At 40.4% G+C, this 123,158-nt stretch overlaps 1 protein-coding gene and 1 long non-coding RNA gene across 2 annotated transcripts; one reads left to right on the plus strand and one right to left on the minus strand.

The window, feature by feature from the left end:
- Positions 1 to 10,901: 10,901 nt before the first annotated feature.
- LOC148352830 (uncharacterized) lies at positions 10,902 to 65,686 on the plus strand. Its single transcript, XR_015852646.1, has 4 exons — positions 10,902 to 10,981; positions 27,706 to 27,805; positions 55,888 to 56,041; positions 65,552 to 65,686. It is a non-coding gene; the product is annotated as an uncharacterized LOC148352830 (long non-coding RNA).
- On the minus strand, positions 28,783 to 99,110 carry kcnj3a (potassium inwardly rectifying channel subfamily J member 3a). Its single transcript, XM_088352303.1, has 4 exons — positions 98,612 to 99,110; positions 97,740 to 98,421; positions 93,083 to 93,299; positions 28,783 to 33,986 (listed from the first exon to the last, which is right to left on the minus strand). Exons 2-4 carry the CDS (start codon positions 98,418 to 98,420, stop codon positions 33,397 to 33,399), a joined length of 1,488 nt encoding a protein of 495 aa, XP_088208429.1. The 5' UTR covers position 98,421; positions 98,612 to 99,110; the 3' UTR covers positions 28,783 to 33,396.
- Between the last annotated feature and the right edge of the window lie 24,048 nt (positions 99,111 to 123,158).

Below are 123,158 nucleotides of genomic sequence, written 5' to 3' on the forward strand. Positions count from 1 at the left end.
CTCTCATTATTTATCTCTCTTTCTTTCTCTCATTCTCTCTCTCTCGTTCTCTCTCACAACATGTTTTCTAGTCACTTTCTACCCACTTGTTTATTTCTTTATGAATCTATCTAGCATTTCCAGTGATAGAGCTTTAATAATATTTATCATTGACAGCTTGAAATTCTGATAATTTGAAGAATCGACAATGAAAAGATTGTACAGTGTAAAAAATGTATAGTTGGGAAAAACTGTATTTTGAATACTGATAATTCCTACTCGATGACGAGCTCACCAAGCGGCTGGATGTTGACATTTTTGAATTTTGAAACACGCTCGTGAAATGTTGATGTTTCTACCATGAATGTGCATCTGTTATATTATATGTGCAAGCGGGCGGGGGGGATGTTTCATACACGTGGATGTGCATGTTTTATACAACATGCATATTGTATGGGTACTGTACAGTGTATGAGAGAGAATGTGCCTCCGAGGCTTATTACGCATCCCTCTACCATATGTCTCTCGTATAATACTGGAGGGGATAATCACATTAGAGAGAGTCGCTTCTGACCCCGCCTCGTAGATCATAAATACTCTTCTAATTCGATCAAATTACCGGATAACTGCGCCGCCTGGATGACAGGGAGGCGTGATTGTAACGATTGTCAAATTATGCTTGACTTTTTACGGCCTTTATTCGGGATAATTGTCAATTTCGAAAGCGACGACGCAAATGATTCGATGATGTTTTTGAAGGTTTTCAGACATGCCGCGTTGCCCGCTCCCTCGTTTTTCTCCGCCGTTGATGATGCCATTAGCACGGATACATTAAACATGAGCCGTGGGCTGGGCACTGGAATAAAATAAAACAGATGGTAAGCATATTTTCAGCTGAGCCAGAGTGATTAATTTGCACGGTGATGACACAGCATCGCCTGGAACTGAACCCGAAACCTACGTGCGAGAGTTTGACTTAATTGATGAGAATCTCGGGACAACATTTCTCTGTGATTGCGGCTTCAACAAAAACGTTATTTCGATATCCGATTAAACTGTTGATTAATTTGTTGATTGAAGCCCCAGTGTGCATCATTTAGCAAGCCCTTAGTGGTTTAAAAATACTTAATTTCGTTTAGTTTAAATAAAACACTATTTATTCAACTATTAAGAAAAACAAACACATGCTATCTCTTAAATAAGATATTTTTAATCAGTACATACATTACACAACTTAAGACAGCCTTTAAAGAAACTTTTACTATTTTTTTTAGTAGCTTCTCCCGCTAGCCGCTAAAGTTACTGACTTAGACCAGCTCTGACCAACTCCAACTATTCGCTATTCCAGCTGCTTCGGGTTAATACTGCTTGCTCAATCTTTTGTTGTCCCTGGCTGTCACGATTGCCCTGACTTGAGCCCGCCCGTTTGGCGCCAGCTTCTGCTCGTTGCCTGATTGGCTTCCCTCCTATTTAAACTCAGTGCTTTCATTCACTCCTTGTCAATCCGTGAACGAACCTCTGCACTTGCATGACTTGTATTTTCTGTATTGATCCCGCCTGTCTCGTCTTGTCCGGTATCTTGCTATTGTACCTGGTATCTATCCCGTCTGTCTCGTCCTGTCCGGTATCTTGCTCCAGTCTTCAGTATCCGGTATCGACCCCGCCTGTCTCGTCCTGTCCGATATCTTGCTCCAGTTTCCAGTACCCGGTATCGATCCCATCTGTCTCGTCCTGTCTGGAATCTTCCTCCAGTATCCAGTATCGATCCCGCCTGTCCTGTCCGCTATCTTGCTGTTGTATCCATTATCCAGTATTGATCCCGTCTGTCTCAGCCTGTCCGGTAGCTTGCTCCAGTATCTGGTATTGATCCCGTCCGTTCCATCCTGTCCGGTATCTTGCTCCAGTATTCAGTATCCATTCTGTCTGTTCTGCCCTGTCCGGTATCTCGCTCGTGTATCCTGTACGTGGTATCGATCCCCCCGGTATCTGTTGCATCCTGTCCGGTATCTTGCTCCAGTATCCAGTATCAATTCTGTCTGTCCTGCCATGTCCGGTATCTTGCTCGTTTTGCCTGTATCTGGTATCGATCCCGTCTTTCCTGTCCAGTTTTGATCTCTTCTGCCCAGCGATCGCCGAATGGCTGGCCTTTGTGTTTCCACGCATGACTGCCCCATTCCTGTAAAATGAAGCTTGTGTGAAAACGTTATGCATCTGGGTCATCCATCTGTTCAGGTTCTGACACTGTCAGTCAATAATTGTCTCTATTGGAAGGAAACAAACCAATTAAACATGCAATTTGTAGAATACTCATGGGTTAATACATTTGCATTTGTTTTACAGAACATGAGCCTTACCTAGAAGCAACCACCATAATTGTCTGCCATCTTGTTGCTACGGGTACACAAAAACCTCAAAAAGTCTGGGCAAAAAATTATAAGTAGAATAGTGGAGCAAATATGGGTGGTAAATAAATGATTCTAACAAACAATTTATTGACCAATTCAATTAAGAGCAGAGTTTATACTTTTTAAAAGTCGTCACGCCTTTTTGGAGCACCACATACGTTTTTAGATCATTATGTTAGGAAAACAGATAAAAAACATTGTTTAGTTATTCTAAAGGGTGGCAGCACACACTTTTGGTGAATTATTTTGACTGTTTTTGATAGTTCAATATACTTTACACACACTCTTGGATTTATTGACTTTTCTTTTACTAATCATCTACTGAGGAAGCTTGAATAGAACAGAAAACAAAAATAAGAAAACAAAACAAAACTAGAAGTTGAGAACTTAATCTGGCACCATTTGGAAAGACAACAACATTGCCTGGATTATTAGGTTATTGTATTTTGATAGAGTTCCCTATTTTATGTCACACCAATACCTAGCAACAACGAGATGTTCTGCAAAATTCTGCGTCGATGAAGATGAAGGCGTAGTCTTTATGTCCTCGGCTGTAGAGCGATGAGGAATCCTGGTAGGCTTGAAAGCCGGTTCGGACGAGGACCACAGGACGAGTGTTGAAGGAGAGGATGACTGAGGTTGACTGCTAGTGGCTTGTGGCTTCTCTGAGGTCGCTGGCTCCGTCCCACCGGTTTGGCCACTAGGTTTATCAAGCTTGGCTACTGATTTGGCAAGGCTTTCTGTCTGCCCATTGAGCTGTGACTTGGTCAGGACCGGCCAAGGCCTTGGTCCCGTTCCTCCTGTTAGGACATCCCTCCTGCCAAAATCAGACTGCCCTTGCGAGGTGAGACGTGTACCAGCTCTGGTTTCCGATCTTCCAGGAGGGGTGGACCCCTTGTGGTGGAGTTGTTATGGCAACCTTTGATGCGCAAATGCAGCCATAGCTTCCCAATCTCACATTCCAGCAGTATCAGTCAGATAAGATATCTACGTGATTGACTTAAAATACAGTACAGGTATTTACTTCAGATGTTTTGACATCGTTTGATCATTTCCTGACATTGCAAAACGGAATTCTGACCAAATGTTGAATACTCGACACACCATTCATTCAACTAATAATAAAAAACACATGCTATCTCTTAAGTATGACTTTTTAATGAGTAAATATATAACCCAACTTAAGACAGCCTTTAAAGAAACGTGCACTGTTTTTTATAGTAGTATAGTAACTTCTCCCGCTAGCCGATTTAGACCAGCCCTGACCAACTCCAACTGCTCGCAATTTCAGCTGCTTCAGGTTAATACTGCTTGCTCATTCTTTCGTTGTCCATGGCACTCCATAATTGTCTCTGTTGGAAGGAAACAAACCAATTGAGCTCACAATTTGTAGAATACTCATGGGTCAATAAATTTGCATTCATTTTACAGAACATGAGCTTTACTTAGAAGCAACTACCATAATTGTCTGCCATCTTGCTGCTACGGGTACCCAAAAACCCCCAAAAGTGTGGGTAAAAAAATGAAAAGTAGAATGGTTTTGATCAATTAAAATCTCTGGTTTGTATTCTTCCTTGTGCTTTGTAACAAATCGTTTTGGGTTGCACGGCACATTACAGCAACATCTAGTGGTAAAATATTACACAGTGTCCCTTTAAAAAAAGTCATGCATCCAAAACAGCTGTGTGCCAATTCTTGTCCCTGGTGTAGCCTTGTGTACCCTCCATCCAAATAAATCATTTTTGGGTGTATTAGCTGGACAATATAGTATACTGCACTCAACACCAACATTCGAAGTAAGTCCTTTAAAGGAGGGACTTAACAAACATCACTTCACGAACAAAAAAAACTGAAAGGGCTTATATGTTGGAGCTGCCAATACATTTGAGGCCGAAATGGATATAACTAACCGCAGGTTCAGTGGGTCCTCGAAACAATGTTTTATTAATCATCACCGAGATCTCAGATTGCCTCCCAAGACCCCTTTTAAACAACCCTTTCACCCCTTGGGTTGCAGACTGACACTGGCAATATCTGCGTTCTGACAATTGTGCAAGCGTGGGAGAATGTGTGACAGGCGGAGAGAATAACATCTTTACCACACAAAGTTCGTCCTTGAGGGGACAGTCGCTCTCGGAACGATCTGTCAGCGTAAATATGACCAGGCAAAGCATTTGACACAACGTTTCCACAAATACACAAGCTTTGGGCCAGGCATACTGCATACGGTTATGTAAACATAATCAGGATATAAATAATGTAATATATTTTGTTACAGTTACAGAAAAAAACATAATCCTATTACAGGTATATTTTGTCGAAAATTAGGATTACTTTGCAGGATGACATTTTTATTAAAGATCCATTTTATGTTGCACGCTACAGGGGACAATTTTGAAGTCTGGTGAGCTTTAGTTTTAACTCCTTGTATTTTATTCCTCGTTAGCAATAGCTTTCTTTATATTCACCATGTTCGGTTGCACTTCTCTCTCTGCCGTCTCAGTCATTCAACACACACGCAGCGGTGCGTTCACTCTCAGGACACCTTTTTGGTTTTTCAAGGATACATTGTTCATTAAGGGCAGCACAGTGGAGCAGTGGTTAGCGCGTGTGCGGCACAGTTCTGAGGTCACGAGATCGAACCTCCTGTGTGGAGTTTGCATCTTCTCCCCGTGCTTGCATGGGTTTCCTCCGGGCACTCCGGTTTCCTCCCACATTCCAAAAACATGCATGTCAGGATAATTGGCCGGTCCAAAATGGCCCTAGGTATGAAACAGCGAATGCGTGAGTTTTCTCGATGTGCCCTGCGACTGTCTGGCAACCAGTTCAGGGTGTCCCCTGCCCACTGCCCGATGATTGCTGGGATCGGCTCCTGCACCCCCGCGACCCTACTGAGGATAAGCAGTGCAGGCAAGACACTGATTCCCTAATGCCCCCAATAAGCAGGTCGGTGCTATTGGTGTGTGAGTGTGTGTTATATAAATGCAGATATTACCATTTACCACACACACACACATATATATATATATATATATATATATATATATATATATATATATATATATATATATATATAATTTCTGGTATACAGTATATACAGTAGGTATGGCCTTATTTATATTGTAGGTCCATTTTACGGTCCATTCAGCAAGATATTTGAAAATGGGTTTTTAGTTTAAAGAGACACGATTGCCTTGTCCTGTGGTTTTTATGTCTGCTTCAAATAATGGAATAAATAAATAAAAAGCTCTCCTATTTGTTAAACAGCCGCTCTCCCTCACATGCATTTTTCATGTTATAGAAAAATAGAGCAGTAGCCTGTGGTTCGCTTCTCCACGGGAGTCCAGAAGGACCCACCCCTCATATTGTATACTGTATTAATTTCCGTTTATTCTGAAAAAAACAAAACCTTGAGAAATAGTAAAAAGATACGACTACAGTAATACTATAACAAAAAAATTATACTCCATAAATATTCAAAAATAAATACTACAAAATACAAAAACAGTAATATTAAAGTAATAACAAAAATACTTATCAAATACAAATGGATTACTACAAGAACACTACTATGGAAATACTTGAAAATGCCACGACAGTAATACTGTAACACAAAAATACCAATACAATAATAATATCATACAAAATACTGCTGCATAAATATTATGCCAGAAATACTACAAAAATAATGCTGCGAAAATGCTACAGATATTCTACAAACAATCTACTAGGAAATGTCATTACCAGAATAGAATCAGGACCCAAATGCGTAGCGTTAACCAAAAGTTTACTGGTAGAAAGAGGAAGGGCAGCGCCCACGATCCGGTGTTCACTGGACGCGGGAAGCAAGCCGCTCACGGATACGGAAGTGGATCTTCTGGAGCGGGAGATGGCGGTGTCAGGACAGAAAAAACAGGTCGACAGCCAGGACAGGAGAGCAAAAACGTGGTCCCGATAAAAAAGAGGTCGGAGCCGGAGACAAACGGTGGGGTCACAGACAGACAGGTAGAATAACGGGTGAAAAAATGAGACAGGTGGAGGTCAGGGTTTTTTTCAGTAACGGGGTAAATTAAAAATTTGACGGTCAAAAGTTGTCTTGATCCTGTCAGTTGCCCTCTGATTACCCTCACCTGCGCTTACTCCTTCAGCCCCAGCTGCGACTCATGTCCTAATTATCCTTCTACCTACTTAAGTGCTTCCTTTCCGGTCACTCTTTGTCAGTCCTTAGGCGTACTTCAGCTCCTGCAAGGCAAGCACTTTTAATTTTGGCTCCCGGTTTGATTCCCACCTGTTCCTCCATCTCGCGACCTGCCTGCCCACCTCGTCTTCCTGCCTGATTCTTTCCCCTGATTTCTGCTATCAGTCCCCTGCCCCTGGCTTCCCAATCGTCTCTGGTATGCTGGCTTGCCTCCAATCCCTGACCACACTCCTGTCCCGGCTACGCGACTTGTTCCGATCCACGACCATGCTCCGCTCTCCTGTCCCGGCTACCCGACTTGCTCCGATCCACGATCACGGTCTGCCCTCTGGCCCCAGCTGTCCGCCTCGCCACCTGTCACTGGCCGGGGGGGCTTCCTGTTCCACCTGCCTACTGAGCACCAGATCTCTTTTTTTTCCTCTCTCCCTGATCCCCCCCGATCCCTTAATAAAGTGTTGTGCAACGATACGCATTTGGGTCCACTGTTATTTCCGGTCGTAACAAAAGTGCTGCATTACTTTGGCTGCAAAACAGCAACATCGGTGTACCCCCGCAAACCTGACGCGGTTTTCCGTTCTCCTCCGAGTTGTTTACGTCACATCTTTTGGGATCATGTCACCATTCAAAATAGCGACTACCATATATAGTTAGATAGTGATTACAAATTTAGTGTTTACTAATGTGCCAAAAGAAAAGGCTCTTATGATTGGTCAATATGCTTTTAGGGGGGTTCCATGTTGTTGAGTTTAAATTTGTTGAGCATGAAAAAGGTTGAAGCTATTTTTTATTTTTTGGTAGATTTATAAATAATGATTATATTTCCTGTGTTTTTTTTGGTGTTATTGTTTTAATACAGATATCATTGTTTTTTTCTTATTTCATCTTCTATTTTCCTTTTGCTATCGTATAATTATTTATGTTTCTTGTTTTCCCCCAATTTTTGTCTTTTTTTCTTGATTTTTCAGAATAATTGGTAATATAGGGTAATTTAGGGATTATAGCGACAAAAACAGCCGACTTTTTTCCTAGCAGAACTGAAAAAGCCAGTTCTCTAAAAATAGTCAGAATTCCCATCTCTACAAGTAAACTCCGGTCGAAGATGTCACCGTGGTGTTTTGTAATTGCTTTGAAAATTTAACATTTTTGACATACAAGTTTTTTTTCAAGTAACGGCAATAGTTACATAACCTGGTAACTAGTTACCTTCACTATAGAGTAATTTGGTTCCTAACTCTGTACGTTGTATGTATGTTTTGCAGCACCTAAAATCATTTGTTTTTAATGTCATATGGTGTGGAAAATACTGTAACGGGGGGCTGAGAAAAATTGTATCCCGCACCAGATTGGAACAACTTGGAATTGCGCCCTCTCATCTCTCCGATTAAACGTTCCCTTATGTTCCTGTACGGAGCCTCCGCTCGGAAAATGCCGGTCTACTTGTGACTCCAAGAGCCAAGAAGAAATCTGCAGGCTCGAGAGCGTTCTCCATCTGGGCCCGGGTGCTGTGGAATGCTCTGCCTCTGGAGATAAGATCTGCAGTTTTTAAATCTAGACCTAAGACCCATTTCTAATCAATAGTTTATGATTGATGTCCACCTCATACTTTTCTTTTCCTGTCTTTTTCCGACTGCCTGGCTGGTGGTGATACGAGGGAGAAGGACGATTTGAGATGAGTCATCGGACCAGCGTCTGGACCTGAAGCATGTCAACGTCTGCATCGACCAGCCGGCAGAGATGAGAAGCTGCATCGTTGCTGTTATGGACTTTTAGGACTAGTTTACAGGCTGGGGCTGTCGTTAATGTCATGCACTTTCTAGAAAAATCAACATGTTACACATTGTTTTCTTTTCATGTTCACTATTTTTTGTATTCTGTTACTCAATGCTAAATCTATTGCACCCTGGTCATCCTGGAAGGGGGATTACCACTTGTGAGGCCCCTTCCCAAGGTTTCTTATTGTCCTCGTGCTGAGGTTTTGAGTTTTTCCTTGCGGGTGTCAGGACCAGAAGAGAAACCGGACCCAATTGCGTGACGTTTACCACAAGTTTTTATTGAAAGAAAGAGGAAGGGCTTCGCCCACGACACGGTGTTCGCTGACCGCGGGAAGCAAGTCGCTCTCGGACTCGGACTGTGATCCGAACACGGAAGTGGATCTTCCGTAGCGAGCAATGCCGCTGACAGGGACAGAAAAACTGGTCGTTAGCCGGGGCTGGGAGAGCAAAGCGTGGTCGGGGTCGGAAATTAATCATAAGCTGGGACGGGAGAGCAGACGTGGTCTGGGACAAAACAGGCCGTAGCCGGAGACAAACAGGAGCAAAACTGGGACAGGTGAAAGTCAGGGTCAAAAAAGGCTTGCCTTGTATAGACAGAGGTTCGCAGACGGACTGACAACAGGGGATTGACAGGACTGGGTTTAAATAGGGACAGGGAGCCAATCAGAGCCCGCAGCGGTTGGCACCAAAAGAGCGGGCAATGGTGATATTCTAAAATCAATAAACTACGAGCGCGAAAATGAGATGAGGACCTTCAACGAAAACTCTTTTCCCCACTCCGGTAAAGTTCATTAAACCAGAAATTTGAATGATCTATCACTGTTGGTTATTTAATGGTCTATTTTAAATACTCTTGTAGCACTTAGGCACATCAATAGGTTTCTCGTTAAGGGGGATTAATTACAGTTTTCCCAATGCGGGAAAAACACAAAGAAGAGCAAAGGAACTCTTTTCTCTGTCTAGACATTTAATGAAGCCTATTAAAAAAAGTGTAAACATAGGCAGTTCATTATCTCTGGCTAAAACGTACCTTTTTTTAGCCTTCTTTCCTCGGTTGTACGTCATCGGCGTAACTGAGAGAAAACATCCGTAATTGGCATCCAAAGGAAAATGGCCGTCTGCTGGCACCGAAGTTTTCTTTTCCACGTTACATTCAATTAGGTATCGCCTGTCAGGTGGAATAAATCATTCCTTGGGCGAAGTGTTTAATGCAGTCCCTCTCCCCAAAAAACTTTGCCTGCCAAAAGTATTCCCCGGTGGTGCAAGTAATGACTTGGCTGCCTGGGTGATGTTGTCTTATCATTAAATGTCACAGCCTATCATCGGAGAAAATAGTACAAAAATTGTTTTTGGGCAACGAGAGAGAATCTGCAAAGGGGTTTTTCGGTCGTGTTATTTGAGGACAAAAACAAAGTAAAGGATCTTTGATGAAATGGGTTTCCAGACCGATTCCGAAATGGATACTCAGCTCTTGAGTGGTGTAATGATACCAAAAGTAAGTATACTTCCTTCTCGATGCATAGAAAAAAAACTAAATCAAGGCCTTTATTAGAGGAACAGTTTGTATTGTATTTGACCTCTAAATGTCACTATAGTGTTGCGCACAACCAAACTGAGTCCTAAAAAAATGACAAGGAGAATACAAAAGACACAAATGATGGCACGACCGGTACAAGTAAGGCACCCAAATGCGTAACGTTTCACACAATGCTTTATTAAGGAATCGGGGAAGTCAGGGCGAGAGGAAAAAAACTGCGATCTGGTGCTCGCTGGCCAGTAAGAGTACGAGGCACTTGCGAACGAAGCGTGGTAGGAGATCCGAAACAAGTCGCGCAACTGGGACGGGAGAACGGAGCGTGGTCGGAGGTCGGAACAAGTCGGGATGAGCGAAAAGTCAGGGATCGATACAGGAAACAGAATCAGGATACAGGTAGTCGGGACAGGAGAACGGAGCTTGGAACAGGGATCGATACAGGAAACAGAATCAGGATACGGGTAGTCGGGACAGGAGAACGAAGCTTGGATCATGGATTGATACAGGAAACAGAATCAGGATACGGGTAGCCGGGACAGAACGTAGCTTGGATCGGGGATCAATACAGGAAACAGAATCAGGATACAGGTAGCTGGGACAGTAGAACGGAGCTTGGATCGGGGATCGATACAGGAAACAGAATCAGGATACGGGTGGCTGGGACAGTAGAACGGAGCTTGGATCAAGGATCGATACAGGAAACAGAATCAGGATATGGGTAGCCGGGACAAGTGAACGGAGCTTGGATCGGGGATCGATACAGGAAACAGGTCGGGATCAAAACAGGAGCTAGAGTCAAAAGTGCTTGCCTTGCATGTGCTGAGGTTTGCAAAAGGACTGACCAGGATTTAATATGAGTGATGTGTTAAAATAGGAGAGGAACCAATCAGAAAACGAGCAGCAGCTGGGGCCAAACGAGTGGGCACAGGTGAGGGCAATAGGCAAATCATGACAAATTAAACATAAAGCACGTTTTTTTACTCATTTTTTGCCCAGCCTTTCGTGAAAAAAGAAAAGACTTAAAAGCGAGAGGGAAGATCGAAGAAGGAAGGAAGGAAAGAAAAAAAGGGAGAAGGACCGAAAGAAACGAAAGGTAAGAAACAAAAGAAAGAAAGAAATGAAAGGGGAAAAAAAGAAACGAAAGGAAAAGAAAAGAAAGATAAAGGAAATAAAAGAAGATAGAAAATAAAAGGAAAAAAAAGCAAAGGAGATATCAGAAGTAGATTCACAGTTGTAGTTGCAATCCCCAGTCAACTATTGCTGAGACCAGGGGGCGGCAGTTCAGGCGATTCAGGCCACTGAAGTGTGCTATTGTGGCCTGCCTAAAATGGACTGCATTGTTTTGGTCATGATCCATTTTCCCAAGTCAGCTATTGTTAATAGTGAGAGCCAGTATAAAGCATTCTCATCATGCCCGGCGGCTCTATTCTGGCTTTTCTGTTCACCGAAAAGTGAACTTCACTCATGCAGCCGCACTCCATTATCTCCAATCCCATAATGTTGCGTGTGTGGACCAGAAGAAGGCACTTTTGTAGGGCGGCATGCCATTTTGGCCTGTTTAAAATGCGACTACAATCTATTATACCTGGTCAACTATTGCTGAGAGCGTGTCAAAGTGTCACCATTTAAAATGAACTGCACTGTTTTGTCCGCCAATCAGTTCAGAGGGTCCCATACCCACTTGCCGGAGATAGCTAAGGATAAGCAGTAGTGATAATGGAATGATAGATGGATGACTGTTTTGGCCACGATCCATTATCCCCAGTTAAGTATTGCTGAGAGCCTCGGCTGAGAGAGCAAATGTGTGTCATATGTTAGAATAGGCCTCTCAGATAATGGATAGAAGTCTTGAGCTGATTCTAGGTTGCTGTGACTCGTCCTTGCTTTGGCGACTTACTGTCTAAAATCACTCTTGTCCAGTTTGAACCAGTTACAACTTCTGGTCCCAAAACAAAAGATAAAAAACGTACAATTACGCTGCCTGCAGTTGTAAATCCACTTGTGAAATCAATAGCAGGAAGACTTTGCAGAAAATCAAGACCAAAAAAAATAAGCCCAAGCTTGTGTCAGGTGCAATTTATTGTGCTTTGCGTTTTGTGTTCACTCAACTGCTTTTTTTGGGGCAGCGTCAGAAAACCAGACTACTTGGAGAAGACTGTTTACAAGCAAGCTAACAAATGGGACACATTAACACTTCTTAAAATATTCATCGCGATGCCGGAGCAGACACAGACACTGGGACCTAAGACGACGACGAATACGAGGAAGGCGAATGTGCCACCTCCTTAATATCACAATTAAAGTTATATAGCGACCTCTAGTGGTGTGAAAATAATTTATTGATTTACACAAAATGAAAAATACAAAAGAAAAAAATAGATGTGGGGTGGCGTGGCGGCTGAGTGGTTAGTGCGTCCACGGCACAGTTCTGAGGGCATGGGATCAATTCCAGCTACTAGCCGGCCTGTGAAAAGTTTGCATGTTTTCCCTTTGCTTGCGTGGGTTTTCTCCGAGCACCCGGTTTCCTCCTGCATTCCAAAAAACCATGCAAGTCAGTTTAATTGGCCGGTCCAAATTGTCCCTAGGTGTGAATGAGTGAGTGGGTTTTCTGTCTCATGATTCATGTTTCTCAGGGTTTAGAAGTTTACAATTATATTACACAACTAGACATTTGGCATGTGTCATCTTCAACTTTTTTTCTGACTGTTTGCTTCTCAAGCAACTCAGCTGCAAGCTTTAGCTTGCCGCAATTGTTTTTGTTAGCCGGTGCATGTAAAAAACAAAGAAAAAAGCTTTTTTCGTCCTTCAGTGTCACTCGCTATCCACAGCGGATTACACAATGCTGTGAAAAACTAGTCGCCCCCTTCCTAATTTCTGTGTTTTGCATATTTATCACTCACAAAGATAATACAAAATGCAGTTTTGAGACGTTAATTCAATATTTGAAAGCGCAAAGAAAAAAAAACTATCTGACCCTATGTGAAAAAGTAATTGCGAGTTGGGCCACCTTTGGCAGTGATAACAGAAAATATTTCCGATAATTGGTAATGAGTCTTTTACAAGTTTGTGGAGCAATTTTGGCCCATTGTTCTTTTAAATATGCCATATTGGGGGCAGCGTGGCGGCGCAGTGGTTAGCGCTTGTGCGGCACAGTTCATGTCATGGGAACCTGTCGTGGGTTCAAATCCAGCTCCAGACTTCCTGTGCGGAGTTTGTATGTTCTCCCCGTGCTTGCGTGGGTTTCCTCCCACATTCCAAAAACATGCATTTCAGGTGAATTGGCCGGTCCAAATTGTCCCTAGGTGTGAATGAGCGAATGAGTTGTCTGTCCCTGTGTGCCCTACGATTGGCTGGCAACCAGTTCAGGGTGTCCCCTGCCCACTGCCCGATGATTGCTGGGATGGGCTCCAGCATCCCCGCGACCCTACTGAGGATAAGCGGTGCAGCTAATGAGATGAGATGAGATGCCATATTGGAGGGGTTTTCTACCATGAACTGTCCCCATTTAAAGTAAAAAAACAGCATCTCAATTGGATTTAAATCCAGACTTTTGACTTGGCCCCTAGCAGGTAGACTTACTGGTGTGTTTCAGATCGTTATCCTGCAGCATGATCCAAGAGTGCTCAAGTTTGAGGGAACAAACTGATGGCCGGATGTTCTCCTTAAGGATCTCTTGTTTAACACCAGGATTTGTTTGTCTGTCATCCATAGCAAGTTGTCCTGGTCCTGAGGCAGTAAAGCAGCCTTAGAACATCACACTGCCACCACCATGCTTTACTGTCAGTATTATGTTGTTTTTGGCAAATGCTGTGACATTTTTACGCCAGATTTAACGGGCCACACATTCCCAAAAAAATTTCTGACTCCACAGTCCACAGCATGTTTCTCCAAAAGTATTGAGGATAATCAAGATGCTTTTTGGCAAATGTGAGAAGAGTCTTTGTGATGTTTTGTGACATCAGTAATTTTTGCCTGGGAACTGACCCAGGAATGCCATTGCTTTGTTTATTAAGTAATTTAGTTTGGCATATTTCCGCTAGTCCCTTGACCTGGTTCTGTGTGTCTACTGCTACTCAATACATCTTCTTTTTTTGTTACACGCTTACCTTGTTTGACTCTATTCTTGCTCCAGCGCAGTCAGGCTTCTATTTTCCCGTTGTAAGTTGTTTCTGCAACTCATCAAAACCTGGCAACACTTAAGCTCACCGGTTGTAACACCGCCGATAGCCACTATTGTTATTGCTAGCTGCTCCTGCTTTGTCCTTCGGTGTCACTCGCCTTCCACAGCTGGTCACGCAAGTGAAAATCACCGAGTTCCTTCATTTAGGCATTTTTGATTTAGATTTTTTTTCTCATAGTTTCCTTCTTTAGCCGCCAGCCAATATAGTTATTTTTAGTTGATGGGTGCTTAGATGTTACTCACCTTCCAAAGTTGATTGCTGAGTTATTTGATTCAGAATCCCGACCTTTGACATCTTAAACTGTTTCCACTTCCCTACTTTAGCCACTCATGTTAGCCACTTAGCTGCAGGCTATTACTTGCCGCTAGCCACTATTATCTGCTATTAACTGTTACCTGCTCCTGCTTTGTCCTTCGGTGTCATGCAAGCGACCTTTGCAAAGTCCCTCATTTGGAACATTTGAATTTTTTCCTATGGTTTCGATCTCTAGCCACTCATGCGGCACTACACATACCACTAGTCAATATTGTGTGAACTGCTTTAGTTTTTAATGTATTTGGTTTAGAATCGATTAAGTAGCAGGTGGTGCTAAAGGTCTACCGCAATAATTGGGTACGATCAGTCTTTTTAGTTCTTCTATGTCCATTTTTAAATCATCAATCTGTAGGAGCAAATCCTCTTTTATTTTTACTTTGAAGTTTTCAATATTACAGTTCATTGATTTTGATATGCATGGTTGTCTGAAGGACAAATGTGGACACAAACCAAATGCACACGTGGTTTGAATCCAAAAACTTCGATTGATTTACATGCAAAAAAACATTTAATGAAGCAAATTATTAAAAGAATATTCATGGGATGACTGAATAAATGTGTGGCACAGCACCAAATCCGCAGTTTGTGATATTCTTTCTTGTTACCTTTGGGAGGGAATAACAGCGCGTGAATCGGTGCACGTTTGAAAATTCTCTCTATTTACTTGTCTCATCACGCAGGAATACAAGAGAGATAGACGTGTGGTCTGCTCACCCGATTTGTGGCAACGTCCTGGAAATAATTAATAAGGACACAGGGTGAGAGAGCCTCTTGACTCGCTTGACCGCCTGGAATGCCGGTCCAGAAAAAGAGTGGTAGGGGGCATTTCTGCGTGCATTTAAAATCCCCAGTGCTAAATCACTGGGGCTGGCCTCTGGTGTTCCTCCTAAGGTTTTTAAGATAAAGTTCTCTAAACGGCAAATTAGAGATAATTTCATTCAGACACAAAATGAAAAACCTCCAGCATGAATCAGCACACAAAAGCAAATTAATAAAGTTTTTATTACAAGCCAACACTTTGGTAATTTGAAATTTATTATAAATTTGTAGAGTCTTGATATTTTCTGAAAGGAAAAAACGTCGTTGTTCATGATGAGCACATTTGTAATGTCTTCTGGATTGCACATTTCTTCTGAAGCTGTTCATCAGTGGCATGGGGACACTGGCAGTTCAGTTTATCAGGCAATTTAGGTAATCCAATATTTCAAGAGAAAGCAGAAAGAAGAAAAAGGGAAAAGAAAAGGTCTTGTGGGACGAATCATGAGTCGTCTGAGGTTCCTTTTTTGGGAGATTTTGTGACTGGAAAAGGGAAGGGGGAGTGTGTCTTTATAGAAGGGGATTCTTCCCCACGATCGTTATTGTTAGTTTCTCAGTGTATACAAATTTTGGTTTGCTCTTGCCATTTATCAGCGACTTACTCCAGTTTTGCTCCAGGTGTACAGATGCTGCCCGACCTACGAACGAGTTAGGTTCCGAACGATCGTTTGTAAGTTGAATTTTGTTGTAAGTTGCTTCAGTGCTATATTTTGTATGTCACGGTTGCCATGGCGCCCAATTTGCCCCGCCTGTGTGGCCCGAGCTGCGGCTCGTTGACAGATTGTTTTGCCGTCTATTTAATCTCAGTGCTTTCACTCTTCCTTTGTCAGTCCGTCAATGAACCTCTGCCTCGCAAGACGTGGGTTTTGACTCGATCCTGTTTCCTGATAGTATTTCCTGTCCGGTATTGTTCCCGTTTAGTTTGTCCTGTTTAATATTGGTTTCCAGATTCGTTCCCGTCTAGTTTGTCGTGTTTAATTTCGATATCCTGTTTTGATATCAATCCTGTCTGTCCCATTGTTTAATAACGGTTTCCAGTTTCGTTCCCGTCTAGTTTGTCCTGTTTATTTTCAATATCCTGTTTTGATATCAATCCTTTCTGTCCCGTCCTGTCCAGTATCGACCCCATCTCTCCGATATCTGCTCGGGCAATTGGTATGGATCTCGATCGGCCTCTGGCTTCCTATGATTCCACGCCAGACTGCTGCCTAACGTGCATGACTCCCCATTTCCTGTAAAATAAAAGGCTTGTGTGAGAAACGTCACGCATTTGGGTCCTGATCCTGTTCCGGTTCATGACATGTATGTGTATGGTTCATATAAGTATGTTTAAGGTTTGTCTAAGTAACCTGTATTGTTTTGCCCTAAAAAAATAAACATTTCATAAAATATTATGCTCTGTAAAGATGATTAAAGTTATGTTTAACTCACTTTTGGAAGATGCGCTTAAGATGTCCTCCTCCGTGCTAAAAAATGGCCGAGAAAAAGCATTCCGACCATTTTCTCAACCGCATCAAGCTTTCTTATTCCACTTTGATTTCAAAAGAAACGGCTCGCTCGCCTATTTCTTACACATTACGCCAACCATGATGAATGGATGCATGAGATATTAAACAATATAAAGTCAAAGTTGTGAGTGCACTAGCGATACAGTATACATTGTTATGATTACACACAAACCAGGAAGTAGAAGCCGGATTTCTTCTTCTGTGTGGATTTTGGGTGACCTCTCACAGCGCCATGCGGCGGGAAGAAGCACTACAGTACTGTCCTCTACTCGGAAAAAGGTGCACACAATACAAAATCTAACTTACAGCAATGTCCAGATATTTTTCGACATGCCGAAAATAAATGATCATATCTGCCGGAATCTGTAAGTCGAACGTACGTAAGTATCTGGGAACTTCTGGTTGGCTCAACCTTGCTGACGCAGGAAATTATGGAACTAGGCTTCCAAATTATGCAAGGTGGTATCCTTTGTGCTTTCAACGTGTGTCTTAATGAATGCACAACCTTCCGCTACAAAGACCGCTAGTGATGAACAATTACACACGGGCACTTTAAAAATTAAACCCTTCTTATTGAATGCATTCTGCTTAATAAGAACTCTTCATTTACCATACATGTGAGTCTACGCAACATCCTGATGCGGTGTGTTCTAGTTGCAGTTGCTAGGTAACAAGCGCTTAAGGGGGATACCCTCGTTATGAAGTATTAAAAAGTGTCATTAATTGCTAATTCGATTCCAATGTCTCACTGTACTATGCATCTTTAGTGTCCCTTTAACAGTAAGGCGGGGATGTATGTATCAAAGAGGAAGGTATGTTCTGTAAGTAAACAAAAAAAGGAAGAAGTCACGGTCTGTGTATCACACAGAAGGAAAAGCACGGTCGGGTTGCAGTGTTGGCTTCTTTACTGTACGCGGCCTCTCGCATTAAACAGGCGCCTCCGCAGCCGACAAGCCAACATCTTCGTGTGAACAGGCTTATTTTTAGACCGGAGAGCACTCGTTTTATTTCGGTCCTAGCGGCTCTGCCTGGAGCACCGCAATTATTTGATGCCCCGTCCGTGCCCCGTGAAGTCATTTTCCTCAAAGCCGGCATATGGATAAACAAAGGGGGCTGTGATTTATGAGAGATCGCTACGTACAACATAAATATCGCTGCTCTGAGTTTTTCTCCCCCTTGTGTTTTTTTTTTGTTTGCTTGGGGGTCTTTTTTCTTTGAAAGATGTTGGGGGTGGGAATCAATCAAATGCATGACAGGCATTAGCATTGTGTCAAGCATTGATGTCTTATTGGCTGGAATAGAGTCATAGATGAACATACAGTAGTACCTCTAATTATGAATTTAATTCGTTCTGGGAGTACCTTCGTAACCTGAAAACTTGGTAAGTAGAGGCGCATTTTGAATGTAAATGCGCTAATCCGTTCCAAGCCCTGCAAAAGTACAGTAGGATATTTATTTTTTATAAATCATAAAAGAGTGGCCCTGCGATTGGCTGGCAACCAGTTCAGGGTGTCCCCTTCCCATTGCCCGATGATTGTTGGGATGGGCTCCAGCACCCCGCGACCCTACTGAGGATAAGCGGTGTAGCGAATGAGATGAGATGAGATAAAAGAGTGTCAGAACATGAAACAAATACATGTTAAAATTAGATTACAAACAAGAGGCACATAATTTAAACAAACGAAGAATAAAGGTAATCTCGCGATCCGGTGCTTGCTGGACGCTGGAAGCATGCCTCTCACAGAATCGGAACATGTTCCGAATGCGGAAGTGGATCTTCCGGAGTGAGGACGGAAAAAACAGGTCGAGAGCCAGAACAGGAGAGAAAAACGTGGTCGGGATCAAACACGGGTCGTAAGCCGGGACGGGAGAGCAAAACGTGGTCGGGGTCAAAAAACAGGTTGTAGCCAGAGACAAAAGAGGAAATCAGGAAAGGACGGGTGGAAAACAGGTGGAAAAAGCGGGACCGACAGGAGACAGAGTCAAAGTGCTTGCCTTGTAGAAACAGAGGTTTGCTGATGGACTGACAACAGGCGAGTGAAAGGACTGGGCTTAAGTAGGAAAGGGAACCAATCAGGTAGCCAGCAGCAGCTGGCGCCAAAGGCGGGCACAGGTGAAACTAATAAGTCGTCATCACAGTATTTCGACAATCTGTTGGACATGCATAAAGCAGACGTAGCGATAGCCCAACTTGTCAACACTTTCTCTGGGTGATTCTTTTCCACAAATTCTGAGACTTCAAGAAATTTTGCTAAAATGTCTTCAATTTGGACTGATTCAATGATGGCTGCGTCCTCCTCCCCGCTATAGTGCTGGATATCCTCCTCGTCTCTGATGTCTGAACTGCAATGGTGACACGAAGAGCATACTGGAAGCACGCATGCGCGCTGGGCTGCCAGGGAGATTCGAAGCAATACCCAGTTTGTTTACCTTAGGGAAATTCGGCAGTGGTGAATAGCAGCGCGTACTGTACCGTATTTTTGACTTAACTAGAGGCAATTTTTGTAACTAGACGTAATATTTTCCTATTCAGGTTCCTGTAACCTAACGCACATGTATGTAAAGACATTCAAAAGTAGAGGTAACACTCTATAAGGTTATTTTCAAAAAATCACGGCGGCACAGTGGTTAGCGCGTGTGCGGCACGGTTCTGGGGTCGTGGGAACCTCCTGCGTGGGTTCAAATCCAGCCTTACTGTGCGGAGTTTGTATGTTCTCCCCGTGCTTGCGTGGGTTTCCTCCGGGTTAGGGTTAGGGTTAGGGTTAGGGTTAGGGTTAGGGTTAGGGTTAGGGTTAGGGTTAGGGTTAGGGTTAGGGTTAGGGTTAGGGTTAGGGTTAATTGTCCCTTGGTGTGAAATAAGCGAGTTAGTTGTCTGTCTCTGTGTGCCCTGCAAATGGCTGGCAACCAGTTCAGGCTGTCCCCCGCCCACTGCCCAAAAATAGGATAGGCGGTGCAGATAATGGATGGATCAATGGATGGATGTTAAGTGGGTCAAGCATGGGGAGAGGTCCAGGTTTGTTGGCAATAGAAAGCCTCTCTCTCACTGCCATTTAGGCCCAGCCGAAAGTGCTTTTATCAGTCCAGAGCGTTTTATTGACATGATGGCTCTTTAGAGAAACTCGAAAATGATTTGTTATGTAGGTTTGTCAATCTGTTTTTTTTGTACATGTACAACTTAGACCGCAATGTTGTTAATGCACAGAAAGAAAAAGGGTGGGATCAGATTGTTTGGCAAATCAGGATGCAGTACACGATGCACGATGAAAATCCATAAGGTAGCTGAAATGCGGAAAGTAAACTGCGATACGGCGAGGGAAGACTGTATCTCAAAATCCACACTCATTGGATTGAAAAAAAAAATTCAATATTCAATGTAAATATGTGCCTTTGCAGTTTCATTTCAGGCACCAAAGCTAAAACAATCACCCGGCACACCCCGTTGGTGTTATTCCAACTGCGGTAAGTCTGTACTCTTCCGAGAATCATATTCACAATCGGGCATACTGCAGAGCCTGCGCAGCCTCTGCCTTCCGAGCAATATCTCTGGAAAAAGAGCTCGACAGTCGCTCATTGATCTTAATGGCGCCCATAAAACCGGAGGCGGCAGATAAAGCGAGCGTCGGGCCGGCGGAGGGACGTCGGGCGGCTGCTCTCTGATGCGTCCTTCTCGGCCTCTGTCCTCTGCCTGCGACCAAAGCGCTGATGGATGGATTTTGACTCGGGAGCAAAATGAGCTGTTTTGCAGACGCCCACACCGGTTATCTTAAAAATACAATACGCCAGAGACGAAACGTCTGTTGCGGCCGTGTTTGTGTGTGTGCACAAAGACAAACAGATGATGGATTTTTTTATATTATTATTTTTTTGCAACACGTAAGCGAGGAGGTGTATCCTCCGGTCAAGAAAAGTTACATCATCTCCAAAGTGAAATATCAAATCTATTTATAAAGACAGAATTGGTGTCGAGGGATGATGGCGAGTAGGAAGGGGGGCAAGAGTGTAAATGGGAAACAAGTTATGACAGAAAGTGTCAAGGGTACGGAAGAGCCGTCTCCTCCTGCGGTGTCAGTTTTTACTCCCGCTTAACCGTTTTAATCCCCCTCCCCCCTTCCGTCTTCTTGATACCCGCCCTGTCCGATTCAACTTTGATCACTGTCATTTTGCAAACGTACGCCATCGTGACAAATGCATTATTCATTCCTCCTCTGTGCGCCTGTCATGCAATACGAGAGTTCTCTTTTTTGTCCCTTTTTGCTCTTTCACGGGATGACACTCCAGAATAAGTGAGCGTTGATTCATAAAAGTCAATTAAAACTATAAAGCTGGTTTTGAGGCAAGGCACAATTTTTTCATTGACTAAATCTCAAGGAACTGTTAGAATATGGTAAGACATCTTCCTGTAGATGGCGCCACTGAGGTTTTAAACCAGGCACAGGCATGTCCGATCATGTCCCTAGTCTATAATGACATTTTGGACACCACACGTCATCGGGTCATTTTCATTTCCACTGTCATTGCTAACTCTGTTTCTGTTTCTGGTTTCTTATTAGAACATTTTGTTAGTAGTGAAGGATTTTATACATTTGACTATAAAGGATTTTATACGATCAAATACAAATTACATTTAATGCAAAAGATATTCACTGGCTAGGCTGTGGTGCGATGTCGGGGCACCCTGGTGGCAAACTTTGTTTACAGGAACGGTGGGAACGGGACGTAAGGCTGATAAGATAATCAGCACATCCAGACGCAGAAAGGCCCTGATGAAGTAGAAACGCTCTGTGTTGTTTTGAGTATTCCAGACATCGCGACGCTCTTTGACGAGATGGTGAAGGTCAGGGGGGGTTCCTTGGCACGCCCATGGAAGGATTCGGCACGCCACCATGCAGGAGAAGATAGCTAATAGGATAGAGCTGAAGGACTTGAGAAAAAGGCTTCCCACAGACGCCAACGACACTATTTCAGCCGTTTTCGATGGAGTACACTTAGTTAAATTTTTAGGGAGAACAAATCTGCCCCTGAGTGAAAATGTCGGCTTTCCTGTTCATCTTTTCCATCAAGGAACGAGCGTGCATAAATTGTTGGGTGGATGTAGGACCCAGTGTTTGGTTAATGGAGTCAGATAACTAATTGGAACAATTTGGTAAATGGTACATTTTGATATTAATTCCCACCAGTAGTTTAGTGCCAACGTGTTCGGTTGTTACTTTGTTCCTTGCATCTCCATTTACGGTTTGGTCTCTGTTTCTGGATCATGTCAAGTTTTGTTTTGTTTGGACATTTTGTTTTGTAAACCCTTTTTTGTCACTTTGTACTAGTTATGGTAAACTAAAAGTATAATGAAGCAATGAGGCCTTCAGTCCAACTGGTTCGCTCCTGGGCTGAAGCATCATGAAAAAGAGCAGGGAGTTGTTATGTGAATGGAATGGAATTGAAATAATGTTTGCTTTGTTTTCAGACATTGACATATATTAAATCAAATGTATTTGTAAAGCACTTTTTAGGTACCCAGTTCAATATGAATTTCTAAAATTGCAACTCAGCTAGATGGCTTGATGAGTAACTAAATAGGTAGCTTGATTTTTAGCTAGAAATCTAAACACGTAAAAAAAACTTAAATGGAGCTGGACAGCTAGCTAAAACCGTAAAAAGCCATCTAAATAGCGTGATAGAAAACTAAAAACAAAGCTAAATAGCAAACTAAAAAAGAGGGTCAAAACTTGCTAGCTTGATAACTAGCAGAAAAAAACGTCAAATGTTAGCTAGAATACATGCAAAAAAGGTAAAAAGATACATGGATAGATAGATAGATAGATAGATAGATAGATAGATATTCAACCCCGAAATTCACATGGAAATTCACAAAAAGCTAGCTAAATAGCCAAAAAGGTAAGAAGATAGCTGGCTACAAAGTTAAAAAGCTAGCTAAATGGCTGGCTAAAAAGTACCCAATTTTTGCCCATAATTTGGAATTTAAACTTTAGTATTTCCTGTCCAATAAGTAAATAAAAATACTCATGTTTAATACGCAAATATTTCATTCCACTCTCTTAAATAATTGCTTAAAATAAATTATCAATTCTTTTTCAGTTCATGAAGCCCATGAACTGAAAATTATGTATTTGAATTTCTAAAACAACAACTTATTATGTTATTACTGACCAATTTAGGGGTTGAATAGATTTAGTCAACCAATAAAATAATAATTTCACCCCCAAAAAAATCACAATGAACAGGCACTGGTGACCTATTTTCAGAACAGGTCCGCAGTAACGTCAGCTCTCCAAAGAGGGCCCCACTTTTGGTTGGCTTGATTTTTGATTTCTGATAAATCTTAATAATTCAATCATAATTCAAACATTGTTGCTCATCAAATTAATGGTTTTAAAATGAAGGATTTGTAGGTCAATGAAATAAATCAATACAATGCTCAGGCTGGAGGGAATACACATGTAAATGTCATTGGGGTAAATACGACATATAATACAATATATAAATACAATATGAAATAGTATTTTTCCAAGCTTTGTTTACAATACAATGTTTTGATAGTACATATTTGTTTTTGCTTATTATTTGCTTATTTTTACCGTAAATTCCGGACTATAGAGCGCACCTGACTATAAGCCGCACCCACCACATTGTAAGAGGATAACCGCTTTTTGCACCTGTGTATAAGCCGCATGCGCCCACATTAAAACACGTAACACAATCACAAAATTAACCCAAACCTGATTGAGTCCCGCGATTGTAACTGAATACAAAGTACACAGTCTAAAAACCACAGCCGGCAAAATGAACGGAAAATGATACCGGTACTTAAGGTTTGATGCAGACCTGCAGAGTCCGGGTCCCGTTGAAAATAATCCAAGGAAAAAAAATGTATATTTCCAAAGGTAAGGGTGGGAAAAATATATATCCACTATTGTCCGCTGCGTCCACAAACACGTCTCACCTTTACTCCACTTCCCGTCAGCCCCCGTTGTTTTCGCCCCTTCTTTTTGATTCGCCCGTGGAAAATATCTCAGAATAAGTCTCTAAAATAAATACATTACAAAAATATACAGTTGCAAATACATATTATACATCGTTACACATATTTACAAAGAAAGACGGTACACCGAGAGAGTTTTCAAAGCTTTAATAATAACATTATAACTTTCATCCCAAACCGTGCCTGTGAAGGGTAGCAAAACGTTACTAGCAACACGTTCGTGACACAGTAAATGGGTCTATTAAAAAACATACCGTACATGTAGAAATCATGGTAAACCTTCCTCATATTCCTCCTTAGAACTGACGTCATCGAAGTCGCCTTCCTTCAGTATGGGAAAGAGACTTTGTCATACAGATGTCGTCCCACGCTCCCTTATTCAATAACACGCTAGCAACACGCTCGCAGAGTAAAGTTTACGTGCAGTCGCTCTGTTTCCTTCTTTATCGGACTGCTCAATTGCATTTAGCTTGAAAGTTGCGTCATGTGCCTTTCTTTTTGCAATTTGCATGATGAGGATATGTCTACACTAATTTAATTTGTGCACAAGCTAAGAAGTTGCAGTCTTCCTCGGCACATATATTCCACCGGTCTAAATCTTACCTTTTGTACTCGAGCGCCACTGGCGGCTGTTAGAAAAATCACATAAATTGGCCGCATCACTGAATAAGGCGCAGGGTTGAACATTTGGGAAAAAAGTAGCGGCTCATAGTTCGGAATTTACAGTACTTAAATTTGAACAAATTTGATATGTTAATGATCGCTATACACACATCAGTGCTTTAAATAGCATGCATGCTCTCTGTATGTTTGGATATGTAGGCAATGAGTATGGAGAGTTTTCCACACTGCGTGGGTGGTAAATTGGTTTTGGCTTTGATTAAAAATAGCTTTTGAAAGCATGAAATTCGATTTCACAGCACGTTAAAAAGTGAGAAGGGGGAAAATGCTGTGAAAATGAAACCTAAGCTATGTTATGATTCACGATAGATCGACGCAAACAGCGGTGTAGCGATACAAGATGGCTGCCCTCTGGCTTCACTAGGAATCCCGGGCCAACGAGAAGCTCAAGAGAAAAAAGAAGGTAGAATACGAGCTGCAGTTTTGAATAAAGTCAGGCGTCACTCCTCGAAGCAACTGGAGCTGTGTGTGTTTTTTCTCTTTCTCTCTTTCTCTCACTCCCTCTCTCTCTATTTCTCTCTTCTTTTATTTTCTCGCTTTCTCTCCATTTCTCTCTCTCTATTTATCTTCTCTCTTTTTTTTCTATTATTTCTCTCCTTGTCTTCTCTCTCTGTCTTTTCTATCTTTTTCTCTCCTGCTCTCCATGTTTTTCTCTCTCTTTCTCTTCTCTTTCTCTGTTTTTTTCTCGTATTTCTCTCCTTGTCTTCTCCTTCTCCCCTTTCTCTTTGTCTCTGTTTCTATCTCTCTTTTCTCTCTTTTCTCTACTTTTACCTCTTGTTATCTCTCTCTTTTTCTTTTTCTCTCTTTTTTTCTCCTACGTTTCATTTTCTTTTTTACTTCTCTCCTTCTTTTTTCACTCTCTCTCTTTCTCTCTCTTTCACTCTCTCTGTCTTATGTTTCTCTCATTCTTTCTTTTCTCTCTATCTCTCTCTATCTGTTTTCTCTATTATATCTCTCCTTATCATCCCTCTCTCTTTTTCCTCCCTTATCTCTCTCTCTCCCCTGTTTCTTTGTCTCTCTTTATTCTCTTTCTCTTTATTCTCTATCCTCATTGTCTCTGTCTTTCTCTGATCCTCTGTCTCTGCCTATCTTTTTTTCCCATCTTCCTTTCCTTGTCTTCTTTCTCTTTTCCCCTCTCTCTTTCTCTCTTTTTTCTTCTCCTTCTCTCTATCCTTATTCTTCTCCTTCTTTCTTTGTTTTCTTTCTCTTTCTCTCCTTTTTCTTCTCTCTTTCTCCTTCTGTGTTTGTCTTTCTTTCTCTTTCTTTTTCTTTTTCTTCCTCCCTTTTCTTCCTTTCTCCATAGCTTGCTTTTTATTTCTCTTCCTCCCTTTCTTTCTCTCTGTTATTTCTCTTTTTCTCTCTTTTCTTCTCCCTATGTGTCTTTCTCTCCCTGTCTTTCTTTGTTTTATTATTTTCCTTACTCTTTCTTTCGCTCCCTCTCTTTCTCTTTTTGTACCTTTACTAAATTGAGAATGACAGAAATTTGTTCCAGACGTGTCACAAATAAGCGTGCATTAAGAAATCATTTCATTTGAATTGTATCATTTTTTTTTAAATCTGCAGATTCCTTTGTAATTGTCATGGATCGATGGATATTTTCAATTAATAAAGATGGCGAATTACTTCCTCTTCAATCACGAACAATGTTTTTCTCTGATACGGTGTATTCTACTCTCTACCAGCTGAGAAGGAATAACCGTCTATCATATTTGTTTTATGGGCACATCTATTTCCTATGAGTCTCCGCAGAGAATTGTTCATTTTATTTTATAACCACTCGACGCACACGGGAGCCTTAAAATGCTGATTTCAGCAATTTGGAAGCTATCACTACATAAAAAACAGCCATGTTCATTCTTTCCATTTTTTATGGTACGTGTTATCAGCGTGTCTGACATTCCGACAAGTGACCATGGATAATATAAAATGTTTCATCCTGACAGAAGAAAATAGAAGCCTGTGAGTTCTTGCGATACAAGAGAGAGGAACTAATCAAATCTGACAGGAGAGGAGGAGATGGATGGAGTACAAAAATGGGGGCTTGAATGTAAAACCAGTTAGGATGGAATCGGAAAAGAATGCTGTGTTGTTCACTTTTTACTCGCTGGCTTTGCAAACTTATTAATGAATCTAATTGATTTCCATTATGAGACGAGAATAAGGTTAAAGATATTCAGTGAAATCTCATTCCAAATATGAATTTTCTCAACGAGAATAACAGATTTTATTCCAATTTATTTCAACCCCTAACTTGTCACAGACCAGAAACAGACACAAGACCCAATAGCACTCGTTTGCTCAGTTTTTATTAATAAAGAGGGAGAGTAGGGCTTGCTTCCACGATCCGATGGTTGACGGACAAGGGTAGCAGGTAGGAGGAGATACGGAAGAGACACTTCCGTGTCGAACGAGAATGGTCGAAGATTGTCAGGAAACACAAGTCGTTAACCGGGACTGGAGAGCAAGGGTGGTGTCAAGTTCGAAAACAAGGAGCCAGGCGGGTAGCTGGGCAAAACAGGCCGGATAACGGGAAGACAGAACGGGGCAGAGTCAGGTCCGGAAACAGGTTGGCAACGGGGAAGAGTCAGGTCCAGAAACAGGTTGGCAACGGGTATCAAGCAGAAGAAAACAGGGCAGGAACAGAGTCCGAACGTGAGAGCTTGCCGAGCTGGGAGCAACGGTTCGCATAACGATCTGACCGGGATCTCTTGGAAGCCGGGGGTTTGAAAAGAGTTCATCAGCCAATCAGGTCTCAGGGTTGTTGGCGCCAACTGAGCACTTTCAGGTGCTCTGAATCGGCAACCATGACATAACTAAATGAAATCATGACTTTGTCGGAAGTTTTCAAACGAGTGAAAAAATTGACAATGAAGGATCCCCGCGACCCTACTGAGGATAACCGGCGTAGATAATGGATGGATGATGCAAACAAAGTTGTTCTTCTCCAAATTCAAAAAGGTGCATTATGCACTTTTTCAATGATCACAAATATCCCAAAAATCTGACATCCAAGCAGGGGTTGTGTAGACTTTCCTTATCTCTGATTGAAAATCTGTGTCTGTAACCCCAAATGGTGTAAAGGGGTCATCTTCACAATCTGGAACAGAAAATGTATGTGAGTCATTGGAAAAATTGCTTCCCATTCCTCCTCTTATCAGCCAATCTGGGCATGTATCTGTTCAGATGTTATTCCTCATGAAAGCTGCCAAAGAACCTTCCGAACATCTCTCGAACAGTCACTCGCCATCTCCGGGTCTCACGACTTTTTTAATCGCTTCATGTGTCAGTTGGTGTTGAGTTCTATTTTTGCTTGTTCTTTTAGGCGCAGTCCTGGATGTGCGCGTCTGCCACCACGACAAAGAACCCGAGAGATGTCGGTGCAAAGATGTCCTTGGTGATAAAGACCGAGAGAACCTGACAGAGTAAGACTTAAATTGTTGGGTGAGGGACACAAAAGAGATAATACTCATTGCTGACACTCACTTTGCCCATCTGATTGTTCCATCCATCCCTCCATTATCTGCACCGCTTATTCTCAGTAGGGTCCCAGGGGGGGCTGGAGCCCATCCCAGCTATCTTCAGGCAGTGGGCAGGGGACTCCCTGAACTGGTTCCCAGCTAGTTGCAGGGCATACAGAGACAGACAACCCACTTGCTCATTCACACCTAGGGACAATTTGGACCAGCCAATTAACCTGACATGCATTTTTTGGGAATGTGGGAGCAAACCGAAGTGCCCGGAGAAAAGCACGGGGAGAAAATACAAACTCCGCACTGCAGGATTCAATCTCACGACCTCAGAACTGTGCCGCGGACGCGCTAACCAATCAGCCGCCCTCTGATTGTTCCTTTGGGGGTTATTTTTAAGATCCCCAACACAAAAACAGCTTACTGACATTAGCTTGAAAAGGGAACTACCCGAGCTGCTGGTCCTTCTTTCATTACCCTCGATTTTTTCTTTGTAAGCTTAAAAACTGAAATAGCCTTACTACATACGCCCTATGTGTGACAGAAAACAAGTATATTGCGAATAATGAACAGCAGCAGCGATTTCGCGTACTAGGATCTAAAAAAACAAATGAAAGTGCCAGAGGAACATCTCCCTGGCAATGACAGTTGCGCCAAAGCTTTTATCTGGCCCATTTTCGAAGAAGATTACAAACAGACACAGCCTTCCGCATGTATTTTTGATAAGATTAAGAAATGAAGAAAAACTGAAGTAAGGCAACCAGCGATTAACAATCATTCCAGTAATCAATTCTATCACGTTTATTTCTAGCCTTGCTGTCCCGAGTGCTGTTTGCCGACAATCGCTGTCCATCTTCGTTTACTTCAATGTGATTGTAAATCGACGTTATCAATCGAAGCGTCCGCCATGCAGTCAAAAAATACCACAACAATGCTCTTAAATCTTTATTCCTGAAGAGACTGGGTATCATACAATGTTTAAAATTCACTGAAAGAAAACCAAAATGTGGTGAGGGGGAGTCGGTAAACGGTGAAAATGCAGCTGGGGCATAATGAGGATGTGGAGACGTTTTGTATTATTGCTTTCATCAAGAAGAACCGAGCCCAAGCTTCCTGAACTTGGACAACAATGAAGCTCATCTTGGTTTCAGTTGGGGGCAAAAAACAAGTATGAATATCGAAAACTGTTTCAGTATTTATCAAGTCTTAAAACTGATAGCCAACGATATTACAGTACATGTACCAACAAATTTGGTTGTGTATGTGACCCAAACTATTGGGTCGAAAAATGTTTTGTTTAAAAATCCATAGGAATGGAGTGAGCAGGTTATTGGCGTTGGGAGTATATAGTTGATCCCTGGGTAACAGTGTCCGTAATTTACGATGTTTTGACATTACGATGTAAAATACGATGTTTTGACATAAACAAGAAAAACGTTCTCACTCCCAAAAACGTATCAAATTCAACCTTCGGGGTTATATAGAGTTACATCTCTAAGATGCTTGTCTGCTATCGGTCGACATATAAGATGCTCGGTTTATATGGTTATATGCTATTGGCTGAACTCCCTTCAACAATGCTCCATTTATTTCCTGTTGTTCGGTTCGTAATCTCAAGTAGCAAACCATACTTTGCAAAGTTATTAATCTCGTGACTTGCAGTGACGCTATAGGCAGAAAACATGAAAACAGTGGAAACGAAGCTTGGGATTACCACAAAATACGAATAAGGCACAGGTATCATTACCCTTGCTAAGTAATATGGCCATTACCAATCTACAATTGGGACGATTATTGATCACAAGGAGGCAATTAAAACAACTTGTTCTTTTAGGGCATGACAATCCCCATAAGTGGAAGTTTCCGCTATTTACCAAGCCTCAAGTCAATATTACCTTACCATCCCCACTTCAGAACTGATTAATATTGTATCCTGGGGGTCTACTGTACTAGACCCACCTCACCTCTTAAAATCCAATCTTCACCTGTCTCTGCCGGGTCAAAATAATTAACCCGACTAGGTTTATCAGTACCCCAATCTGCAAAAAGATATGCAGCAAATGGGTTAGGAAAGCGTACTTACTTCTTAGCGTGTATCCATTCCTAAGGTACTTCTATTGTACTACGGTCTTAACACTGGTGTTCAACCTATGTTTTGTGGGCCAAATATGGCTTGCAATGTCCTTTTACTTGGGTTTGTAATATAATATTAAATAGTACTGAGAGTCCCTTTATCTCACAACACGAATGGGTTTGACAGCTATGTTTAAAGTTCTAATTTTGTGATCGGCACAAGTCTCGTGTGGCTTATATTTTCCCAATGCCAATATAAAATCTTCACGGTCATAAATGCTCAAACAGCTTTCCATATTTGACTGAAATCTCAGCTAGTGTGATGCAGTAACTGCATTGTGCTTCTCAAGTACAGGGACAGACCCTTTGAACTGAAATGTGACTTTAATAGGCATGTGGAAATTGCGTAGCTGTTTGTGCCCCTTTCAGCCAGGACGTGGGATACAAGTTTGAAAAGCATGGTCGATAACAAAAATATCCAGCGCTTGTGCAGCAAAGAACACAGTCCTTAAAAATGGTAGATTTGCACTCTTATAAAATAGCAAAGAAAATATCATGAACGAACATGAAGGTGGAAACAAGGTAATATAGTTAAGGCTAAAACATCTTTGTCTATTACCTGTGTATAGTCATTAAGAGGAGCATGCAATCAACGTAACAGTGCCACAACTTTACATTAAACAACAAAAGCAAGAAAACTCAAGGAACAAATGTTATGCGCCACCCGTGGCCACAAACTAGAATCATTTCACGTTGGTTTGAAATCGTATGGCTTTGTGCAATTTTCCACTCTTTGTCGATTTACTCACGGATTTTTTTTAATATAAACATAACATGCCGAGAATTATTGAGATTCGGTTCTACATGCGTTGTTTTCTTACATACCCGATTGTCCTAATCGTACACCGTCCTAAGAGAGTCTGAGGGCTCCTTATCATTGTCATAGATCCCGGACAGATGTGTTCCACTCCATCCAGTCTGTGTATCATTTGTTCTTTCCATTTTTAATTGTGTTTTGTAAAAAACACAATCAAAAGCCAATTAGAGTCTTGTTGATTTTGTAATATAAGTAAAATTGAACTCATTTAGGGCGGGAGCACATTACCCTTTAGGCTGGGAAATGATCCACTGTCATGATTACTGATGTGACTCAACTGTGCCAGCTCATTTGGCGCCAACCGCCGCGGGTTCTGATTGGATCCCTGTCACTATTTGAACCCAGTCCTGTCAATCCCCTGTGGTCAGTCCATCTGCGAACCTCTGTTTTTACAAGGCAAGCCTTTTTCGACCCTGACTCTCGCCTGTCCCATTTTTGCTACCGTTTGTTTCCGGCTACGACCCGTTTTGATCCCGACCACGTCTGCTCTCCCATCCCGGCTTACGAGCCGTTTCTGACCCCGACCACGTCTTTGCTCTCCTGTCCCGGCTTTCGACCTGTTTTTCCATTCCTGACACCGCCATCGCCCGCGACCGAAGATCCACTTCCGTATTCGCTTCCCGCGTCCAGCGAGCATCGGATCGCTGGTGCGGCCCTTCCTCTTTCTTTCAATAAAATTGTGAGAAAACGTTACGCAATTGGGTCTACCCTGTGTGCTGGTCTTGACATCCACCTCATTGTTCATGTATTTTTTTGACCAATTATCAGTTTTATTAGCCAACAAAATGAAGCATAAAATGCTGAAATTTCCTCTGAAGCCTAACGACCGATAGAAAGAAAATAACTAAAAACAAAATTGGCCGATATGTTTCAAGTTGTTTTTAACTTATTCCTTGAAATTTAGATTGACAGTGAAAATGGACACTCACATCGTACTCAAATAGATCCGTATTTGAACAAACCAGTATCTGACTCAAAAATTTGAGGAAATGTTGCTTCGGTACAGTAACTTGGTACTTGAACAAACCTGATCACGGCCGAAATTGTGGCCGAGTAAGACGAAAGGGGCCATCTTGGCTACTCTAGCCCGGTCGAGTAGCATCATTTCGAGAGAGATCGTCAGTCTGACAACATGTGTTGAGAATTTGTTTTCATTTAGTGCGTCTTATTGCCTTTTTTTGCAGATAATATATGGGTCCCAGAAAATAAGTGATAAAGGAAGGAAAAGAGGAAAACAGAGAGAACAACAATCGAGTTAAAGTAGAAAGTTTTTGCGAAAAAAAAAGGGAATTGTGTACGCGTGTCTAAAGGTACAGTACATCATTTAAAATTGTTTTTATTTTGAATTTTTATAATGTTTGTTCTTTGTTATCTACATTTACAAATAAGTATCATTGTTAAGGTACATGTTTTATTAATATCACAGGTATTTATCATTGTTTATTTTAAGTATTTTTGCGATGTGTAGGAAAGTATAAAAATAAATACCATTACTTTGTATGGGAATTTTTAGTACTTAAACAATTCTGTGTTTGAACACAGATCTCAGACGCAATGTGTTCAAGGAGTCACTGAAAACAAAATCCAAGCTAGCTTCTCCCGGAGACTACAACATTACGCTGTAGCCAAGCTAATGCCCCTGTGCCCACCTGGCACCAACCGCGTGTGACGCCACTGGAGAAAGGCATTTTCTTTTTGGAGTTATGTGTGCGAGTTATGTGTGGAGGAAAATGGTGCAGCGCCAATGGTGCCGAGTATCAAACACGTTTTGAAAACAGCGACTTGAAGCATGAGCTCTATACAAAACGTGTCTTTGATCGGAGTTTATTCTTATTCCAGAGGAAGCGAATGGACCGTTGTAAAGATGGGAATTCCGACTCTCTTTGGAGAACTAGCTTTTTCTGCTCATCTCACGACCTTTGGCTCTCAAAGGCTCTTCAGGTTGTTTTTGGTTTTTAATATATATATCACAGTTTATTATGTATTATTCTGAATGACTTAAAAAGGGGGAAAATAAAGCAAAATTAACACTTCCGGCACTCCATACTGTATTTGTAATTCCTTTCTAACTGTATGGTAGTCGTTTTTAATTATGTTATGATCCGAAAATACTTAACGCGAACAAAGTAGAGGAGAGAGGAAACCCGCATGGCTGAAAAGAGCGTCAGGTGTGCAGTGGCATGTCGTCGTTGGCATTTCTTGCTAAATTCCACACGGGGCTTAAGCTAGTACAAGTAAGTTAGTGAAATCAGTCGGCCCTAACTCCAGATGATGACCAATTCTGGGGTCAAAAACGATCCCGAATAAATAATGGTCAAGTACCAAAGTAATATTGATTTTTATCATTCCTTTTACATATTTTATTTCTAAAGTTATGTTACAAATTTAAAATGAAAATAAATTTAATCTCAGAAATATTCCCATTATTAGTCACGTTTTAAAGAACAATAGGTTACTTTTAGATTGTTATTCTAGATTAGAAAGAACAAATGTTCCACAGATTGTATTTGTGCACACATCGTACGTGAGAAAGTTGCTGTCGATTCAGAAATCAAGAATAGTACATGGGAAGTCAAAAAACCAGTGGGTGGCTTCTTTATGTAAAACGATCCGAATTCATCTTTCTGAGTTTGGGCGGCAGGTGTCCGTCCATCCTGCCTCCCCCGGCCAGTCGCTGCAGCTTGGGGGGTAAGTCCGCCACCGATTTGCTGATGGGCTCTGTGCTTATTTTGGAAGCCTTCCCGCCATGCTTATCGTCGGACACACCAGGGACCGAGCTGATCCTTTGCAGCTTCATGGGCAGGTCCCCGAAACTATAAGTCATCTCCGAGGTGGTGGAGCTCATTCTCAGCAGCTTTTTGGGGAGGCCATCCCGTCCCGTGATCTTTTGGAGCTTGGTGGGCAGCTTGGTGGTGCTGTCATTGTCCTCCAGAGTCTCCAGGCAGTCCAGGGAGCTGTGTTTTTCCCCACTGTTGCACAGAGATGGTGCCATCAGGGGTGACGATAGGAGCAGGGCTTCCTCTTGCTCCTTCACACTGTATGGCGGGGTAGGCACCTCGAAGGTGGCGTGGAACTGGGAGTAATCCACCTTGAAGAAGCCTTCCTCCAAGGAGATGACAGGAAAAAAGCGGTGTCCCCACAGAACCTCGTCCTCTGTGTAGGACGTCCTCGCTTGGCACGTCATTCCTGTCCAGTGGCACAAACACAAAATGAAAAGACGTCAGATGACCTTGTTGATGTGTTTTGATTTTGTCTTATTGCAAAGTGGTGTCGAGGAATTTAGAGGGACATGTTTCAAGGTCTCAAAAGTATTTTCCTTAACCGAAGAGTTAAATTGAAATGTTAACTGTTATATTGGACCATTTGTGCTGTCAAAAGGTAAAGCTTTAACATGGGGTTAATGCAGCTTTAAAGCTTTAACTCTAAGGTTAAAGCCTAAAAGCTTGCTTGATCTAAAGAGTTAAAGGCGCTTTAGAGCTTTAACGTCGGTGAAAATTGTAGAACAGGGGTCTCCAAACTTTTTTCTGTGAGAGCCACATAACTTTTCTCTTTCCCGATGCGGGGCCGGGGTCAGTTTGTATCAGAAATAGTGAGACAATTGCCAAAGTGCCATCTGGATTCTTCACAGAACAAAAGTCAGGAAAATCTAAATAATAACACCATCAATAGGACAAATAATGACCAAATATCCTCCCCTGGATTCTTCACAAAACAAAAGTCAGAAAATAAATAATAATACAATTTCTGAAAGAAATAATAACCAGATAACACTCTGTGGGTTCTTCATAGTAAAAGCTCCATGAAACATGAGCTTTATTTTGTCATGCACAGTCATAAAAGGGCCAAGATCATCTTAGTAGTCAGAACACAGGACAGTGGTACAGATGACTTACGAAAAGGCAGTCAATTTTATATCATTGTCACACTAGTTTTAATCACGGTAACAGGGATGAATGATAATATCGTTTCACGAGTTACAATGACAATAAATTCCATTCTTTTCTAAACCTTGCAATGGATAAGTGTATTGTCGTTGTCACATGTGAAATGCACAATGAAATTCTTCTCTGGTACTGTGACTAGATCATGTGATCACGAGATAAAACACAATTCTTTTTCACGTGTCATGTATCACTGGTAGTCTGGCGGTAAGAGATTGCTGCTGTTACTACTGTGTCCTGGAATTTGATGGTTCAGATCCTGTTACAATTAAAAACCTGTACATAGACTTTGTGTTATTTTTCAGGTAATAAGAATGTGCGGCAAAATGCCCTGTTAAGGGGGGGCATCAATTGTGAAGGTGGGCCGTAATGGGCCCACAGGCTAGAGTTTGGGGACCACTGATTTATAGGTTCTATTTGAAGTTTTAACTTTGATTAGCCCATTTGTGCTGTCAAAAGTTAAAACTTTAACATGGGGTTCATGCTTCTTTAAAGCTTTAACTCTCAGGTTAAAGCTTAAAAGCTTGCTTGATCTGAAGAGTTAAAGCAGCTTTAAAGCTTTAAACTCGATCAAAATTGTAGAGCTTTTTTGACAGCACTAACCTTGTTTTTTTTTCCAAGCAAGAATCAAAAAGTAGAGGAAATCTGCCTGGTCTGGCTGGCACCCTGGCTGAGTTTGACAAATACAATCTAGCGTTTTAGCAATGACTGCAAATTATCTGTCATTGTGTTGCCCAGGCAAGGACTAATGTTTGGGGATGATTAAACGCGCCGGCTCTTTTATAACACGTTTGGACCTTTTCCATTATTTTTTTTGGGCAGCATTTTCAATTTCATCAAACCGGGAAAAAAAGGGTGAAGGGAAAACTCGCTCGATGATCTTGAACACAGCTGCTCGGGTAAAAGCTTGTAATTATTTACTGCTTTTTAAACCGTATGTTTATACGAGACAGCAGAGTGAATCATAAAAAAAGCTACTTCAACCTGAGAATTATTGTGAGGTAGATACTGCATTAAACTCTAAATGCACTTGTCATTTTTGATAGACTCAATTCGTCCTCTTAGAACGGTCCATTTAACCGGCAAATTTCATTACACAGTTGATGGGAACATTCATGTATTGATTCCTCACACACTACTGACCATAATACTGAATCTGTCCTTGCCGGTTGTTCACACTTTGTGTCGGACATGCTATAGTCTATGCCAGTGATGATCTTTTTTTTTTTTTGCTCATTTAAAACATTTTAAAGCACACGGCCTGTGGAAAACAATATTGAAAATGTTAAGCTTTGGTTTGAGACGTTTAACGAGTGTCTGAAATAACGTCTTCATCTTTTATGTCGGGCCTACAACTTTCATAAAGTCTCTGCCTGGGTGGCCGACAACTTTTTCAAGAAAGAAAATAAAAAATCTTTTGTTTTTCTTTTTTTGTTTTTGTTTTCAAATCAAACGTTTGCTTCATTCCGATTTTGAAATCTTTTATCGGTTTGGATATTTCGGAATTTCGATTCGTTTGGCAATTTGCATACTCTGCAGCCAATCAGGAGCCAGCATCCAATAACTTCGTGCTTCCGGACTTTCCCGAGCGTTACAAGGTCGTGCGTTCTCATATCATTTTCCAAAGAAGACGCACAGAGAATACAAGAAAAATGGATAAGAGGTTAGGAATCAAGCCAAAACCTCAGCCCCAGAAGAAGTATTAGAAAGAAGCTAACAAAATTAATGACGCTACAAAACGTAAACGTACATTAAAAGCATCGTGAAAAGAGGAGTTCACGTGGCTTGTAGCAGACGACGCAACACAAACATTGCATGAATGAAGATGAGTAAATACAGGTACATACTGATGGCAGATGGAAAACAGCAATGTCATATACATGCAATGAATGTTATAAGTAGATTTACAATAAATTTAATTTTAAAGTGTTGTTCTGTTCTATTATAAATTATTTTATAATCCTTAATACTTTGCAACAATGTTTTTTTTTGCGATTAGTCATTTTATTGTGTTTCAAGTTGGGAAAAATGGGGCAGGCAACTTTATGGCTTTATTATTATTTTCTCTTTTTCTAGTTTTACTTTGTTCTGACTTTATTTGTCAAATGAGAAAAGTACCTATAATAGGCTCATAATATACCAAATTGACAACATTTTAAGTTACATTTTTTTATACTTGTAAAAAAAACAAAATGTCTAAAATGATTAAAGTTTAGGTTTTTATTATTTTCAACTTTTTGGGTTTTAGCTCGGGTGTCATATTAAAAAAAAGAGTTTCCCAGACTAAAGCTTGATCATATAATTTAGATCAGGGATCTCCAAACTTTTAAAATCAGAGAGCACTTTTTTTTAGCGCAAAGTATCAACTTGTTGTGCTATTTCTTTGTTGCTATTATTTTATTACCAGGTTAATTATTGGACATAGGGTTAAACAGACTCAGTCAACCACTAAAAAAAATATTTTACTAGAAAATCACAATGACCCAGCACTGGTGAGCTATTGACAGAACAGGTCCCGGGAGACTTCAGTATTGGTTTCTTTAGTAAAAGAAAATATCTAAATAATTTTATTTCTGTTTTTTTTCACTATGTTTTTCACTTAAAAAGAATCATAATCATTATTTTAGTTTTTTTTCCCTTTTTACTACAATCAATATTTATTTTATTACAGTAAAATACAAATATTTAAAAACTACGAATACTTAAAATACTTTATTTCAGTTGACCTGTTTTTGGGTCCAATAAGAAAACAACATTATCATAATTTTGTGAAAAAAAAAATCTTATTTTACCACATATTTACTTTTTTTCAATTAAAAACACAAAAGTTATAATTGACATATTCTTTATTTTTCCTTTATTCAACTGAAATAGGTATTGTTTTTCCTGTAAAATGAAAACACCTAATAATATACTTATACTTTAGGGTTTATTCCTTGTATTTGTGAGTGAAAAAAACAATAATGAGATGAATGAAGTGGCACGGGGGCTAGGTAGTAAGCGCGGCCCCATGTTGCAGAGGTTCAGGGTTCAAGTCCAGCTACCGCAGCCTCCCCATGTAAAGTTTGCATGTTCTCTCCGTGCCTGCGTAGGTGTCCTCCGGGCACTCCTGTTTCTTCCCACATTCCAAAAACATGCATGTTACGTTAATTGACCGGTCCAAATTGTCCCTAGGTGTGAATGAGCGAGTGAGTTGTTTGTCTCTAGGTGCCCTGCGACTGGCAGGCAACCAGTTCAGGGTGTCCCCTGCCCACCGCCTGAAGATGGCTGGGATAGGCTCCAGCTGACCCTACTGAGGGTAAGAGGTGCAGATAATGGATAATGAAGACGAATAAAAAGGAACTGAACGAAACTCAGTCATACTTAAATTCCTTAAAAATAATATTAGAATTCATTCATTTTGCTAATTGAAGTATTTCCCCATTGTTTTACAACAACTTTTACTTGGAAATACGCATTTTACTAAATTTCTCAAAACGTTCTCAAGCTGTACCATTTTGTTTTTGTTTTGTTTCAAACGCAACGTTGAATTTGTTGTCTCCGTTAGATGAAATTTCATTACTTCCTTCAACATACCAGACAAAGTCTTATGGCACACTGGTTGAAAAATACTGGTCTATACATTTTACATTAAAGTCAAGTCATGTTTATGTGTGCCCTTAATCACAAGGAGTCTCAAAGGGCTGCACAGATCACACACTATTATTACACCATCCCCTGATCTAAAACCCACATGAGGGCAAGGAAAAACTCAAAAACCTCAACATGAGGAAACTGAAGAAACCTCGAGAACCACCAATCAAGAGCTGGTTCCTTTCAAAAAATATTTTTCCCTTTTGATTGGTCAAAATGCATTTTTTTCAGGGATTTTGTGCTGTTGGCTTTGAATTTGTTGAGTATGAATCAGGTTAAAATTGTTTAGTATTATATGTTTTTCTTGTAAATCTATACATATTTTAATATATGTTTACTGTGTTTTCAGTGTTAACATTTAAGTATTAAATCTGCTTTATTTTTCCCCTTTTTATCCATTCCCTCATACACTTATTCTTAGGGATGTTTGAAAGCAGCAATTGACAAATTTTTGGTCGGAAACCACAGTGCCATGAGAAAACACACTCTAGTACAGGGAGAATATTAAAACAAAGGAACAAAGTAAAGTGCTTCATATTTTCAAAAGATTCTACAATGCTAAAAGAACTTTCATGTGGGTTCTGCTTTATTTTGTGCTCATCTTCCAATTATATATTCCATGGCGATGAAGGACCACCAAATCGGGAATTAAAACCGTTCCTCCATTCTTTAATGTAGCTAAAAGAGGAAAACCATTATTTAGAAATGGTCTCATTGCAGGAAATGAATCAAAAGTAGCCTTTAGAAATAAAACAGATCCTCTGAACTACTTGTGTTTAGCGCACTAAAGGCAATAAAAGATTTCTTGCCGGAGGAACAAAACACAAGAGAATTGGCTGTAGGCGAAAACCCTTCAGGAGGTCTGTCTCTCTTTTGATGATAATGATGATAGTGCTTAATGGGACTGAAAGGGAATCCGACTCAATCCGGAGCTTTCACGCTATAGCGTTCATCTTGTCAACTTATTTGAACTACGTGAAGGGTTCTGTCTTTGCCAGGAAAATGCCAAATGTTTTGAGACTATATATTACACATTAGTGCTTTTTGTTTAAGTAAAATCTAAATTTGTCTTGTTATTATGTCTTAAGAATAATCAAAGATTGAATAATTAAATATTGTTCTATTTTATGTGTGATTGAAATAATTGCTTTGCGAAGTTGCAAGTGTTGTTGTGCGTATGGACTTGGATGGGTATGGGTGTTGAATTAATTTTGTCCTCGAGTGACACCGTAGCTCTAGAAGAGGGGGACAGGTATAGGTGAACTCACAAGTGTTGGTAATTTGCAAGGTGCTTTGTTTGAGCCTGAGCCACAAAAGGTTTTTTTATCCCGAGTTCAGCTTGAACATTTACTTCAATTGTACAAAAAGGGACTGTGACAGAAGAAAACATGAACATTTAAGCATCCTTGGTGAGCGCAGCAAGGTGTTTGTTTGCTTATTTGTCTATTTGAAATATTGTGAGTTTGGATTATCATATATGCAATACTTTGAATGAATGAATGGTGGTTTTAATATTAATGCAGAATTATGTTTGTACCGTGAAGACCGTACAGTTAATTGTTTTTTATGTTTGTATACCCTGACACACAGTTTTCACTGTGCTATGGTGAACCTGATTGCTACAACCGAAAATAAAGAACACCTTAAGCATTAGTCGAGATAAGTGATAAGAATAAGTGGAGAGGTGTTATGAAAGGACAGTGGGATGTTTAGACACGTTCTAAGGGATGGGCAGGGCACCCGTATGATGCGGCAGGGGTAAACCAGCGAAAGCTGTCGGGCCCTGCTGTTGAACAGAAGAGTGTGTTGTGTCACCCAGACCCGAGTGACATGGCCACTTTCTTGTGTCCCGTTTCATCTGGAGGGACGAAAGCATGACCAACTTGGGTGCCGAGGTGCTTAACTTGTTTGGGTGTTTGGGTATTTGAGTTTGCCATGGTCCAAAAATGTGTTTTTTTTTCTAGTTTTTCCCATTTTTTATTTTCTTTGTTTTTGTATGTGTTTGTCTTGCCGTCCGTCACCCCTCTCGAGGGATATGATCAGGGTCGATAGATGAAGTGCTAAATAATGCCTTTGGTGAGTTTCGACGGACGTTGTGCCTTGGGTCACAAAAGGTTAAGAAACACTGCAACAGATCTTCTTTTTATTTTTTATTTTTATTTTATTTTTCATTTTTTATTACTTTTTTTTACATGAAAGCATCAACACATTTAACATAGACATATTTAGAAGATGAGTACACCTTTTTACAAACTCTTTAAAGAACCATCTAGGGACAGTTTTTATAATGAACAAATTTCACAATGGCGAAAGTGAAAATGTCACAGCCTGGATAAAGACTAACACTGGGTTGGCCGCCTGTTATTCGCAGCTAAGTGAGGACAGCTCATCACCGTTATTAAGTAGCTGCTATCATAACCTCTCGCAATACGTCTTAGCACTTTGCCGGGGGGTGAGCTCTGAGCTATCTCACCACCTCTTTATTTTATTAGCACAAGTGAGCTTTCAAATCAGTGAAAATTGAGTTTGCTTTTAAAACAAGATTCAATCCGTTTCGGTCCGTCCAAAGAGCCCGCCTCGTTAGAATTAAGGAATGGCTACAGGTCGTCGGAGTCAAGTGAAATCCATTAGGAAATTGGTGACAGTGGCGGGTTATGATCATAGATTTTAATTACCGCCTTAAATCCGTGACGGCAGCCAGCGTCCAAAGTGGGACAAAGACCTCATGATTAAAAGTGGAGCTATCCGCGCCCAAGGTCATGAAAGGAATTCCGGCTAAAGCGCGGATGTGCTCGTGACTGAACATTCCAAGCAACGGGGGTATTCATAGTATTGCTTCTGCACAATTGCCTCCGTGTCCCGAGGCCTTTAAGGCATATGGAAGTGTGGCGCAATGAATGTAATGGGGAAGAAAAAAAGCTAATCAGAAATAAAAGCCACAGTTGGGAGTAAAGCCTGACGGCAGAGCCTCGAAAGTGCACCAGATTCTACAGTTGCGACAATTCGGCTTTATCGAATATTGCAATCGATGCCCGATTGCCGCAGACTTCCCTTTGAGCGCACCCACCAGATCGAAATAACAAAATTCAGTGTGCAAACAGATAAAAACAATATAAGCCTGAGGCAAGCAGGTTGCTACACTAATACACAAAGATGAAGCTAGAAGCCGCATCAATTAATAATGATGCACTGTTGCAGTTGGAGCTACTGTACGGTTTGCCAGCGGTTTCCAAGAAGAAATACCGCACGGGGGTGTGATATTATTGTACTCGTTAGCTTTAATCACTGACTCTTTCTAAATACAAAGAATTGAAATTGTTTACACTTTGTTATTTTTGAAAGGAATTTGTCATTACACTTAGCATATCTTGGTCACAGGCGGCACGGCGGATGCAGTGGTTCAGTGTTCAAGTCCAGCTACTGCAGCCTCCCCGTGTGGAGTTTGAATGTTCACCTCGTGCCTGTGTGGGTTTCCTCCACATTCCAAAAACACGCATGTCAGATGAATTGGCTGGTCTAAATTGTCTCAAGGCGTGAATGAGCGAGTGAATGGTTGTCTGTCTCTGTGTGCCCTGCGACTGGCTGGCAACCAGTTCAGGGTGTCCCCTGCCCACTGCCTGAAGATGGCTGGGATGGGCTCCAGCACCCCTGCAATTCTACTGAGGATAAGCGGTGTAGATAATGGATGGATTGATATTTTGGTCACACATACTCCCTCAACATTTTCATTTGATCATAGGTTCCACAGATAAATACATAGTTTCTGGAAACACACAGCGCCTTAACACTCAAACAGCCTCCTGTTTCCTAGGTGCTGATTGAAGCAATTTTGAAAAATAATTTATATGCGACATACAAATACCTCGCATTCATGCTGTTGGCAAGCAATCCAATCAAGGGGGCAAAAACACAGGCGACATCATCATGCATTAAACGTTTGATATTAAAGTATGATTTTATTTGTGTCACTCACCAGTATCGACAAGAAACATTGCTTGTTTGCTCTCGCTTAAAAATTGTGCTCCATCACTTTTGCCTGTCTGCTTATGAGGTGTGCTTGCAAGTATCATAGCCTTACATTATATATGTGTGGATACAACTGGGGCATTTTCACCGTGCTGTAAATAGAAATGTCATGCAGAAATTGAAACACGCCGGGCTTTTTTAGTAGGTAGGACAGAGTTTCTATCACTGTCTTACAAGTATCCCGATTAAGAGAAATTGTGCGAGAGCAGAAATTTGGGGAATACTGCAGTATATACAGTATAGACATGGAATCAAAACTTCTCAGTAAACCTATGTCATGTCAGTCATTCTTTGTAGACGATAATACGAAGTGGATTATTTGTATACAGTATGGTTTTCCTCTGTGTTCAAATATTTGTATGTCAATATTTGTAAAACTATTACGGCCATGTATGCAAGTCTTCAAGATAGGGGTGGGCAATACCACAAATTTTAGTATCGATCCGATCCAAGTAAACACATGGTAGTATCAATCAACATTGATCCGATACTTTTTGCTTGTAAATCACATGATCAGTGAAGAGTTGAACCCTTCCCCTCAAGTTAGTTTGTATTTACGATAAACGGACACAACAATCTTAGGCTCCAAAAATGTTTTGGAAAGATGGATTCATGCAATTATTTGAATAATACAAAGGATATGATTGGAAAAGTCATACAATTATAAGTATATATGCAGTGACATATTACAATATTCTAAAAAAAATGGAAAGATTCGTATTGCAACTTTTTTTAGAACTAAAGAGAGTCAAATAAAAAAGCAGTTACGAAAACACAAATCTAAGAATGTCAACATGTCAACTATACCTTCTATTGCACAATAGTCTGAAAGTAAATTTAGAAAGTGTAAATGATACAATCCAATAGTCTTTAACACCATAAAACATAACATACTTCACAACTGTTTCAGAGCAAAAGTCAAGAGTCCAACCCCAAAAAAGCAGGAATGCAACGAACTAGCCCTTAGTGGCAACACATTTACAGGTTTTTGTTCAGGAACTGTCACATGTTTACATGTTTGGTTGCTCACTTTAAGGCCAACTTTCTTGAGTGTTTATGTTTATTTGCCACAGTAGCAGACCAGTTAACCACAAAAATTACACCGAGCACTGTTGTCAAAGTTAATCGTTTTTAGTTAATTGTGTATTTCTCTGTCTTCTATGTTACAAATAATCCTGATGGGCTTGACTTGTATTACAACTCGTTTTTCTGCTGTTTTGTACCGAAAGCTATGACATCGTTTGTAATTGCTATCTATGGGCGAACTTTGAACCGGAAACGTATGTGTGACGTCATTGATACTTTCTGCGCATGCGCACGTTTTGAACAAAACCGGGTTGCACCACGAGAAACACGTGAGACGCTAAAACTTTTTTGAATTCGTCTACCACTGCGCAGTTAATAAATTCTAAAACTACATTTTGCCTCTCTTATTGATCACTTGGGGTTAACCTACGAAAATATTAACCCTAACATTTTTGGTACCGAAACCCGGAACGATAAGTAGTATTTTGAAGTTGAAAACGAAAAAAAAAAAAAAACCAATCCAGTTTACCACGTGGTCTAGAACAAAGGAAACTTTTTTTCGAGATCAACTTCGAAGTCAGCGGCATCGTCAACGAACCAGGATCAAGTGATCGGTAAGAGATGCATTTTAATATAAAAATTTGGAATAATTCTAAGAACGAAGCCATTTTTATAGAAAGATAAAATAGAATATGACCCAGAAGAGTGATCGTAGTGTTAGACGGGCGCCATATGTGGGCTTGAGAAGCCATTACAAACCTTAGCTAAGTAAATACCCATAAGGCATCAGAATAAAATACGAAGTATTTTAAATACTCAAACTTTTTGTTTGAGACGGAATGGATGATTGCCTCGGGACGGGAAATGTCAATGCTAACCCATGTTTGGGACGATATGGAAAAAAGAGAAAAAATAAAAATGTTAAAAAAAAAAATACGGAGGAGGGGTACAGAAACGACCCCCCACTTTTTTCCATGGTTGCTTTGTCGGGGAACAAAGGACCAGATCCCTCTGTGGTCATATAAAATAAAGTTTAAGTAAACTGCATGGCTTAATTAAAAAGTGTACACGGTTTAAAATTAATTTTTTTGTGTGGGCCCACTCTGTCTTGTCAAATGTTTTATGTTTGTTCAATGTGTAAATGTTTGTAGTCTTTCCTGTATTCTTTTTTTCTTGTTTTATGTTTGTTTGTACTGTTTTTTTAATCAGCCCACGTAACTGAAAAGAAAAGAAAAATAGGAAAATACGAAGAAAAGTGCCGCAAACGAGAAAGCGCGCGCATTTTCAAAAGGGAAACGGAAGCGCACATTGCAACGAGAGAAACGTTATTTTTTAACAGTAAGACCGTTTAAAATATGTTGTTTTTGGGTGGAACCGATAGAACATTGCGTTAGGAATCGAAAACGTTCGTTTTTTGGGAAATCGGCGTTTGGCGCTAACGGTGTACAACATAACGCCTGCGGGCCTAAGGGGTTCCAAAAAATTTTTTTTTTCGGTGCGAATTTTTTTTGGTTTTTTCAATTGGAAAACGATAAATTTAGGTGTGCTAAGTTTAGAAAACTTATGTTTGAGTTATTTTAGATGCGTTAAAAGAAGTTAATGCCAGAATAACACTTACCAAAGATACAATAACAAAAATAAAGATAGAATATTCCGGTTTTCAGTTCTAAATTAGAAAATTAAGGACTGTAAAGACGGGGGAAGTTATTGCCAAATTAATACAAAACTAAAAAAAAAAAATTTTTTTTATTCGATGAATTTTTTCTTTTTATAAAACCAGGGTTGTTGTATTTTTGTTTTTCTCTTTTTAGTTAAAGGAAGAAAATGGGTCAGACCAATAGAGATAAAAGGTGTTTTGTACAAAATTATCGAAATAGAGCGAATAATTATTTTCAATGAATATAGAGAGAAAATTCATTGAGGGGAATAAAAATGATAAAATGACTCGTAGATCAATACACGTCATTTTTATCATTTAGGCTGGTAACCTGAAAAGGGTGTTAGAAAGGGCAGAAGAAAAAAGTGTTATGTAGGGAATGTATTGTTGGCAAAGCATGTAAGGAAGTTGTTAGATGGGGCGGCAGTGGCTCAGGAGGTAGAGGACTCGTCTTGGGATCAAGAGATCGCAGTTCGAATCCTGGCTCCTCCGTGTTACATGTCGAAGTGTACTTGGGTAAGACACTGAACCCCTAGTACCCCCAATAAGCAGGTTAGCGCCTTTCATGGCTGCACGGCCGCTATTGGGAAATGTGAAGCACAATGTAAAGCGCTTTGGGGAGTCTAGACTTGAAAAGAGCTTTATAAATGCATTTCATTTCATTAGATGGACAGTAAAAGTTCGAAGTTCTGAAGAAAGGTTTTAAAGGAAGTAGGCACGAAGATTAGATTGAAGGCTGAATTAGTTCACGAAAAGATGAGGAAAGGAAGAGACACAAGATGTGGACTGATCAGAGCGAGAAAAGAAGAAAGGATATTGCAAGTAGATAAGAGTTGGTAAAAGGAAGTGAAAAAAAAGGGTAAAGAAAGTGAATCGTTAAGGAAAAGAGCAAGTGGAATACAAGTAAGAGAAAGAAGGAATGTAAAAGGGAAAAGTTATTTAAAGAAAAAAAATAATTCGCTGAAAATTGGATATGAAAAACTTGAGACAAAAGTATGAAAAACATCACATTAGTGTTTTTGGAGTTCCTCATAGTCTTGAAAAACACTATATATATGCAAACCATTTATAATAAGAATATACCTTTACCGATATAGTTAGAAATGGGTTAACATATTGTGACTGACAATGAAAATTGGCATTACAATCCATCTACAAAGTAAGGTAAAGGAGCAGAGAAGGTAAGGTTATAGTTATAATTGATACAATATTTGCACAAAAATTAATTGCATGTAAGACGTTACATGCAATTGAGGTTTGTGTAATATGCATTTGGTGAATAGTCATCATAATTTAAAGTTGTCAGCATTGTGCAAAACATGTGACAGTATTATTATAGATAAGCTATACAAATTAACGGAAAATATTTGAAGGATGAAAATCTATTTGAAGGCAAATGAACATAGATATGCTATCGAACACTACACTATTTCGTTGCCATGATGGGAATTATTATAGACTAGAATATTGTTGGGGAACTATCGTGAAAACACTGCAAAGTATCTAAGGTAAAGTTTGATTTTACAGTAAAAGTGTTGCACTAACAATGTTTTGAGTTCTAGAAGTTTGGTTCTTGTCTCATTTGGACTCAACAACTCGCTGAGGAGAAAATGGGAGGAAGAGCGATCAGCGAAAGGTAGCACTATTAACGATGATGAAGATATTACATGTGATGAGCAATGGTAAGTGAAAAATTTTTATGATATTAAAGGAATATGTCATCAATAAAGGTGTTACAGGTGAGAACCAGAAAAGTTTTGTGTTCATATTCGGCCGGTATGAACCATAACTATGACGCGTAGATCTCATCCCATCAGCTACACCGCTTGTCCTCAATGGGGTATCAAGAATGTTGGAGTCCATCACAGCGACCGTCGAGCAGCGATTGGAGGACACCCTGAACTGGTTGCAAGCCAATTGCAGGGCACACAAAGATAGACAATTCACTAGCTTATTCACACATAGGGACTATTTGGACCAGCCAGTCCACATGAAATGCATGTTTTTGAATGAGGTAAGTAATCCGGATAGCCGGACTGAAACGATGAGATCATGCAGGCTCCGCACAAGAGCCAGTGGCTGACTTGGAACACACACACCTGTTCCCAGGTCCTTAGTAATGCAGCACACGTGCTGGCCAATGCGCCACCGTGCTGCACACACACATATATTATATATATATATATGAAACAATTTTAATACTGAACTATCAATAATGATGATATGATAGGGATTTTGAATTTCCTGTACTAGCTTGCTAAAAGATTTATAGATCTTGGCAGAGATCTAATAACCCTGAAATTTAGTGATACGAAGATCGAACTTATGAATCGGTGACAACAGGGGTCAGCAATGAATGATTGGTGAAAAATTAATGCCATTAATTGCGGAAAATTAATGGAATTGTAGCTGTACGTACGTAGTGTGGTTGCACAGCAGCTTTTTATTGGTCGGGACAAAATCGGGCTTGTTGATTGGCTCACGTTTTGCCTCAAGCACGTACGTCGTGGATGTACATACGCACACGTTGTACACCACTACTACTACGCTGTATTGATTGTAATCTTCGCACGGTTATGGGACCGAAGGAAAAAAAAATGGTTAAATTAGATTAGAGGGATCAGTTTGTTCGACCATATTGACACGGCTAGTATACCATTGAATTACCAATTAATGGCTAGAAATCCAATAAATACCCATTAATTGGCCTTGCCGAAAAAGAAAAAAAAACAAAAAATTAATTTTAATTTTTTTTCGCACTTGGATATTGATTTTTTTCCAAAAATCAATTACTGATGACCCCTGGGTGACAAATATAGTAGATATCTGCGTATTCTTTCAGTTTTGATCATCAAATTATTAATTTATTTTCTGCATTTGTTGATGGTAATTGTGAATAACAGGTTTGTTTTTTTTTTTTTTTTTTCCTCCACTTTTCTGCTTTCTGTACTCTCTCTTTAACATCTTAATAGTACATAATTGGTGACATCAATCATCAAACCAAATGAGCCGTGAAAGCAAGCTCTCTTTGATGCATTGAACAAGGAAAAAGCCGTTTGTCTAATAAAAAGACTGACCTTCGCGCGACAAGAATTACCAACAACAATGACGTAATCTCGAAGCGATGAGATCTCGTTAGCTAAGATCGGCGTGCAGGAAAATAAAACTCGTATAACAAAAACTCGTACAGAAAATAACAAAATAACGATTAGGTTTTAATGCGATAAATCTTTGTTAAAGAGTAACTAAATGATAATGACAATTTAAGGGAAAAAGTTGCGTCCCCAGCATAAATGACGTGGGGAAATGAAAACAATGAGTGTATAATACAAGATAACTATACAGAATAGTTTAAAAAGAATATTTGAGTAACAGAACTAATCATTTCTTGTTGAAGATGCGAATAGCAAAGGGTAATAACTTTAAGACATGTAGTTTTGCTCCTGATAAAGCAGGGACGAAAAAAGCAATGAAGATGACTGGAAAACCGTCCATAATTTTAGTGTTCATCTTCTCGTTCGTAAATGGACAAATTCAAGAGGCGTAATATGTGAAGGTTATTTCCTTAGTTGTTCTCGTATTCAATAATAGATTACTCTAAATAGGTCATTTGAACCATTTCAAATAATCAAAATTTTGAAAGAAGTTTGAAAATGACGACAAATTAACACAGAAAAGAAGAATTGGAGACTAGAAATCATTAATAACGTAGCTGAAGCTATTTCAGTCACTGAATCTATTTTTTTTTCTTTTAAACAGGAAAAAGAGAAACAAGTAGCAATAGTTGGACCATATCGTTAATTTGTTTAGCTTTAATCACCTCGAAAGGATACTTAGAACGAAGACTAGTGCGTAGAAACGAAGATTGTTGCGCAAAATAAAAGATAATGAATAAACAAAATAGATACACTCAACAAGATAATTCATAAGGGACAAGTATGTATGGCTCTATATTGGATCAATAACAAAAGACTGATTATGATTACAGAGAGAACAAAATACAATTAGAAAACTTATGACATTAAGTTCGATTTGGCATTTTTGAGAAATTTTTTTTTCAGATCTTTTGAGATTTTTGATATTTAGTGTGAGAATTTGGAATTTTGACAAATTTAGCCCAAAGGAAATTGGGAGGACAATTGATTACACACTGAATTTTTTTAGAATGAGTGTTACAATTGACAAGTGGTAAACAAATGTGCAACAAATACTGACTTTTGATTAAGTTGAAAGGAAACGGTTTCTATGGAAGAGCATTTTTAGAACACAATGAGAAACTGATCAATTTTGAAGAGGATAACGGATTAGTTGATTTTGAGACATATCGGGTTAATTTAAGAATAAGTGCATGGGAAATAAATGGATATAAATTGATTAAACCAAGATAATGTCTACTAGTACTTAAATTTAGAGAAAATTTTAAGACATTGAATAATGCGGCCAATTTATTAAAAAATCCCACTACATAAGCACAATGGAATTAACGAGACTCTTAAGTGTCTGAATTCCACCAAAAGACTCTTTTTGAAAGTCCATTTACTCTTCAAAGGACATACCACCCTGTCAAAAAGAAATCATGGACAAAAATCATTTGCTGAAAGAGCCAAAGACATCAGTCATGCATTGTCTGCGCCGCTTATCAACAGCGAGGCCAAGGGAGTGAGATGGAGCACATCCCAACTACGCTCAACAACGACATCATGGGAGTGTTGGGGGCACATCCCAGCTGCTTTTCAGACAGCTAACAGGAGATTCCTGCAGTCGTTGCCAGTGGAACTGACAGAAAAGTCAATAAAGTCATTTTGTGTTTGACATGGACACATTTTTGAAAAACTATTTTTGATGGGCCAAAAGCAACATTCAACTGGTGAATGAAATGTGGAATAAGCAAATCAAAAGACTGAAAGACAACAACATTCAAGAACACGTCTGCTTGAAGTTTTATAGAGTCTTGTTAATACAAAGTGTAAATGTATTTGAGGAAGATTGATAAATTAATCTTGCAAATTTATAAATGTGTCTGATTTCACTCCTATTCAAAGATTGGGAACTTAGGTTTTAACTCAGGGGGGAAGAATTGAGACATTCAGTAAAAAATAAGTTATAACCTCGTTTTTTCCGAAATTGATGAAAAATTGTCTTCTGAATATGCTCTCCATATAACGTTTTTTTGAGATTCAAATTACAAAATTTGGATGGATAGAAAATTTTTCCAGAAGAAATGTTGTAATATAACGAATTTACAATGTTTATCAAATTGATCAACAAAAATCGATTTAAATAACCATTCACCATTAGAAAATCGCCCACATTGAGAACATTTTGGGATGGTATTTTTCATTTTTGGCAAAATCATTCACTTTGAGCGTGAATTACCTGCTTTCTTTGCAAAATACTGTTATTTTGAACAAATTTACTTACTGAAAAGATAATATAGGTTATGATTTTTACAAAAGGCAAAACAAAGAGTGAATCATAACAATAGAAACGTCTTTTCTTGGGTTAAATTGATAATTTAACAATCTATCCTGGTCATCTGCCTCGAGGGGAATGGCCAACAGCAAAATAACACATTGAAAATCAAAAGAAAATGCAAATAAAAGGTGCATACAAATTTTTTTTCTCAAATGTGATCAATCTACAAAAGAGAACACTCAAATCAAGGTAAATGATTCTGACAAGGATGATGGTTAGACTGATTCAGTGACTAGATTTAGTGAAAAAGAAAAATTTGAAATTTAGAACTGACAATTTAAAAAATAAATTGTTTATCTTCGAGTTGGAATTCTGGGATAAAATGCTCAAAATGGATAGGGAAACTTATAGTGGGGATTTTGATTTCACTTAAAATAAATATAAAGACAACTTGAGAAAATATACAAATCTATAAATGAATTTTTTTAATTAGCTTTGAGCCATGAAGTCTCAAGAGGGGGGGGGAAGAAATAAGAATAGTACATTCTATTAATAAAAAATTTTTTAATTAAGTCCTGACTATCCTTTTTCCTATCTATAGCTTTCCCGGAATATTCAGTTCTATGGTATTGATTTATGCTTCTCATCCATACAGGGGATGGTGACCCCTGCTGAACAGATGACTGAGTTTTGTCTGCCCAGGGAGCTTCAAACCTAACTTTTCTTCCCAAGGGCAGCTGTCAGGACTCTAGGGAGTGTTCCAGCACTCGCGCCATCAACTGTGTCTCCTCCACACGTCCGCCTCGACGCAGGAGGCTGTTGTCATCTCAGGGAAGAAGCTAACTTGCCAGATCCGAAAAGAGGAGCAATCCAATGTGGACAACTGGATGGTGTCATCTCATCTACAAGCGACACATCATCACGCCAGGAGGCCATCACCATGACGACGGAACTCAGAGTGACTGAGGACCCGGCGCTCAAAGGACAGAGAAAATGCCCCCCGTGCCAAAGCCCCCCTCGGGTCCCATCCCCCTTCACAGACCCCTCCAAGCATGGTCCACCCGAGCGCCTGAGCCAGCAGGCCTTCGTCATCGAGTTCTTCAACGATAGCCCTCAAGACCAAACTGGAGCGACGCAAAGGTGACGATCGCCCGGCGTCTATTCATGGCCACGTGGCCCCGACCCAGCAGGTCACCGTGCCGCTCAAAGGCCCCAGGGGCCATGGAGTTATCCAGAGATCCAGTTCTCTAAAATGGGAACATGCTGGTGCTGAGACCTCTCGCTCAACTTCAGCCATCTATGTTCGTCATTTCGGCAGTGTCGGAAAGAAGTCCTACCGTTAAAGACCATATACATTTTGCTAGTAATAAAAGGTGTGGGGATTCTTACGGTGCTCATGCTCATGAAAAACTGCATCAAAAGCTGCCAATAATGCCTTGATCTATTCTTCCGAAAGAATAGGCATCAGATTTTACAATGATATCTAGAGAAATGGTCGTAAAAGTACCAAAATGAGAATCCTAACAACTAAGGGAGGAAATGAGATAAGGTTCAATTTCTTCTATCGTAATGTTGAAAATTTTGGACTCTGCGGACTGCTTTGTTTTATTGGTATCAATTCCCATACACCATATTTAAATGGACTTAGACAACATTGTCTAAAAGGACTCATCCCTACCAACAAAGGGAAACCTCTCTATTGCACACGCGAACATCTGAGTGGGTAAGCTAATCGAGTCCCGCTCACCAAGTCATTCAGGCCCTGTGGAGACCAACGCACAGGCAGGGTTTTTTTGTTTTGTGTTTTTTGTATTATGGTTTTTGTTCGTTTTATCTGTGATTCTTATAGTTAACTATCGCACATTACTACAACGTTTTCTAGCATAAACACTCTCGACCTCACGAAAATGAGGTGGGAGGAGGGGAATTTTTCTCCTTTACGAAGGTTTTTCGCCCCTCCACGAAACTACTAACCTGTTGTTTTTCTTAATGTGTTAACTTGAAAATCTCTGGTATTATCACTGATATCCTTCGAAATCCACAACAGGGGGGAATGTCAAAGTTAATCGTTTTTAGTTAATTGTGTATTTCTCTGTCTTCTATGTTACAAATAATCCTGATGGGCTTGACTTGTATTACAACTCGTTTTTCTGCTGTTTTGTACCGAAAGCTATGACATCGTTTGTAATTGCTATCTATGGGCGAACTTTGAACCGGAAACGTATGTGTGACGTCATTGATACTTTCTGCGCATGCGCACGTTTTGAACAAAACCGGGTTGCACCACGAGAAACACGTGAGACGCTAAAACTTTTTTGAATTCGTCTACCACTGCGCAGTTAATAAATTCTAAAACTACATTTTGCCTCTCTTATTGATCACTTGGGGTTAACCTACGAAAATATTAACCCTAACAACTGTCCTTTTCTGTTGTTGAAAAAAAGTCCACCTCGCGTCCACCTTCTTGTTTGCCTCTGTCACACATAGCTCCTGACAAGGGTGCCCGCATAGATTCGTCCGCTTCCTCTGCCTAACAGACAGGATGCAGCAGCAGTCCAGGTAGGTAGAGGTGTGCCTTTAAGTCACACAAAATATGCATAACCTTAGAGGGTGGCTGAGGGCACTGAGTGAGAGGAAAACGGCTCTATCTATGTAAAGAACCAGCGTTCTAAGGATATTGTCGAAGTATCAATCGCAGGACTTAAGTATCCATATGATCCAAGTACTTGCTTAGTACATATCAATATTTGCGGTGTCTGAAATAAGTCTGCCCGGACGCCCGGGGCGTGCATCTTTTACATCGGGCGTACAACTTACAAAACATCTCCGCCCGGATGGCTGACGTTTTCAAGAAGAAAAAAAATGTTTTTTGTTTGTTTTTTCAAATCAAACGTTTGCTTTATTCCGATTTCGAAATCTTGTTCGGTTTGGAAATTTCGGTTGGTTTGGCAATTTGCATACTCGGCAGCCAATCAGAAGCCTGCATCGAATAACTTTGTGCTTCCGGACTTTTACGAGCATTATTAGGTCGTGCATTTGCATATTATTATCCAAAGTAGATGCACACAGAACACAAGAAAAATGGAGAAGTGGTTAGGAATCAAGCCAAAACCTCACCCCCAGAAGAAAGATTCAGAAGAAGCGAACAAAATTTATGACACTACAAAACGGAAACGTACATTAAAAGCGTGGAAAGAGGAGTTCATGTGGCTTGTAGCAAAGATTGCATGAATAAAGATGAGTAAATACAGGTACATACTGATGGCAGATGGACAACAGCATTGTCATATACATGTTATGAATGTTATAAGTAAATAATATAATGAACTTAATTTTAAAGTGTTGTTCTGTTATATATTCTGATTATCAATCCTTAATACTTTGCAACAATGTTTTTTTGCGATTAGTCGTTTTATTGCATTTCAAGTTGTGAAAAATGGGGCAGGCACCTTTATGTCTGAGCAGGCAACTCTGCCCTGATGTCCGGTAACTTTTTGGCATGAGTTTCAGACACTGATATTTTGATTGATCCGCCCAGCCCTACTTCAATTCAGAGTCATTACTTTTTGCTACCCAGTTGTACCCCTTCAAAAATTGCTATAGCCACTCTTATTAGTGTGGGCTGCCTAATCATGTTGAAATGAATGTTACAACCCTTAATCATAGTTATTTATAAACTGGCAATTACTGTAGGTTGTTCAAGGATTGATACTTGGCCTGTGACAGTAATTAAAGAGGTGCTTGTGTCACCCTTATTTAATTGCATTGCTAAAGGGCAGATGTTTAGCTTAGCATACACATACAATGACAATGAAGTGTTCGATCAAATATGATCAGAGAAAGATTTGCAGGTGATGTACAACAATGCACTGGACTTGGCCGACATAAAAAGAACAAAGTGAGACAATGGATGACTCGTATGTCCCCCAAAAAGTAGAAATTTCCACAAAAGACAAACCCCACTCACGTGCGTATTTTATATTATGGGCAGAACCTTATGCAACTCCAAGAAGCCTCACTTGCCTGAGATTCTGTGTTTCTATGGAAACCAAGTATAGGAATCTGTGTACTCCAAAGTCATGAGCCTCCTCGTTGCTTGTTGGAAAGAAGCAGTGACACGCTAGAACAAAAGTAAGGGCTTTCTTTTGAAGATGGGATTTGGGTACAAAAGCATTTTTGACAGCAACGCAGTTCGTTTGTTTGTTTGCACATTACAAATGGTCACAGATCCTAAGAGTCCTATGAGGACATGTATGGTCGATATAATCAAAGAGAGATCCTTCACTATAGGCCATTGAAGCATGAAGTGTTTGTTTTGTTTAGCATTACTGAGACTTAATTATCTCACAGCAGAGTTACCACTACTAAAAAACTCACTTTAAAGAAACTATAAGTGACCTTTAGCATGTATGCATTGATTAAGATCGCATTGATGTATGAAATGTCCTACTCTGTGAGTGGATATTAAACGCAGAACAATTGCCAATTGTGTCTTTCCTGGAACAGATACAGTATCCCTCGATCTTTGTGTTTTATCCGTTCCATAACCGCAGAATCAAGTAAATTACTGTATTAGTACAAAGACGATTGATCCATGCATATTTGATCGCCTCAGGTGTATTGGTTGATTTTGCCAGGACATTTCCGTTTTCTACACTAAGAGGGTGACATTGATTTCTCTTAATGTGTGACCTTGGTAGGGAGGCAATAATGTTTGAACAGAAAACAAGTAGAAAGGGGTAAAAACTACTAAAAGAGATACTGTAGATACGTAGCGAAGGTTCAGACCCTGAAGTGACGATTTTTAAGACAACTTTGACACAAAGGTATTGTTTCGTTGATTGCTAGACAGTTCAACGCAGAGTATAGCCCATACTGAAATGTATTTTTCACAAATCCAGTTGTCAATTCTGTAGCCTGAAGAGTTTGCTCAGTGGACAAAGAATTACAGCCACTGTAGCCACCTCTATCATTGAGTGGTTTAGCCAGTTTCTGTTGAGTTCTAGACCGTGTCTCTTTGGTTTTGCTCAGGAACTGCAGCCTGGTCTACAGTTCCTTATGTGCATTGGCCTAGTTCCACTCGTTTTAAATGTGTGAACAAGCCAGTACACAGAAAGACAATTAACCAGAGTAGCTGGTTTTGGTTTTTCGGGCTGATTTTTCAGAGTTTTCCATTAGATTAATAGAAACACACTGCTTAAATTTTCCTAATATAAAAACAAATTAAATACTTTTGAGTTTGAGCACCTGGTGGGTGGTAAAAACCAATCAGAATACATCAACAGGGTTCACAATACCCTCAATGCAGCACTTTTCTTTTTTGCTCTACTATTTCTGACATTTCGCTGATCACATTTTGAGAGTTATAATTACCCCACTCATATTTCAGGCAATAAAAGAGAATCCCCACCCAGCAGCCCTCAATGCGGGACTTATAAACAGCGGGATATGGCAACGATTGGAGGAAAGGTGTTGGAGAGAGGAAAACATTGCTGGATTCTGACGGAGACATTACTCACGCAGCCTGAGCAGAAGAGAATTGTGTAAGTGCAGCTCCATTACACTTCTTCTCTCGGTAAATGATCATGTGTTCGCTTGTGTGACTACGTATCAGACAATACTATTACATTTTCAATCCGCAACGGGGTGGCCCGTCTCAAACAGGACCCCACGATGAGCGGTACTTCCACACCTCGGTTCTCTCATAACAAGCAGTATTCATCCACTAATTCTCAAGCTGAGTACAAATACAGTGTTCCCTCGCAGTTATGAGCTTCGATTTTTCGTGTCCACAGTGCCTTGTGGATTTTTTTCTATGGATAAATATGTACTTCATGGAACTGCTGCATCGTTTTACAAGGGCAGTTACACCATTCAGAGAAAAGCCTATTGTTATTATAATATAGTTCACCTGTCTAAGGACAAACGAAAACCCCCTATACATGCCGTTTTCATGTGTAAATGATCAGGTAAGCTAGCACAAGTGACGTAGGAAGTGTCACAGTAAACAAAGGATGATTTCATTTATGTACATCACTGAAATCAAGTAATGTCCGTTCATTTTTGCTTTCGCTTCAATAGTGTGCTCCATTGTTACTTCTTGTGTGTTTACATGTTGTCCAGGTACGTTTCTTGCCAGAAGCATGGACTTGGACTTTATGTAGATGAATATGACATCCACTATATATGGACAGATCCAACTGTAGTGTTTTCCTGGAGCACAAACTAATATGCATAAGGCTATTTTAACAAGCAAGCCCGAGTTTGCATGTATCATTCATCTCTGAAATACTAGTTGAAGGAAAACCTTCAAGACATTATGACAAATAAAATGAAATGAAATGAAATGATCTGCATTTATATAGCGCTTTTCAAGTCAATGACTTCCCAAAGCGCTTTACATTGTGCTTCACATTTCCCAATAGCGGCCGTGATCTGTGCAGCCATGTAAGGCGCTAACCTGCTTATTGAGGGTATTGGGGGTTCAGTGTCTTACCCAAGGACACTTCGACATGTAACACGGACAAGCCGGGATTCGAACTGGGATCCCTTATTCCTAAAACGATCGCTCTACCTCCTGAGCTACTGCCACCCAAATAAAACAAGGCCGGTGAGGATTTTTTACCATGAAGCAAAGTAAAACAAAAACAGAATATGTTCTGGGCCTGTGAAAACGACAAGTTGATTCCCAAAAAAGAAACGAAAAATGGGTGGGACTTCGTTTTATAAGACAAGGGTATGATTTCACAAAAGTGAAACTCAAGTAAAGAGTGGCTTTCCAGATGGAGTCAGAGTCCAAGCTTCACAACAGACCTTTTATTTGGACCGAGTATAATAGCGCCAAGGCTGTTCCTCTTAACTTTACATCAAAACACGATCTGAACGGGCTTAATTCAACATAGAGACCTCGAGTTAATGGCTACATTCAAATACATGGCTATAAATGATAGAGTGCATTAATGATAAAATATGTATGCAATTATTTACAGTTCACCGTTCAAGGGTCCCTTAACTGCATTGGAATACTCTTGTTCAATGGTCTGAACTAGATTTCAGACCCATGTTGTACTTCCACATGTTGGCCCATAGAGCAGCTTGCCATACTCTGTCAAACGCCTTCTTGAAATCAACAAAAACGTGATGGGTTTCTCTATTGTTGTCGAAACCTCTTACCTAATTGTAGGTAAGAGATCTGTTCGGTGGTGCTGATTTCTTCCCTGAAACTTGCCTGTTCTTCGGATAGAATGTGTTCAGCCTGTGGTTTTAGTTTGTTTAGCAGAAACTTTAGCATAACTTTCCTTGCATGGCTGATGAGACTGATTGTTCCGTAGTTGGAGCATAGTTGAAAGTTTCTCTCTTTGGTGGCAGATGGGCACAGTCCTGTTTGCCAGATCTTTTTGCAAATCTTGGTCAAAATGTTTGCTCACCATCTTTTCGTATGAGTTCTGATGGGATGTTGTCGATTCCTGAAGACTTTCTGTTCCTCAGAGTTAATTGTCCCCTTTACTTCTTCTCTGAGGATAGGGGAAATTGTCACCTTCCCCTGGACATGAATTCTTAACAACCTCAGGTTGTAGAGATTGGAGCAGTTTTCTGTCCATCTATACATGATCTCTTTTTATTCAGTTAGCTGATTCACTGCCTCATCCTGAATGCTGCTGGCTTTTGCCTGTTTTTTCCCCCGTGATGTCTTTTACAGTCTGGAAGGCTTGCTTCGAACTGTTCTTGTTGAGGCACTTTTCTAACTCCGAGCATTGGTCTTCGATCCATTTCCCCTTTGCTTCTCTTAAGTTTTTCATTATTGTCTTGTTGGCTGCTCTATACTATGCTGTTCTTCCAGGGCTGTTTCTTTTCTTCTTTAGTTCTCGCCTTGATTGCAACCCAAGGCTTTATCTTCTTACAGTGTTTCCCTACAACTTATTTTGCTGCTTCAGTCATCGTCTCTGAGAACTTGGTGGTCAGGGTTTCAACATATTTGTCCTAGGCAAGCAAAGGAAAAACCTTCCCAAAGATAAAGGCCCGGAAGCTCTCGACCACCTGTGGGTCTTTTAGTCGCTCAAGATAAGATTTGATATGTGGGTTATTGACCTTCTGGAAATGAACGCAGAAGTTCATCATGACCAGGTCGTGATCGTTTCCCGTATCAGCACCTACGTGGGTGTGCTTGCTGTCTTGATTTCACTTTTGAAACATTGTGGAATCATGATGTATTAAACCTGACTGTGATGGATTCCATCCGGGTGGTGTCATGCGATTATTTGAATAATACAAAGGATATGCTTGAAAAAGTCATACAATTATAAGTATATATGCAGTGACATATTACAATATTCTAACACAGTCCAGAGTGGTTTGCACCATAACAATATCCCGGATGAGGGAATAAAGAGTGCAGCCTTAAACAGGGAACACAATGCTGAATGTTTTTGTGTCCTCCTATATTTTCTCACCAGGTGACCAGAAACCACAAACTGATGTTTCCCTCCATCCAAAGCAAATGTCTGGTTTAGTGTTACAATCACCATGAATTAGTCATTTGTGCAAGGTCAGTCTGACTGCCGCAGTTGATGTTATTTTCTAAAACCAGACTTGAATCTCTGCCGTGATGAAAATGTGCAGAACTTTGACGGATTTAAATGTGAAGGATTGCAGATCCTTGATACTTTAATGGTTTTTGAATCACATAGCATTTTAGGCTAGTACTGTAGCTTCAGAATGCAAAGCTGCAGAGGGGAAAAAAAGGGCTTCAGAGGTTCGTCAGAGTTAAAGCTAAGCCAGCAATTTGGCGCTCTCATTTGGGTCAACCGTGTGACAGCACTAACAGCATTAAAATTATACTCTGCTGAGTTACAAAAAACATCTTTGGAAGAACATGCACTCCTAGCAATGTGATGGAGCAGTTAATATTTTTTGTTGTAGTAGTTAGTTTTGAAGAAAATACTTTTATTTATATGTAGGATTATAAATTACATATTTTCAGGGGTAAATGTCAAATATCTACCTTTCAATTTGAGTGTACAAAGAATTGCAACGGTTTGATTAGCTTGCAGTGGCATTTGGAAGAAAAATAGGTTGACGTGTTTTTAAGACTGGACCAGAAATTGTTTTGTTTAAAAAAAAACAGTAGTTCTGTCCGGGAAGTAGAATTAGATATTTAATCAAAAATGAACCCTGGAAACAGAATGATAAAATTGTTAAACGTGAAATAAAGGCTAAAAAAATCAAAACATTATTTAATATCATAGTCTATATAAACGGAAAATTGAAAAACATAGTAATTACATAATCAAAAGAACATCTTTTAATTGTTTACAAAAGGATCATTTAAAGGTGGGGTGCATAGTTTGAGTTGTCCGTAAAAATCGAAAGTTGAAAAAGGAAGAGTTTATTTAGTGTGTGTAAGAAATGCACACACAATCTGTTAATCTGCCGCCATCTCCTAGCTTAACGTCATGATTTCAGCTTTAAATTTTGAAATACCGCACCCCACCTTTAATGTACATTACACATTGTTGTTGAAAAATCAATCCAATGGATTTTTACTGACATCGAATACTCTATGTGAGAAAAATGGACACAAATATTTGTTTTTTCGACTGCAAGTTAAGTCATATTTATTTACAGCACATGTTATGTCAATCATTGCTACATAGTACAGTAAAACCGCCAGTTTTACTTGTGCGCTTTTCTGTACACTCGCACTTTTCACTCATCTGGGACAGTTTTATCCCTCATTCCCTCATGGATTGGTTGATTTCTCCAAGAAAATTCCATTTTATTTTCTTCCCCCCCAGAAAAAATGACAGCTGTATACATCCATATACATGCAATTTTGATAAAGGTGAATCAGATGTGATAGTTAACATTTGTAAGTGTGTTAATTTACCGTGACAATATAATAGATTGCCAAAGAATCTTCTGTGCACAAATCTATATTTACTATTCCAATTTTGTGTTAAGATAATCTAAATAAATCTATTTACTTATAAGTGTTTCCCTTTGTTGTTGCCAGTATCTTAAAGGTTCTGGTAATTGAAATGGTAAAGCCACTGATGTACAAAACCATAACGAAAACGTGTCTTTAGAGTTTCAGCCCCAACTGCCACTCGTTCCCTAATCATTACTCCTCCTATTTAAACATGTCACTCTTGTTCTCTCCTTGTCAGTCTGTCAGCAAACCCCCGCACATGCAGGGCAAGCATTTTTGACTGTAGCTCCCGTTCTGTTCCGGACCTGTTCGTTTTCTGCCCGTCCGTCCCTGGCTTCCCGATCGTCTCCGGGTACCTGACTTGTCCCAAACTCCGACCATGCTCTGTCTCCTGTCACAGCTGCCCGACTTGCTTCTGATCTCCAACCATGCTCCATTCTCCTGTCCCAGCTGCCCGACTAGCTCCCGATCCCCGACCACGCTTCGTTCACGAGGGCTTCCAGCTCCTCCTGCCCAGCGCGCATCGGATCACTGTTGGTTTTTTTTCGCTCGCGTGACTTCGTCGATTGCCCAGTAAAGCTTTATGTGAAACGTTACACATTTGGGTCCACTACCTGTTCCGGTCATGACAATTGTATAGCTTTTCTGATCATTTAAAATTGTGTATGCTGTATATGTGATACCTAAAAATAGTTATGGTCACAAGTTTTGTATGTATTGCTTTTTGTGTTTGTATGGAAAATAAGCCAATTTGATGTAGTCTAGGTCGCAAATTTGACCACAAGAGGGAGTATGTCACCCGTGCATGGTGATGACATCAAGCCACTGTACCATGGGTACAACTTTGTAATTGGAAAAGTACCTGGTACCCGGGGCAAAGAACTGGAACCATGTAGTGGAAAAAAACACACTACACAGCAACGAACCATATTTGTGAAGCGAGACCCAAAACGTGTTTTGGGGTGAATCATATTATTATCATTTATTGAATGTCAAAGTGTCATTAATTTTTATATTTTTCTCTTGTGAGTCTTTTAAGACATGTATGCGACGTCTAATCCGTTGCAGCCTGGTCATCCTGGAGGGGGGATTACCTCATGTGCAGTTCTTAAGGTTTCTTCATTTACCTCATGTTGAAGTTTTGAGTTTTTCCTTGGCCTCATGTAGGTTTTAGATCAGGGGATGGTGTCATAATAGTCCGTGGTTTTCAATAGCCTGTGGTCTGTACAGCCCTTTGAGACTCCTTGTGATAAAGGGCTTAACAAATAAACATGACTTGACTTGACTTAATCCGTTGTAAATTTTAACTACAGTAAAAGTTGGACGGAGTTCTCTTTAAACTCAATTATGAACGTTGTTTATTTACAGAACACGATATAGCTTCTTCATTCAGTTACAAACATCTCCCCGACTCCACTCGGTCTGTCTACCGTAATAACTCGTCTGCTGCGCAGGAACAATCAATTACCGTATATGACAACTACGGTGTCATCAATGACTATAAAGACAATTCAAATTCTAAGTGTGTTATGAGATGAAATGTGGCTTGTATAATATTTAGTAGGTAGGTATTTCACAACAAAAACTCGTAGCACAAAAAATTTACTCACTCTGAGCTTCGGCTTAGTCTTCCTAACCTCTAGTAGCATCTGGCAGGACAATGTCTCAAAGGTAAAAAGGGATTTCAATACTTGAAAACAAATGGAAGCATGTTCAAAAGAACACAGAAAAAAGGTCATGGTCACTTGTTAAAAAGGATCAGAATGTAATAAATTGTGTATCGATTCAAGTATTCACTGATAAAGATGAAAAATCTCACCCCTGGTGATATAGCCATCTATTTTCTTTATCGCTTTGCCTCGTCGGGGTCAACCATTCACACTCACATTGTCAAAGTTCCATTGAAAGCCTTGGATGAACCAAGCATGCACACTGAAAAGAAAACTTGTAAGACAGCCGTGCTCCGTTTAAGCCTTCGAAAAAATTCACTTTTTGGGTTCCCTAATAGTGCGCAGTTTCCGTGGCCTAATAGAGTGAGGCAGCCGCGGAGTCAGCACAGTGACAGCTAAGATAAAATGGCTTCTTTGTGGGGGGTGCCTCTGCCGCTGCAATAGAAAACCACTGAACTCTGAAAGCCATGATCATGGTAGAAAAATAAAGGAAAAAAGAAAAAACCTAAGTGCTTTTTCCCCCGACTTATCCTATCATGACGACGCTTTTCCATTTTGATAAACGTGAATGGTGATGTTTGTTTTGGTGCGAGGTTCGGTGATATTCTCACTTGCGGGCAATCTAGTGTCGATCTCTGATGTTGAGATTGGGTTTGTTTGTGGAAAACGACTTTTTTTTCTTAAAAGGATTCTGGCGTCTGAGTGTTTTTTATTCTATTTAGAGAAGAGCTTACAAAGTACTTCTTCATTGCACTCTCCTTGTCTCTTCCTATCTAGTTCTCTCTAACACGCAGTCACTCTCTAAAACACGTAGACACACAGTCAGACACTCACTAGTGCAGTGCTGTCAGCAAAGTCCCCTGCAAGCTTTTAGTCACGGGAAGGGATTATGCCTTAAAGGGTAACACGTGAAGAAGAAGAAGAAAAAAACGTACCTAGAAATCCGCCAAATTTGTTCTTTTTTTTTGTCCTTGTACAAAACAGTACAACTAAATACATAAAACCTATTACCAGGGGCTTACAATCCTTGAAAATGCTTGAATTTGAGTGTTTCCGTGTTATCAACAAGTCTTAACAATGATGTTGACACTGCCCTCTGCTGGCATTGCGTTGCCATTGCATTTCTTCTTCCCTTGTGATAACTCCAGCTGGCATCATTTTGTACGATATTGTCATTTAAGGGGTCACCGCCCCATACTGGCCGCGCCCGATAGGTCAGGTGCATGTTACACCTCAACAATGTCACGTCCAGAACATAGGAGAGACCCAATCGCGTAACGTTTCTTACAAGTTTATTGAGGTAGAGAAGAAGGGCAGTGCCCGCGATCTGGTGCTCGCTCAACGCGGGTACCAAGTTGCTCTCGTAATCTGATTGTGATCCAAATACGGAAGTGGATCTTCCGTAACGGGCAATGGCGGGGTCAAAGATGGAAAAACAAGTCGATAGCCGGGACAGGAGAGCAAAAATGTGGTCGGGGTCAGAAACTGGTCGTAAGCCAGGACGGAAGAGCAGACTTATTCCGGATCTAAAACGGGTCGTAAGCCGGGACGGGAGAGCAGACGTGGTCGGGATAAAAATGGGTCGTAGCCGGAGACAACCGGGGAGATCAGGAACTGACAGGTGGAAAAACGGGTGCAAAAACGGGACAAGCGGCAGTCAGGGTCAAAAAGGCTTGCCTTTTAACAACAGAGGTTCGCAGACTGACTGATAAACCGAGAGTAACAGGACCGGGCTTAAAAAAGGACAGGGAACCAATCAGGTAGCCCGCAGCGGCGGCGCCAAACGAGCGGGCACAGGTGGAATTAATGAGTAATCATGACAAACAAGGCACTTTGAAATGTGTATTAGTGCAAGGATTACGTAACAATTGTTGACATATATTATGGGCCATGAGAAATATATCAAGGTTGTGTTTCCCAGTGATATATTATAATGGCAATATCTTCTTGCAACTGAAAATGCAAGCTACATATTTTTACCTAATACCTATATTGGCGGAGATTTTACTGGAAAATAAAATATTTGTAATTTGCTCACTATCTGAAAATTATGTCTCGATAAATGCACTCGCAAACCAGACAAAATATCACATATGTAGATCAGATATATTTATGGTTCTGCAAAATACATTTTTCACAAAAGATTTTTACTTTTTAACGAGGAATTGGAAAATTGGCTCCAAATGTCCTTAAAAAGTGCTTGAATTTAGCCATTAAAAAGGTGTACGAACCCTGTATAAATGATCAAATGATTCCTGTTCATCACCTGGAGATTGGCCTGAGTGAAGTTGCTTTCTTGCACTGGCTTAGTTTGGCTATGGAGAAATACCTCCACTATAATCTGTTTGGGATTGGTGTTCGAACACCGAACTGTTTTGAGTACCAAAACATGTATTCCCATATGAAGTAATGGTACCTAAAAATAAATGCAATACCCAGGAACGATTTTTTTTAACGCAGCTTTGAGCAGTGGTTTGATGGCAGGCACTTGTACCCCATTTTTCTATTTCCCAATAATATTTCCGATCATAGTTTTCACTGATTTCCTTTTTCTTTTCCCTTACCACAAACTTTATTGTGACCCTTTATTATCAGCAAAAAAAAAAAATTAAAAAAAAATAAAAAACATGTTACGATAAATTCTCAACATATATTGTCTTACTACCGATCTTTCTCAAAATGACGTTAACTGACCAGGCAAGAGTAGCCAAGCATATGGAATCTTTCTAGTACCGAGTTATCACTGTATAATCTTGCCAATTGGGTCGCTAGCAATAGCTGGCAATTACATTAGCTGTAATCATTGCTGACCTGGCGGCTTGAATTGGCGTCCTTGATGCTAGCGATTAGCATCGTCGACTCGGCTGCTAACATTAGCCGCTGCTAAGTACGTGGGATGTATACAAATCAGGCTGAAACAAACAAAATATTATCTCGTAATGAAATACAGTAAGTGCTTATGATCAAAGGTGGGGTGAGTCGTTTAAAGTGTCTTTAAACAATTAAAAGCAGAACATTTACTCTAAGTATGTGTTAACAATACCCAACTGAGTTCGAAGAGCGATTATAATTTTTTTTCCACCGCGCCTATCTGCGCTTCTCTCACTTTTATCAGAGCTGTTAAAAACTCGCAACACATTAGGAAGCAGTAAAGGGGGGAGGGTTGGAGAGGGATTCCATGCTTGTCCTTGAGGTTCTCTTAGTGTAGCATGAAAATAGTGAAAGAAAGAAAAGGACCGTTTCAAATACAGTCCAAACCCCAACCCCCAAAAACTTTTATTCAAACTTGTCTAGAAAATGCAAATACTTGCACGTGCCACACAAGCAGCAAGAGGCTGCGATGATGTCTTAGGCTAGGGGATGGCGTCAGCAAGTAGAATTTTATTTTATTATCATTTTTTTATTTCAGACAGCACCTTTTTAGATAAAATGTGTTTTTGATTCATGTTTTGCAGAGCTACAGAAGAATATGAACAGGAGGAAAGATTGCAGCATTTTATAGAAGCAGAATGATAAAAAAAATACTTCACGACAGCACTGCACAAATGGAGTATCATTTACCAAACGCAAATATATACCTCAGAACAAGCAAAGGTTATACATTTTGAAAATTCCACTGAATAAAATGAAAACTGTTTTGAATTGTCTGTATGGTTTTTCCTTTTTTATATAATATGTATGGAGGAAAGAAATCGTAATTTGCATTTCTTTCTTAAAAATCTAGGATTTTTATTTATCACAATAAATGCAACTGAGTGTGTTAAATTGCAAGCGTGCACAATAGTGCTGAGCCATCGCAGAGCAAATCTCTTTTTAATGGTTTGATGATTACATCATATTTAAAAGGCAAATTTAATATAAACCCTTTTTTTCTGAGCTCGGAGCAGCAGCTGTTTCTATGGTGACCAAGCTGTAATAAAAAGAAGTCCAAATATCCAGAAACATTCCATTTCTTATTTCACCGGCTGAATTTGCAAGGATGGAAGTAAGTCTCTTGTGACGTCGAAATTGTGTCCAAGTATGCGATCCGTTTGCAAAAGTGGCTTACAGTCATTGGCAGCTCAAAGCATTTATTGCTCCTGCACATCGGAGGCTGAGCTGAGAAGAATGCATTTGGATGTGTGTGTGTATGAGGGTCGGGGGATGATGGTAGGGGGTAAGTCTTGGAAAGTGTACCGCTGCTTGTTGGACAGGGGGATGCTTGGATGCCGAGGAGGCTCTAAAGGGGATGCAGTATGCCAAAAAGCAAAAGGCAATGAGGGTATGGGGGCTGCCAGCCTTCTCAGACCAAGGTGGGGGGGATTGAGGAACATATGGCACCTGGTCATTAACACACAAGGCACAAGTGGAAGTACTGTTGAGGCAGAGCCCAGCAGAGCTGTGTAGGCCACCTCATCGAAATTATGCGGTACATCCATGTTGTGTACCGCTCTCCTGTGTATACGAGGAGATGCAGTGCATTTCTATTAGAATGGGCTCATGCATTTTCCAGCATCCAACAACAAATACAGATAGAATATATATATATATTGCATGGCCCTCATGGCTAGTTAAGGAGGAAATGTGGAGGTAGGCCGTCACTGTCTCCATAAATCAGTGTCACAACCAATGCATACAGCAGTACCTCTTCGTACGAAATTGACTCGTTTCAGGATTGTACAAGTAGCTGGAATTGCCCGTTTAACAAAAAAAATTATTGATGCAAAATAATTAAAGACGTTCTGGTCCTACCAAAAGCATCCTTGTGAACCCTAAATATTTTTAAAACACATCTTCATAATCACTAAAAACATATTAAAATAGTAATAAGATATGTATTATTACTGTATTTTTAATAAGATGATATCAAAATAAAAAGCGAGTTTATTATAAGCTGAAGTGGGTAAAGTAGCAAAAGATTTTACTCAAGTAAAAGTACCGTTACTTCAGAATAATGTTACTCAAGTAGAAGTAAGAAGTCATCCAAATACTTGAGTAAAAGTAGAAAAGTACTAGGTGAAAAAAATACTCAAGTACTAAGTAACTGTAGCAATGTCGTTTTTTTTTTTTTTCCTAAACAAACAATCAGATCATCAAATTATCAAAGTCCATCTAATGAACCAAAAAATAAATTTAATGTAAAAGAAGATATAAATAATCAACAGAAATTCTAGTGCTTTAATGAACAAGCAAATAAATATAGTATAAATTAAGCACATGTAGCACTAAGTAAAACATTTTCACTCAGTTTCCTCTGTAAAATTTCCCCCTTCCGCTTCAGTCAAATGTGGTCACGTGACGAGGATGCTAAGTTTGATTGGTTAAACATGGTAGAGCCTGGCGGAGGTCTCCATCTGGATAAATGTGCCTTAGCGGAGGCAGACAGACGCGTACTTACTGGGAGGGGATTTATCTAGTAACGAAGAAATGACTTCAATGATGCCTTAAGTAGCGGAGTAAAAGTACCATTTTTTTCTTCACAAATGTACTCAAGTAAAAGTAGGGATTTAAAAATACTCCTAGAAGTACAAAACTTCCCAAAACGTACTCAAGTAAATGTAAAGGAGTAAACGAACTCCATCACTACCTACCTCTGATTATGAGCATGTACCTTGGAGGCAGTCGCTGTAATGAAAGTGTGCCCGTGGTGCAGAGGAGGGGTTGGCTAGGTGGGGGTGTTGTAAAGAGGAGCGATGGAGATCGGAATACCTGCCAACTTGTATGTTTTTCCCCTTATTGAAGACGTTATTTTTATCATTTCAAATAGTGTACACCGTATAGCAATTTTCATACAAGTTAATTTTTAAAAATATTTTTAAATAACCGATCTTGATTGTTCCATTTCAATTGTAACCCAGATCATCTCGGTTACAGGTAGCAGATGTCAACGTCATCCTAGATCCTATTGTCGCTCTATTCAACATGGTCTTATCTTGTGAGCAAACAGGTCTGTGTTGTTTGTCAGGCTTATCATCGCTCAATGAGTGAAATAGTAACCATTGGTACAGGGAGAAATTGGCTGACGTTGACAATCTGTTGACATTACAAAAGCACTTATTGTACACTTAAAATTAACCTTACTGTGACTCTAAATGAATGATTACACAAACGATTTTTGGAGCCCCTTTTTTTGTAGTAGTAGTTTGCTCGTGCAAACTGGAGCCAAGGGAGCAGTCTCTAGCAGTATCATGTGGTAGCCTTTTCAACTGGATTTTCCCAGGATTTTTGGTTAAAAAAGAAAACTCCTATACTTAAATTCATGTGTCCAGAAGTGCTCGCATAAAGAGGCCCCACTGTTTACGGAAATAAATATATTTTACACGGCCTTCATGGCTACTTAAGAATTAAAAGTGAAGGAAATCTGTCACAGTCTCCATAAATTAGTGTCACAACCAATGTTTCCTCTAATTTTCCACTGGTCTGAGCGTTCACACAAAGTCGGTGAGCAACGCTTGAAACAACAGTGAGCCACCATAATCCCAAGTGTGGCAAGATAATTAATTATCAAACATGTCCAAAACTTGACATCAAAATTATTTTTCTCTTTTGAATGAATTGACTCATGTACTATTGCAAAGGTTGTACGGCCTACATACGTCGTTTGTTTTTGCAATTCTTTCACAAGATATCCATTTCTTTTTATTTCCTGATATATTTTGTCACATAATATTAACATTTTTGGGGGCTTATTTAGTCGGTTGTAAGATACAGAACCGTACTTAATCACATTTTTTAGTGGAAGTACAATGTTGGCAACAAGATTCACTTGGTATAATTGGAAATTATTTAAATGCAACACAAACTTTTTCTTATTTTTTCCGTGTTTTTTTTCTACTATTTTAAAAATTCCTTTAAAAAAAAATCTGTGTTTTTTTCCGAGCTGTTACTTTTTTCTTTTTGTTCTCTATTTACATTTTTCCTACATTTCTTTCTTTTCTTTTTTTCTGGCTTTTTTCTAATTTTTTCGCTCTTTTTTCTCTTCCTTGTGTTTCTTTTTTTCTCAGCTTTTCACTCCTTTTTAATTTTGGTATATTTTTCTTTTTTGTTCTATTCCCCCCTTCCTTTAAGTCATTTTGTGCATAATTTTACATAATATTTGGTCATGTTGGGATTAAAAAAGCAAAAACAACCGGAAGAGCCGTTTAGGACCCGAAAGAGACGGTTCCTATTAATGAGCCGAGCCGAAGAAGCCGGTTCCCTGACAAACTCTACTAACTTTACTCAACTTCGTTCTCCTTCGACTCGACTTAAAAATACCGCATTTAGGACACAACGTCAGGGGAACCCGTGTATTTTTACCTTCATGCACTGTAACTTTGACTTAAGTCGCTTCTTAATTAGTCATTTTGAGCCCTCATTTTTGTGCGCTGGCTAGATTTTCTTGTGCGCTGAGAATGTGCGAGCAGTGCGCAATTGCACACGCGCGCAGCTTAGAGGAAACACTGTTCATTATTATTAATTTTAGTGTTCAATTGAAGTCTTAATACTATCAAATTGGTTCTTCTAATACAAGGCCCTGGATAAGTGCAGTAAATATTCATAATATCCTTGCTATTTAAGTCTTTTTTATAGGTAAGACTGTGCCTAAAAAAAAAAAAAAAAGTCGAACCTGATCCAGGCCTGCGGGTATTAAGGCCCAACCAAGCCCATCCAATTAACTTGATTTGAGGAACAGAGCCCGAAGCAAACAGAAATTTCACATTTGTGAGTCTGGAGGAGGTGGGGGAAATTTTGCCGCCCAGACCCTCCAAATTTTGGGCTGGACTGTGCCCTGAGATTTTACCTCTTGTCTTTTTGCACCTTACAGTGCTGGATTTTCTTTACATTCTATCACATTGTATTTTTTACCTCAATGTAATAATATTCAGAAATAAAAAATCATAGCAAACTTGGAATTAATCAAAAGCATCTTAATTGTTTTATTGCTTCAAGATGCTATTAATCACTAATCAATTTTGCAGTAAGGATTTAACAGTTAATAACTGATGAATCAGTTCTTTAGTCCGTATCAGTCTCGGATTGATTAAAACCACAATTCCGATTGCTTCCCGAGCCTTTGTCTCTCCAGTATGGCTTGAAGGTATAATTGCGATATGAAAAATGAGCACAAAGACGAGTTTGATGTGTTAAGCCTTGGGAAAAGTCCAAATCAAACGCGTAAACAAGTCCAAACATGGAGAGTTGGAGTGCCAAGAATAGAAATGGAATATCCCAGTAGAGTGTCTTGCTGTAACACATCACATTTATGTATCTTTGTGTTTGGGCTTCAGCATCGATTCACCTGCACTTCAGGGACGGTGGCTGCTCCACCGATCAATGCTGCCCGTGGCCATCGCCGCTCGGGCATCACTAGCTCTCCAACAAACCCGGCTGCCAATACTATCACCGTAACACAACATGTAGCACTCCGCCCCGAGCGCCTGTCCTCGACGACGGCAAGTTTTTCTGTTTGACAGCGAAGGACTGACGCGTCTCGTCACCTGAAGCGGGTTCTGACGGTTTCAATGTGTGGGTTCGTCCGGGTTCTGCCCCCGTAGCTCGTGTACCGGTGATTTATTGCCAGCCCCGCGGCGGCTCGGAAAATCCCTAAAGACGCAATTAACATGCGCTACTCTTGGGAAACCGGCACGGTTTATCCAAACGGATAATGAATCCAGGACGTCTAGTGCCCATTAGGTAAAGTTCACGTCGAGGCAAAAAAAGCACTGCAGGTGTAATGACCGCATTCGAAACGTTGGCGAGAACGCCATAGCTCTTCAAAGAACAAAAAAAACTTAAAAAACCATACTTCACTGAATCTTTGGCCAACATGATAATCCCATATTGTATGGCTTAATTGCTTTTAGATTGGATAGGCAAATAAGTAAAACACCACCACACATAATTAGGTATTTTGCCTTGATATAGAATAAATCATTGAGTTCACCGAATTTATTAAAATTGTTATCCAGAAAAAAGACCCAACAGTATCAAGAGCCATTCAGTTGGTACAAAATGCTGCAACGAAGCTTTTAACTAAGACAAGAGAGTTTGATCGCATAACCCCGATTTCAGCTAACCTGCATTGGCTCCCTGTTAGCTTAAGATGTGATTTGAAAGGTTCTGTTGGTAGTATACAAAATAATTTTCCCTCATATCTTTCAGATTTAATTTCCCCCTATGTTCCGGTCCGGAGCCTTCGCCCTGAAAATGCTGGTCTGCTAGTGATCCCAAGAGCCAAGAAGAGATCTGCAGGTTCGAGAGCGTTCTCCATTCGGGCCCCAGTATTGTGGAATGTTCTTCCCCCTGAGATTCGATCTGCATTCTCAGTGGAAATGTTTAAATCTAAGCTTAAAACACACTTCTATTCTATAGCATATGAATAACCTATATTTTATGTTGACAATATCTGTGTATTATTTGCTCTCATGTAGGTTTTAGATCAGGGGATGGTGTAATAATAGCCTGTGGTTTGCAATAATATGTAGTCTGTGCAGCCCTTTGAAACTCTTTGTGATTAAGGGCGTCACAAACAAACATGACTTGACTTTACTTAAGTGTCAAACTTTTAGTTCTACATGCTTATAGAACAGTTATAGAACAAAATCCTTTCCAGACTCTTTTGTCCACACCCCCACACCCCTCGAATATAAAAATGTCAGGAATCCAAATGCATACCCTGTCATTGTGCATTAGTGTGATATCAAATATGTTTGGTAATTATAAAGCTGCGTCTTTTCAGATAACTCGTATAAACACTTTCTAAGCACGCTCTAGAAACAAGTGGACTGTCAAAGTCTCTGTGAAACGGAAATATGTGTAGACAAGTGTTGTCAACAGTCAGCCAAGTTTTAACAATTATGGTACATCTTCTCTCATACTTCAGTCAAATGACAATCAAATACCTCTATTACGTTCTGGACAAATGGATCTTATTCTGCTGTATATCATTCCTATGTTGACATGTAATTAAAATGATCAAGCTTTAAAGTAGCCAACTAGTTGACCATCGGGAGAAAATTATTCCTTCTAGCTTTTACCATTTTAATACAATCGCGTCAGATGAACAAATAAATGAAATCTTGTTGTGGACTCGACAGAATTGACCAGACAGGAGAGAAGTTGGCGTTGTTCAGCAGGTTGAAGGCAAACTGATAATCGGGAAGGTCAAAGACTGTAATTTCCTTCAGCTCTCCCCCATGATAAAAGACAGCCAGACTTTCCTCTAAAATTGCTCCAAAAACCTAATGAGCTCCTTCTGATGTATCTTTCAAGGAAGTCTGTTCATCAAAGTGAGTGCTCTGTAATGGTGGGAGATAAAAACTATAAGACTATCCAGAGGTCACTCATTTCATCGTCCAGGAAATCACTTTGCACATATTGTACATATAGATGCTCTTATTTTCACTTAATTTAGGGTTTTCAGTAAACCAAACCATGCTTTCGTTTGCTTGCTTGGTCAAAGGTGGTACCCATGGATTGCACGAAGGTCGTCTGGCTAGGAACAAAGTAGAAATTATTTATTACCAAAATCTTAATTACAGTGTCTCAAAGTTCAGTCACTCATACTTATGCTGCAAGCTCCTTCTTGGTCTCCATATGCTTTCGATTTTAAAGCCTTAAGGTAAATCTTTATCACCAGCCCTAAAAATACATTTGTCTTGGGGCAAATGACACCTCCACTTTACATAAGTTCAAGGGCCAAAGAAAATCCATAGATCATCATTCCATTTCATTTTAATGAACTAAATTCATGATTAAAGTCCTAGAACTAAGGTTAATAAAACTATGTTGTGTGACTGTAAAGGGAAATCCAATGGGTTTATTTAAGGATGATGATACGATGTAAGTCTTTTACACTTTTAGTATGTTATAATCATTTGGTTCTGTATTACTGTGAAAAGTGTTCGGGCGGTCAAGGCGATTGGTCCAAGATCATCTTTTTTACAGCGAACCTTTTTTTTATTTTTCTTGAACAGAGGGAAAAAAATAAAACGTCCATCAATGTCACTGGTCATAAAGTACGGGTGGACATAAGTCGAACAGGTCATAACTCGATTGTTAAAAACACAAAAATGGTACAAACCCTGGTAGGGTAAGTTCTCGTTTTATGCATTAATCCAGTACAAATGATTAAAATTTCCATGATCTACCCTAAGGAGATATCTCATCTCATCTCATTAGCTACACTGCTTATCCTCAGTAGGGTTGCAGGGGTGCTGGAGCCCATCCCAGCAATCATCGGGCAGTGGGCAGGGGACACCCTGAACTGGTTGCTAGCCAATCGCAGGGCACACGGGGACAGACAACTCACTCGCTCAATCACACCTAGGGACAATTTGGATCGGCCAATTCACCTGACATGCATGTTTTTGGAATGTGGGAGGTAACCGGAGTGCCCGGAGGAAACCCACGCAAGCACGGGGAGAACATACAAACTCCGCACAGGAAGTCTGGAGCTAGATTTGAACCCACGCACGAGGTTCCCAAGACATGAACTGTGCCGCACATGCGCTAACCACTGCGCCGCCGTGATAAATCAAACCTAAACAATTCAGTCCTTAGCCAGTATGCAGGAGGAGTCTTTGTCCAACCATAACTGTCCCTCTGTAATATATAAAAATACCATGCAGTCAATAACCCAAGAGCATGAAATCTAGTTGAAAAGTCACCTCCCTATTTCAAATTCAGCACGGGCAGCCTCGGTCTCCTGAGCCGTCACCCCTAGCGCGTCCGATTTGAACTGCAAACCACTCTTCTGCTGTTATTATTTCCACCTCTGAAGTCCTTTTAACCCTGAGGGACCAGGTGCTCCTTGCGAATGACCGGTTAGCTCGTCCAGAGGCTGGGACATGCATGCAACCGCAGATACGGTTATTAAGCCTTGCGAACCAAAGGAACCTATCTATTTCAATTATGTGCGTTTATTATGAACATGTGGATCAGGCCATGACATGAGCTGCTCCGCTAATCAACTGCAATAAATGTCGCCAATTAATTACATCGCCTGATTCAGAGAAGGAAAAAAAAACATGCATACAGCAGTTAATCTTCCTTTTGTATGTTTAAAACTTGATTTTCACAACAAAACAAGGGTAAGGTGAGGCTATTACACAAAACAAGTCATTATATTTGTATTGAACTGATTTGTTGAAGCTCTTTTAAGTGCCTGCTTGAATTAGGTAGCCGCATTCTCACACATTTATCTTTTAGAGATTCATTGCAATAGAACCTACATCACGGGCCTTTCACAATGTATAATTAGCAGTATTATTTCCAAACTGCTCTGGCTCACACATGAATAAACATGACCAGTTGATCCAGTCTCAGTTGCTTGCCTCCCACATTCACTTTACAATCAGCAGATGCGCTATTTTTCTCTCTCAAGGACCTGGAAGAGGGGGCCGGCAACAATAACAACGCAGAGGAAGATCTGCTTTTGGCTTTTCATCTATTGTCCACTGCTTCCCACCCAAAAAAAAATCATTGGGAAAATATCATATTTGTGATTCTTTTTACTATTTGAAATGCAAGAATCAACTAAGGCAGGGGTCGGGAACCTTTTTGACTCAAAGAGCCATAAAAGCAAAAAATATTAATTTTATTTTGGGAAAGAGCCACACCATATATTATGAGACAAATTTACTAAATTGCTAAACCCGCGCCCCAGACAAAAGCTTAGTCTTCAGCACATTTATTTTTGATGATTTGATAAAAATTATGAAAAGAGAATAATGCCAGAGCCCCTGTCCCAAATTCAACAAACAGACCACTTTAAATTTGTCTCTTTCTTGCAATTACTCAAGATCGGTTAAACTCCTTTTGACCCTTTTTTTCATACATATTGGTTTCAAAACCAGATGCAAGCATTTATTTTGTAAAAACCTCACAACATTCTGAGAAAAGGGAGCCTTATGTGCTTACCTTTGGCGAGAGATGGGAGGGAATGCTTGTACTTTTTGCATAGCTCCACCCATCCCTCCCACTCACCCAATCAAATGACTAAGTTATCTTCCGGTGTTTTGGCGTATTTACAGTTCTGTGGATTCATCATAAAGTATCTGAACACTGAACACAGATTATATAGTGAACTTTTAAATAAAGGATTCTTTAGCGTTGTACAGCCAAAACGAGTTTTTTTTCCCCCCTTTTTTTGTGTGACACCTTGACTGTAAATTGTAGTGAAAAACGTGCTCTATATATACTGCGAAGTGTTTCATTTGCATTTAGCTTTGGTTTGGTTTTACGTGTACCTGAATAGGATAGACAATCTCGATTTTGAACAAGATGGAGAAATTTTGCATGCAATCAAATTGGTCTCTGAGCCATAGGTACTCATAGAAAGAGCCATATATGGCTCGCGAGCCATAGGTTCCCGACCCCTGAACTAAGGTGTCACTGAAGCTCTTCACATACTGAACATACTGTGAAGTAGGAATCTCATTATTAATTTACGACCATATCTAAATATGATATATCATAATCCTTGAAGTCTTCCCCTCACATTAAATTCTTAGTGCATTGTCATGATCCATGGAGGTTAGTGCAATGGAGGCAATCCACTTACATTTTTTGGATGCTCTGATTAGCATTAGCTTCTCATAAGGTGGATTGTTCGCTAAAGTTTTCAATACTGTTATGTAGGTGTTTGGTGGTCAATTTTACCCAGCACAGATGGTTACTATGGTAACAAAAGATCATTCCCCATTTGGCCAGTATGGGGGAACGGGGTGCAGTGTCCTATTCTGAGCAAGAGGAGAAATTGGGCTTAACATTTTCATGTTTGTGGCGGGAAAAAAAAGAAAAAAGTTATTGACAGAATTTAATTCTTTGATAGAAAATAAAGGTCAGACATTATGAGTTTGAATGCCGAGAATAATGCTATAACATCTCCCTTGTGTCATGATTACCGATGGGAATCACCTGCGCTCGCTCTTTTGGCGCCAACCGCTGCGGGCTCTGATTGGCTCCCTGTCCCTACTTAAACCTAGTCCGGTCAACCCCCTCTTGTCAGTCCGTCTGCGAACCCCAGTGTACACTAGGCAAGCCTTTTTCTACCCTGACTCCCACCTGCCCCGTTTTTTGCTCCCGTCTGCTCCCGGCTTCGACCCGTTTTTGATCCTGATCACGTCTGCTCTCCCTTCCCGGCTTTCCACCTCTTTTCATCCCGACTACGTCTTCTCTCCTATTCTGGCTAACGACTCGCTTCCGACCCTGACCACGTTTTTGCTCTCCAGTCCCGGCTACCGACCCGCTTTTTCCGTCCCTGACACCGCCATCGCTCGCCACGTAAGATCCATTTTCGCGGTCGGAGCACAACTTGAGTACCAGAGCGACTTGCTTCCCGCATCCAGCAAACACCGGATCGTGAGAAACGCAACGCAAGTGGTTCCTGTCTCCGTTCTGGTCTTGACACCTTGTTAAAAAGCGATGTGGTAATTGTTACTACTTTTACAGATTTTTATTTGACCGATTTTTGGTTCAATTGAAAAAGTAAAACCTGATCACCTGCTCAGCATTTATGCGAATGTTGCACAAAATATGTTGAATCAAGAAAGGAAAAATATAATGCTAATATAATATGTATACGTAGTATGAGGCAACCAATTTTAAAGACTTTTTCCCATGTTTTGGGTCTATATCCAGTTAATATTTTCGTGCTTGGTGCAGTGAAAAGTGGGAATGCACAAAAAAGAAAATTTAAGGCAAAACCAAACACCAAAAAATGTGAAACGCTTCGCCGAAATACTGAAACAGCAACACCGAAATAGTTTACTCAAACAATCGGCATAGTTCAGAACAGACTATATTACTAGCTGCTTCATTTGATTAAATCCCAGTGGCGGGCTCTGCAGTTCACACCTAAGCCTTTAATAGTGCTGCGTCTGAATCAATCCACCCCTTAAAAACTGTATAATGCTCTAAAAAATTTTACTGCAGCAACATCTGAAAAAAATATAGAAAATCATCAATAATAATCTCATAACATTGCACTATTTTAGTAATATAGCTACATTTTGAAAAATCAAATGTTTTTATTTGTACGCAAAATCTATTTTTCTTTCTTTTCTCAGGAAGATGTCAATCACTCTGTCGTAATATTTCAGGACTATATGTCGCTCTGGAGTAGGGGTAAGATCTTGGTCCCGGGCCGGAACTCAACACGGCGGCAAATTAAAGCTTTGGGTTTATTTACAGCTTGTTTGTCAAATCAAGTTAATCCGTTGGGTTTGGGCGGGTTCGGATTTTTATACCAGCGACTCGGGTCGGATCGGGCTGAATTTTTTAGGCCAGATCTTACCTCTACTTTGGAGTATACCTCGCGCCTGTCAAAAAATATACATAATTAAAAGGGAAAACACATATACAAGTTGCTCCTGCAGTATAAGTCACCGTTTTGGCACAACAGGGCAAGGTTGAAATTATCAATGAAGGCCTAGAGTGCCCTCTTGCGGTTTAATGTATAATTGTATACAGATTTTAAACTCAATGATATAATAAGAAATTAATAATTTCACATATAAGAGTATAAGAAGCAACCCCAGCCAACCTATGAAAAAACTGCGACTTCTATACCAAAAAATATGGTGAGTGCACATCCTGGCTCTACAAGGTGAACTTTTGCACCTTTGTAACAATGTACAGTATCGGGTGCTGAATTTGCAGGATTGTTCTTCAAGTCTGTACAATTCCCTCCTTCCTTTTCTTCGCCTACAATGCATAATAATCGCTGGCGAGCTCATCCGCCTTCCTTCCGTGTGAGTAAGAGCCCACGGTGTTTTGATCCCAACTTTACGCGCTCTACAAATGAGATAAGGAAGTTTGTTCCTAGAGTAACGCCAGGAGAGTCTCTTGTATTTTCTTTGTGGATAATGACTGCTTTTCCTTTTTCACGCTGTTTGACTCAAGGTGCATCTATCGGCTTACGCTGCAATTAATGCCGTGCAGCACAGGCCTGGGGAAAAACATTGGAGTTTCTCCGGTTCTCTATAAAAGTGGATAATATGAAGAGTTTGGCATTTGAAATGTTTTGGTTTGCTTTTGTCCCAATTTTATGATTCAAAATCAAACCAAATGTAAAATGTGGTAAACTACACTTTTATCAAATATACATGGAATTCTCTAATCATCTCAGATCATGAAGAAATCAAGAATGCTTTTAAAATCATTTATCTATGTTATTTGTTATTAACATCGTTGTTTTTGTCAAAAATAAGTAATTGGATCTTTGCGATGTACAAAAAAATTATTAGAAGTGGTTGTCTCTCTCCAATTCTCTCTCTCTCTCAACTCTTCTGAAAGCTTTCCTTTTCTAAAGAGACAATCTCTCTCTCTAGAAACTCCCTCTCTATAAAAAGTATCTAGAGACTCTTTCCCTCTAGCTTCTGTCTCACCCGCTCGACTTTCTCTCTCTAGAAACTATCTCACTAAAGAATCTCTCTCTAGACATTTCCCCTCTCTTTAGGCTCTTGCTCTCCCTCTCCTATCTCTCTAGACACACTCTATCACTTTCTCTTGAGTGTTTGCTATGTACAATATGTAAACGCATTTTGTAAACAATTAAGAATTTCAAAATAATATATGTATAAAAATAAGTAAAATGTATGAAATAATTTTAGACTTGACTGTAAAATCAGGTGGAGAATTTGCTGAGATTATTTTCAGAATCTAACAATAAAGGTGTATAATTTTGGACTCAAAAGATAGTGGGGTGGAAAGGCGGCTGAGGTCTTGAGATCAAATCTAGCTGCCAGGCTTCCTGTGCAAAATTTGCATGTTCTCCCCCTGCTTGCATGGGTTTCCTCCGGACCCTCCGGTTTCTTCCCACATTCCAAAAACCTACATGTCAGGTTAATTGTGCAGTCTAAATTGAGTGAGTTGTCTGTCCCTGTATGTCCTGTGACTGCCTGGTGTCGAGTGTCACGCGGATCTGGGCCGCACGTGCCGTTAATGATCCTTCTGCAGGTTCACCTACAGAAACCTTGTTACGACTTTTACTTCCTCTAGATAGTCAAGTTCGACCGTCGCCGCCCCCGAAGATAGCTGCGATGGGCTCCAGCACCCCCGTGACCCTACTGAGGATAAGCGGTGCAGATAATGGATGGATGGAAGATGGATAGTTTCTAAACTTTTGGGGACATTTGCAAAGTTACAATATAGTATGGGTATTTGTACGAGTACTGCACACCTATAGTAAAAGTATATTTTGCAATGATGATTGGGTAATTGGACTATTTGAAGCAAATAGATATATAATGTCTTGAATGAAATCTCATTCTATTGTGCAAATAAAGAAGACATTGTTAGATGTAATTGATCATGCAAAAATCCTTTGTTATCTGCTGTAACAAAGGGACCACTGCGCTTGTAGAAAATGTGTTGCAAATGCAATAGTCTGGAATGCCTTTTGTGATATTATTTCTTATTTCTACAGTAGTATCGTCTTCATTGCGTTAACATATCGTTGACTAGCAGCTCTGTTGTGGTCAATACTGTACGTGTTGTGCAATTTTCCACCCTTAAAAAGAAAGAAAGCATAATAAGACAATAGCGCAGCTGTCATGGGTTTAGCAGGATTATGAATTATTTTGCTTGCGAGAAGAACGACGGCAATTTGCCCCCGATGCAATGTGTTTGGCTTATCTGAATGTAGAATCCCTGGCAGGCGGCGGCGTGTGATTAATGATCTTATTACGGCTCATAAAGGCAACATCATGGCTTTTTTTCTCACTCTCTTAACGGAAGCACTGCCTCCCGTGTGCAGCGCCTCAGCCAGGGTTATTGAGTCCGAGCCCAACGTTAACCTGAACTCTTCATTCGTAATTAGAGCAGAAAGAAAATAGTGTTGTGCTAGAATCATTGGAATCTGATACATTTATTTTCTCAAAAGTTCATACATCCTTCTGCTTTTACGTTTTGTTTAGCTGCTAGCCAGACATTGGCTGATGTTTACATGCTAGCACTACAGAGCTAAGTATTCTCTATATATGCTGTTTTAATTTGTAAACACATGCTTTGTGTGTGACATTCAATATTTACCTCCCAGAAGTGGTGATTTTAATTTACTTTTATTATTATTTCATAATATTATATCCAAAATGAATATCTTCTTTTTGTTGGCCAGTCTCAGATATGGCATTCTCTGAGTGACCGCTTTACTGTAGATGTTGACACTGGTACTGGGGTACTATACAACCAAGCTTCTAGTTGAGGATCTATAAGGCATCCATTTCTCAAATCCATCCATTTCTCCTTGGTTGTGCCTCCCACCTCTCATTTTAGTCTCGTTAGAGCATGTTTATGCTGTTTTTTGAAAGGAGTAGTACAAACAGCTGTGGGGGATCTTCAGTTTCTTGGCAATATCACACATGGAATAGCGTTCATTTCTTAGAACAGGAATAGACTGCCGAGTTTCAAAGTGCAATCACACCCACAAATGTGATGCTCCAGAAACTGGACTGGCTCAAAGGAAAGGAAGTTTTATAACTTCTCTAAGGACCTAAACTGTTTTTAGCTGCGCTGACGTAATAGCACAAGGGTTACCTACTGCAATCATCCATTAGCCTTCTAACTCCATTAGCAAACACAATATACTATTTTTTTTTTTTTTTTAATTATCTGCATTTATATAGCGCTTTTCAAGTCAATGACTTCCCAAAGCGCTTTACAATGTGCTCCACATTTCCCAATAGCGGCCTTGCAGCCATCTAAGGCTGCTAACCTGCTTATTGGGGGTATTAGGGGTTCAGTGTCTTACCCAAGGACACTTGGACATGTAACACGGGCGAGCCGGGATTCGAACTGGGATCCCTTGATCCCAAGACGAGCGCTCTACCTCCTGAGCTATTAGATGACTGGAGTGCCCCACCCAAACTTTTGAATGGTAGTGTATGTACTTTTTAAAAGCGAGATTTAGACTGTTTGGTGCAGAATCTTCAAGTAATGGATCTTTACTCAAAATATTATCATATAATAAACTTTTTCATGTTAATTGCATTTCAGTGGTTTGCTTGCTCTTTTAAACTTTTTTGCCCAGCAATATTTTTTTAATAACTTTTCAATACCTCTTTGTTTTATGACAATTTAACATTAGCTGCTGGCCTAGAAGAATATCTGAATCATGTGATGTTAATTATATTTCGTCCCTGAATACTTTGGAAATAATTCCAGATTTTATGTCAGTTTCCTTTCATTGCGTTTTGCCTGGTTGTGCTGTTTCCAAATCTGTGCTTTCATATCCAAGCATTTAACCAATCACATTTCACCCATTACTTGTTCCCAGGTCAAGAAAAGTACCCTGAGGCCTTTAGAATCAGTTCTACAGGCCCTTGAGCATAACAGGTGTGGATAAAGCTGATGGTTTAGCCAATCAGATTTTGAGTTGGCGGCATAGGGCCTTCTAGCAGGCATAAGGACGTCAACGGTTTCACAAACTATGCTTGGGTATAGGGCAATAACGGAAGTATCACGACGAAAAGGTGAAGAAAAACATAGTAGCCCTGTATAGACTGCCTTTGTCGAACAAACATTTTTCAGCCTCAAAATGAAAAAAAAACAAATATTTTGATCGTTCATTACTTTTTGATACCTGTTGGAATAGAAGGTCTCCAACCTAACTGAAAAATGGGAATTCAAACACTCACTTTAATGTGATTCACTTTTCACGTTCACGTTACTTCACCCATTTGCATTGTATTCTGCATTCTGATTGGTTTAACAGTCTCTCTGCTTCTTCTTCTACCTTTTCGTCAATAACATGTTTTAATACATACACATATAAAAAAAAGCTTGCCAAAAAGAGATGTTTGGTGTTGATGTAAATATTTCATATTTTTGAATAAATAAAAATAAAGGTTCTTTTTTGCTTCATGGAGTTTGCATATCACCTATTGGAACATAACCCCTGCAATTTACAAGGGTTCACTATATTAATATTTTGAGGTTTTTATTTTCGTAATATTAAAAAAAACATTTTAGTTTTTGAGTTGTTCCTTGCCCTCATGTAGGTTTTGGGTCAGGGGATGGTTTAATAATAGTCTGTGGTCTGTACAGCCCTTTGAGACTCATTGTGATTAAGAGCTATACAAATAAACATGACTTGACTATGATTTAAAAAAAATCACAAACGTGGCAACAAAAACTTAGTTACAGTTCAGTAAAAAGAAATTCTGCTCGCATTGTGAGTGTTATGTATTTATCAGTAATAAATCATCACCACATTGTCAATATTTAAAACGGTGTGGGGATGGATAGAAGGTTTTGGCACCACTTGGTTGTCTGAGAAAAAATATATAAATTGTCATTCATTCATCTTCATTTTTACAGTGTAAACATAAAACAAGAAAACAGGAATTTATTCCGGAAACAAATTAACAAATGCATTAAATTCATTGTTTGGGTGTAAAAAAACGATCACCATGGAAATGAAGCTTGCGTTTATCACATCTCCACATTTGCTAATAAGCAGTTGATTATTAGGCCTGTCATTAGAAATGAGAAGGCAATCAAAGCAAGGAAATCATTTAAGACTATGACAACCTTAGGGGCCGGTCACACAGACATTTGCGGCTGAATCACGGTCAGAAATTTCTGCCTTTGAGGCGGACGCTATTGGACGCATTGAGATCGCCATTCAGACGAGATACAGCGGTGCTTAACACGAGGTCGGAAATTCGCGCGCGGGTGGCAGCGCGAAAAAGATTTGCGCTGCTCAATTCTTCAGAGCGCGGGTACACAGCCTTTCACGAGCGTATGGAGGCTGAACCACGGCCAGGAACTTCTGGCCGTGAATCAGATGCTGTTGGGCGCTGTTGGACGTTTTGAGACCGCCATATAGACGAGATAGAGCAGTGCTTTATTCGCAGTCGGAAATTTTCACGTGGTTGGCCGCGCTCAAAACTTTTGAGCTGCTCAAAAGTTTGAGCATGTGTTAAACCGCGTGCCGCACACGTGGTCAACACGAGGTAATGACGCGGAAATGACGCGGAACGACGTGCTCTGGCCGCGGCCAGGGCGTGGTTACACATGGGTAGGGACGGGAAATTTCAGCGGGTAATCGTGGGTGGAGCATGGTAATAGCATGTTCTGCGCCTGTATCGCGGTGTTATTACGTGAAATTAGCGTGTTACGCGTGTGACGGTCAAACGCCTTTCTCCGCGTATAAACAGCGCGAATGCCGAGCACACGTCAGTTGTGCTCGAGACGTCAAGGGGGTGAACATGGATCCCCGTCAGCGTAGTGACCTCGTCTTAATCCATTTTTATTTCTTGACATTTCTTTTCAAGATAATAAAATAAAAATGATGCCATAGCTTGAAATCTTGATCTTCACGGGACTGTGTCTTGTGCGGTTATGATTTCTACAGCCCGGTGCCGAGATTTGCATCCCCTCGCTACTACAACCACTTTTACCTCGTTTTATCTCACTTTTAGGGAATGTAATGGCGAACATATAACCAAAACCACTTTGTCTTGCATTTGTTGGAAATGTAATACAACTTAAACCATTCCGTCTTTGTTTTTGTCGTGAACGTAATCGAACGGTAAATCCTCCCCCCCTCGCGTGAACGCGCATTCTGCTGCGCTTCCAACGAAAGCGATCGTATTCTATATAAAACGCTTATTAAAACTATAAAGCGAGCTAATTATAACAATTGGGAGATCCTAGTCTATATAACGCGTTTATTTAAACAATAAAGTGCGATCGTATTCTACAAAATGCGTTTGTTAATGCGGATGAAAAAGTAAAAAGCGATCGCAGCAGAATGTGCGTTCACGCGAGGGGGTCGGGGTGGGCGGTGGGGGTGTTGCGTAGGAGTCGGATTTGGGCACAACACCGGCTCGGGAGCTTTTATACCCGTGGTCCACACGAGAAAATGATGCAGAAATGACGCGATGAGGAAGCGGAACAGTCGCCGGCGTCTGTTTTGCGGGCATACCACCGAGCAACAGCAGGTTGGCCAATTTTGCGCATTTTCCATCCCGGGCAACCACGGGCAAAAAAAAAAACGCAAAATTTTAGCCGTGATTCAGCCGCAAACGGCTGTGTGACCGGCCCCTTAGCAAGTAGAACTTTTAAAATCAGTATTATTGATATACTGCCATCTCCTTCCCCTCTGCATCCACCCATTAACTCCACTATACCAACACAAGTCACATCACAGAACTGATAAATAAAATAAAACATTCCTTTACATGTATATCTATTTAGAACTTGATGTAGTCATTTACACAAAGATTGTATATAAATAAAAATTACCATATACTGTTTGGTTATCTGGGGTCCCCGGGGTTCGAAAGTCATTGGCTAATTACCATAGGTTACTTTTCCCCGCTAAATAGCAATTTCCCTTTGCGATCCCCACCTAATTACGGATTACAGTAATGTCGTATCCCGGGGGTCTACTGAACACCAATAATGTAATTCCCATCAACTTTGAATGAACTTTCAAAAGTTCCTGTTAAGAAAAAGATACCTTTGTTACAAAACAAGGTCAGATTAGGTGAGTCGGACAAGGTTTTCGCTAATAAACACAATTGCTCACGCAAGTCTTACATGTTATTACACCCCTATTGTGCCGCAATCACGCCTGTGGGTGATTCTCCCCTTTCAGGCAGCTCTTTACGCGCGTAACTAGGGTGCTATCTTAACAAAGCAATTCCATTCCGCTGTCTCATATTTGCCTGCTTTGTTGCACAAATCCTGTTATCGTTGTTGTATTATAGGAAGGAAACAAGCTAAGTTTAGGTGCAATGCTGCGATCCTGCATACTCAAGGAAAGGTTGTCATGGAAACAGAGTTGCATTGGCCAGAAATGAAAGCATCTGAGGATTTAGACTTTCACTGTACATCAATATTTTTTTTAACTGTAGATTGTTCCTACATTGTCCCCCGCTGCCGCAGCTCGCACCGAAAAATCGGGGATGTAAACCAGTCGGTGTAACAGCCCCTAAAATAAGCAATCCAAGTACAAGCTGTGACTCTGATGCACGCATTAGTCTGTGCCAATTCCTACAACTCTGTGAATCTTTAAAGCTACCGTATTTTCCGCACTAAAAGGCGCACTTAAAAGCCTTTGTTTTTTTCAAAAGCTGACCATGCGCCTTATAACACAGTGCGCCTTATATATGGACCAATATTAAGTCGCAAAGTCTTGCAACTAAGGCAAGCAGCCGCCGACTAAATTTCCCCCGAAGGCGAAGGAGTCCGCGGTTTATGCTGGGATTTATATAGCGGCGTTTCGTTTCCTAACCAATGTGTCAATCATCATTTGAATCAGTCACTATTAAAGTTATTCGCAGGTAAAGGGGGCGGATCCTTTTTATCATTTACAGGCTCGCATAGGCTAAAGGGGCGAAACAAAGCCTGCAATTGGCCGAAAAAGATGAATGTGAATCACACGTTGGGTTGCACTACGGCATAGAGAAAACAATTTTTACTATTCTGTATTTGTAAATATTTTACTCTCCTGGATTTACTACACTCACTGTTGTAAGAAGACCATGGTTACGTATCATTATTGAACGTGATGGCTGCAAGAGAACTTAGGTGAGCTATGCGGCTTCATATTTTCCCGGTATCTTGTTTTAGAACGATTTTGATGTTTCTGTGATGAGTCTACTTTTAAACTAAATTCAATTCAAAGTGTTTATTGTCATATGCACAGTAAAGAACCCCGTTTCCCTGCACAATAAAATTCTTACTTTGCTGTCCACACAGTTGGCAGCAAAAAATAAAATAGAAACTAAGAAATGTTTGGCATTTCTTGAATCCCAAGACTTTAACCTTCTGAATGACATTTGGAACGATTCATTTGAGTGATTGGTGACATCGTACAGACACTGTATCCGTACATGTCTGAGACTATTTGCTTCTTTGCAAGCTTTTGGAATGTTAAGGGGGTAATAAGTTTGACTAAACTAACTGACAGTTTTGTTGACATTCCCATTGTAGCGCCTTATAATCCGGTGCGCCTTATGTATGGAAAATTAAGAACCAAAAACTATTTTTTGGGGGTGCGCCCCATAACCCGGTGCGCCTTATAGTGCGGAAAATACGGTACATCTGCAACCGACAAAACGCACGTTCGAATGAGTGGGTTCAATCACATAATCGATCTCGACAACTAAAGAATATATCATGAGATTAGCAAATTGTACACTCTGGTTGTCAGGACCAGAACGGAAACAGGACCCACTCACGAAACGTTTCTCACAAGTTTTATTAGAAGAAAGGGAGAGGGTTGCGCCCACGATCCGAGGGTTGCTGGACGCGGGAAGTGGGACTTCCGTGGCGAGCGATTGCGGTGTCAGGAACGGCAAAAACGTGTCAGTAGCCGGGATAGAAGAGCAATAACGTTATAGGGGTCGGAAACAAGTCGAAAGCCAGGAGAGGAGAGTAGACGTGGTCGAGATCAAAAGCGGATCGTTATTCGGGACGGGATAACAGATGTGGTCGAGATCAAAACAGGTCGTAATTCGGGACTGGAGAGCAGACGTGGGCTGAAGATGAAAGATGAAAACAGATCGTAGCGGGAGACAAACAGGAGCAAAAAGAAAAAACAGGAAAGGCGAAGAAGGGCTTGCCGTGTAAAAATAGAGATTCGCAGACGGAAAAGGGGACTGACAGGACAGAGTTTAGATACTGACAGGGAGCCAATCCGTCAACAAGCTGCAGCTGGCGCCACACAGGCGGGGCCAATTGGGCGCCATTTTAACCATGACACTGGTTACTGAGAAAGACCAGATTTTTAAGTATTCGAAATTAAAAAATAGTTCAGAAGAGTGTGCAAATTTCTGAAATGAGAGCCGAAATGTGAGTAAAATTCCTAATTATTTAATTTTTCGCAATTCTGATGTGAACTAATCTGAAGAAAGAAATATACTTCCTACAATGTTGTTTGCGGAATACAACTAGACAAAAGAGAAAAACATTATTTTAAAGAATGCTTGATTACAAAAATCATCCTGTAAAAACGTTTAGAAAACAATTATTGATCATACCTCAGTTTTAACACCAACTTAACATTTATAGCTTTTGCAAAATAGAACAGCTAATCATTGCTTATGTATGAATAGCATTAATAACCTGCCTCCAACCTAGAACAAAAATATCCGAAGTTGTTGACTTTGATTGTTGACCAGTTTCGTGTTTGAAAACAACAATGGGATGGGTAGTGTAGACCTATTGTACATGAAGTATGTCAGCCTTTATTGTAAATTGATATTTTTATGCAAACTGCAAGTTTAAACTAATGTCAGGGACTTTAAACAAAAGAACAAAGTTCAGCCTGATGTCAAGAAACCCTGAGACCAAGGGGCAAGCAGAAAACAGACGTGGTTTGACCTATAAAAAACGAACTGAAACTGAGAATTGGCTGATAACATTAAAATGTCCAAGAGATTGCAAGCAGAAAACAGAATGTTGCGGTTTCCTGTTGACCTATACAACGCCTCAAAAAATAAAAATCTTGCTTCAAAATATCATAGTCCAACGACTGCTAAAATAGTCCAATTGAAGACTTGTATTGCGGTGGTCCTAAGAATATATTCTGCCAATAAAAACCTGTCGAGAAACAGTTCATCTCCAGCCTTTTAATTTACCAACATCCTCCTCACCTGAAATTCAACGAACACACGAAGGACAGGATCAGAATCTACGATGCTTCTTCGTCAAATGGCGAGGCAAAGACACTCGTAAACGCCATGGACACAGGGTAACGATTTACTTATGATCCCAGTCAAATTACTCTCTGCAAATATAGTCATGCAAGCTCAGATTATTCATGTTCTAGAACCTACAAGCACCAAGCAGGACTCAAAAACTTGAATAAGAAAACATGGAATGCTAAATACTCTTTTTAGAACACTCTATTCTGTGGACAGAAGGTACTGTATGTAAATTGGAATTTGTCGAATTGAAACAACCAGCAGCTGTCCTAACAACCGTATCTTTTTCTCCCACTATGTGGCCATGTTTTTTGTTTAGCTGTTTTCACACCGCTTTGCGAGGCAAATTGGTGGATCAGAAGCATAGCAGGAGAGCCCAAATTTATTCATTTATACTTTCCCGACAGAAAACACCAACACGGGATATCACAATGTCGAAATGCAACGCCACGCAGCCTTGGGTGTCCATCTTATGAGGGTATAAATCAGATATGACTCAAATATCAACCGATGTGACTTCAATATAAACGGGCAGATCGGAAATTGTCTTGTCATTGACTCAATACAAGAACACGCACAAGGTTTTCAGGCCAAACTACACTTAATCTCCAATATGCTTTGTTTGCTTTTTTTAAGGCAGCTAAATTATGCCCTAAATGTGTATTTAACCCCTTCTGGTTGCTTGACTAATGATTGGCAACATTTTGTACATAGCTTTGACCACAGATAGCTAATCCTTTAAAAATGTGGGTGGCATCACTCGGGTAAAGCTCATGAAGGTTTTTTCCGATTTTCACTCTCTCGCTTAATTGATTAAAGTAAAAAAAGACTAGTACCGTATTTTCCGCACTATAAGGCGCACCTAAAAGCCTTTATTTTTTTCAAAAGCTGACCATGCGCCTTATAATACAGTGCGCCTTATATATGGATCAATATTAAGTCGCAAGGTCTTGCAACAAAGGCAAGCAGCCGCCGACTACATTCATAGGCTAAAGGGGCAAAACAAAGCCTGCAGTTGGCCGAAAAAGATTAATGTGAATAGCAAGTTTGGTTGAACTACGGCATAGAGAAAACATGTTTTACTATTCTGTTCTTGTAAATATTTTACTCTCCTGGATTTACGACACTCACGGATATAAGAGGACCATGGTTGCACATTATTATTGAACGCAACGACTTCGGTGAGCTACTCCGGCTATATATTTTCCCAGTATCTCGTTTCAGACTGATCTCGATGTTTCTGTGATGAGTCTATTTTTAAATTAAACCCAATTCCAAGTGTTTATTGTCATATGCACAGTAAAGTTGCGAGCGAAAAATAAAATAAAAACTAAGGAATGGTTGGCATTTCTTGAATCCCAAGACTTAAACCTTCCGAATGATATTTGGAACGATGCATTTGAGTGAAATCGTACAGACACTGTTTCCGTACATGTCTGAGACACGTATTTGCTTCTTTGCAAGCTTTCGGAATGTTAAAGGGGGAAATAAGTTGGACTGAACTATCTGACTGTATTGTCGACGTTCCCATTGTAGCGCCTTATAATCCAGTGCGCCTTATGTATGGAAAATATAGGACCAAAAACGTTTTTTTTTGGGGGTGCGCCCTATAACCCGGTGCACCTTATAGTGCGGAAAATACGGTAGTTACTTTTTTTCCAGTAAGAAAAATAGAAAGACAATACCCTGAATACCCCTTGAGCTATTATCTAAAATTTGTCCAGTTAGATTTGCTCATTAGGAATGCTTCAGCATGCATTTCTCACCATTATTATTATAATCATCATCATTAAACACCTTCTTTTTTGAAGTTGTTAGCATAAGTGACAAACCGAAGGCATAATCATGGTAAATGTCTATGTATAGACGCTCGGGTAGCCCTCTTGGAATTCAACCTTAATCATAATTTTCGCCTGTGCAGTTTAATGACAAGTCTTCCCCATCGTGTTTTAATGAGGCCATCGCAGTTAAATGGATGGACGGACGGATGGCTAACTAGCTAGATGGATGGATAATACATGTTTAGATGGCTAAGTTAACTATCTTGTTCAGCCATGTCAAAAATATGCTTCACGGGCCGGATCGGTCCCATTGGAGGATTTACCGTAATCTGGCCTGCCATATAAAATAAAGAAGCGAGTCCGTAGGTCATTTCTATCGAGGAGCCAAGATTCAAGCCGACTGGCTATTCATTAAATTTTTTTTTATAGATATTTATGTATGTAATTCAAAAAAATGCCTCCTTCACCGACTGCACCGCTCTCGCAATATTACTCTCGCTGTGCCGGCTGGACTGCGCAAGAAGGGGTAGTGTGGGGCGGGACAGCCAAGAGTCGAGCCGATTGGCCAGCACCTCTTGACTTGAGACATCTGATGCTGATTGGCCAATCCATCTAGTGTCTTTCATACTGTTTTGTGATCGGACACCTGCTCTGCCTCCCCTGCATCTCACTGAGAAAAGTTTGTTTTGCTCTTTCGTCATGCTGCTGAAGCGATTCATCTACCAACCCCTTTTTTTTCTCTCTCCTTCTGTCTGTCTCTCTCTGCATCCTACTCTGTCTCTGTCTCTTTGCCCATGCCTCTCTCTCTCTTTGCCTCTGCCTCTCTCTGTCTCTTCGCCTCTGCCTCTCTGGGATTCTTTGCCTCTATCTGTTTCTTTGTCTCTTCGTCTCTGTCTCTTCGTCACTGCCTTTCTCTGTCTCTCTCCATCTCTCTGTCTCTGTCTCCGTCTCTCCCTCTCTGTCTCTCCCTTTCTCCCTTTCTCTCATTCTCAGTATGTAAGTTGGCAAGTCCACTCTAATAAAGGCTGCCAAAAATAAGGCTCCAATACTACCTTGCAATTTTTTTCTTTTCCCGGGTGGTTCCTGTCCCCGTTAACCGCGAAAACAGAGGTACCCCTGTATTAAAGCGTGATCAATGATTCGTCGTGGGGAACGAATTATTGACCCAAATGATCCTTTTTCTACCGCCTTAAAAAAAGTTTCCTAGTCGTCATCGAGAAACAGCTATCAACACGGCAACCACTTTGAGCAGCCTTTTGAGCGTTGTTCTAAATAATTGAAAATAAAATGTTTGGAGCTGGAGGTGAACTCCAGGTGATCCGGAGCACACAGCATCAAACGCACACACGCAAGCAGACATATTGGCAGCCGAGCCGACTTCAGCACGCTCTGTGACACTTCTCATTACAGTCAGTCTGTCTTCAGGCCCATATTTCCCCCACAATGACAAAGGCACACACACAAGCGCATGTCCAAGGTGCAAATAAGAGCAGGCGCACGCCGCCTCGGGCGCTAATGAAAGTGTATTAACTTACTATGAACACATTCCATTAGGTATTGAAAGGCTAATTTCCATTTTAAAAAGTCTGCCGCCACTGATATCGTCGTCGTCCGCCTATTGCTTCGGAGGATTTCCCTCACACTTTGGCCGGCTGTGTCGAAAGCACACTAAATTAAAATGAACCATGCCACTATTCATCATGGAAAATGGATTTGAGAAATTATAAAGGGATTTTACAACGCGGATTTTTAAAAATATTAATCTTGAACTATTATAAGAGATTGAGCGTACAAACACTTTTTTTTTTCCTTAGCATTTTTCTACCAAATTGTATGAGTCTAGGAAACCGGGAAAATAAACAAGCATTGTGTATGTTTCTCATGAAAATGTTAAATGTTAAAATGATCCAAATCCTCAGATCAGGCATGACAAATGTATGGTTCAAGCTGTTGGAGGATTTAATCCAGCCAGCCATAAATTTCCGAGTATGTCAAAAAAGGAGTGAGTCTCTAAGTCATTTTATCAAAAGTTAGGATTTTCTTAAATCCTTAACGTTGACGAAACGCTGAGAAGCAAATATGTGTCTTCACGATGTCAGCAGTCATTGAAATATGTCATGACACGTACTATATCATTGGAAAGCTTCAACTCTTGGGATTTAAAATATAAATTTCAAAATGTACTCATCAAAGAAACATCACAATCAGTCTGAAACAAGTTACGCAAAAAATAAAAAGCCGGTAAAGCGTGCTCTGATAGTCATTTGTTGGCACGATCTCCGCAAACATAGTTTCGTTACATTCACGACAGTCCAGTAAACCAAACCGTGTGAAATATTTACCCCATAACTCTCAATGATGCCGACACATTAAAAAAAAATCAGCCTAAAAGCATTTCTGCATCGTTTGACAATCCTTGTTGTAATTCGTTTGTTTCCCCCCATAATTCCCTTTCAAAAGTAAACAAACTTGTAAGATGATTTCCAATATGGCAATCAACCACTGAGCCTTTTGATTGACACTACTCTAGACCATTTTCTTTATGGTCCTTAGCCTGTGATAGTCTTAGGGCCTGTATTGAAAAAAAAAAACGAAAATACATACTTAAGCTTTAAAAGTCTTCAGCCAATAGTGACCAATTCAAATTAAGATTGACAAATTGGTTAGCCAATAAAATCCCAAAAATCACAATATGGCGATGACATAAAATCCCAACTGTCAAATGGCGAGGGAATACTGTACAAGGTTTTCTTTGAAAATGCTTACCTTTTAATGTTGTGTTTTTGAGGTTTGAAAAGTGTTTAAAATTTGGGTAAAGTGCTTAAAATTGCTGCCATGTTTCTCTGCAGTCTGACCCGATAGACCACGCATTAAAGGAAGAACAATAATCAAGTATGCTTTAAATGACGCCAACATGCCTGCGCTGGTGGCTTCACTTTAGCATTGCATTTCTTCTTCCCTCGTGACAAACGGCAGCTGGCATTCATTTGTACGGTGTTGTCATGTGAAGCGCCATCACCTGCTACGCTTTGCGCTGAAGATGACAGATGAAGAAACCAAGACTCCAGGTACGGGAGAAACTGCAAAATTGGCTTTAAGAGTGCTTAAAAAGTGCTTGAATCCAGCCATGGAGGAGGTGTATAAAAACTGAGTTTAGTTTTACAAGTATACTCCTACTCAATTATAAACTTTGTCACATAAACGGGGGAACTTTTACTCATAATTCTAGGACTCTTAACAGGATGAAGGTTTGTGTCTGTAATGTGTACTCCGAGAGATGTGTTATAAGATTGAATGTACGATGCCATTTATCACCCATCGGTGTTAAAATACCTGGGTTGTAAATGACTTTGCTCGAAACGAAAATCAATCATCCTCAATGTCCAAACGCTAACTGCTACTATTACCAGCGATATATGCCGCAGACACCAAAATCAATAAAATGCAATCAAGGGTTCAATAAGGAGCCCATTTGGCTGTCAGCTGGTAAACGACCAAGGGGATCAATAAAGTTCATATTTCACGTTCACAAATAGCTGCCCCGGCATTTGGGCCAAAGCAAACAAAAACTCCTACTCACCCGTGGTCTCCACGATGCCCTCCAGGATCACTACGATTTCAAACTGCTCCGTTTGCATGGACCTCTGCGAGAGCTCGTAGAAGGGACTTTTGGTGTCGATCACGTGGCAGATGGTGAGCGGAGACACCAGGAAGAGTTGGTCCGCCCCCGTGCTGAAGCCGACGTCCAGCTCCAACTGGTCCAGGGGAAGGAACTCACCTTCGGGGGTCTGCCGTGACTGAAGGAGGCCGACACAAGGGAAAGTTTGCTCAGGTAAGTGGAAGGCACATATGGACGAGTGATGAGGAGGCAAAATTACTTTAGATGAGGAGGGGTGGGGCTTTTGCACGAAATTATATGATTAGCACTGTCATCCCGCAGGGAAATTCACTTTTCCAGCAGCATCCCTTCGCTGAGAACAATACAATAATAAAGCAAAAGGAATACAATATACAAATACCCAGTGTGACGTGCTAATACCCACTGTAGCGTGTTGTATATTTAAATAGTGCTACATAAAATACACACTGCAATAAAAGTACGGTAATATGCAATGTAGGGGGTGTGGTTTAATGTGGGCCTTTACTCCGCCGGGTGGAGTTAAAGAGCCTCATGGCATGAGGAAGAAAAGATCTCTTTAGTCTGTCCGTGGTACAAGACAGTGACAGCAGTCTGTCGCTGAAGCTGCTCTTCTGTCTGGATATAATGCTGTGTTATATCTCTCATAAGCATTTCTAACCAAAACAAATTTTAATTCCTAGGACAAAACAACGGAATTGTATACAAATGGTGGCATGGCAGCTGGATGGTTAGCATGCCTTCCCACAGTATGGAGGTCCAAGTTTCAATTCCAGCTACTGGCCTCCCCATGTGAAAATTGCATGCGTGGGTTTCTTCCGGGAACTCAGGTTTCCTCCCACGTCCCGAAAACATGCAAGTCAGGTTATTTGGCCGGTCCAAACTGTCCCTAGGTGTGACTGAGCGACTGAGTTGTCTGTCTCTGTGTGCCCTGCGGCTGGCTGGCAACCGATTCAGGGTGTCCCCTGCCCACTTCCCAAATATAGCTGGGATGGGCTCCAGCACCCCCTGACACTACTGAGGATAAGCGGCGCAGATAATGGATGGATGAATACAATTGGAGATGAAGCACATAAGTCTTTAACCAAAAATGGGTCAGGAACCTATTTGAACTAAAGAGCCATAATGGAAAAATATTTAGATTTTTATTGACCATATATTTTAGGACAAAATAAGCAAAACTGCCAAACCTGCTCTCCATACAAAAGCAAGTTTTTCTGTGCATTTTATTTCTGTGTGACGTTAGGTGCTATAATTTGTATGAAATTATAATAATGCCAGTTATTATAATAATGCCAGTGCCTGTGTCCCATGTCAACAAATATACTACTTTAAACTTCTCCCCTTCCCACTGTAACTTAAGATCACTTTTTGAATAATAGTCTTAAAACAAGGTGCAAGCAGATTTCTTTTGTAGATATGTCACAAAAAAACTGCAAACAAAAGGTTTATCGATGTATTTCTCTTCAGCCCAGTAGGCGCGCGAGAGAGGGTAGTGTCCTGTTTTGCATAGCTCCAACCACCCCTACCTCTCAGCCAATCAAATTATTCTGTGTGCTTGGCTAGCGCTTGTGGGTGATTACAGTTTGTTATGTGGGTTTTTATGCAAACGTGTCTCTTAAGTGAACATACATTATTTAATAAACTTCAATACAAACGATTGTGTAGTGATGTGACACCTTGACTGTAAATTGTCGGTAAAACTGTACCCTTTATATATTGGACAGAACAACACCCCTGATGAGAGAAGCTTCAGGTAGGTATGCACCAATCCTGACACTGAGCGTATTAGAATTGGAACACTTTTCTGGAATTTGCAAAAGTTTAATATTATCGAGCCATATGCACTCCTGAAAAGCCATGTGTTCCAAACCCATGCCCTTAAATGTGCATTATAAAGCATTTGTATCTGTTGGTATGAAAAGCAAAATGACCAATGGCATAAATGTTGCTTATTTTAACTGTAGATGTTTTCATCTTAAGATGTTACTTGTTTTTAGAGTAGAACAAGAAAATGTATACTTATATAATGCACATTTTTTAACCCAAACAATAACTCAAAGACATCTGAAAAAGCATTCAATTGTATGTCATCATCACACAATTTTTACTCATGGTACCAGAGACGAATGCTAGAGAATGGAGACAGAAAGTCATCCTGACAGATATAAAGGCAAAAAAGCCCGACAAGAAAAAACACTCTTTGATGTATCTGATGATGGATCAGACTTTAAAGAACATTAAATAAATATATTGTAAATTTTATGTTGGTCTTGTGTTCGTAGTTTTAATCATAGCTGTGCATTATTCAAAAACATTTCTCGCCTAAAATGCTTAGTTTGAGAAACAGTTAGACAAGTTTTATATAGATTTTTAATCAAAAATTAGGGGTGCGTGTTGTACATGAGTGCACATTATACATAAATAAAGATGGTAATTAAAATAATCGAAATCTAGCAGGTGTTAGTTTTTCTCATTTGAAGAATATTTTTAATCTCGGTAGAATTTTTGTTTTTTCAATGAGCAAAATAATACTTAGAATAAGCCAAAATATTCAGATAAATCAATAGATATAATTTATGTTTGCAGTGTGCATTAGATTAGGTAAGGCTGAGCTAAATTACTGTTTTCTTCTTTTAAATGTATCCATAAATAAATAAAATTGCACCATAATCTGGTGGTTAACAGTGGAATTGCAGATGATAAAAGTGAGTTAGATCCATAATATCCACAATAAAAATAAATAAAATACATTTAAACCGCCAAATAGCAGAATGTGATTCACATAAGTAATCAATAACCTAATGTTTTTTAGATAAACATAATTAAAACAAGTGCAATTTGGACAACCCCTGCCAAATGTTATCCTTAATCACACAGGGCAATATTTTTAATAGCCATGAAAAGTTTGACAAATTGTCATGTTTACTGATGTGATGCACCTGTGCCCACTCCTTTGGCGCCAACTGCCTCTGATTGGCTCCCTGTCACTATTTAAACCCACGTCTATCTGTCACCGGTTGTCAGTCCGTCTGCGAACCTCAGTTTAGTCTAGGCAAGCTTTTTTGACCATGACTCACTCCTGTTTTTGCTCCCGTCCGTTCCCCGGCTTCAACCCGTTTTTTGATCTTGACCACGTCTCCTTTCCTCTCCTGGCTTTCGACTCGTTGCTGATTCCGACCACGTTTTTTGCTGTCCTGTCCCGGCTACTGCCCCGTTTTTTTCCGTTCCCGACACCATCGCTTGCCACGGAAGTTCCACTTCCGCGTTCAGAGCGACCTGCGTCCCACGAACAGCGATCACCAGATCGTGGGTGCAACCCTTTCCTTTCTTCCAATAAAACTGAGAGAAACGTTACGCAAGTGGGTCCTGTCTCCGTTCTGGTCCTGACACAAATTTGGCTTTTGTTTTCTTACAACTGGTTGTGGTGCCTAACAGCTCAGAGGTTGGGGGTCTTTTCTGACCTTCATGTATAGTTTACTTGCTCTTGTTTTGCCTGAATGGGATTTCTTAGTAAATGGATTCAAAAACTTGAACTCTGATATTTTACTATTCCCTGTAAATCATAATAAAGTCAAAAGAAACACAGTAACTCAAATTTGTTAAATTAGGTAAATTAAGTTGCACAAGAGGGCAGCACAGCAGCTAAGTGGTTAGCACAGTTCTGAGGTCATGGGTATATATCCAGCTACCAGCCTTCCTGTGCGGAGTTTGCATGTTCTCCCCGTGCCTGTGTGGGTTTGCAGTGCCCAAAAATAGCAGGATGGGCTCCAGCACCCCCACTACCCTACTGAGGATAAGAAGTCCAGATGATGGATGGAAGTTGCACTGGAGTATTGTGTCTTGGTTTGATTTAACCATCGTAGATACTGTGGACCTCATGCAAGTATTGGAAGAAAGTAACACTGTAAGAACTTCTCCGCAATTAAAGACATCCATTGGATGATATGGAATATTAGTACTAACCACACTGCAGCCCTGATTAAGGTAACCAATGATCTTCTACTGGCAATGTACTCCAGCGCTTCATCACGTTTGCTGCTGCTGGACCTTAGTGCTGCTTTTGACACTGTGGACCATAATATCTTACTAGAACGGTTGGAAAATTTGATTGGTCTCTCAGGAACCGTCCTCTTATGGTTCAGATCTTACCTCTCAGATAGGAGGCACTGTGTTAAATATGCCGAAATAACATCTGAGCCCTTTGGTGTTACCTGTGGTGTTCCGCAGGGTTCAGTACTTTGCCCCCTTCTTTTCAGCATTTACATGCTTCCATTAGGTGATATTATTCACAAGTATAATATCATTTTCCATTGTTACGCAGATGACACTCAACTATATCTTTTGTTGGAGGAATCTGCCACACTAAATTGTGGAAATTTGGAGGCTTGCCTCACTGAGATAAAAGAGTGGATGTCACACTTCTTGCGCCTTAACTCTGAAAAGACCGAAATGTTAGTTATTGGTCCATCTAAATGCCGTGACTTGTTCTCAAAAACTGCTGTGAACATTGACAAACAGTGACTCAGTTGGGCTATACAAACAAACATGACTTGACTACTTGTGTTACGAAAGTTTGATACAAAGTCAAAAGACTCACTTTAAGAAGCTTGCAGCGAATCTGCGCCGAGACCATGTGGCTATTGCGCAGGTTGCCTACGCGGAACATGAGCGTGAGCTTGCCGTCACGCATGGAGATGGCGGCGTGCTCGCTGAACATGAGTGTCTCGGCCCTCTTCTTGGGCTGGGACATCTTAATGAACATGCAACCGATGAGGAAGGCGTCCACGATGGAGCCCAGGATGGACTGGAACAGGAAGAGGATGATGCCCTCGGGGCACTTGTCCGTGATGTAGCGGTAGCCGTAGCCGATAGTGGCCTCGGTTTCGATGAAGAAGAGGAAGGCCGAGGGGAAGTTGTAGACGTTGGCCACGCACGGCGTGTACTTGTCGTTGTGCGCCTTGTTCAGGTCGCCTCGGATGTAGGCGATGAACCACCACATGGACGCCATGAAGAGCCAGGCCACCGTGTAGGTGAGGATGAAGATGAAGAGGTTCCAGCGCCATTTCAGATCCACCAGGGTGGTGAACAGGTCCGAGAGGTATCTGCTGGTCTCGCCACCCAAGTTGCCGTGCTGGACGTTGCAGCGGCCGTTCTTGTCCACAAAACGCTGCCGCTTGCGCTTTTTCTCCGCCGGCGCCTGGTTGCCGAAGCCAGAGCCGCTGGATGAGGTGGTCACTACCTGGTAATCGTCCCCGAATTTCTTTCGGAGTGCAGACATACTATGGAAGAAAACAAGAGGCAGTGAGAAAATAAGCACAGCCAGAGGACGGAACAAATCCGAGTCCGCCGGTGCAAGTTGCTGCCGCCTCCTCCTCCTCCACCACCACCACCTCCTCCTCTTCTACCTCCTCCAGCGTTCGTGCGCAAAAGAAGAAAAGAAAGGGTGTAGAAGTGCAATGCCTCGCTTGCCTTCTGCTCACACCGTCCTCTTTCTCCACGCACGGCTCCCGCTGCGCCCCAAAGCCATGAAATAATCACCAAGGCTCGCGCGCTTCCACGAGACGACCGAAGGGAGCCATACGAGATAGAAAAGGGACAGAAGAAAACAAAACAAATTACACGCAAAGAGCTGAGGTGCACACTTTTTGTGGTGTCCTCATCACAGGATGGAACTTGCTCAAACGCAGCAGTCTCGCGTCCAAATCCACGCGCTCTCGCGCAGACGGATGATCACTTTATAAAGAGGTGGCGGTTTTCCAAGTGCGGCGTTTAGCTCCCTGCCCTCTTTCCGTAAACGTGCATCCAAATGCCTCAGTCGCTCCGAGTTCTTTTCTCCTGTTTACTGGTGAGAGTGGGGAGCACTCTCATGATGTCCTCCTCCTGTGCAGCTTCTCTCCATCTGACTTCTTCCACCGTGAGCCCGCTCCTGCGCACTAATGCGCGCTGCCAGTGATGCGTTCACGGGATTGTGGCGGTGGCGCAAAGACAAGCCATCGGGTGGGTGGGAACCATGCGAAGCAAGTCTGTGTCGTGACTTGTGAAAAGTAAAAAAAATACATTATAATTGATTAGAGGATCATCTAGGTTTCTGTTTAGCATGGAGGAAAAATATTTTGCTGACCAGGAGATTCTGTAGTTCAAAGGTGACAATATCAGGCTCATTAGATTGATTACCGGTACATTTTTTTAATGATTATTCGGACATTTGTTTTTTTTCTGCTTGCTTAAAACGAGCTACTATCATCAAAAACCTGCAAAGAAAATTGCTTAGGATGCCAGGGTTGGATTATTTTCTTATCATTACTCTTTATTTGTCATTATTTCGACTATTATTGAGTACTTGTGCGCTGATAACATCATTTTTACTAGTGGCCATTCATGTTGAGGGTTTTTGATTTCCAAACTCTTCCGGGTTGATATGTTGTTTGCAATCCAGGATATTTTAATTAAAAAGGTTCGGGAGGACCTCTATACATCAGTTTGGATGTTTACATCTTCATGGTTAGTATAGTTGTCACGGTTGCCATGGAGCCCAATTGGCCCCGCCCGTGTGGTGCCAGCTGCGGCTCGTTGACAGATTGGCTTTCCTTCTAGTTAGGCCAGTGCTCTCACTCACATTTTGTCAGTCCGTCAACAAACCTCTGCCCCGCAAGACGTGGGTTTTGACTTGGTCCTGTTTCCTGTTGGTATTTCCTGTCCAGTATCGTTCCCGTCTATACAGTCCTGTTTTATATCGATCTCCAGTTTCGTTCCCAGCTGTTTTGTTCTGTTTAATTTCCATCTCCAGTGTCTGGTATCGTTTCCATCCATCTCGCCAGCCTCTGGCTTCCTGTCATTCCACACCAGACTGCTGCCTTACATTTTCTGCCAAACAATCTCCAAATCACTGGCGTTTGGGTTATCATGCATGACTGCCCCATTTCCCGTAAAATAAAGACTGTGTGAGAAACGTCACGCATCTGGGTCCTCCTCCTGTTCTGGTTCTTGACAGGTCAGATTGTTACATCTTCAGGGTTAATATAGTACTCTCCTTTTCTCCCTGCAAGCTCGAAATTAATTGATGTCTTATCTCCTTATTTTGAGTGTCTATTCAACTATTAAACTATGAATTCACTTAAGATTGTTGGGTGAATCATCTAGGAATGGGATTGCAATTTGAAATGCAATACAAACCTTCAAGTATGATTCTTCCAATTGAAATACAAAAAGGCACAAAAAGCCTATAACATCTAAAACCAAGGGACCAACATTTTAAAAATGGACAGAATTGGTAGTTTGGAGCGAATTTTTACGACACTTGGATTCTATATATTTTTTTAACATATGCCCTTTTTAACTAACAAAAAAAACATTCACCCTTATATTCATGTTCATGGACACACCCAATTCAATTATATTTTAGATGAGTAAAATATCTAGGACATTTTCTAAGCTCCTGTTTTTTTCTTATTATTAGCATCTTGAGTGGTGGTGTCACAGTTGCCATGGCGCCCAATTGGCCCCGCCCGTGTGGCGCCAGCTGCGGCTTGTTGACAGATCGGTATCGATTTCGTCGGCCTCTGGCTTCCCATCATTCCACGCCAGACTGTTGCCTAACGTGTATGACTCCCCATTTCCTGTAAAATAAAAGGCTTGTGTGGGAAACGTCACGAATTTGGGTCCTTATCCTGTTACGGTTTTTGACAGATGGAGCTGTCCCGAGGAGTTGGAGGTCTTCATGGAAATATATGACAATACGACATAAACAAATTATTTCACATGCCCAAAAACTTACAAAATTTAAACTTGGCATATGTAGACTTACCTCTCTAAGATACCTATCTGCTATTGGTTGGCATCATACAAAATAATGGTCTGAAATTCGTTTGAATATGCCGATATGCTCTTGGCTGACCTACCTCCCACACTGCATTTGTCTTTTTGTTCAGTTCAGAATCTCGTGTGCTTTGTAAAGACTTTGCAATTCACCATTACAATAATTTTTTTTTTTTTACTGTATTTAGTAGCTATGTCGGAAAAACTTGATGACTGAAGACAAAGCTTGTGTTTATCAAGAAAGGCGTACGCATCGTTACCTTTGCTAAAGAATACGGCCGTAACTAATCATCAATCGGGAGAGTTAAGAATAAGGAAGCATAAAAGCAACCTAGTCTTCTAAGGATATAAAGTCTTTCAAATGAGTTCATTTGTATCCGCCCTCTCCTCCCCCCTCTTCATTCACCCACTCACTCTACTTTACCAGTTTAATTACGGCACTGCAAAAGTATGTGAGATTTAATATTTCTTTTCATGTATCTTATTCAGTCATATACATTAAATAGTGTCCCGACGGATCACCACCTTATCGTGGTGGGGCACTTTGCGCGTCTCCATGACCCCTAGAGCTATGTCGGTGGGAGTCTCGTACTCCTGGTAAGGTTACCCAAGCCGAACAGGGCGAAGGGTAGAGTCCAGACTAAGAGTGATCCCAAAAGCTGGTGGCGGCACGCTTTGAGGCGGTTTCCTACAGACCTGGATCCCGTTAGCCGCCTGTAGTTGTAGAAAGATGCCGGTCGTCTAGGGTCTCCCTTGCCACTGGAACCATCTTCTTTACAATCAAGATAGTGGCGTTGGGGAAAGCGCACCCCTTACGCCACTTTAAAAACCGTCATTGCGCAGGTATCCTCTTTTACCTGAGTCTCAGACCACAATCCAGGATCGGACTGTTCAAACATCAGCAGACTCACAAATAAAAGAAGATGGTCATCATCGAATCGATGGACAACCCCAACAAACATTAAATATAAGTAGTTCTTACTAGATACTGTTTTGTTACTGATGTTAAATACATAGCAACAATTTTAATGTATCTTGGGGTTTTGCCTAATTACCATAAGTTTCTATTACCCGTCTTAACACATTTTTACCTTGCGATCCCCATCTTAAAACAGAATAATTTTGAATATTAGGGGTCGACTGTACTCTGAATTTGAAAGGAAAAGCAGTCATGATGCACAACTGCCAACAGATAGCAACAGCGGACAATTCTAGACGTTTGTGACAGCAAAAAAAAAGGTTACAATGGAATCGATGCTGGATCGATTGAGAAGTACACTAGAAAAGGTAATCTATATATATAGACGACAAAGGACATGAAGTTTGTGAACTGCTGTTTTGTGGCACAATTTCTCTCTGCGAGTGCCATCATCACCTAATCGATAAATCAATAATGACAGCCGCTTTGACGTCTAACAAGAAAACGGTTTCCATGGCGATGGACGGGTAAAGAAGAAACCATTCCACTCTCATTTGATTAATAAATCAATAAACCATCAAAGTGCCTCACGCATCCACGAGGATGAGAAAACGAAACCAAGGCTGCGTCTTGGCTTGGTTATTTCGTTAAATGTCATCCTCGATGGGTTGATATTCGGGCCAGTTCTAGACATATGTTGATTAGTTGTCTGGCAATGGATACCCGTCAAAGCTTCTATGGATGGAGGGGGCAAACTTTTTGAGTGGTAGGATAAACATTAAATATTTTTAATTTTTTTGTATATGCTGATACAAAGTCTTGTATCCCGGTACCTGTGCATTACATGAGAAAAAAAGGTAATGTAGACCCACCCAATTTCTCGCATATTTAAGTATGACTCGATATGGTTTTAGACATCTAAACGTACACATTATATATCTTTTCTTTTTTCTTTTTCTAAATGTATTGTCCTGTTTTAAACATTAAATATGATCATATGCATTTATAAAACTCAAATAGTGTCATGATTACTCTTTATACTCACCTGTGCCCGCTCGTTTGGCGCCAGCTGCTGCTGGGTACCTGATTGGTTCCCCATCCTATTTAAGCTCAGTCCTTTACCTCGCCTGTTGTCAGTCCGTCAGCGAACTTCTGTTTTCACAAGGCAAGCATTTTTTACTCTGACTCCCGTCGGTCCTGTTTTGTCACCCGTTTTCCACTCGATTTTCCCGTTTGTGTCAGGAGACATGAACAGACCAGGAAACCCCAGAGCATTCGTTTCAGTTATTTATTTAGGGAAGCGATCAGGGCTTGCGGGAGACGAGATGGCTGTCAGCCGTCAACAGCGGAGCCGGAAAGAAGGCTTCGGATCGGGTGGCCAATTGGAGGGCGGAAGTCAAGCACGTCGAGTTTACCGGGGCTGGAGAGAAGATCGTAGCGTGGGACGGAAGCGGGTCGGGTCGGAGGCAGGCAGAAACAGGTAAACAGAGTTCTAGACAAAACGGGCAATCAGGAGAGTCACACAGAGTTACAATCGTAATACTCTGACGAAGATCTCTGGGCGCAGCGCGCTAAAGAACAGAGCGGCAGCCAATCAGAAGGCGCCCACATGATTGCTCCAGGTGACCAGAGTTAGCAATCATGACAGTTTGTCTCCTGCTACGACCCGTTTTTGACCCCGACAATATTCTGATCTCCCGTGCCGGCTAACGACCTGTTTTTCCGTCTAACTACGCTACGATGTCCCGCTCCGGGAGATCCACTTACGCATTCAGAACACGGTCCGATCCCCTGAGCGGCTTGCTTCCCGCGTCCAGCGAGCACCTAATCGCTGGCGTTGACTTTCCTCTATATTTCAATAAACTTGTGAGTAACGTTACGCATCTGAATAGAATAGAATAGAATATACCTTTATTGTCATTGTTACAAAATGGGTTAACATATTGTGACAACGAAATTGGGCATGATAATCCAGTTTCACACATTCACAGTGAGGTAAAAAAAACAAGAAAATAAAGGAACAGAGAAGATAAGGTTATAAAACAAGGGTCCTCCTTCTGTTCTGGTCTTGACAAATAGAGCTCTCTAAGAAGGGTTTACTCTAAAAACAGTTGGGTAGCAAATAGAAATTTGTTTTTTACAAAAAAGTCCAGGTTTATTTTATAATTAAACTACCCAGAAAATGCGTCAAATTGACCCAAGCATTGTCTTTCTCCCGTTTCTTTTGCTGCCGTTTTTTTGTTTTTAGAGTTTTTCTTTTCTTATTTTAATTTATAGATATACACGCAGATATGTACATGTACATTTTATGTTTCGGTTTCATCAAATTAGTTTTGAAATGCTAGAATTGAAGAAAAATAATAGACTGTATGATATCCCTTTTTAAAGCACTAAACATGGTAATATGCATTAATAAAACATAAAATAAATAAAATGCATAAGGTGTCAAAAAATGGACCACCCCAATACTTGGGTTGTTCTTAAATATGCATTTTTGGCTGGTGCGACTTATATTACGGAGCAACTTATAGTCCGGAAAAAAATGTCTCCGGTTGAATGAGTCGTTCACGATTTTCTGAGCTTTCTTAATTCTTCATGAAAAATATATTTTCATGGAGGGAGACACACAACTGGTCACACTGGGGAAGAGTAGCACCAAAACCTTTTTTTTTGTATTTGTGAAATGGCGCACCTACAACCCTAGTGGTTAAGAGATAGACTCACCCACTCACCAGTACTTTATTTACCATTATCACCGTTCACAGATCAATTCACCACCTAAGTCATCGGGGCACCACTTTAAATGCAACTCTGGACAGCTTTCTCCACTCTGGGTGTTTCCAAGCCTGTTTTTTGAGTCCATTCCTTGATGTTGTCGGCCCAATTATTTTGCTCTCTTCCTCTCCTTCTGCCCCCTTGGACTATACCCTCAAAAATTATTTTGACCAGTCCTGATGATCATTTCATGTGACCATTTTTTTACCATTTCCTTTTGGCGGGCCGTATTAAAAAGCCTGTGGCCCTAGGGTTTTAGTTGGCCTATGATGATCTATGGCAGGGGTCGGGAACCTATGGCTCGCGTGCCATACATGGCTCTTTCCGTAAGTACATCTGGCTCGAAAATAAAACAGAACATACGCAAACATTTACTGAAAATCTCCATTTAAGGCCAATTTTAGCACTTGTAAAGCCAGGACAACATTGAAGAGACTTCGGGTTAGAGGTAAGATCAGGCCTGAAAAAGCCAGACTCACCTGACCCTGCACACGGCCAAATTTTCAGATTTTGTTTGTGAGGAGGAAGGGTGATTTTGGCTGTCTCTGAAAACAACTCCACGCTCCCTCCCCGGCTGCGCACCCGCATTCTTTGTCCGACAGTACCGGGGAACAGCGTATGCACCGAACAGTGCCGAATTTTATTCGTGAGGGGAAGGGTGATTTTGGCCATCTCAGACAAGACCCCACCCCCTCCCCAGCCGCACGCCCGCCTTCTTTGTCCAACAGTGGTACCAAACACGGACAGCACAGTGGCCCAGCGAGGCACTAATTGGCCGCCGAACAGAATGCATGCTTCCCGGATCTTACATAGAGGAAAAGAAACCTAATATAGAACACATGACAGATGGATAGATTAAAATAAAATAAAAAATCAGCGAGGGAGAAGCCTAGCCCAGCCTGACTTAATGATAGATATTTTATGCCTGAGCCACGGCCTGAGATTCTGTACATCGCTAAAGAATCCTTTATATGGAAGCTCATTAAACAATGTATGTTCACTGTTTATACACTTTATAATTAAAACCCATACAACAAACTGTAAACACCCCAGAGCAATTTGGTTGGATGAGTGGTAGGAACAGGCGGACCTTTATACACAGCGCGTGCACTTTGTCTCCCACTTGCCCAGCAATGTCTGCCCTTAGTGTAAATATGTTGGTATACTTGTTGCAGTTTTTTGTGATATTTTTATAAAATAACTTTGCTCGCACCTCGTTGCTGTCATGGACGTTTTGGACATATTACATGCTCGAAGTTTTGTTGCTGGCAGGGACTTTTTTAGACTGTTTTCCAGGCTTGCGGCGTCGTTACTCTCATGCACTTTCTGGACAAATTTCAACATATTACCTATTGTTTTCTTTTATTGATGTTTACTATGTTTTGTGTACTGTTTCCCAATGCTAAATCTATTGCACCCTGGTCCTCCTGCACCCCTTGGATTACTATTTGTGAGGCCCCTTCTCAAGGTTTCTTTTTTTCCTCGTGCTAAGGTTTTTGAGTTTTTCCCTGCCTGCTTGTTGGTTTAAGATCAGGGGATGGTGTCATTGTAAGCTGTGCAGTCTTTTGAGACATTTTGTGATTAAGGGCTACACAAATTAACGTGACTTGACTTGACTTGACCATTTTGAAACCATTTTTAGGACAAAAATGATGATCACAATTAGCCTCAACAATCTTAAGTAACTTCGGGAGGGAGACAAATTTAAAGTGTTTTATGTATACAGGTATGTGTATATGTGACATAGGCTCTGTCATGGCACTTTTTTCATTTCATAGATTTGATCAAATGAAATCAAATGTACTGAAGAAATAGATTTTTTCTGGAGAACGGGTTTGGTGGTTTTGTTTAATTTCGTCTTAACATAATAAGGTTCTCTCAAAAATCAAATCAAAATAATTTTACTTTTATGGATCTGGGTCAAAAAGGTTTCTGACCCCTGCTCAATGGCCACAGCCCCTCTTTTTTTTTCTCCACGCCGGTCTAGTCTGACACCAAACCGTGCAAATTGGAGTCCTGAGACCCAAATAAATGATTGCATAGCAGCGGAGAAATGTTGTCTCTCGTCTTCAGACAGCAGGTCATCCTAATTGTCAGGTGAACGTTAGCGCTGAGAACCACTTTTTATAATGAGGTTGTGAGGGTGGGAAGATGGGAAGGGGGGTCATCCGGGAGCTTTGCAAAGGGGCAAAGATGCTATTCACATATTTGGTGAGCAGAAAATTGGGCTGTTACTCAGAACTGGTCAGCTCTCTCCTGACAGACTCATTATAAGTGTCTTCCTATTGTGTTTTTGCAACACATAGGAAGAATGGAATTAGAATAATTCTGATATATATAGTGCTTCAAATTTCTGGGTGTGCATATCTCCGACGACCTCTCCTGGTCTGCAAACACCAGAGCGGTGGTAGGGAAGGCCCAGCAGCGACTGCATTTCCTGAGAGTGCTCAGGAAAAAACAGCTAAACCTTATCTTCTCTGTTCTTTTATCTTCTTGGGTTTTTCACCGCACTGTGAATGTGTGAACTGGAGTGTCATGCCCAATTTGGTTGTCACAATATGTTAACCCATTTTGTAACAATGACAATTCTATCTCAGAACATGAGAATACTGTGATATATATTATTCCAAGAGGTGTTTCCAAACTGACAAAGTTAACTGGAATTGTACGCTTTGGAAAGGTAAAGCAACTGGAAGCTGTTTTAAATGCACATCAGCACTTATTCACGAGAACCTGCAAGTTAAATGAAACAAACATTTTTACAAATAACTTCCGTACTGTCAATATAATTCTAAAAATGATCTTGCTGTTTTACTGAACAATTGCATGGGTTAAGGACACACTTTACATGATACTTTGCCGTCATCATGTGGACGTTTTGGAAAACCGATTTCACCTTCTGGTTCTGTCCTACAAAAAACATATTTTTCCTTTATCAAACATTTTTGAAAAGCGCCAACGAGCCACTGGGGAGCGCCAAAGATCCATATGTGGCTCCATGGCAAGTATAGCAGGTGGAGAAGTCTAAATTTGTTGACGATAGAAAGCATATTCCACCGTTCGGCCAATCAAAATGCAGAACACAATGCACGATGACCGTTATAAGTACACCGCAATACAGCAAGGGATTACTGTATTAGGTTTTGCCAGTGTACACGAGTCTTGTTAGCCGCTTCAGCTGAATCCTGCATCAGTCAGTGACAGGCTGCTGGATTTGCTCCTGGGAAATCCTGAAATACCAACGTCTGATTGGGGGATCCAGCCCAAAGTGGTTGTGGGATTAGCTTGTGTGTGTCTGTTTTTCTCTTGATTGCATTTTAATAGTATGCTGATGTTGCTACTTTGAGCTCAAAGAAAACAAAAACAGCAATCATATTTTAGCAGAATTCAATCATTGATCGTTTCAAGCTTGCTTTAGTGCCTTTAGTTTTTGTCGGTTTGTTATGAAGGAAGCATTTTCAACACACCCATTTCAGTGTGTGACAGCAGAATACGAGGAGGGGGTTTGTGCCGGGGCTTGTTCTTGTCACACACCAGGAAGCATCTGATGTGAAACACGGCACTCTAAACCGGACTTTATGCAAATTAGGAGATCGTCTTTCGCTAAAGAATCTTGGTACAGGGTTCGTACGGGTCCTTAAAATCCTTGAAAAAGCTTTAAATTAATGTTGTGTTTTCAAGGATTGAAATGTGCTGAAATTTTGGTTAAAGTGCTTGAAAACGCTGCCATGTTTCTCAAGAAGCCTGCTTAAAACTGCTTTCTGGTGGCTTTGCTTTGCTATTGTATTTCTTCTTTCAACCACGTGGAGAATGCCGTGTAATGGCTTTCTGCTGCAGAATGTCCATGTCCCACACCTGATGCCGGTTTTAGCTGCATTGTTTTTCAGTTCTGCTCAGCATCGTTTACGTCACCGGTCTTCAGATGACCATTCATTTAAAGAAAACACGAATGAAGGCTGCGTAGCATAAAATGTGAGCCATATATTTTTATAGACGACTTTGTCAGGGAAAACATAATGAGAATAGTGCCAGATTGCAACCCAGGTGTGGAGGTAGTCTTTTTGTGTTGCCATTGGTTGTTGCCACAGTAGCGGACCAAATTGTATTCACTTGCTATCGTTCCTCGTAGAATACATTTTTTTAGCAAACTGACATTCACGGCAATGATGCAGAAGAAAAAGTATTGCGTTTTTTATATAACTTCCACGTCTGCTCGATTCAAATGGAAACATTGAGGACGGGATTTCTGGGTGAAAAAGCTTAAATAAATTGAGTCCGTTGTAAATATTGAACAAGGTACTTTCAAACCTCCAGTATTGTTGGCAAAAACGGGTACCAATTACACTCAAGGGCGACATAAATGTTTCCAGACGTGATTACAGTGTTTCGTATTTAGAGTGCACACATTGTGGGGAAACCTGAAATTTTCGTATTTAGAGACTTTTATTGATAGAGGTGCCACTTCTGGGCAAATTTATGGTAAGTAAGCACATGTCACATCAAAGACACTCAATGTAGCTACCAATAGGTTAGCTCGTGCTACTATAGCTGAGTGCGTCTGACGGATAAACGCATTGACCTATTCAAAATAATCATGAATGATAAACAATTTGAGCAGCTTTCGGTGACAGCCGATTTGAGATTTACTGGCACCCTGGATAAAACATTTACCTGCACAGCAAATGTAAGTGTCTGACCTTTGCCATTATGAGGTGTCTCCCTGTCAGCAACGCATACCAGTAAAATCTGGTAAGCATCCAGACTTTCATAAGCTTTTAGATCATTGCCAGTGTATAGAGATACTCCATTCACAATATAGTGGTACAGATCATGTGGACTGAGTTCAGGCTGACTGGAAGATTTCGTCAGATCTGTGAATATGTCAGTAGGAAGACGGTATTGGCCGTAGCTAGCCCTGCTATCCTCAGTTTCTCTACATACCGCTCTTTCTGCTTTCCAACAAGGTGACTCAACTCATCCTTTAGCTGCACAATATTAGTTTGACTAGTCATTGCCAATGGTGTTGAATTGTATAGCTTTTTTTGTTGCTGTCTACTGTTTCCTGGCCTTACCCACAGGGATTACTGTTTACTACGGTTTACTGCCGTCCATCCTGTTGTCACACGGTTAGGTCACATGTGTGCAAAGGGTCAATAGGGGAATTGTGAACAGTACATTTTCTCTCTGTTGGTACTGTTATTGTTCAGCAGGCTGGATTAATTCACCTGAAGGGCTGCATGTGGCCCATAGGCCATAGTTTGCCTACCCCTGGTCTAGTTGCTATATTTGTCATTGTCCAGCTGTCGGTAAGTTCCTTCTTAAAATAATCACGGCGGCCCAGTTTGAACTTCTGTCAGCCAGTAATGACAAATACTTTGATGTGGATCCGTAAGCCATTTCACCAAAATAGACCGATGGGCGGATGTGGACAGTTTGATTTATTAATCCAATCAGAGGAAAGTAGAACATGAGATGCAGTCGCACTCCTCTCAGGATCAGCCTTTACCAGAGGTCAATCGACCAATGGATCGGCAATCATATCAGACAATCTTCTCTCGTTATACCTGCTGTTGTGTGCGGCATTAATCCAGGGACACAACAAAAATGTCGGTTTTCAACAATGGTATGAGTTTGTGTTGTTATTGATTTGTTCAACCACAGCGAGATGATTAAAACGTATGTGTTGTAGCAATTCATATTTCATTAAAATGGAGTGTTCCCTCATCATATCGTAATCCGACTTTTATGTCCTCACTGCATCATGGATTTTCTTTCATCGCAGAATTTTGGCATGAGTACAATCAAACCCATCGGAGAACTGTCCTCTGTATCCTGGGTGCTGATTGCAGCAATCCTGATAAATAACTTAAGTGACAATTGAATAACCCCTTTAACATGCTGTTTGCAAGTAAATCAATCAGTAGGGGTGGGTGGTTGGTTTTTTTTTTGGGGGGGGGTCGTTGGTTATTTAAGGTACAGGGCACGTCATCACGCAAATAGTGGTTTCAGTTCAACCTTTGACTATAATTTATGGAAGATTTTGTACATATCACTCACCAAAATCAACAAAGTACCCTGTTTGTTTGCTCTCGCTCCGAAAGTGAGCTCCAATACTGCCAAGAGAACAGGTGCGTGCTACACCTAGACTGGGCAGTATGGAATGTGTATTAGTGCAAGGATTACGTATCACTTATGCACATTCATTATGGGCCATGCAAAAAATTAAGATAGCATTTCCCAGTGGTAAATTGTAATGAGAAGAACTGAGTGTTTACAAGAAGTGTTTAAAATGTGGCTTCGCAAATGCTAACACTTACACTATATATGGTTGGATACAACTGTGGCATCTACTTTATAAAGACAACTGTTAGCCACGTTGCTGCGCCTTGTCTATTTACAAGGTGAAATGCAAGTGGGTTTCAGAAGCATAGACATACGGGTTGTGTATATCACACCTATGCCTTCAGTGACATCCTGCTAGGACCATTTTGAACAAATATCCATCCAAACACCATCATTTAGGGCATTATGGTTCGAGAAATCTTACAAAGAAGTACACGTGCGCACGACTGGGAGTCAGAAGGGCTGTCTTTGCAACCAAATCTTTGTTATCTTCTTCAGTGGTAAATTTTTGTAACACATTACATTTTTTACATTTTTAACTTTAAGAAACTGTGGTATAGCTGGGATAATCTGATTGCGCTGTCTTCGCTTAACTCAAGTGAGTATCCAATCACAAGATGCGTACATTTCACTTCAAGTTTAATAGAAGTTGCAACCATCATTATTTGTTTTGTCAATATAAGGCCTTCTAGATGGCCTTACTGTCTCGGGATCCGATCGGCTATTGTAACTATCTATCAGCTACATGTGGCATTCACTTTTAAGGCGTTGGGTAGATTAAGGACATGTTGACAACACAGGCTATTTGAATTCTGATTGGATAAAAACTCTGACCTAAGACTATTCGAGTGTAGGCAGATCGATGAAATACATCATAAAAAGTACAACAGTTGGTGATGAATTATAAACATGTATATGTGTTTAAAATCATACATTTAAAATGTAATTGACTGTTATTATAATTATAATAATGATTTTTAGTTATGGTAGGTCAGCAGAGAAGGCCTTGCTGTCCACGACGGCCCACCATATGGATGGATACAACTGTCACATCCACTTTGTCGTGTTTTCGCCATGGAGGCAATAATAAAACAGAAATGTCCCGGAGAAATCAATCCAATACACATGAAGCTTTTTTGTAGCAAGCAAGCCGGAGTTTGCTTGTATCAATGTCCCACAGTGCTTGCAGCATGAAAATATCCCGGATTAAGGAAACTGTTTATAAAGGGTGGTTAGGGAACAGAAATTTACAAGAATCACGGGAATACTATAAACGAAAATAGTTTACAGGTAGGAGCCTTGTGCCTAGTGCTGCCGAACCAGCTTCTCAGAAGACATCAAAAACAGCAAGTCAGCTTTTCAGGCCACTATCGTCGAGACCACTGATTGATTGCGACACAATTACTGCTGAAAGCAGCAGCACAGCCCCTCAACCTAATCACTGCTTTTGTCACATAATGGAGATTATCCCATTGGAGAAGCTCGCGAGGACCACTTCCATCCGTCAAATCAATAGAGAATTACACAAAAGCGCAGCCAGAAAATGCTGTTTTTCTACCAACCGCAGGCTTTGGATGTGCAAGGTTGTGCAGACCTCGCTTAAGGCCCAGGTTACAAGGATTCAGGATAAAAGGTGCTAAATTAGCAGAAATGCACACAATAGAAAATGCAGGTGGAGGGTGGTGTACTGTATACATCAGGAATGCGAAGAAAAGGTTCCCTTTACGGTATTTGTGATTTTCTTGTTTACTTTCCCCATGTGCAGCGAGGACTGTATTTCTCTCCATACGTCTAATGTTTTCAAAATGACTAGTTTAGTAGTCGAATCAAATTGACAAGACAAAGAACAAAATGAAAAATATTTCTTTTAAGGGCTTGACTTAGAATAAAATAAAGGGTAGATCTAAAAGATCCATAGATAAACATTATTGTATGCCACAGTAACATGATCACATTGTTTCTGTCAAGTGGAAAAAACATCTCAATTTTGTTGTCATTTTTCTTATTTCTTTTTTAACAAAAATTTGACTCTGTTTTTTACACAACATAAAATGTTTGAAGAGCAAAACAAAATCCTAAAAAATTACATGTAAATATTAAAAGCACTTTTGAGGTTTACGGATCTTTTAACCGCATGGGTCGTCGGGGGACCAATGAGGACGCAAATCTTGACAGGTTTCTCCAATGTTGACAATACCTGGCCTGTCAATGGGTCATAGAAAAGTTTTAAGTTTACTAGAAAATCACAATGACCCAGTACTGGTCCATGGGCATCTCAGTTGTTCTTAGGGGGGCAATGTTGGAGACCCCTGCTTCAAGTGATACAACATTCAGGTAAATATTTGAAAATAAGTAAATTAAATGCAAATGTAATTGGTAAAAAGTGTTTTTTTGGACATGTACCAACCAACTTGTGACTCACTCGACCCACGTCACGTCCACTTGCGCCCACAGCCAGAAAGTATAAAAAAAATTGTCACCGGAGTGTGTTGCAGCCCGACAAAGTGTATGACACTTTCTGCAGTCAGTTGGAACATAAATCTACCTCTACATGTTGTACCTAGATACAGTGTTCCCTCTAAGCTGCGCGTGTGCGCAATTGCGCACTGCTCGCACATTCTCAGCGCACAAGAAAATCTAGCCAGCGCACAAAAATCAGGGCTCAAAATTACTAATTAAAAAGCGACTTAAGTCAAAGTTACAGTTCATGAAGGTAAAAATACACGGGTTCCCCCCTGACGTTGTGTCCTAAATGCGGTATTTTGAAGTCGAGTCGAAGGAGAACGAAGTTGAGTAAAGTTAGTAGAGTTTGTCAGGGAACCGGCTTCTTCGGCTCGGCTCACTAATATGAACCGTCTCTTTCGGGTCCTAAACGGTTCTTCGAGTTGTTTTTGCTTTTTTAATCCCAACATGACCAAATATTATGTAAAATTATGCAGAAAAATGACTTAAAGGAAGGGGGAAAAGAACAAAAAAGAAAAAAATACCAAAATGAAAAAGTAGTGAAAAGCTGAGAAAAAAAAGAAACAAAAGGAAGAGAAAAAAAGAAGGAAAAATTTAGAAAAAGACAGAAAAAAGAAAAGAAAGAGATGTAGGAAAAAAGTAAATGGAGAACAAAAAGAAAAAAGTAACAGCTTGGAAAAAAACACAATGAGATTTTTTTTAAAGGAATTAAAAAAAAGTGGAAAAAAAACACAAAAAAAAAAAAGCAAAAGTTTGTGTTGCATTTAAATAATTTCCAATTATACCAAGTGAATCTTGTTGCCAACATTGTACTTCCACTAAAAATGTGATTAAGTACAGTTTTGTATCTTACAACCGACTAAATAAGCCCCCAAAAATGTTAATATTATGCGACAAAATATTCTAGGAAATAAAAAGAAATGGATATCTTGTGAAAGAATTGTAGGAACAAATGACGTTTGTAGGCCGTACAACCTTTGCAATAGTACATGGGTCAATTCATTCAAAAGAGAAAAAAAATTTTGCATTGCCGGAAACTCAGCAAAATGTAACTTGATGTCAAGTTTTGGACATGTTTGATAATTAATTATCTTGCCACACTTGGGATTATGGTTGCTCACTGTTGTTTCAAGCGCTGCTCACCGACTTTGTGTGAACGCTCAAAACCGTGGAAAATTACAGGGAACATTGCCTAGATACCGTCTTTGCAACATATTCAACAATTGTTTTGAATTTACGCTCATAAGTCAGGTGTAACCTGTGCCTAAGGACATTTACTCCATTTTTAAACTAAGAAGTTAAAAGAACCTGATAGTTTTGTTTGAATAACTTGAATAGAGAGATACAATATAGAGCAATAATTGCATTAGTTAAGGCTCATTATTGACCACACGGCTGCGTTATCAGTATCACATAGGAAAAAGGGGTATCTAGTCATCATTATTTATAATAGCTCAAAATAAACAATCCATTAAAATAAATAATAGCTATAGCAGATGATGACCAAGAGGGGCATCAACAGCAAAACTGGCTCATGTTACACGGATAAAATTGAAAATGAAAGAAATTAGCGGCAATAAGCCGGCGGTGAAGCGAAAAGAGAAAAGGTGCAGCCCTTGTAATATCTTTCCTCTCTTCGAGCTGCATCTTCTGTGAATTGGTGCACTTAGTTGCAGACTCCTATTCCATTGAATCTGGCTGCACGGCATTCAATCAGGCACATGAGGGACAATCAGACAACAAATACTCAACACTGTGTTTGGAGTCAAAGCACGAAAAGTATTTAGGGGGGCTGTGGTGTTCACAACGGCCTAATGGAAACAGCTTAGCCGGACAATTTTGGTACGAGATAGCCGGGTTCCATTCAATTGTATCTATGACAATGGAAAGGCACTGTAGATTTTTCATGTCCTAAGCAAGCCTATGACTTTTAACGATAGGCGTGTTCTCTTTTATTTACGTTACTTTTTAATTTTTATCAGAGTCATATAAGCATATACCAATAATTGCAATCGACGTTTTGGAATCAGTCTAGACTGGATGTTTGGCCAACTGTAGTAAAGCACCCAAATGACTGTATGTCCGACGCAACAATTTGAGTGTTTTTGCTGCTGCGGTATTCAAACAAAACAAAAAAAACTCGGAACAAACACAGCAGAACATTGGAGGGATGAGCAGCCATCTTGCCTGGTCGTATAGCATCATTTCGAACGAGATTGACCAAGGAAAAGCGTTTATTCAGAATGAATTAATGGACGCTGTGTTTATCCAACAATTTCTTAATCTGAAATTTCCATTCTGGTCCCAGCGAGTCAATGGGACTCCGTAATTGCTAACTGATATTTTCCTCCCATAAGGACTGCTTCAGCCTATCCCCTGTTCTTTGATTTTGGTTGGCTTTTTCTACATTTCCCAGACCTATCTCCACGGAGCGGTTCAATCTTCTGATCAAGAAATAACAAATATATCTTTATTTGTTGATCAGATTACGAAATTATGTGATTCCGGAAATATTGATCTGGTTAGAATAACCGCACCATTTGCCTCCTGGTGCCCAAAAGTCTCCCTAATGCAAGTTTAAAAAATCTCTATTTACTTACCTCTATTTTTTGTTTCCTCATATGATTATCCTACAAAGAAATTAAACATTGACAACTTTATTGGTGTATCTCTCTTGACGTAACACAACTTTTCAATCTAAATACAAAACACATGAGTAGCTCGGTCTTGAATTTCTCAAAAATGAAAGCTCTCTGTTCCAGTTGAGACATTCCTTCTCATACCAGCTCACGCTGCGTAGAACCGAGAACTGTTGGATCACCATGGCGACACACTGTCATCACGCTCCACTTTGGCGAAAGCTCCAGTGAGCCAAACAAAGTCCGAGATAAGGCCTCCATTAGGGCTATTATTTCAAAGCATTGGGCCCTTAATGGACTCCCCCCGGTCCAGAAGAAGACTGGTGATATCTTATCCTCCCAGGCCTAGTTAACCACCCGGGTTTTGCTTCCTGCAGGTGTGAGGCTGTTGGAATCCACCGGTCCCAACAGAACGTCTGCGGGGATCGAGGTGAGGCGCTGATATGTTGTCAGCTTGGTGGCGTCTATTAATAGTTCTGCCGCTTTGGAGCAGTTTACCTTGTAAAGCGGAGTGGGGATTTGTTACCGAGGAGGCATGAAAAAGGAAATAGTCTTCAGTGTCAGTGTTGGGCACATTACTGAAAAAGTATTGTGTTACCCCCCTGATACACACCATGCTTCACAGATCACTTAAACACCAGGGTTTGTAGGTGTCCCACTTCTTGTGGTGTGCCTTGAACAAGCACAGCCTGGCCACGCTCATCTCGCTCCAAGCCAGCAGTGCCTTTGGGAGATTGAAGAAGACAGTCTTGGGTAAGGAGACATCTCACAGTGCCTTTTGGACAATGTATAGGTGTAAAGTTGGCTGTTTTTGGTTGTGTATTTCTCAGACTTCCATACTATGAAATTAACCTAATTTTATATTCCTAAATATAAAAACAATCATCACACACACACACAAAGTCACGTTTCAAAGATCAGTCTAATTCCATTATTTGTAAATACGTTTTTCAGTCATTTCATTTTAATGTGAAATCGCATTCATGTGTGACTTCATTTCCTGTTTATGTGTGACATCAATAAACCACGCCTACTGACCGGATGTTTTCAGTTTTAGCCTGGCGGGCCAGCTAGGATGGCTGGTCAGGCTGGGGTGAGGTATCCACGATGTAGATTAAAACCTCAATAAGTGTTTTTACCTGAATAATTCTGCCAACAGAGAGTTTATATCTTGAATATCTCTCACAATAGGCAACATGAAAAAGAACTCCAGCATCTCCATCTTGATTTCAACACCTGATGGCAAGACAAGATCCCCAACAGGAGGTGCTGGTGAGGTCAGAGCTCCCGAGCATCATCACCACTATGCACAAGGCACAGCTCGGCTGCGCTGGTCATGTCTCCCAAATGGAGGACTCACAAACTCCCAAAGAACTGTTCTACTGTGAACTCACTTGTGGTGAAAAAAAAGCTGGGAGGTCAGCACAAGCGCTACAGAGCCACCCTAAATGCCTACCTGAAAGACTTCCCCATTGACGTCAACACCTGGGAGTGTGCCCTCCACTCAGAAACACAGCGATCTGATAAAGCAAGGGGAAAAACGCATGCTAAGAAAGACAAGAGCTGAAAATGCAGCTAACATGCAACTCATCGACTGGTAAAACCTGTGGGAGAGGTTTTCATGCTCCAACTGGTCTCCTCACCCAATTGCGGACACACCGCCCTGCTCCTTAAAACTCCTGTTGCAAATGGTAATCTTCGAATACGAATTGACGAACAACACTTCCTGTGGTCTGTCTTGAGCGAGTACAGCCTGGCGGCGATCATCCTTCTTCAGGCAAGTTTTTGGGTAGATGAAACAGTACTGGTTTCCATGGTTACCAGTAGCAGAAAAAGCCTTTTGATCTTACTCAGATACGGCACCTTTATCATCTGGTCGCTCATCCCACTCTTTCGAGATGAGTAGGACCTTAGCATAGACGGGCAGTGGTGTGTGAAAATACTGATACTAAATTCTAGACCCCTGGGAGGAAAACAGTTGTTACAAAACTGGAGTATCACATACAATACGCATTGCATCAAGTGTAGCTTTCGTATATTTGTTAAAAAACACTTTGTGGCAATGACGTTACGTCCTTTGCTTTTGTGACGTACAAAAGGATTCAAAGGCTCTTTTTCTGCTAAAAGTCGTTGCATTTAGTATATTTTTGTATGTATATTCAAATCAATTATGTATTTAAATGAATAGATGACTGGATGGATAAAGAAGAAATGGTTCCTTAGATTACTGACCCCCAAAATAAATTCTTACTCTGAAAGCACCGCTGGTCCTTGAAATCCTTGAAAAGGCATTGAATCCATTATTCTAAAAATAAGGCCTTAATTGGGATTGAAACGTCTTAAATCCATTTTCTGAAAGTCTTAAAATGTGAGATCATTAATAATATTTATATTTGTTTGAGCTAAAAAGATTGAGTCACATTTATCAGGTGTCTCTTTTTTATTGGCTCACCGATTTACGTTTGTGGCAACACTAAGTGGGCACAATAACAACTATTAAAACGGTAATGTGGTTTCAGTCAGGCCTTTCAAAGCAGACACATGACTAAGGTCTACCCACAATAGACATAGCAAATTTGGACAAAGACGTTTACTTTGGAGCATGGGAAAGCATCAATTTAATGAGAAGTGGCTGTCTGATGAAAGTTTTTCGCCATGGCTACAAGCTGTGCCAACTAATGTGTATGAGGCACAATATATTGTGTGCAATAAATATATTTTTTGTTTTGTTTGTTTCAATTGTGCATTTTTGTCAACATAATTAAAAAATCAGATGACAACGTATACACCAAGCTGTGGAAGCAGTGAAACATTCATATTTCTTGGCCTATACAATCTTGAGAGCGGTTGAGACACTACATATCCATTTTGTCTTCTGTCTTCAAACCACTCAAAAATTCCCTTCTAGATTTTTGGATAATGTCTCAAATGTTTTGGTTTTTTTTTTCAGGCATGGTGTATTGCAAAATAATTTTACTGAAACAAAAACCAAAATTCAGCACACGATCAACGTAAACTCTGTGCTCACATTTGCCCAGTTCATGTGGTTCCTGTATAGGCCAAACCCCCTCCCCACACACTGCCTACTATTAACTACTGGTGGCATACAATCAAGTATGTGCATTTAAACTGACCCCCTGAAGTCAGAATTCTAAGTTGTAAATACAACTCGGATGTGAGTATGTACAGTAGGAAAAATATCAGAGTATCAGTAGGGAGAAATTACGTGTTGTCATACTCAGTGTTGACATGTCGGTGGAAAAAGGGTTGTACGTGATAATGAGCGAAGGAGCAATTTCCAAATGGCAGTAGACGTTGTGATTCATGATCTTCTTTTAAGAGTAGTGGAGTAACGCATCCTTTTGTAATGACTATTGAATTACAAAATCAATAAGGCGTAACAATACCCGTATCAAGAAAAGTAATTGCGTTCCAGGAACGCGTTCCTTTGTAACGCGTTTACTCACAACACTGTTCAGTGCTATCTTCTTAGAAACCGGGTGGAAAGCTGGAAGTACCAAAAAAACATAATTAAATTTCTTGACAGGGTTTGGCAAACAAAAGCTGTCATTTTTGTTCCCTGCCATTTCCCCTGCTCGGTGTTCTGTGGGAACAGCACAGACTTTTAATGGGGCCGCTCAGTGTTTGCCAAGATTTTGGGAATCCTTTTTCTGCAAGAGTCAAAGTTGCGACAGGGTGACAGCAACGGTGACACTTGTGGAATTGGCAAAAACCGGAATGCCAAGGTGGTCGTTTCATTTCTCAATCCGACTGCCAACGTTGTGATGAAAGCAACGTCGTTTTTTGGGTGGAGAATGTCTTGCCGGGATATCCCGATTAATAGGTCCATCGATTGATTGTCTGTTTATTCAGCTACAATTTTTTATTCAGCTACAATTTTCTTGAATTCTGAGGTACCAGTGATCTGCAGATTCCCTCCTAGAATAAACTAAATTCTCCTACCAATCTCTAAGAGAAGTTCCGAAAATACATCAGAAGAGTGAGTCTAATCTGTCTCACAAGTGTCAAAACCCAGCTCATGCTCCCTATTAGTGTGTGAACAATCCAACGTTTGGTGAATTTTGCTTCACAATGATAGAGCCGACATTGAAGGATCAAAAAGTGATGTTGCTATGAACGATAACTTTTCTGACACCTCCTGCTTGAAACCTAAAACGTCTGAAGGATAGTCAGGACCTGCTTTCAGAAATCAAGATCATCTTCATTCTTATCCAAGAAAAAAAAATGAATTTGCCAATAAAATTAGCATGATAAAACAGCAAAGGTGTGCATTGCATATTATAGTAACCCCTTTGAGATACGATATGAGTCCATTCTGAAGTGGCGATGGCAAGGTGAAATTGTCGTATCAAGGGGATAAAAACTTTTGCGCATTAGCTAATGCGCTCTAAAGCTCTAGGAGCCAAGATTCCATCTACCCTGGTCATATCCCTCGAGAGGGGTGACTGACGGCAAGACAAACACATACACAAAAACAAAGAAAAGAAAAAAAGGAAAAGTAGCAAAAACACAAAAAAATTGACCATGGCCAACCCAAACACCCAAACAAGTTAAGCACCTCGGCACCCAAGATGGTCATACTTTCGTCCCTCCAGATGAAACTCGCACAGGTATACGCACAAACACCACAAAGTTAGTTTTTGTATATGGGCATAGAGTGGGGCAAATGCTGTAACAAGGGGACGAAATAACATCTTATTCCACATAGTACCATGAAAACATCGTAAAATAGGGACACTGTAACCCATTTGTACCCTAGAAAATGAAAGGGAAAGGACATTTATTACAAAGATTCAAAATAAAGATAAAACGGAGTGGTCTGGGCCGGTCTGATCAAGAGACTGTTCAGTCGGAAGAGCATTGAACATTGTTGACCACCGATTTTATTGTAAAGGGGTGTGGATTTGCAAAATGGAACATGCAATTTCTACAGGCAAAGAAAGGAAATCACATCTTATTCAAGGGCCCTGAGTTAAAACTGGTCGCAGCTGTATTTTGAAGGTTGAATGATAAGATGAGGGCCGACTCATCAGAAGATCATTCTTGGAAAGCACTGTTATGAAAGGATACAGCAAGTAAATACTTGACTCAAATATGTGGATGAACAGAAGTGCAGTTGTAACAACTAAATGAGTAATGTTATTATTGAAGTAATGCTGTGATAATTAAATAATAAACTTAATATACTGGTAGTTAGATAACTCATGTTATGGTGACAACATACTCAGCGACCTATTTTGATAATCTAACAAAAGACAAACATGTCTTTGGAGTCACTATTCCTCATCATAGGCCAACATGATGAGCATCTGAGTTAGTGGCTCAAAACAAGCCAACCCTCAACTTCATCTCAGCCCACATGGCACCCAATGCAATTCATATTCTATTTCGTGCCAGGGAAAAGTCTGTTGAACCTTAACCTTTGCCAAGAACTACAGACTTTGGGGCTGGAAGACAGAAACGTTTGATCTACAAGCACGTTAACATTGACAGAAATCCAGTTTTAGAAGAGGTCCCAGCCAAGTCAAGAGCTCATCAAGATGGTGAAAGAATTGGCAGGGGGTGCAACAGAGCTTCCATGAAGTCCAGTATGCCAAGGATATTTTGTTACATCAGTTGGGACAATTTTTCAAATCAAATGATGTAGCCAGGCCAGATATGCTTGTTACCTTGGAAACGGTTAAAAGGAAGAAATAAAGGTCTGGTTCAGGGCCACTAATCAAAGAGAACTTCCACCAAGAAACACAGGTTTCTTCCATTTAGAAAAATCTACTATTACAAGAGTTTTCGTTTCGAGATGAAAGCTTTTTTTTTCGTCCAAAAAGTTAGGACTGTAGAAAAAGACAAAAGTTATATTAGGATCAGCATACTGAAACCACATTTGAATACACACATGCATTTACAAGAATTAAATAACAGTAATCAATGAGTACGTTTACATGTAGGCAGTAATCCGATTGCTCCAGGAATCTAATATTCCCAGTCCAGTCTGCACGACATGCCTAGGGACAAACAAATTATGAACAATCCGATTAGGACGAGTAACATTATTACCCAATTAGACGACGTTTATGCATTTCAGTTCTGACATTACATAAAGGATTATCTAATTCCTGCCACTCACCAAAATCAACAAAGTACCTTGCTTGTTTCCTCAATCCTTCAAAACTGAGCTACATTGCTCCCGCTTATGTGTTTACAAGATGTGCTCATAATGAAGCTTAACAAAAGCATAAACTTACACTATACATTGATGTATACAACTGCGGCATCCACTTTATATAGATAGTGACAACTATGGAATTTTTGCTGTGGGGGCAAAAAAATAAAAAGGCAATGTCCCAAAGAAATCAACCAATACACATAAGGCTTTTTAAGTGGGTAAGCCGGAGTTTGCATGGATTTATCTTTGTACTACAAGTCCCACAGTACTTTGCGGTATAAAATCATCCCGAATGAGGGAAACTTTCCGGATTGTGTATACATTCAAAAGTAATCGGAAAATAAAAGGAATAACCCAGTGTTTTTGAACCATAAACATCTTAAATAAAATAAGTTATCAAAAATATATCCCTGTTCTACCTCATGAGCATATTAGTGTTGGTTGGTGGATCCTTTAACCACTAAGGTTGTAGGGGCACCATTCCATGCGGTGTGTCTTGGGTAAGTACAGCCTGTTGATGCCCATTCCTCTCCAGGACAATAATTAGTGTATCAAAGGGGAAGAAAATGCAATGTGCTACGTAATGATATGAATGTTTAAGTTACTCAGTTGATAACTGGAAGAAAGCAAATATACTGAACAATGGCATGATTTTTTGCAAAGACGAAATTGGGCTATTCCCTGTGGCACACGAGACAAGGTCTTACACTGCTTAAACAACAGTGCACTAACCCAACTGTCACGTCAACTGACTGAACAAGGAAAATCACCCAAATCTTCATTTGCAACACTTATGTCTTCATCTGGACCTGCAGGGGTCAGTACAACAGTGATTAACAGTTCCCAGCTTCCTGTCAGGTGACATGAACTTCCTGATAGACAGCCATATATATTCTCCAACTGTGCTCTAGAGACAATACGAGCAAAGGTTTGTCAGACAAAGCTTGAAGAATCTTCGGATTGACGGTCAAACACAACGAGATATTTGCCTTGTAGATAAATGAAGAAAAAGTTAACTTTTAATCTCTAAAGCGAAAGACGTGTGTCCAGGTTTGGTTTGCAATCTGTAACTTGAGTAAAATATTATAAATATTTCAC

Source organism: Urocampus carinirostris, chromosome 14 (genome assembly GCF_059441175.1).
Source record: "Urocampus carinirostris isolate Australia breed hairy pipefish chromosome 14, RoL_Ucar_1.0, whole genome shotgun sequence".
Classification (NCBI taxonomy): domain Eukaryota; kingdom Metazoa; phylum Chordata; class Actinopteri; order Syngnathiformes; family Syngnathidae; genus Urocampus; species Urocampus carinirostris.

Coding starts and splice junctions, on each gene's coding strand:
- kcnj3a (XM_088352303.1), bottom strand. CDS start 98,420: ATGTCTGCACTCCGAAAGAAATTCGGGGACGATTACCAGGTAGTGACC. Junction 93,300..97,739: donor TTCGCTGCAAGCTTCTTAAA/GTGAGTCTTTTG, acceptor GGCCTCCTTCAG/TCACGGCAGACCCCCGAAGG. Junction 33,987..93,082: donor GGGCATCGTGGAGACCACGG/GTGAGTAGGAGT, acceptor GCCACTGGACAG/GAATGACGTGCCAAGCGAGG.